Raw genomic sequence first — 121,896 nt, 5'->3', positions numbered from 1 at the left:
GTGTCCCCCAAGGATCCGTTTTGGGACCAGTGCTCTTTAACCTATTCATAAATGACCTGGAAGTAGGGGTGGGTAGCGTGGTGGCCAAGTTTGCAGATGATACCAAATTATGTAGGGTGGTGAGAACCACAAAGGATTGCGAAGAGCTCCAAGCAGACCTTGATAAATTAGGTGAGTGGGCTCAGAAATGGCAAATGCAGTTCAATGTAGCAAAATGTAAAGTGATGCACATAGGGGCAAAAAATCCAAACTTCACATACACGCTACAGGGGTCAGTGCTATCAGTCACAGACCAGGAAAGGGATTTAGGCGTCTTAGTTGATAGTTCCATGGGAATGTCAACTCAATGCATGGCAGCTGTGAAAAAGGCAAACTCTATGCTGGGGATCATTAGAAAAGGAATTGAGAATAAAACTGCAAAGATTGTCATGCCCTTATATAAAGCAGTGGTGCGACCGCACTTGGAGTACTATGTCCAGTTCTGGTCACCGCATCTCAAAAAAGATATTGAAGAGATAGAAAAAGTGCAGAGAAGGGCAACGAGGATGATTGAGGGACTGGAGCACCTTCCTTATGAGGAGAGGCTGCAGAGTTTGGGACTCTTTAGTTTGGAGAGGAGACGGCTGAGGGGGGATATGATTGAAGTCTATAAAATTATGCATGGGGTAGAGAATGTTGACAGAGAGACATTTTTCTCTCTTTCTCACAATACTAGAACCAGGGGGCATTCATTGAAAATGCTGGGGGGAAGAATTAGAACTAATAAAAGGAAACATTTCTTCACGCAACGTGTGATTGGTGTTTGGAATATGCTGCCACAGGAGGTGGTGATGGCCACTAACCTGGATAGCTTTAAAAGGGGCTTGGACAGATTTATGGAGGAGAAGTCAATTTATGGCTACCAATCTTGATCCTCTTTGATCTGAGATTGCAAATGCCTTAACAGTCCAGGTGCTCGGGAGCAACAGCCACAGAAGGCCATTGCTTTCACATCCTACATGTGAACTCCCAAAGGCACCTGGTGGGCCACTGCGAGTAGCAGAGAGCTGGACTAGATGGACTCTGGTCTGATCCAGCTGGCTTGTTCTTATGTTCTTATGTTCTTACACACGTTGGAGCCAGAGGGTGTGCAATGTCAGCAGTTTTCTCCGAAACCACACTTTGGAAGGAGAGGTCAGTCAGGGGAATGTGAGAGACCCTTTTCTGGTGGTGTGCCCCCGTACTCGAGCGTTTCCCAGGCACTCAGGCCCTCCAACACCTTAAGTCTTTCTGCAGTTGACAGTCCAGCAAGATATGAGGCAGGGAATCAGGGGTCCTGCGTTTGCCCATGCAGAGTCTCTCTGAATACAGAATTCGCTGATACGTACCAGCTTGGACTGCTGGGGGTAGAGTGCTTGTTCTGGCTTGCATGAACGCTCTTCTGAGTCTACTGTCAACAAGAGGCAAGTAAAAAGTGGATTTTGTTTGCAAGTTTTTCTTTGGACCAGTGAGGCCATCTGAAATCCTTCCCTAGACCTCTGCAGCTCCTATACATTTTTCTTTTCTTTCTTGGGCCAGAGAATTAGGAATGCTGAGAATTGTGCTGTGAACACGCTTGGCAGGCAGTCATGCCCTTTCTGACAGCCGCGATCAGTTGCGAGCCAAGCCCGAGATCTCTTTGCCACCACCGAACTGAACCAGCATGCTGAGCAGCCGTGCAGCAGCAAGGGTGGCAGAATTTCATTTCTTTCTGCCCCAGGATCACTTTTTGACTGACACAGTGAAATTCATTGCTTCACCAGGATCATGGCTGGCTGGGTCAAGTAATTAAATGACACAAGGAGCATGCATGGGAAAAACTACAAATCCCACAAGGCTGTGCAAAAATGGGTATGTGTATGAACTACTGCTGATCCAGACAAATGGGAAGTGCTTAACATTAATCAGAAAGACACAGGTGTACGAGTGATAACACTCTTAGTGCATCAGGTCAGCAGCACAAAACACAACATACATTGTGCATGTGCTGAAAATAATATGGCAAACAGGCTGGAGTTACTCACAAGCAACCTGAACTGCCTGGCCAGCTATTGGCTACCTCCGTGGTGGCGAACCTTTGGCACTCCAGATGTTATGGACTACAATTCCCATCAGCCCCATCCAGCATGGCCAATTGGGGCTGATGGGAATTGTGGTCCATAACATCTGGAGTGCCAAAGGTTTACCACCACTGGGCTACCTGCTAGTGACAGACAAACAGGACATGAACCATGCTCAAGTGTTGCTCCGGAGCACGGTCACAGTAATCACGCGACAGCAAATGTGTGTAACCCTGTTTCGCTTCTGTGGTGGCATCGTGTTCTTTTCCTCCTTGTTCTTGCTGTTCCGTGTCTACTGGGCTGTGGAATATTTTCTCTGCGTGTTGCTTCCAAAACTTAGTCACGCTATAATGAGAAGTACTGTTTGTGTATGTATGTATGTGTGTGTGTGTGTGTGTGTGTGTGTATATGTGTATATGTATATATATATATATGTGTGTGTGTGTGTGTGTGTGTATATATATATATATATATATATATATATTTACGAAATGTGTTTAACATGAAGCATTTAAGACAAAAACAGTCTGTGTGCTGACTGCTTTTTAAAACCAGAAAGTTCCATTGTTGTTCCAACCAAGAAGACAATGTGATGTTCAAGGCAAGAGGCTAGGGCCCAGGGGTCTGCAACCTGCGGCTCTCCAGATGTTCACAGACTACAATTGGCCATACTGGCAGGGGCTGATGGGAATTGTAGTCCATGAACATCTGGAGAGCTGCAGGTTACAGATCCCTGGGCTTGGCAGAGGTGTTTTGCTGCTGTCTTCTTCTACATAAGAACCCCTAGCTTCCTTGGCAGTCTCCCATCTGACTACTAACCATGGCTTACCCCTGCTTAGCTCCCAAGCCCCAGCAGACTTGGGCCAAACTGGACTGTTTCAGCTGCTGTCGTTCCTACAATGTGGAGTAAATCTGAAACGCTGGCTACTAGCTTTCAATCTTGGGTAATAACCAAAATCTAAAGTGGCCTCCAGGAGATATAGAATGAGAACCAGTGTGGTGTAGTGGTTAAGAGTGGCTGATTTGGTGAACCAGGTTTGTTTCCCCATTTCTTCACCATCAATCCTGCTAGGTGACCTTGGGCCAGTCTCAGTTCTCTCTGAACTCTTTCAGCCCCGCCTACCGCCTAAGGTGTCTGTTGTGAGGAGAGGAAGGAAATGAGTTTGTAAGTGTCTTTGAGACTCCTCATAGCCGTGGTGGCGAACCGTTGGCACTCGAGATGTTATGGACTACAATTGGCCATGCTGGCAGGGGCTGATGGGAATTGTATTCCATAACATCTGGAGTGCCAAAGGTTCGCCACCACTGCCTTATAGGAAGGAAAAGCAGGGTATAAATCCAAACTCCTCTTCTTCTCTTCTACTATAGCCTGATGGAAGTAGACTACTTAGGATTGCTTCCATAATCTTGGTCCTTCTATGCATCATTTCCCATTGAATCCTGTCTTCAAGTGTTTCTTTCCTCCCTCAACTGGTCAAGTAGCTGCAGCCTCCTTAAGCCCTCAGCTTAGCCAGTGGTGATTTAATAGCGGCAGAGAGGCATATGTGCTCCGATAAGAAGGCCCAGCAAAGACTGTACTATCTGAGACTTTTAAGGAAACAACAACTGAATGGAAAACTCCTGATGTCCTTTTACCGCTGTGCTATAGAGAGTGTCTTAACCTACTGCATCTGTGTATGGTTCTCCAGTTGCACAGTGGCAGATAGGAAGGTGCTCCAAAGGGTGATCACTACTGCACAGAGGATTATCGGCTGCCCTCTCCCCTCCTTGGAAGAACTCTATAATTCCCGAAGCCTAAAAAAAGCCCAAAATATTCCGAGAGACCCGTCTCATCCAGCACACTCTCTTTTTGAACTGTTACCATCCGGCAGACGATACAGGTCTATCAAAACTAGGACAAAGAGGCTTAGAGACAGCTTCTACTCTAGAGCTGTGGCTAGGCTGAACTCCGAAGCTTCGTGTTGATGTGTTTGGGGCTGTGTAGGGATGGGTGGAGGAAGGGGAAAGTGAGGATGGGGTGTGAGTCTGAAATTGTGTGCATCGAGGAATGCTGCTGTAAATTTCGTTGTGCGTGCACAATGACAATAAAATGCTTATGCTTATAAACCTCAAAGCTAACATGTTTAGAGGAAAGGCATCCAGTGCAGTGTCCGATGCTAGACAGCATCAAAGGATTAAGAGCCAGCTATGACTGCATTCTTGTGCGCATGTTCCATACTCGGTGGGATTTACTTCTGAATCAGCAGACATGGGAGCAGTCTGTAAAAAGCAATGTCTTGGTCTCTCACAGCTACTAGTAGGCAAGCATAGAGTTGACAACCCTACTGCACTAAATCAAAGACTATTTACACTATCTTAGAATTGCATCCACAAAACAGTTTTGACTATCCTACCTATCTTTTTATGTATACCTATGTTAGCAAACTGCAGAATTCTGACTCTCACTACGGGCAAACTAAGCCCATTTTTCTCTGAATCCGAAAAATGTCTCCGCTTGGTCACCTGAATGTGATTCTCACTGGCCACGGGCAACCCGAGTGTCTTGAAATCAGATGTTTCGTTTGAGATCCGAAAAGTCTCCGTGCACAAAAGCCACATGAACGTGTGTGAGCCAGGGGCCATTGCGGTCCAAATGGAGAAGAAAAACATGAATTTAATTTGCATAGATTACTTGACAATGTGCTGTCATATATGAAGGACAGACCTCAATCAAAGAAAAGAAAACATGTCAGCACTGTGTGTGTTAAGCCCTCTGCTCTTTTCCTTTTTGCAGCAAGTCTGCAAAATCTCTTCTATGTAATGCCCACGCCCCGGCTCTGGCAATTCAGCTCCCATCTAGCCAGTGATCTCAGCCCCTGTCTTGAAAGATTCACCCTGTCTGGAGGGAGAATCATAATTCAGACTCCCTATTAGCTTAGATGGAAGCCAGCAAAGAAATGGAGGCTGCCAGCAGTGACAGACTGTGCCAGTTATGCTCGGTAGCTTTATGATATTGAATGAACTGTCAGCTTCAAACATTTCACCGGAGGCAAGGGGCTGGCTGGGAGTCATGATCCTAGCGCAGGATGTTAAATGCTTTGCGCTTTGATCTGGGTGTCCCCTTATTGTGGCATGCAGTGCTGTGAGCAGAAGGGAAAGATCTTCAGGCACTCCCGGGTGCCATTTAACGGCTCCAGTGTCAAAACATGGCTAGTGCTTTTTTTAAAAAAATGTCTTGACAAGCCTTATCCTGTGTTTTCGGGCTTCGGTTCCCTCCATATTGTTCAGAAACACATCCATCAGAAGAAGCATGGCTACACAACTGGTAGCCACGTCCCCTCCACGTTGTCTTGGTCTCCATAAGAACATAAGAACAAGCCAGCTGGATCAGACCAGAGTCCATCTAGTCCAGCACTCTGCTACTCGCAGTGGCCCACCAGGTGCCTTTGGGAGCTCACAGGCAGGAAGTGAAAGCAATGGCCTTCTGCGGCTGTTGCTCCCGAGCACCTGGACTGTTAAGGCATTTGCAGTCTCAGATCAAAGAGGATCAAGATTGGTAGCCATAGATCGACTTCTCCTCCATAAATCTGTCCAAGCCCTTTTTAAAGCTATCCAGGTTAGTGGCCATCACCACCTCCTGTGGCAGCATATTCCAAACACCAATCACACGTTGTGTGAAGAAGTGTTTCCTTTTATTAGTCCTACTTCTTCCCCCCAGCATTTTCAATGAATGCCCCCTGGTTCTAGTATTGTGAGAAAGAGAGAAAAATTTCTCTCTGTCAACATTTTCTACCCCATGCATAATTTTGTAGACTTCAATCATATCCCCCCTCAGACGTCTCCTCTCCAAACTAAAGAGTCCCAAACACTGCAGCGTCTCCTCATAAGGAAGGTGCTCCAATCCTTCAATCATCCTCGTTGCCCTTCTCTGCACTTTTTCTATCTCTTCGATATCCTTTTTGAGATGTGGCGACCAGAACTGAACACAGTACTCCAAGTGCGGTCGCACCACAGCTTTATATAAGGGCATGACAATCTTTGCAGTTTTATTCTCAATTCCTTTCCTTGTACTCCTTGTACAGGCTGGGATTAGTGCGCCGCATCCTGCCAGATTCGATTTTGGGAATTGGGTATACTTTTTCTGCATTTCTTCTTCTCAGTTGAGATCTTGGGGATGCTTTGGGACGGGGTCCCCGTTTTTTTTGAGCACACAAACACCTTTGGAGTTCTGACCCAGCGTGGCGGGCACAGACACAAAATGGCTGCCTCAGGAGGCGGAGCCAGGCACAAGATGGCTGTTGCAGCAGCATACCTCCTGTCACCCAGAGAAATTCTTTGTGTTGTTCTGGCAGCTGCTGCTGGAGATTATATATATACATATATAATCTTGAAAATATTGCAGTCGCATGTGTGATCAGGGGCTCAGATCAATTGCACAAAATAATCTATAATTGCAGCCCAACCATTTCTGAAGTGATTTTGATCCATTGTGATCCTCCCAGGGTTTACTATCGGAAGATCCACAATGCTGCAGCTTGTCCAATACTCTAGTAGTCTGGGTCTGGTCAATTATTGGATGGGGAATAGGGTTACCAGCAGAGGTGGGATCCAGCAGATTCTCACAGGTTCCCGAGAGTAGGTTACTAATTATTTGTGTGGGCCGAGAGGGGGTTATTAAGTGGTGATTTTGCCACGTGATTTTTACCTTCGTTACGCCCCTCCTCTCAGCAGTAGCGTGCAGAACTTGAAGCAGTCTAGCAGGAGGTGCACCGGCGTGCGTGGCAGCCTGCGCCTGTGTGCATTTGTTTCCCGCCCAAGGACCGGCACAGAGGCTGCATCCTTGCCACAGCCCCGCCCCCAGAATGCCCGGCCACGCCCCCGTCGTGCCATGCCCAGCCCCAATGATGCTACGCTACAGTTTGAATCCCACCACCATGGGAACCTGTTACTAAAAATTTTGGATCCCACCACTAGACTAGTGACAGCCTGGGAAATCCCAGGAGATTGTGGGATGCCTGTGGAAGAGGCTATCTGGATGGGGATTTAATCTAGAATCTATGATGAACCGCAGAGGTCTGCCCCCTGAAGATGCCATTTTCTCCAGGGGAACTGATAGCCATTGTCTGGAGATCAGCTGTAAGTCCAGGAGAACTCCAGACCCCACCTGGAGGTTGGCAGCCCTCTTGGGAAGCTTGCTAGGAATCCAATGTCTACTACCTTCAGTTCGATGATAGAAGAAAGGATATATACATAACAAACACAGAACAGCTAATAGGAATGTTGACTGCTCAAAGAATTTTCTACTTGAATGGCAAACTTTTCTACCTATAATTAATTCAGTTTACCTAAAACTTCAATGAAAGATGACTTTTGGAGGTACTGGAAATACTGAACGAAGTGCAAAACAACTTAAAAGTTAGTAAATATAAACCAGTGTTAGAGGTTAAAAGGAAAGACCATTTTTAATCTCCTCTACCCCCAATTTCCTATGACAGTAACACATCAGAACCAAAACAGCCTCGACAAATAGTGCCCTTCATTCTGAGCTTTGCTGATTTACCTAAATCTTTAGTTGATTAAACAGCTGATTAAAGGATGTAGCCCTACTTTTTTTTTAATCAAACATGGGGTGAGGGGTGTGGGATTGCATCAAAATATATGGAAATGAACATTTGAGGAAAACGACCATCTGAGAATTTAAGCAAAATTGTGTGCCGGTGTTATCAAACATAGCACAGTAAAAGCAAGATTTTTTTAAAAATGGACACCCCAAGCAAATAAAAATGGAACAGTGTGTTACTAAGTGATCCCCTGCCACCCAGTCAATCTGTCTTTTGAATGGATCCAATATCTAAGCAACACGTGACTTTCTGAGTTGTCTGAAGACCTTAGATGCTCTACATTAGAACTGAAGAGTAACGTGGGAAGAAGGAGTTAAAAAAAGAAATTACAAGCCCTCTACCAGTACAACAGGTTTGGAAAGTGGCTTCAAAGCGTTCCATTAAAAATAGATATGTGCAAAGAACAAAAGTAAACAGAAGAAGCTGTTTTGTTCTCGCAGAATAGCCCAGTAGGGGCATTACCTCTGAAGAGAACTTTAGCTTTGAGGCACAACATGGTGTTGATTAGTGCAAATAAACCTCTGAGTGCAGCACCTTTTCAGCAATTGCAATCAGACGTTGCCACCGGGGCTTCAACTCCTTCATTAGCAAGAAACCCACTATTCTTTTCAAATGCCAAAGGACTTGTGTTGATCGAGAGCTCTCTTTTTCCTCCTGTCTCTAAAGGTGTAGGTAGCTTTCCTGAAATGGATAAAGCCCAGGAAGATCACTTTGTGCAATAATACATAAGTGTGCACGTGTATGTGTGTGTATAAGCACACACAAGCACACACACAAACATATATATGTATATATTTACAGGGCCAGTTTGGTAATATTCGTCTATCGCACAGGTGTCAAACTCGCGGCCCTCCAGGTGTTATGCTTACATAAGAATCAATGCTTACTGGCATAAGAGGAGACTGGGTCTGACTCTAGCCTCTGTGGAAGTTCTGGAGACCTTCAAATGCAACTGGTGAATTAGAAAGGACCTGCAAGTTCTGAAAACATCTAGGATCAATAAGTGTGAGCTGCCTTCGGCTTTAGAATCTGCCTCTCCATTTTTTTTCTACTCCCCTTTTTCTCAGTTTCATATTCAAGTTTCTTTTTTCCTTTTCGTTGTCTGTCAGATCTACAGTATAATAAGACTTTTAAGATGCTAGAGGACTATAGAAACCCTCTGTTTAATTAATTTCAAGTTTAATAATTATGTAATTGCAAAAAAATTAGGTAAATTCCAGTTTTTTTAAAAAAATAGATTGTACCTTATGTTCCTTTAGTACAGTGGTGGCGAACCTTTGGCACTCCAGATGTTATGGACTACAATTCCCATCAGCCCCTACCAGCATGGCCAATTGGCCATGCTGGAAGGGGCTGATGGGAATTGTAGTCCATAACATCTGGAGTGCCAAAGGTTCGCCACCACGGCTTTAGTATAACTGATCAGTGCAGATCCATCTACTGTGTGTTTGTACACTTATTATATTTTTCCTGTATCCTTTTTAAATTGCTGTCTTGTTTTGTGAAAAATGAATACATTTTATTGAAAATGTGTTTGAAGGCCCCTGCTCTAATCAATACTTCTCTAAACTTCAGTTGGTGAGAACATCCAGAACAGGGCCTTTGATGATGGCCAGAGAGTGGACAAGTCCTTGTGGCCCTTCAGATACTGGGTCTGAACCCAGGCTTAAAGTTTAGCATTTTGAGTTATGACCAGAAACAAACTGGGAACCCCTGTATCTCTTTCAAGACATGAATAATATTGTTAACATGGGTTCCTGGTGATCATATTTTGATGCAACTGAAGTCTTCAAATAGCAGATATGAGAATTTTCTTTGTGTATGGCTTTTGGGCTGTTAAACCTATATAAAGTGAAAGTAAAGTTTCCAGATGTTCCTCAAAACCTCTCCTATATACTTTCAAGCAGACTCAGTCGGTGGTAACCAAAATGTTGGTAGTAATCATGATAACTGCTCCCCAGCTTAACAGGGTGATGAGCAGACTGCATAAGAGAAATATAGAAGTAGTAATTATAGAGACAGTACATTTAACTCATTGAAAATTCCGGAAACATCTGTATACCTATCAATATTCAGTCGTCTTGATGATAACCTATGCAAAAGATTACTATCCCAGTCCAAAGTGTAGAAGAATGATTAGAAAATATCTGTCACATAATATCTGTAAGAATAAAATGAAATCCTGCATAGAAAATAAAGGATATTGAAAAGAAATTGCCATAGAAATCAATTGTTCTCACCAAACAACTGTCAGCTGCTGCCCTGTATAATTTGGTTCCTTGTGAGATGAGAACTTTAGCCCAGGGGGATATATAATGTGAAAATTTTAACCCTCATGGGTTAAAGGTTCATGGGTCCAAGGCTCTTAGCAACAAGAAGCAGAGAGGGGCATTTGAATGGCTTTGGGTGACTGTTGGTGGTAAGGTTTCTGGAAAATTAGAAGAAGAAATATGAGGGTATATGATGATGAGGGGCTGCATCATATTAATCTGAAAAAAACCCTACAAATATGTGGTCAATGACAGCTTTTGACTGAAAATTTAATGGACTTTCTGAAAAATACACAGACAAGGAAGCTTGCTTCTTACACCAAATGCCCACCTTGAGTGATTGGCAAAATTGATCATCCTTGTAGACTGAATGAGGTTCATGAAAAGGTCATCAAATTCTTGTTTGTTTGTTTGTTTTAGTAGAGTTGGCTACCAGCTTCCAATCACAAGCATAAAATAATTCAACATGGGGGTGGAGGTGGCGAATCTGCTCACAGGGATGTTAAAAGGACGCTCGGACTGTTCTCAAATGATGGGGCAAAGATTCCACAATGGCTTTAACCACAGTCAGGCTTTTTTCTCAAAATGAGGGAGGTGGTAAAATGAAGAGGAGCCACACAGACTTTCCCCAACCCTCCTGAGACCTTTAATACCATTATTAGAGTAGGACATTGGGGGGGGGGGGGTTGGCCTTTTTGCCACAATCTTTATACTTTCATTTGAAGTTCTCCCAAGAGTTTTTTTTTTAAAAAAGGATGATATGGAGTAGTCAGTTCAAAGGAACAACACCGTATGTAGATTTGTCCTCAGGGATTTTTTCCACTTGGGATTTCTTTGTCCTATTCTTCTGCACCTGGATCATCAATTGAAGTCAATGGGAAGTGAAAGTCAGGCCATGGCTTGGAGCCAGTGGGTAAGTGAATGCCTGAATAAGCAGGTCAACAGCTGTAAAAGAATCTGGAATAAAACAGTGCATTAAGCATTACAAGAATGTATTGAAGAGCTGGGATTTAGTTGTTGTGCCGCACACTCACACAAGTCTTGGTGAGAACAGCCTCCACAGGTTACTCATTCCAAATTGTTGTTGATTTGGGGGTGTCTACATGCCACTTTTATAACCAGTGCTCAAAGTTATTGAATTATAGCACAAAGGGATGTTTGTTGTTGTTCTGCCTTTATTTTTTGAAATAATTTTTACTTATTACTATAGCCAGATTTTAGTCCATTTAAGCAATTTTTTTGTTGTGATCTCATTCTGTGGAATGAATGCCAGCACTTTTCATTCTCTTCATTCCCTTCTAGGTCAGCTGAATTTTGCCATTATTTCCACTGCATCCCATCCTCAACACAAAATGGTGATATATGTTGTTGATATTTATGCCACAGGAGGGGTGACAATCTTAATTAGCTCTACAGATGACAGACCTTGGTTGGATGTTGTTCTGCTGCTTTGTGAAGCACAGCAAAAATAACATCAACCATGATCAAAGGAAAAAGTGTAGCTTGGAAAAAAAGTCCAGCAGGAAAGAGGAGTCACTGAAGAAACAATTCAGTCCAAGTTGTAATGCTGGTCGGGGTCGTTTAGCTGTACTCGACACTGGGTATTATTAGGAAAGGGACTGAAAATAAAGTAGCCATTAGTATTATATATATTATGTATATATGTATGTATGTATGTATGTATGTATGTATGTATGTGTGTGTGTGTGTATGTGTGTGTATGTGTGTGTATGTGTGTGTATATATATATACACACACACATACATACATACATGCATGCATACATACATACATACATACACATACATACATACATACATACATACATACATACATATATAGTATAAAATATATATACACAGTATAATATATAGGGCTGTTGAGTTTTGGAAAGATACAACTAAAGGGGGCTGGATATTATCTGGTGGTAGTGGGAAGTGCTAACAAGTCACAGTTGTCTTATGGTGACCCCATATGGTTTTCAAGGCAAGAGACATTCATAGATAGTTCTGCCATCACCTGCCTTTACATAGCAGCCGTAGACTTCCTTGGTGGTCTCCCATCTAAGCACTAATCAGGGCTGACCCCACTTAGCTCCAAGAGCTGTTGAGATGAGGCTAGCCTGTGGCACCAGGTCAGGATGAGGATGCGATAAAAAGGTTTCTAAAATTATGCATGGGATAAAGAGTGAACACAGGAAACTTTTTTAAAAATATTAATGGTCAAGGGCATCCAATAGTGTTGATGTGCAATAGGTTCAGAATGGCCAAAAAAGAAATAATTCTTTACTGAATGCATTATTAAAATTTGGATTTTGCTGCTTGAGGATGGAATGGTAATAATGGCCAACGGTATAGATGATGTTAAAAGGGGATTAGGCACATTCATGAAGAAGAGGCCCATCAGTGGCTACCAGCCATGGTGCCTAAAGGGAATGTCCACGTTCAGAGGCAGCAAACCTCTGAATACCAATGACAGGAGGAGGCAACATGTCGGCCCCCCAGAATGACTGGCCGGCCATCCAGTAAGACAGCATGCTGAATTAGATGGTCTGGTCCAGCACAGCCCCTCTGATGTTCTTAAAAGGCTCCCCCCCCCCCCCCCACGCACCCCGCACCCCGCACCACCTCAGCGGTCTATCTTAAGAGAATGGCTGGGGTCCCCATCTCAAATGCCTCCTCAGAAACAACCCAAGGTGGGGAACAGGCCAAGAAGAAACGACAGGTGGGGATGGGTGGGGGATGGGAGGCAGCCGTCTTTAAATTCGTGTTAAGGATGCCGGCGGAGTGCTTTAAATCACGGGAGCGGCATAGCGTCTGAATCGCGAGGGCAGGTCACAGAAAGAAACAGGACGCCTTTCCTCACCCTTTCTCGCTGCTGTTCCGTTTCTTGCTTTGCATAACGGAGGCGAAGACGTGACCGTTGTGGAAACCCTGTTTTTTATTATTATCTGTATTATTTTTTAAAAGCCGGTGTCTGAGCGAGCGAGGAAAAGCGCTCCACGCTCCCCCCACTTTCAGCACCGGCCGGCGCGCGGACAGCGACTTCCCGAGCGTGGCCCCTCCCCTCGGCCCATTACCTCCGCGCCCGGCCAACCAACGGCCGCGGCGTCCGGCGTCGCCACGGGTTTTCCCCGCCTCTTTTCTGCCCCTCCCCTTTCCCCCCCTCACCCGAGCATCCCGCAGGGCTCCCTCGAGCGCCGGGCTCGCGCGGCTCACGTGACCCGACAGGTACCTCTCCTCCCCCCCCCACACCCCGCTTCGTGGCCACGCGCTCCCAAGTAGCCTCAGTTCGAACCCCTCCCCCACCTCCTCTGAGGGTGGGGGGAGACGTTAGAGTTCCCCAAGGAGGAAGAGCGCGGGGTTTCCATGGCAACAGGGGGGTTCCCCCCCCCTCCGCCAAGGGAAGGGATGTGGGTATGAAGAGGGTATGGAAGGGATGAGGGTATGGAAGGACAAGGGAATGAATGAAAGGGGGGATGTAGGGTTATGCTGGAGGAGGAGAGTGCTTGAGGGGCAGTGGATGAGGAAGAAGGAAGTGGGGGGGTTGCTGGGGAGCGAGCATAAATGGGGGGTTCTTGGAGCAATTGTTCTAGGGTCTGGGGTGATTCATGAAGAGGGTGTGCTCTGTAGAAGCCACAGGAAAGGAAGGGCCCTGGGAAGGGGGGAACACACCCTTTAAGCTTCCCCTTGCCAGAGTAAGGGGATGCACCGTGGCTAAGCAGTGGAGCATCTCCGTGGCACGCCTGTGGTCCTCAGGTCAATCCGGGCCAGGACTGGGCAGGAGGTTACATGGAAGGCCTCTGCCTCAGATACTAGAGAAAACACACACTGATGACCTTGACGGAGCAGCGAGGGGTGCGACCCAGTCTTGTATAGTCATTTGTGGAAGAATTTGTTGTTTGAAAATGCAAATGTAATGCTTTTTGGGTTGTGGGTTCTGTGGGAGCAGGTAGTGTTGCTGGGCTGAGAGCGTAGGCAGTACTGACCTTGACAGATTTATGGCTTGACTAAGCTTCAGTCATTGTGTGTATGTATATTAAGATTTTAAAAAAACATATACGTATACATCAATGGGATGCTTTATCAGCAGTTTGACTTTTAGGGGAGCCGCTGATGTTACTGATCTGTGCCCATACAATCCCTGTTACTCAGCACCGGCTGGATGCATTTGAAGGAAGCAGAGAATGTTTATGACGATAGACTTCAGTGGCTGTAGTCTAGCCAGGCATGTAACCTAAATTGATGGGGTCATCTTTCCTTTAAAAGATACATAAATTTTATACTAATGTAATCTGGCTGGAATTTGTACATCTGGCTGAGCTAGTCAGGGCCTTGAAGATCTTTTCTGCATCACCTGATCTCCCTGTGGACTCACAGATACAGGCTGGAAATATATATTTTTAAAAAATGATAAATAGACAGGAAAAAGGGTATATAGCAGTATAAAGAATTACTTTAAAGCAGAGCCAGTAAATTTATGAGATGGTTGCTTAAGGATCCTTGTATATCTAAAAGAAAACATTTAGTTTTGCTTTTGTTACAGAGTTGTGTCTGTGCATAAGACAAGCAGTACTTTATTTCCTCCTGTACATCCCATGAAAAATGGTAAAAAAAGTTTCCAGTGCATATTTATCTCGCATATAATAGAACCATGCTCAGGAATATTTTCTTATATGTTCAGGATACAGTGTTAGTTGTTCTTAGAAACTATTTATTCCTAGGGAAATGTGTTTTTCTGTGTTCTTATTCCAAATGTTAGTTCATGGCTGTAAGAAATTATGATGAGGAAAGTTATTCTCAAGATTACACTATCATGTTGTCCCTTTATTAATCTCAACAACAACAACAACAACAACAACAACCACCTTTATTTGGCATTTAGAATTTTATTAATCTATGATGCAGCCTTTCCTGATACCCATAACATGGAATTTGCCTTTGTTACATACTGGGCCGGTGTTTTCATTGAGTTATGCATCTTGATTCCAAGAGTTTTTTGTTTTACAGGCTTAGCCCTACTCCATGTCCAAATCAATGTGTGTGATTTGGTGTTATTTGAAAGTGAGCTATTCCCGACTCTGAACTTATGAGTACATTTCATAGTTCTAGCTCTATATAAATAAATTAAGTGCAACCCCATTGCTTGTTGTCTTTCATTGTGGAAGGTGCTAATTCTTTCCTACTCCATTTTCTTTATCCTGCTACTGATCTTTAAAGAAGGCCTGTCCTTTTGCACCATGATGTCAACGTTCATTCAAAAGCTTTTGGTGAATGACTTCTTCAAAAGTATTTTGGAAATAAAGATGATCGGTGTCTACTTAAGCACATCTGAGTATTTGGTGACAGTTTCAAAGAATTCTAAAAGACTTTACATAAACCATACTGATATTTTCCTCAGCAAGGCTGCTCTGCTATTCTATATTTTGGTTAGAAGATCAACAATTTCACATCTGGGCTCCTTAAGAACTCTTAGAAGCATGCATGCAGACTTGATTATGTTAATTTGTGATATGTCAGTTAGCCCTAGAACTTCATAGATGTATTTGACTTAGGTCTTCAAATGCTTCTCCCAGGAAAAATTGACCCAGACTGTCTGACATCTTCTGCATGAAAAATAAGGCAAAGAGTTATGTGTATTAAGTTCCTCCACAATCTTCTCCTTTACCAATCCTTTGACTTCTTTATCAAGCAACTGTCCAGCCAACCTCTCTGGCAAGTTTCCTGGCTTCTAATTTATTGTTTTGCCAAAAACAATCTTAGTAATATGCTCTTCCAGTTCCTTGTTATAATCCTTCTTTGTTGGTAGCTGAGCGTTGTTTCCCCACTGATAGTTGCTTTGGAACCTCTCATGCCGCTCTGCTAGAGCAACAGCTGTTCACCTGTCTAAACAGCATTCCCCATTTGTGAAGAAGGGGAAAGATGCTGTTGCTGGTGTCAGCTCCTTGCCAAGTGCGGAGTCCCTAGTTACCTTACCCTCTTTGCTCCACCCCCCTCATTTCTTCCCGGGGTTGATTCCTCAAGATGGGCCAAAAACAGCGGTGTGAAAATGGTGTGAAAACATTATAAACCCTTTTACACCTTTTAAAACCCCCTTTACACCGTTTTCATACCGTTTTCACACTGCTGTTTTTGGCCCATGCGGAATCAGCCTTCATTTTAGTTTGGTAAACCTAAAGGAGCATGATTTGGGGAGGTGAAGGAGTGGAGGTGCTTAGGATCCAAGTCAGAGTTCCTTTAAAAAAAAATATTTATTTATTTATTTTCATTTTGATGTGGCTCACTTTTGTAAAGAAGCTTTCTTGCTCACTATAGCTTCCTCCATTTTGCTTTTTAACCACACAGAGTCGGGAATAGTCCTCTTGGATTTATTTATTTTTATTTTACTTCATTTTTACCCCACCCTTCCCCAACTCAGGTCAGGCCCAGGGCAGCTTCCAACAACAATCGCACACGAGTATAATGTCATGTCAGGCATGCATTCACAACAAAAAAATTTAATAGAAGTAGACAATGCAGATCTTCGTATCTTTTCAAATAGGTGAATGCATTTCATCTGAACATCTAGATTCCAGTCCTGTAGCACCTTAATGATTAACAAGATTTTTGGGAGTCCTTTATTGGTCTCTGACGTGGTCTCTGAGGACATAAATGTAGGTGTTCTACTGAAGACCAGTGTGGCTACTCTTTGACACATTTTATTTGAGTCTCTGTTGTTGTTTTCAAAGCTTCCAAGCATCCTGAAGATACTTGATCTTTCTCGCTTTCTGGGTTAACCAGTCTCCACACTTTGAGACATTTCCTGTCTTGATATTAAAGGTTGTTATGTTAAACTCCCTGGGAAACTTCGCAGGTACTATCATATCGACTTGGATAGCCCTGAGTCACTTTGCCTGAGCAACCTGACAGGTCTTTCATCTTGCATCACATCTTTACAATAATTGTAAGCAGTGTCTTGTGTTGACTTCTCTCTCGTTGGCTTCATGATTAATCAACCTGAAGCACAATCATTTATCTTCAAATTTTGTTTCTTTGTTGTGACTCAAATGCATATAAAATTGAACAAATTCAATTGCATTCAAGAGGGGAAAAAAGAGCTTTGGAAGAAGGGCAGTTAATGGAAAAAGAGGGTTGACAAATGCAAATGACCGTAAGTTTACATAGCATAATTTCCAAACTAAGGAGCCCTGGATATTATAGCAGCTTTTCTGGCATTTGCCAGAATTTTTTTTAGCCTATACTCTGTTTGTATTCTACAATCTCATCACTAGCTGATGGTCTGTCAGTGCAGTGGGAAGTTAGTGTCACTGATTCTCTGTTCTGCCAGTTCAACCCTCTCGGCTTCATCTTCTGACCTCTTAACTCTTGACAATTTCTTCTGTGCATCTTTGCTTTTTGCCTACCCTGCTGTTTCTGGTGACACTGCTCTGAAGTTACAGGCAGCTCATGAATGAGTGGCCTGAAGGCTCGCATGCCCCTCTGTGATTTCAAAGGTCCTGATGGAAGCCAATGGTGGCACAGCCCTTCTGGCTGCTATTGTTTCAGCATTAACATCGCAGAGAGCCTTGCAAAGGCTAGGACCAGACCGCTGGCTGGTTGGCGGAACTGGGGAAACTTGAGAATGTGGATTCTGAAGCCTGTGGGCAACTATTTGGATTGACAGCATAAATACTGCGTTTGCTCTTTGGACTTCTGAGTACTGTAACACCTTCTTTAGAACAAGAGCAGTCAAATAATCTTGGAGACTTTTTCTCAGGAATGCAGAGACAACACTTGCTAATTGTTGCACAGATGTTTCAGGCAGAACCTGAACTGAGTTGGGTTTCTGTTCTATATGAAGTTAGGTGTGCTGAAGCTCCCACTTGTATAAATGCGGTTAAATAAAAAGAATACCGTATATACTTGCATATAAGTTCTCCTGGGATTCTTTGCAAATGCTACCTCCTTCCGAACTCTTTTTTCAACTAAAAAGAATTTCTTGACCAGGAGCTACAAGTTCTACAAGACCAATGGCCAAGTAACTGTTCCCCCCCTTCTTTTTCAACATCAAATTCAAACCATGTGATCTGACGGGCAGAACTATCTGAGTATACTCCAAGAGCCCAAGCTTAGATGGATATACACTAGGGCTCAAGCCGAATTCCCTTCCCTTTGTTCTGTACTCCCAAGGGAGGTTTCCAACTGACCTCTAAGAGCCGAAATGCCCCCACTGTACTCAGTAGTGGGTGCAATCCATGGAACATATAATGCATAACTGCCCCAAATATGAAGAAGCTAGGACCAGGCTTTTGACTCTTCTTCCTGCTAAGTTTGAGGAATACTCTGTTGCCGGGAAGGTTGCATTCCCTACTAAACAACTCTTCTTCTGTGATTTTAAATTCTGTAGCTAAGGTTCCTTTAGGGAACTTTGGAATAATACCTGTGATGGTTTTATGTATGGAACACGGCTTGGATAATGCTGGATTTGTTATATTGGTATTATGCCTAATAAAAGGTTTATATATATGCATAATTCATATAAGCTTCAGCTTTTAAGCCCTTTTTTTTAGGGCTGAAAAATGCCCCCCCCTCTACTTATGTAATGCTGGTCCCACTCTACTGAGTAATTCTTGGGTGGCATTGGCCTCTCCTGCCTTCGCTTCTCTCCCGCCTTCTTCTCTGTCACTTCCTTTTCAGCAGCTTTTTCTCCAGCCTCGTTCTCCTCTGCCTTCTCCTCCACCACCTCCCGTCCCATTCACCCTCCATGGCCCCCAGCTTCTTCCCTCTCCCTCGACCCTCGCATTACCCGCATTCAAGATCTTCCTCCTTAAAAAAAAGCCTCCCAAAGGCTTCTGTGGTGTTCCTTTCCCCCAGCTGTAACTCCTTTGCCAGCTCAGCGCCCCGCTTCCCGATGGACCTTTCCCACCCTCGACTTGTACTCGAGTCAGTAAGGTTTCCCAGTTCTTCAAGGTAAAATTAGGTACCTCTACTTATATGCTGGTCAACTTATACATGAGTATATACAGGTATTCTGTTTTTCAGCTGCACCTTGATTTCTAACTTGACCCTTCTCTAAGGATTGGAATGGGTTACTATGTGTTTGTGGTGTGTTTGTAGAATACCAACACACGTTCATACAATGCATACTTGTGCACATCAATCCAATGCAAGCAGGCAAATATGCACTAATAATTTGCTAATTAATCTTACAAATGCAGTTTGAATAAAAATAGTGTATTTGTCTTAGAAACCTCAAGAAGCTGGGCAGGTTGTAGAAGTTTTTTAAACTTTCCAGGTGGAAGGAGAAGTCGTACTGACATTTTTTCATTAAAGTCATTGGCCATGCAAATCTTATTTGGTGGAATCCGATTTCCACCAAGCTTTATTTTAGACAGGCGTGCTTTTAGAAAGCAGCATTAAGGAGACTCAATATGGTACTACCGTGTTTCCCCGAAAATAAGACAGTGTCTTATATTAATTTTTGCTCCCAAAGATGTGCTATGTCTTATTTTCAGGGGAGGTCTTATTTTTCCGTGTTCTGTTCGTCAGGCATGCTTCCAAACAAAAACTTTGCTACGTCTTACTTTCGGGGGATTCCTTATATTTTGCACTTCAGCAAAACCCCTACTACGTCTTATTTTCAGAGGATGTCTTATATTCGGGGAAACAGGGTAGTTTGAAAAAAAATCTTTGTGCCCTTTTGTATGAAAGAGTTTTATGACTGTTTCCTGCATGGGGTGTTCTCACCAGCTGCTTATTTAGTTTTGGTTTGGACGTCGGTAGATTTGTACCGAGGATTTGCAATGCATGAATGAATAACTAACTGTAGAGCTTTTGTAAACTGCCAACATATGGCACAGTTCCTCTGAATAGGAAGGAGGCGAGAATAGTTTATCAGATGTGGTGTTTTGAGAAGAGTCTTATTTCTGTGGCATTGCATAGTCAGAGGTCCAAGGCTGGGCTGCTTCATGGGTAGTGTATGTAGCCTAGGCTGTTTAGCTTTACCCATTTTTTTTCCACCACCAGAGATATCTTGTTAATGTAGCAAGCAGTAAAATGTTCAGAAATTTCCCATTTAACAGCTTGGAAATATTCATGGTCTGATCACTGGCAATCTCATTTAGCTTGGATCAGCATTTAACCTTATCTGGAAGGGTAGGAACTCTTATAGATAAGGTTAAATGCTGATCCAAACTAAATGAGATTGCCAGTGAACAGACCATTAATCTATTGTCGAAGGCTTTCACGGCCGGAATCACTTGGGTGCTGTGTGGTTTCCGGGCTGTATGGCCGTGTTCTAGCAGCATTCTCTCCTGACGTTTCGCCCGCATCTGTGGCTGGCATCTTCAGAGGATCCAGCCACAGAGGCGGGCGAAACGTCAGGAGAGAATGCTGCTAGAAAACGGCCATACAGCCCGGAAACCACACAGCACCCAAGACCATTGATCTCTTGTCATCTTGTTTTGCTTGACTTTTACTATTCCCAGTGAATGAAACAGGTATCTGTTGGAGTGGCATGAAATTTTGCTAAGGTAAGTGCAAGGTCTTCACTGATTCCTTCCTGTCCAGATTTTGGAGATATAGAGTTGGTGACAGTGTAGGCCAGGGGTCTGCAACCTGCAGCTCTCCAGATGTTCATGGAGTACAATTCCCATCAGCCCCTGCCATGTAGTCCATGAACATCTGGAGATTTGGCCATGCTGGCAGGGGCTGATGGGAATTGTACTCCATGAACATCTGGAGAGCTGCAGGTTGCAGACCCGTGGTGAAGGCAAATCTATGATGGCATTTTAGAGAACCATAGCACTTTCCCCTCCTTCCTGAGATTTAAATTTAAGAGATTGCATTTAGATTTTCATTCCTGCTTTTAGGCTGTTTGGTCCCACTCCATTCATTTTCCATGATTTCTCGGTTCCTATAGCCTAGACTACCAGTAGGTTTAGACTCTGAATAAAAGTTTCATAAATGAAATCTGAATTGAATAATGTCTTGTGAGTGGATTAATCACACATTTGACCTGGGCTTGCTGCATGGAAATAGGAAAGACGAATCTGTGATGAGCTTTAAAAGTCATGTGGAACCTGATCTTTTCAGCAATTTCCATGTAGTGAAAGAGCAGTAAACTTATTTTAGTAATATGTGATAGTCTCAGATATTTTTAGAGGTCTCCAATAAAGGCATATGTCCCGGTGCACTGAGAATTTGGTTTCAGGGGGCATTTTTTGACCCCATGATATATGTAGTCACCTTGGTCTACCTGAGTTGGGTCATTCCAGAGATTGCAGCTGGTACCAGGCTAAGATTGTTATAATTTTCTTAGGGGGAAATTGGTCAAGGATAAGAGTTACAAATTGACATGAACAGTTTTGTCATCAGAGAATTTCTTGGTCAAGGGTTGACAATGTTTTTTTGTTGTGTTCAGAAGTCTTAAAGTGTATTATAATGATCCAGAAGCACGCTATCTACCATCTGAACACCCTGCAGTTGTTGGCCGATTTTCTTTAGTAGACATTGTAGCATTTTCTGAATGTGTACGAACACCAGCAGCAGTGGCGTAGTGGCTAACAGCAGGTGCACTCTGATCTGGAGGAACCGGGTTTGATTCCCAGCCCTGTCACTTGAGTTGTGGAGGCTTATCTGGGGAATTCAGATTAGCCTGTGCACTCCTACGCATGCCAGCTGGGTGACCTTGGGCTAGTCACAGCTTTTCGGAGCTCTCTCAGCCCCACCCACCTCACAGGGTGTTTGTTGTGAGGGGGGAAGGGCAAGGAGATTGTAAGCCCCTTTGAGTCTCCTACAGGAGAGAAAGGGGGATATAAATTGAAACTCTCCTCCTCCTCCTCCTCCTCCTCCTCCTCCTCCTCCTCCTCTTCTTCTTCTTCTTCTTCTTCTTCTTCTTCTTCTTCTTCTTCTTCTTCTTCTTCTTCTTCTTCTTCTTCTTCTTAATACTCAATTTTTGGGCAAGTTCTTTGACCAAGTGACAGGCATACCACTTCGTTCTTTCTTGTATGAAATAGATTATTTGGACCTGTCATTAAACATAATTCTGAGCATGATTTGTATATTTATTTAATGATGAAAAACTGTGACTCAAAAACTCTGTCCCTTAAGGCTATTTTTTTCATATTTTGCTACAGAGCTGGAAAAATCTCCAGATGTGCATAAAAATTAAAAACAAGTTGTGGGAGGGGTTTAAATTTCCCTAAAGTTGTCTAAAATCTCAAGAGATCACGGCTGGCACTGGGGTAGCCTAGCGACCAAGGTAATAAGAGTCTGGGGTAAAAAGGGAAGTTCAACCCACTTGATTGTGCCATCATTTATGATGGTATCTTTATGGGTTGGTTGGCTGAAGTTAGTTGCTGGGAGAACCAGTGCTGTGGTGGCTCTGATTTTATCTGCATGACCAGTTTCAGAAGATGGTGTTCAGGGACAATGACTCATCACCAGGCATTTGAAAAATGGAATCCTACAGGGTGTTCCTCCTTGTGTGGCTTTGATTAGAAACTACAGAGAACGGATGTCTGAGGACTTGGACTGAGGTGTCATCTGTACCCTTTTCAGAATAAAGATGATAAGAGATTTGTGAATCCATCCACCATTTCCTGGTGGATGGATTCTTTGTTCTAGAATGCCCTGCTTGGGTCCTAGTGCCTTTGGGACAGAACTAGGTAGGTACGAGGACCCAAACAGAATATTCTAGAACAAAGATGGTCCAGGAAATGACAGATAAATTCACAAATCTCCTGCCATCCTTATCTTGAAAAGGGTATATATGCAGATTAAAGTGCTCATTCCCATTAAATTTGGGGTAGCAATGCTTTATGGCATATTAATGGTTGCCAAAATTATTTACAATTAAATAAACAGACAAAACCTTGAAAATCTGCTATATGTCTTCAATATAGTAATGAGCTCCCAGTGTTCCACAACATTTCCCAGTTTTTTTTTTTTTAAATCAGTCCTGCCTCAAATTTCTCATTCCCCCCAGGCCTTCACATGTCTTGTCAGGGGAGTCAGTGAACATCCTGAAATGTTGTCTAGAAGAAGTAATGGTCTGCATGAATGGCCATTTGTTGAAGCTTCGTTCAGATAAGAGTGGAATACTGTTGATTGGCACTAAAGCCACACGGGGCTTGTGGAGGCGTCCTTCTCTGAATGGACTTGTTATCTTCTTTTAGAAGTGGGTTCACAGCTAGAGCGTGGATCTGGGCCAGTGGGTAAAGCACATAGCACATTTCAGTGGCTTTGGCTGATATGGCAACTGTTTTCTTTCTTTAAGAAGTATGATCTAGATCCAGTAATCCACGGGCCACACTAGACATGATGGTGTCCTTGTGGCTATGCCGACTGATGTATTTTTAAGATTATCTACTTCTATTACTGCTGTTTTAGATATTACGGTTGTTGTTTTTAATCATTTTTATCTAATTTCTTATTTGCCCCATTATTATTCTATTGTCTTTTCATGCTTTTAAATTGTAGCGTTCTGTATTTTTAAGATGGAACTTAACCAGAGGTGGGATCCAGCAGGTTCTCACAGGTTCCCGAGAGCAGGTTACTAATTATTTGTGTGTGCCGAGAGGGGGTTACTAATTGGTGATTTTGCCACGTGATTTTTGCCTTAGTTACGCCCCTCCTCTCAGCAGTAGCGCGCAGAACTTGAAGCAGTCTAGCAGGAGGTGCATCGGCATGCGTGGCAGCCTGCGCCTGCGTGCATTTGTTTCCCGCCCAAGGACCGGCACAGCGGCTGCGTCCTTGCCACAGCCCCACCCAGGAATGCCCCGCCCCCGGAATGCCCAGCCACGCCCCCGTCGTGCTCCGCCCAGCCCCATTGGTGCTACGCCACAGTTTGAATCCCACCACCATGGGAACCTGTTACTAAAATTTTTGGATCCCACCACTGAACATAACCACATCTAAAGTACCTTGAAAATGATGTTGTGAGAGTGGGGCATAACTCTTTGAATTCTCAGTTGTAATTATGGTAATTTTTTTTCCCTTTCAGTTGCTTGTAACTCTGTGCGATCAGATGAAAATCACTGTTCAGTTTGGGTGCTGATTTAATAGATTTTGTACTAATGCAGTTGTCTCAGCTTCTGTTCGTCGGCTTCTGTTTTTTTGTGCCGATCTTAAGTAGACCAGCCTAGGGGCTAAGACGACGGAAGTGCTCAGTGATCATATATTTCAGATCGCTAAGTGGTATTGCTGACCACCTGAGTTTCTGTTGCAGAACAACAGGGTGTGGGGAAAGGAATGGGAAATTAGATTTACAAGCCAAGATTGCTGTTCAGTTTACATAGTTGATGATATCACGAAGAAATGGCACAATTATCTTCATTAATTGAAACCTTGTGCTTTCGTAGACAAGTGGCTAATCCGTTAAATTGTCACAGTAATAACTTTTGTCGGAGAGAACAAATCTGTCTTTGACCTCGTGGATTATCCATCTAGTAAATGGATTATTGCTTAAATGGGGGCATTGCCTGCACTTAGCAATTCTGAAGGGCTATTAAAAAGTTGGCAGTTAACTGATGGAAAGGTGCTTCCTTTGCAGAAGAACAAAAGAGCCATGGGTAACTTCTAATCAAATTAAATTATAAATAAGATTTTAAATACTTCTCAATATTAAGCTGAAACATGACGTTCATTACGCCTTATTACATTTATTAATCTATTTATATAGGTATTTCCCACTTATCTGACAATAGTCTGCCAAAGTGGCTTAGGTTGATAAAGAAACAGATCCTGCCTTCAGGGTTACAATTTGAACAGACAAGATGCACGGAAGAAAAGATAGTGGTGAAAGCTCAGTTTGATTAAACGTATGTGCAACTGTCAAGACTGTCCTCTGCCCTCCCTTCTCCAGTCACAGGGCAACAGGAAATTGAAGGTTTGTTGTTTTGAGGCTGTTTGTTTGTTTGTTTGTTTGTTTATGGCAGAATGGGTGGAAGCAAACTCCCTGCCTTTTCGGATGACTGGCTCCAGGCTGGCCTTTCTCTTGTTCGTTTGTTTTGTATTTACTTTGTTTATAGTCTGCCTTCCTTGTTGAGTCTGAAGATGTCAAAATTAGAACTCGATGCAGTGAAAACTGTGTGATGTGTCCACCGTAATAAAATAGGACTAAACAATTAGAAAGCAACGCAATAACGCTAATAGAATCAGTAGGCCGAATTGGAAAACATGAATGAAGTAGGTAAGCAGTCAGTCAGTTTTCAGTCAGTTTTATTACGGCCATTAGGCCAGCAAAAAAGAATAGAGAAGAACAAGAAAAGGGAAGAACAATAAACAAAAGAAAAATCGAATTTGTACAGAAATCCACGATACAGAATCCACACAAAGAATATCATCAGCTTGTAGCATTACCACGGTCACCCTCATGGTCTTGGTCCCAACATGACTCTTCTCTTACTATATGCCAGCATACAAAATTTAGCTACCTGCTGAGATATAGGAGAAACTCGGTCTTCCAGCAAAATTCTCACAAGAACTGAATCAGAATTAACTCTAGTTAAATTTCTGTACTGGATAAACAATGGATGAATTAAAGCCTCCCTTTCCCCTTTATGGAGTTCACAATGCAATAAAATATGTAATACAGAGTCCACTTCCCCTGAGTTGCAAACACATAGTCTCCTATGTCAGTGTAAGGATTTTTTTGAGAATCTGCCCACATTAGAATTGGCTGATGGAAGAAGCATCAAAAGCGGAGCCCTAGGAGGAAAAGGAAGAAGCCCAGCCCGGGACATTTTCAGTAGATGTTATATTGGACAGGTAAGGGGCAGCCGAGATACCTGTCCAAGATTTTAATGGTTTATATAACACCGGTAACAAGGAGAAATCTGTTTGCATTTCAATGTCATTGAGCCGTTGATAGACCAAGGCTGTTGCTCTGCAATGATCCAGTTCCAATAGTTGTACAGGATCCAAGCCACACTGTGTAAGTTTAAGTGTTATTTTTTCTAGCCAGCTTGGATATTGTAAGGAATTCCAACGAGGCAGAAATAAAAGGCTTTTGGTTGAAAGACCATTTATTCAGACATCTTAGAAAGCTCACACACATGACATGACAGGAATGGGCCTTCCCGCCCAGACCACAGGTTATAACCCCCTCGTTCCATCCCCCTCCCGGAGTCTCCAGTCCCATTCTCATGGGAACGGAATTCTCATCTCGCTCTAAGAGATAAGCCCTCTAACAGTGTGGTTGCTGTGGATTCTTTAGCCCGTTACCCGTGCCAGGAAGCTCAGTCAAGGACCAAGCGGCTGTGGAGAGATTCCGCACCACTGAGATCTTTACATTCTGCCTCTCCTAAGAAAAAACCTTGCCCCCCCCTGGTTTCAGTGGTAGGAAAGCATGATGAAAAGCAGAAATAGCCAGGGAGGGCATCGATATTTTCGAATACACCCATTGATTATATGGCGGAGGAAGAATATCCCACCCAAGAAAACTAAATACATGGCGTTTGCGATTAAAGCGAGAGTCCAGAATAGCATCAATTTCATAGTGCTTGTGGCCATCAATTATGGTCGGTTGAGGGTCTCTCCGGAGGAACCCGTGCCAGGCATCAGCAGGAGACTCCTTGAGCAAACTAGAATGAAAGAGGCCGGGATGGATATTACTTAAGGAATTAGAAGCGAGAGATTCTAAAAGCGAGAGCAGTAACATCATTGAGTCACTTTTGTAATCCCTAAAGCGGACCCACGGAATTTCTTGCCTAGCTTTGAATATTTGTGAAGCGTCTCTAAAAAAAGGTTCTTGGTAGACAAAATAGACCCAAGCCCCATACGTAAAGGAGAAAGTCAAGAGCGATGTTTATCCACCTAGAAACTTTTGAGGAGTCCTTGGCTTGCTGTAGGAGCAGTCTGGACCGTTTTTCCACCCCTCAGCCAGGGATAGAAATCCATTGAGATTGAACTCAGGAGGATGCAAGCGCCTCCGTGGAGCAGTTAGCAGGGCAGTTGAAAGAATTTGGGAAAGAGCGACCAGACACAATTTCAAAGGGAGTCTTCTGTGTGCTGCTATGAATGGCATTGTTGTAAGCGTACTCTACAAATGGAATTAAATGCAGCACCAATTGTCTTGATCCAGTGGTAGTTAGTGTAACAAGCGTAAATACTGCTCTAGAGTTCTGTTCGATCCCTCTCCCTGACTCACTGTCACTTTGAGGCGTGGTAGGGGGCGGCAACCGCCGGGGTGGTTCCCAACAAGTCCAGGAAAGCCTTCCAAAATTTGGAAATAAATTGGGGCCCGCGGTCGGACACCACCTTGGAGGGGGTGGAGTGTAGGCGATAGATATGTTGGATAAACAACCACGCCAGTTTCGGGGCAGAGGGAATGGTGGTGCAGGGGATGAAATGTGCTTGTTTGGAGAACAGGTCTACCACCACCCATAAAACAGTGTTTCCCTGGCTTTCCGGCAAATCCGTAATAAAATCCATTGAAATAACCTCCCAGGGCCGGGAGGCGACGGGGAGAGGTTTTAAAAGGCCATGGGGTTTTCCCGGGATGGGCTTGGCCTCCGTGCAGACCGAGCATCCCTTGATATAAGCCTCAATGTCTTTGCGCATGGCGCGCCACCAGAACTGGCGACGGGCCAGGTGTAGCGACGACGAACTGGCGACGGGCCACGAAAGGAAGGTCAGGATCGGGGTGTTTCAAAATGGGCTCGGTAGTGAAAGCTGACTTCAAATGCTGGAATGCCGCTTGACATTCCTGAGACCAAGGGAGGGGAGCCCCGGGCTTGGCAGCCTGAGAATCCTTGCCTTTGGTGCGTAAAAGATCTGTGAGTGGAAGGGCTAGTTTGGCAAATTGGGGTATAAAATCACGATAGAAATTGGCAAAGCCAAGGAAGGACTGCAATTCCTTTCTGTTGGTGGGGGCCGGCCATTGGAGTACTGCGTCTACTTTCGCAGGATCCATTTTTAAGCCTTCGGGTGAGATCCGATAGCCCAAATAGTCTATGGAGGACTGATGAAAACAGCACTTTGACAATTTCGCGAAGAGAGAGTTGTCAAGCAAGCGCGTTGTTAATACTCCTCCACGAACCACAGAGGTTTCATGCTCTTCCATAGTTTGCGAATAAATCAAAACATCATCTAAGTACACGACTACACCTTTATACAATAAATCTTGCAAAACTTCATTGATAAGGGCCATAAAAGCTCCGGGTGCTCCAGCCAAACCGAATGGCATTATTAAGTATTCATATTGACCAAATTTGGTATTAAACGCTGTTAAATGTTCATAGCCTTCCGCAATTCTAACCCTGTAATAAGCCTCTCTTAAATCCAACTTAGTAAAAATCCTGCCCTTGCCCAGTGCATCTAAGAGGTCTTTGATTAAGGGCAAGGGATAGGAGACGTGTATGCTTGGCAGGGTTGGCTAAAGAGGCTTGAATAGTAATGGGCGCGCTGCCTTCACTCACCGAATCCGGAGTAGGACCCATGTCCAAGGGCGCTGAAGATAGGCACACCGCCACTTCCCCCTCCTCGAAGTCCTCCTCGATGGCGGCCTTGGACGAACCAGTTGGGGGAGGACCAGACTTCCGTGGAGGCTTGGCAGCGGGGGTGCGGGAGACCGGGACGGCGGGCTTCTGTTTCTTGGGGGCAGTTGGCAGCCAGATGGCCAGGACCACCACAATAGAGGCATAATCCCCAAGCGGCGGTGGCGCTCAGATGTGGTCTACCGGTGGGGGAGACGGGTGAAGCTTGGCTTCTGCTTGAGTGGGATGGGAGGCAAATCAGTGAAGTGAGGTCTTGGTTGACGTAGGCGTCCCCCGCACCTGAGCGTAATCCAGACGAGGGCACGCAACTCTGTGAACCCAGATCAATCCACTCAGCTTGACCCCGGGTGCAGCGGAATGCGAGATGAGGAGTACTTGTTTCCAGTTTGGTATTCACTATAGCCTGAAAGAAGTATTCACATTTCAATGCGTTCAGGCCAGTCAGGAAGGAGAAGTTTAGTAGCCGCCGCGGCGAAATTCCACGGGCAAAATTCGGCAAAAAAGAGCCGATTGTTCCCTGTTGAATGGACTTTATGGTACGAATGAAAAGCTTCGTTCTCAGCATCAATGAGGATCTTGGAAGCGGAGCACGTGAAAGGCTTGAAGAAAATGCAGCCACTGTCGCGAAAGAGTATCATCCGCTTGCAATTAAGTAAAGAGTCTAGCAAACCAGTCCATCAGCAGCCACCCATCCAAGAGTGGGACTCGATATCCACGTGATTTTTTTTCCACGTTTCAGAACGGGGTACAGATCATCAAACTCCTCCATATGTGCGTCAAAGTTGCAGAATGAAGTAAAGGGGAGTTTGGAGGCGGTTTACTACGTCCAAAAGCTGGCAGGGATGGGAGGCCTATAATATCCTCTTTCCAACAGCTCTTGGAGCTTCAGCTGGGGTTATTGGTTGCAATGGCTGGGAGGCGGTGCGGGGCTGGGAGAGCAGGAGCTGGGTGAAGCATCACAGCCGGTTGAGGGAAGGCAGAGGCCGGGGCCCAGCAGCGTCGTCCCCTCCAGCTGGTGAAAGGAGGCAGCAGGAGCGTGAGGAGGGATCGGCGAGTAGAACCTTGCAGCGTCGATCCCATGGGCAGGGGGCGCCAGTGGTGGGAGCTCCTGAGTAGAAGTTGTAAGTACCGACTTCGGGTTCGTGTCGCCATCGTGATCTCGCTGCCTCTTCAGCTCCTGTTCCAAAGGCAATGAATTCTCTCTCTCTTTGCGAAGTTAAAGGAGGCATCTTGGTGCGCATGGTAGGGCCGTTTTCCACTCCATCCAGTTTTGCTTGTTCATCCCGCTGAATGGCTACAGTCCAGCTTCGCTCTCATGCGTTTGGATGGCGCTAATGCTTTGCTGGCGGCTCCAGATCCAATCTTAAGAGTGATCCAAGGACTTTGTCATTGAATCGATAGAAAGTTCCTGCTTTGGTACTGCCGTTGTAACGCCGCTTCCTTGCAGCCCGGTTTAACTTCGAAGTTGGAGCGATCCTGAGCGTTGTTGTTCTCTCAGTCCCTTTGCAGGCATTCACGATCTTTTTGCAGCTGTTCGCGTTCTTCCTCCCAGAGCCCTGGGCGCTTCCTCTGTCCCATGCTTCCCTTTGGCATCCAGCGCAGTCCCTGGCCACTTCATCGTCCCCCCCAGCTTTCTTTGGACCGGGAGGGGAAATAGAATCTGGATGGGCATCTTCTTCGGTTCCCTCTCTCCGGATGGTAACTCCTCCCACTCCTCTGGCGGCTCCATCGGAGCGAAACCTCTTGCATATCCGGTAGCCCGCCGGCCGGGAGGCTGGAAATCCCGGATTGGGAACCCGGCACGGAAACCCCTCCCAATAATCGATCCTGAGTCTCGACAGCATCCCGGTTTCGACTAGCTGGATTTGGGGCCGGAGCTCCAGTGCTGCTGTACCCACGGCGGAGTCCTTGCAGGAGCATTCTCGAAGTCACGAGTCAATAGGGAACACGCTCAATCTCTGACTCCCTGGGCTGGCTGCATGAAGTGTAGTCAGACCCACATCTCTTCTGAGACGGAAGGTTGCATCTGGGAGTTTGTAATCCCACACCGCGGACACGGGTAGAGATCCCGATCCACAGGCGCTTTCGATCCATAGACAAGCGCCCCAAAGCGGCTCGTGCAAATCCACGCTAATGGTCGCAGATCCAGCATTCCCACATCCCAACGAAGTAGGGGAGAGACCCATGCTGGAACGAGGACAGGAGAGGAGTCACCAGCGAGACCCGTTCCCCCTGCTGGTTCCCTCAGAATCCAGGAAGGGAAAGCCTCGGAACCCTCTATGAGGGGCTACTGCTTGCTGCCTTCCACAGTTTCCAGGAATATTCAATCTCTGCATGTTACAACACCAGAGATCCCACTGAGTTTTTTTAAAAAGAAAAAATAGCGGTTGATTCCTGTCATAATGTAGAGGAATTCTAACTTGAGGCAGAAATAAAAAGGCTTTTGGGTTGAAGAAGACCACCATTTATTCCAGACATCTTAGAAAGCTCACTACTGCGACACTTGCTTATTGAGCAGGAATGGGCCTTCCCGCCCAGACCACAGGTTATAACCCCCTCATTCCATCCCCCTCCCGGAGTCTCCAGTCCCATTCTCATGGGAACGGAATTCTCATCTCGCTCTAAGAGATAAGCCCTCTAACAGTGTGGTTGCTGTGGATTCTGGCCCGTCGCCCGTGCCAGGAAGCTCAGTCAAGGCCAAACGGCTGTGAAGAGATTCAGCACCACTGAGATCTTTACAGATATGGTGTTGCTGCCAGTAGCAAAGGCAATAAGCCCATGGGGTGGGAAAGGACTTTAAGCCAGTATTTGATAATAAGCCTCCAAAAGGTTGTCTCGACTTTAACCAACCCTGCTTCTTGTCTTAGAACTACATTAGCTGTACATTTAGGAGTGTTAAAAAGAGCTCTAAGGAATGTGGATAGGACTCTCTCTAATAGAGTGAAATCCGAAATTATTGCCAATGGGGCTCCATAGGTGAGTTGTGCCAGGGATTTAGCTTCAAATAATCTAATTGCCGCTGGAATAAATCCACCCCCTTGTGATCGAAAGTGAAGTGCCCTGACTTGGATCGCACTCAGGCTAGCCCCGTGGTGGTGAACCTTTGGCACTCCAGATGTTATGGACTACAATTCCCAATTGGCCATGCTGGCAGGGGCTGATGGGAATTGTAGTCCATAACATCTGGAGTGCCAAAGGTTCGCCACCATGGGGCTAGCCTGATCTTGTCACATCTCAGAAGCTAAACAGGGTTGGTCCTGGTTAGTATTTGGATGGGCAACCTCCGAGGAATACCAGGGTCATGACATGGAGGCAGGCAATTACAAGCTACCTCTGAACGTCTCTTGCCTTGAAAACCCATAGGGTTTTTCATAAGTCTTCTGTAGCTTGATGGCACAATAAGAAAGCATGACATAAATTAAATGTGACAGCTAGCATAAGATCTTTCTGTATTAACTGTGTATAATGAATAGGGATTGAACAAGAACCATACTAAAAGATTAATATTATTGAGTTTATCAAGTGTAATTTATCCTTAAAATTGCTTAACCCTGCACCAATAATTTACATTAGAAAAAAATGAGTTTTACTGTTAAGGATCCAGAGCCTGATGACTACATTTCAGGGAATTAAAAGAACTGGCAGAGATAATCTCAGAACCACTTGCAATAATCTTTGAGAATTTCTAGAGAACAGGAGAAGTCCCAGCAGACTGAAGGAGGCCTAATGTTGTCCCCATCTTCAAAAAGGGAAGAAAGAGGACACAAGTTACCACCCAATCAGCCTGACATCAATACCAGGAAAGATTCTAGAGCAGATCATTAAACAGACAGTCTGTGAGCACTTAGAAAGGAATGCCGTGATCACTAAAAATCAACATGGGTTTCTCAAACGGTTGCCAGACTAATATTATCTCTTTTTTGGATAGAGTGACAAGCTTGGTAGATGAAGGGACTACTGTGGATGTAGCATACCATGATTTCAGCAAGGCCTTTGACAACGACCCCCGTGATATTTTTGCAAGCAAGCTAGTAAAATGTGGGCTAACAATTCTACTGTTAGATAGATTTGTAATTGGTTGACTGACTGAACCCTTCATCCTGGAGAGAAATGACTACTGGGTGCCACAGGGTTCTGTCATGCCCCAGTGCTATTCAATATTTTTATCAATGACTTGGATGATGGAATAGATGGCGTGCTAATCAAATTTTCAGATGACACCAAATTAGGAGGGGTAGCTAACATTCCCAAGGGCAGGGACAGAATTCAAGTTGACCTGAACAGATAAGAGAGCGGGGCCAAAACTAACAAAATGAATTTCAACAGAGATAAATATAAGATTAAACTTAGGCAGAAAAAATGATATTGATATAGGATGAGTGACACCTGACTTGACAACAGTACATGTGAAAGGGAACTAGGAGTAGACCACAAACAACATGAGTCAGCAGTTTGATTTGGCAGCTAAGAAAACCAATGCAATCTTGGGCTGCATCAATAGGAGTATAGTATCTAGATCAAGGGACATAATAGTACCACTCTATCTGCATTGGTAAGACCTCACCTGGAATCCTGTGTCCAGTTCTGGGCACCACAGTTCAAGAAGTATATTGAACTGGAACAAGCTGGAACAGGTCCAGAGGAGGGCAACCAAAATGCTAAAAGAACTGGATTACATGCCATATGAGGAGCAGCTTAGCGAGGTTTAGTCTGGAGAAGAGAAGGTTAAGGGGTGACATGATAGCCATATTTAAATATTTGAAGGGGAGTCATATGGAAGATGAGGCAAACTTGTTTTCTGCTGCTCCAGAGTCTAGGACAAGGAGTAATGGATTCAAAGTACAGGTACAGAGTTTCCACCTAAACATTAGAAAGAACTTCCTGATTGTCAGGGCTGTTCGACAGAGGAATACTCTGCCTCAGTGGGTGGTGGAGTCTCCTTCTTTGGAGGCTTTTAAACAGAGGCTGGATGGCCATCTGTCGGGACTGCTTTGATGGTGTATTCCATTATGGCAGGGGGTTGGACTTGATGAACAACAAATGCGCTGCATCAACCGCTATTTTATCAATTGTGTTAAGCCCACATAAAGTGCAGTACATAAAGTGCAACTAGTGAAAAGTGCAAAAACATCAGAGCCTGGACTATTACAATACTACACATATCACATCACCATACAACATAGTCAAGGTGACTAGACGATGTCGTCTTCATTCGGTCCTATATCTTCGTCCGTATACATACTTGGACGGGACCTCTTCTTTGGAGATAATCAATCACTTATCAATAGCTGCATATTCTGCATTCCAGCCAGTAGAAGTAAGTCTATATGGCAATGTGGACCGGTCTGAGCCAAGTCCATCTATTCCAATATCCAACAATAAACGGGTTGCACTACTGTAACCGTTTTCGATAGATTCTTCTTCAGATTACAATTAATTCTTCAGTCTTAATCGGGATAATTACTCAAGGTGACTTCCTCACATCCATTCAGTTTCCCTTCTCTGGACTTGATGGCCTTGTGGTCTCTTCCAACTCTACGATTCTATGATTTCTCAGAAATTGGCTTTCTGTTACTAGGACTTGGTTCAAAGTATAACATCTGTTAAAAATGAAAGCTTTTAATTGCAATATATCTTTCAAGTGTTGGTGGTTTTTCTAATTCTTTTTTTTAATGTTTTCAGTAGGCTCTGATCTGTGAACAAATATGAGTCACTTGCGGCTGATTGCTACTACCTTGAAACTGAATGGCATTTATTCATTGGTGAAGAAAAATGTAAACACAAAAGCGTTTCCGGCATGTCGGAATTACGTTACACCTGGAGCCACAGAACCATTCTTGAGCGGAAGTAATTCAAGCTATGTGGAGGAAATGTATTATGCTTGGCTTGAAAATCCAAAAAGTGTTCACAAGGTAAATGCTAAATGTATAATGCAGTGACACTTAAAGTCATAAGAACATAAGAACAAGCCAGCTGGATCAGACCAGAGTCCATCTAGTCCAGCTCTCTGCTACTTGCAGTGGCCCACCAGGTGCCATTGGGAGCTCACATGCAGGATGTGAAAGCAATGGCCTTCTGCGGCTGTTGCTCCCGAGCACCTGGACTGTTAAGGAATTTGCAATCTGAGATCAAGGCAGATCAAGATTGGTAGCCATAAATCTTGATCCTCTTTGATCTGAGATTGCAAATGCCTTAACAGTCCAGGTGCTCGGGAGCAACAGCCGCAGAAGGCCATTGCTTTCACATCCTGCATGTGAGCTCCCAATGGCACCTGGTGGGCCACTGCGAGTAGCAGTCATTAGAATATTGTTGTCCTAGAAACCTGAAATGTGTTACACGTGCAGCTTGGTCGAAACAAGAACGTTGCCCTCCAACACAGATCACATCAAACCACATATGGAAGGGATTGCCCATTGTCAATTTACGTTTGGACTGAGTTAAGGATGGTTTCTAGCATTCATTGGCTATAAAGATGGACCATAAGTCAGTGGTATGGCATATACTTTTAAAGAAGGGTATTCAGCAGCAACTTCTTGTCCCTTCCTTCAGAGATATCTGAGCAGCAGTGGCGTAGGAGGTTAAGAGCTCATGTATCTAATCTGGAGGAACCGGGTTTGATTCCCAGCTCTGCCGCCTGAGCTGTGGAAGCTTATCTGGGGAATTCAGATTAGCCTGTGCACTCCCACACACGCCAGCTGGGTGACCTTGGGCTAGTCACAGTTTCTCGAAGCTCTCTCAGCCCCGCCCACCTCACAGGGTGTTTGTTGTGAGGGGGGAGGGGCAAGGAGATTATCAGCCCCTTTGAGTCTCCTGCAGGAGAGAAAGGGGGGGATATAAATCCAAACTCCTCCTCCTCCTCCTCTTCCTCTTCTTCTTCCTTTTCTTCTTCCTTTTCTTCTTCTTCTTCTTCTTCTTCTTCTTCTTCTTCTTCTTCTTCTTCTTCTTCTTCTTCTTCTTCTTCTTCAAGTACAAAGGCTGGGGAAGACATCTGTTGGAGTGCCTGGAAATCCACTACCTTGCCAAAATAGATTTTAAATGAAAACTGCTGCATTCCAAGTCATCAAAAGCAAGGCTTGAACTCACTATGAGCACTTTTGCACATGCAGAATAAGGCACTTTCAATTGTTTGCAAGTGGATTTTGGTATTTCGCACTGTAACATCCAGCTGCAAAGTGGATTGAAAGTGCATTATTCTGCATGTGCTAAAGTGCCCTTCCCATTTTATTGATGAGCAAATGTTTATCACTGAGCCCAGGTGACTAGATGTATTGAAAATATAAGTACATAAGTTTCCACCTTTTCGGTTATAAGGAACCTGCATACAAAGTCAAGAAACAGTCAGACTTTGAAAAGGATTAAGGAGTATGGCGAAGCGAAGGAAATTGGCTAGATGATAAACAAAATTAGTCAGGTCTTCGTATAACAGATGTAGCTAAATCTGTTGTCATATGCTTTCTGGACCAGAATTTAATTGGATTTTACAAGCATTTGTGTGCAGGCGGCTATTGCATCTGTGCTGTTGTGTGTTTTTTAGAATGATTGCCCTCCTCCTAAATATTAGTCCTGATCCAAAGTTGTGCGGTAGATATGGGTGCTCTGATGCACTGCTTTAGGTTTCTTGCAGCTCAGTACATTGATCATGATTATGTCTGAATGGAATAGGGAGTCTGGTTTGCTGTGTACACTGATAGGTAAAATCTGCTCCGTATGTGCTGTGTAATTCTTGCATGATAGCAGACTTGAGCGGTACTACTCAGAGTAGACAAGTGGGCTTGTACAGCAAACCCCCACCTTCATGAAGAAAAACTCCACACAGCCGTTTCATTCAAAAGAAGGCTTTTACCGTTGAGTTGCTCTATGTACAAGATACTATATACAGAGTAGTATATTAAGCAGTCCAATAAAGTGCTTCGCCAGGCACCTGTTTACCTAAGGAACAAAGTCACAATACATTGCTGTTGCTTATATACATGGTTCCACCAATCACTGTAAAGGTCACTTACATCTGGTTAGAACCGGTTCTCTCGCTGTCAGATCATTCCTTTCTTGCTGACTCATACCTCTGCTGGATAGGATATGATCACCATGATCTAACTGTCATGACATTGCAAACTGTGGGAAACGTTTTCAAGGAATTCATACTCTGATCTGGATGGGCCAGGCTGCCCCCATCTCATCAGATCTCAGAAACCAAACAGGGTCAGCCCTGGTTAGTATTTGGATGGGTAGCCTCCAAAGGAATACCAGGGCCTCTCTGCAGAGCCAGGCAATGGCAAACCGTCTCTGCTCATCTCTTACCTTGAAAAACCTGCGGGGTGCCGTAAGTGAGTGCAATTTGTTGTCACTTTCCACCACTGTTTCTTTTGGGGCAACGCAGAGGTGGGATCCAGCAGGTTCTCACCAGTTCCCGAGAGTGGGTTACTAATTATTTGTGTGTGCCAAGAGGGGGTTATTAATTGGGTCCGCTTTTCCGTTAGAAATTCCATTAGGCCCCAAAATCATAAAGTCCTGTTGTTTCCTATGTGGCCGGTTAGCGAAGATAGAAAACGGGATAATTCTCCCTGTTGGGCTGTTTTAAAAACATGTTTTAGAAATACAGTAAAGTTCCTTGTTTAATGAAATTGTCCTTCTTTTGATTTCTAGAAACAAAATTAAGTATTTGAAAGTATTAAGTATTTGACAGGCAGTCAATTAGAGGAGAAGTAGTTGTTTCTGTTGGCAGTAGACGATAGGACTTGCTATAATGAGTTTAAATGATGGACAGAAAGATACCAGCTGGAAATTAGGAACTTTATTTTTTACAGTAAGAGTTTTTTACAGTAACAGAGAAATTATTAATGCCCCGCCCCTGGAATGCCCGGCCACGCCCCCATCGTGCCCCACCCAGTCCCATTGGTGCTACACCACTTTTTGAATCCCACCACCATGGGAACCTGTTAATAAATTTTTTGGATCCCATCACTGGGGCAACGTGCAGTATTTTCCCTCATTCTGAACCACAGTTTGGGGAAACTGAGAATGATGGCAAACATATTGACAACCTATGCTTGCTAATTTGAAAATAATTCTTGCTGAATTCAGTAGTGCTTATTTCTAAATATGACCTGCTTTAAACATTGGATTAAACACTATATAGTCTTTCTCACTGAGCTTCAAGGTATGTTACAGAACTGAAAGATGATACAGTAAAAAATGCACTAAAACAAGACTGCAGCATTAAAAAAACAAGACAATTAAAACAGAATAATACATGAAATAAACAATGCAAGAAAAAGACATGTGACTAAAAATTCCATGAAACATTAAAACTTGAACACTGTTAATAATAATAAAAAACACCCACCTGAAGAATTATGTTTGACCACAACCCTATTCCCATTATGCAAATACCTTCCTAAAAATAAAATCTTTACCTGTGCAGGGTTCTGTTTACCAGATCAGATTGCTGGTAGCGTTAGTGTAATGCAGCTATGTAACTTTAGCATTGTGATGTTGTTCTTGTAAATGCCAGCATCCTAGCTAAGCATGCTACTGCTTGGCTAGTTAAAAACTTTATATTAATTTAAAAAGATGTTTACAACTTTGAACTAGAATGTAATGATGTTGTAAAACTGGATGAATAGCAGAAACATACAAGTTTCACACAATTACTATGTTTGATTTTATTATAATGCAATAACATTAATTTGAAAAAGGCAAAACAGATGTTCTATGTCTCATTTAAGGTCACCCTTCATGGGTATAAGATTGTAGATTTGGTTTCAGCAGATCTGGTTTTCCAGCAAGTATGACAAAACTTTGGAATTGGCTGTCATAGTGCATGCTATGGTATGTTATCAGAGGTGGGATCCAACCAGTTCTCACCACTTCTCTAGAAGTGGTTACTAATTTTTTCTGAGTGCCGAGAAGGGGTTACTACCCTGTTTCCCTGAATATAAGACATCCCCGGAAAATAAGACATAGTAGAGGTTTTGCAAAATATAAGGCATCCCCCAAAAGTAAGACCTAGCAAAGTTTTTGTTTGGAAGCATGCCTGACGAACAGAATACAGAAATATAAGACATCCCCTGAAAATAAGACATAGCGCATCTTTGGGAGCAAAAATTAATATAAGACACTGTCTTATATTCGGGGAAACACGGTAAAGCAACCTCCCTGCCCAATAGGGACTGGAGGTGCGTGTGTGCGGCGGCACCACTGTTTGAATCTCATCACCATCGGAACCTGTTATTAAAATTTTTGGATCCCACCACTGTTATCCTTCCAAAGTTAAATTTCCTAAGAAAAGCTATGTTTTCTGGCCATATTTTAATTCAAACCACTCAGCAGGACTTCTGAGTAAACACGTTCAAGATTCAACAGTAAGTCTCCCCAAAGCCATCAGCAAAGCATTTCCTAGTAACAGCCTTTCTCCCAATTCATCCTTTTGGGGTCAGCTTTTTCTAGGGGCCACCTTGCCCTTTCCTTTTGCCTCCTGAGTAATCCTTTGCTCCACTAGTGCAAAGTAGCATCTAAAACCGCTGTGGGAATGAAATGACACCAGCCCCGAGAAAGGTGTCGTTATTTCTGCTCATAGGATGGTGTCAGGTCCATAGATCACTGGCAAGGGGCTTGACAAGGCTTAGTTATTGCTATCGCAAGATTAATTGCAAAACTGCTTCGCTGACTATTGGCTACATAACGGTTGCCATGTTTTCCAGCGTGCAACCAGCCTACCGTGAGTTTGTAATGACTTCCTTGACATTGTTTGCTTGGAAATGAGAGGTTTTTTATTTTTATGTTTTAAAAAGCAAAAAGCTGCATGATCTAATAGTGACAACGGACAGATCTTTAAACTCCCAGGAGTGGAGTCTATTAGGGATCGCCACTGAAACATTATCTGCAATGAAAACAAAATTTTGCCTGAACATCCTTAGCGCTAGGTTTTGTAACATACATTACTGTATATTAGGTTTTTTGATGTTAAAACAGTGAACGAAGCTGTCTTCATATAATGTTTTTCCTACTCTCAGGCCTTACGCCCATATTTTAAAGAAATATTTGCCATGTAGGGTAATATGATTGAGTAGATTTCATAAATCATAAACATATAATCATAACAATATTCTGTATCTTTGTGATAATATAGTTTTGTCTCAGTGTTATTACTATAGTCGCTTGTTTCAATCTTTAACTTTTAAAAGGTTGTTAATTTCATCCCCCTCCCACCTGGGAGATAGACAAAATAGATGCTTACTAGATCAGTGGTGGCGAACCTATGGCACTCCAGATGTTCATGGACTACAATTCCCATCAGCCCCTGCCAGCATGGCCAATTGTAGTCCATGAACATCTGGAGTGCCATAGGTTTGCCACCACGGTACTAGACTGTGCCGTGGAGGGAAACACGTTTTACGGTGACATGCCTCTGAAGATGCCAGGCATAGATGTGTGAGAAACGTTGGAAGCTAAAACTACCAACCCACAGCCACACAGCCCCGAAAACCCACATCAGCCACTGCCCATTCAGTTAATTTATGTTCCCTGTCTTCCTGGAATGGATGCTTTTCTGCTTTCCATTTTGTTGTGAATATTATTCTGGCTGCTGTTATCATATATCTAAACCATAGGTATCAAATTCGCGGCCCTCCAGATGTTATGGATTACAGTTCCCATCATCTGCCTGCATGATGCTGGCAGGGGATGATGGGAACTGTAGTCCATAACATCTGGAGGGCCACGAGTTTGACACCTGTGATCTAAACAATTCTTCTCGGATTTTTGGAATGTTTTTGGCAAAATGCCCTGCAACATACCCTTAGCTTCCATAGTAAATTTTATTTTAAAAATTTTCTGAATTTTGGCATGCATTTATTTCCATTTTGGGGGTTCTTTTTGCATGTCAACCGGATATGATAAAAGGTACCATCCACGTCTTTACCTTCCTTACATTTTCCTTTATAGTTCTTATCCATCTCAGTATCTTTTGGGGTGACATACCAGATACTCTTGAGATTGCTATCCATGGTTACCATCCATCACTAACGCCACATTGTGCAGAAAGTTGGGGGGCAGAGTGGGGTAGGAGAGGGAAGAAACCGGGGAGAGGATGCATGGAACCATATAGCCCAGTGGTGGCAAACCTATGGCACGGGTGCCAGAGGTGGCACTCAGAGCCCTCTCTGTGGGCACACACAAACAGTCACCCTCCCCATACACACATCTAGGCTGGCCTGGGCCGCTGGGCTCAAATATTAGCATTAAACCTAAGACCAAGTTTTGGGGAAGCACTGTAGGTAACCCTGCTAAGAGCTGTTTAACCTCACTGATTTTCATGCGAAGAATTAAAATGTGTTCCTTTACCTGGAAGTAAGCTCGGTTGCTGGCAATGGGACTTGCTTCTGAGTAACCCTCCTAGGGTCATGATTCACCCTTTGGAAGAGTTGCACGGTTGCTTCAAAGCAAAGCCACCGACTACCACCAAGCTTACTCCCGGAGCCAACCACTTTTTCTAAACTAAAACCTCAGTATTCAGGTTAAATTGCCATGTTGGCACTTTGCAATAAATAAGTGGGTTTTGGGTTGCAATTTGGGCACTTGGTCTCAAAAAGGTTCGCCACCACTGATATAGCCTGACCCTGACCCTCTTGCCCTCTCTCAGCTCATAATATTGTTAAAGCTTGAAGAGAATGATATTTCTACTGTCCTGTAGTAGGTTCAGTGATAAAATCCAGCATTTGTGAGTAGATGGAATATTAGATTGCTAGGTACATAACAGGAGTATCCAGTGATGGTGAGAAGATGAGGTGATTGAATTTGTGACTTGTATATTTGGTTTTTTTTAAGAAGAAAAAAAATTAAACTTCTTTCACTTCTTTCTCCTTTCTGCCATCTTGTCCAGTCGTGGGACTTATATTTCCGTAATGCTACGTCTGGCACTGTTCCTGGCCATGCCTTCCAGACTCAGCTACCTGAACTAGCGAGCGGTCAGACATCCCTTATCCAAAGCCATGGGCTGACTAAGACTCTCGGTAAAGCTGAAAAACTGGTTGAAGACCACTTGGCCGTGCAATCATTAATCAGAGCATATCAAGTAAGTACACTGCAGTAAATTGCCATCAATTTCCTTATCAGTATAAGAATGTTTTGTAAATAGAAAATAATTGCCCAAGACGTTTTTTGAAGATTGCTGGATATCATCATATAAGAGGTGCAGTTAAAAAAAAACAAGAGGGTGACGAACACCCCAAAATGTCTTAAAGGGAATTGTGTGCTTTTTGATGGCATTGATGTTCAGGAGAACACGTGATATATGGGAGGCTATTCAGAGGTGGGATCCAGCAGGTTCTCACAGATTCCCGAGAGTAGGTTACTAATTATTTGTGTGTGCCGAGAGGGGGTTACTCATTGGTGATTTTGCCCTGTGATTTTTGCCTTAGTTATGCCCCTCCTCTCAGCAGTAGCGCACAGAACTTGAAGCAGTCTGGCCGGAGGTGCACCGACGTGTGTGGCAGCCTGCGCCTGCGTGCATTCGTTTTCCGTCCAAGGACTGGCGCAGCGGCTGCATCCTTGCCACAACCCCGCCCAGGAATGCCCCACCCCCGGAATGCCCAGCCAAGCCCCCATCATGCCCCACCCAGCCCCATTGGTGCTAAGCCACAGTTTGAATCCCACCACCATGGGAACCTGTTACTAAAATTTTTGGATCCCACTACCGAGGCTATTTCTCGGCTTGTTGGTTTTGCCATATCCTAATTTTTGCTCACGTGCTTAAAGTTCATGGTATTATTTCAGGATAAGAAAGGCACTTTCTTTTCACGTGTATTCTACTGATGTAAAAGTAAATGACAAAAAGTAAATAATAAAAGTTTTAAAACTCTACATTTTAGGCCCTTTCCGCACAGCAAATGTATAGCGGGTTGCAGTTGGGATAAAGTGACCCATTGTCTTGTTTTCACATTTGCATGCATGTGTGCAGGCAGCGATTGGAGCCTACAGAAACAATGCTGTTTGCTATTGCACCTTTGTATGGAGGTGCATCTGGTTTTTTTGTTTACCTCCCACCGATACGTAGCTACGCAGACATGCACAATTAAAATTTATTACTGGCGTCTCCGCGATACCCGCGATGTCTGACCCGCTGTAGCCTGCGTGGCTGTACAGCGGATGCAGAAGCTGGGAAATTCCGAAAAAAGAAAGTGCAGCCGAATAAAGCACCTCCTGCCTGGCCGTTTGCTCACGAGCGGCTGCAACCCCGAATTTTAAAAAAGACTCGTGGATAGTGCGATTCTCGAAAAATGCAGTTTGGGGGAAATAACATGGGGCAGACTCGATTTAGGGCAAGATCCCAAGATCCCCATGGGTTTCTTACCGTCCTTAACTCGTGTTTATTGGCCCGTGCAGAAGGGGTCTTAAACTGGTTGTGATTTTATTCTGTGTAACAGGATAATGGAACTCAACAGTTTAATGATTCATCAGTAGAATGAGTGATTGGATTTTCCCCATTTGACTGTGAGGTTGGTGTTGGATTTCTTGTCAAATGGGGTAGGGTAGGAGAAAGATAGTAGGATGGGCTCTTAATGATATACACGTCTGCCTGCTGAAGAGAGCTTTGACTCTCAAAAGCTCATGCTCTGAACATCTTATTCTTCTCTAAGGTGTTACTCGACTCGGATCTAGCTTGTCTATTGTAAACATGGCTACCCTCTGACTAGAAAAAGTAATATATCATACAAATTTGATAAAGAAGGGAGCACTTTCTCTATGATAGTGATCTTGCAACTATGGGAAGATTTTGGTGATCCCACAAAATTTAGGATTAGGATCTGGAAGTCCCAGATTTGAATCACCACTGAATGACCTTAAACCAGTTGTTTGCTCTCAGCCTAGCCTACCTCACAGTTTGTTTGTTGTGAGGATAAACAGAGGAGGAAAGAATGATGAGAAAAACCACTTTGGATCTTCAGTAGGGAGAAAAGTAGGACATAAGATCGAGTTGTTCCACCGGGCTTTTGGAGAAACCAGCCGCTGAGTGTGCCCCCCCCCCCCAGGTTAGGGGTCCTTAACATCAGTGGGACCCATTATTGGAATTTATGGGTCCCTAATACCATCAGGACCCACTACCCCCTCCCTCCTCCTCCTAGCAGGATTAGGTTTAGGTGGGACGCCTTCTTGGATATAATAACTGTTGTTTTTACTGTAATTATGGATGTTTATGATGATTTTATGTGATTTTATGCTGTACACCGCCTAGAGCCCTTCGGGGATGGGGCGGTATATTAAATTAAATAATAATAACAATAACAACAATAACAACAACAATAACAGCAACAACAACAACAACAACATCATCATCATCATCATCATCATCATCATCATCATCATCATCATCATCATCATCATCATCATCATCATAATAAAAGTATGTTCACACATAAATATTCTTAAAGCCAGGTGTGAGGAAGTTAACAGAAATATGTGTACTTGGCAATTTTTTTATTCTAAAAGCTCTAAAAAGTATAGGAAATGAATTCTTTATTTAGTATATCTTATACCCATGATATTGTCAGTAAAATGATTTGCCCCTCTATGCCCTGGCTAATATTTTCAAAAGAAAAATACTAGAACTGATCTGCCAACTGTTTCATTGTGCTCTCTGAAAAGTAAATCATTGGATGGAACAGAATTTCTGTACCTCTTTCTTCTTAAAGCATATTCAGACTGTCACTTCTGTAGTGATTGAGGAGAACTTTTAAAATGACACGGTACAGCCAAAGCAAATTATTTTCATTGTATCGTGTGGGAATAGCTATATGTTAAAAAGATGAATTGTCCAAAGAGCAACAGGCTGTATGTGGAAAAATGGTTTTCTCTGGGTTTGGACAGCTGGTCTGTGAAAGCTGCTATGGAATTATGATGAGACCTCTGGAAGATCAATCCTGCAACCTGCTTTTCTGGGTCCAAAATGGGGGGAAAGGCAGGGCAGGGAAGAGTCCTCTATCCTTGCAGAGAATGCTGGGTATTAAAGTGACCTCTGTCCCCCCGGTCCCCCAAAAACTCACGGTGTGGGTGGGGGGCGCTATGCATGCACATTATCTTCATTTATAGGCCATTTGCTTTCCTTCATCCTGAGGGGAAACACAGGAGGCACATATTTCCTAATGCCGGTTTTCCCCTTCAGTCCTGAGGAGGGACTCTCTTCTCTTCACTTTTTCTGGAGCAATATTGAGGGAGCTGTCTGGTCCCAGAGGTTTAGGGATGTTTGAATATAATATACATTTGTAGCTTTTTGTTGTCGTCCTTCCCTTTTTCGTTTTATCCCTTTCTGCAATTAGTATTCTCAGTTAGTTTGTTGTGAGGCATTAACACTCCCCTACCGCTGCTTTTGACACCGAAATCCTGAACCGCGCCTGTCCGTTTCAACAGCGGGTCCATTTTGACAATGCAGTCAGGAAATCAGATTATCGCAGTCTCGTTCTGAGTGGGAAGAAACTGGTTGTTTGAATTAAAACAAAAGAGTCATCAAAAATTTAGTAGCATCCTGGGAAAGGATGTGTTTCCTCTGAGTCTACTTTCACTCCTTCCCCTGTGAAAAAGGCAAACTCTATGCTGGGGATAATTAGGAAAGGAGTTGATAATTGCAAGGATTGTCATGCCCTTATATAAAGTGATGCACATAGGGGCAAAAAATCCAAACTTCATATATACGCTACAGGGATCAGTGCTATCAGTCACAGACCAAGAAAGGGATTTGGACGTCTAAGTTGATAGTTCCATGGGAATGTCAACTCAATGCATGGCAGCTGTGAAAAAGGCAAACTAATACTAGGGAATAATTAGGGAAGGAATTACTGCAAAGGTTGTCATGCCTTTATATAAAACAGTGTGACAACACTTGGAGTGCAATGTTCCTTCTGGTCATCACACATCTCAAAAAGGATATCGAAGAGATGGAAAAAGTGCAGAGAAGGGCAACAAGGATGATTGAAGGATTGGAGCACCTTCCTTATGAGGAGAGGCTGCAGCATTTGGGACTCTTTAGTTTGGAGAGGAGACGTCTGAGGGGGGATATGATTGAAGTCTATAAAATTATGCATGGGGTAGAAAATGTTGACAGAGAGAAATTTTTCTCTCTTTCTCACAATACTAGAACCAGGGGGCACACATTGAAAATGCTGGGGGGAAGAATTAGGACTAATAAAAGGAAATACTTTTTCACACAACGTGTGATTGGTGTTTGGAATATTCTGCCACAGGAGGTGGTGATGGCCACTAACCTGGATAGCTTTAAAAAGGGCTTGGACAGATTTATGGAGAAGAAGTCGATTTATGGCTACCAATCTTGATCCTCGATCTGAGATTGCAAATGCCTTAGCAGACCAGGTGCTCAGGAGCAGCCGCAGCAGAAGGCCATTGCTTTCACATCCTGCACGTGAGCTCCCAAAGGCACCTGGTGGGCCACTGCGAGTAGCAGAGTGCTGGACTAGGTGGACTCTGGTCTGATCCAGCAGGCTGGTTCTTATGTTCTTATGTTCTTACGATTCTTTGAAGGTTTAAGAGAGGCTGGAAGTGTCTTGTGCCAATTAGGGTGGTACATTACTTAAAATGTAATGCAGATGACACCCAGATGGTCCTTACAATGGCGGGCTGGCCGCACTCGGCCCCTGAGGCTCTCCAGCTGTGTTTGGAAGCTGTGGCTGGTTGGTTAAGAACTAGCAGGTTGAAACTGAATCCAGCAAAGACGGAGGTTCTGTAGGTGTGTCAGGGGGAGATGTTGGCCGGCTTTAGCTTGCCTTTGCTAGATGGCGAGGCTTTATATCTGGCCTTGTCGGTCACCAGTCTGGGGGTGATCCTGGATTCCAAGGTTTCCTTGGAGGATCAGGTCACCAAAACGGCCCAGACAGCTTTCTATCACCTTCGTCAGGCACATCAGTAGGCCCGTTACCTCTCCCATTCTGACCTGGCCACGGTGATTCATGCAACGGTCATTGCCAGATTGGATTATTGTAACTTGCTCTACATGGACCTGCTGTTGCATATAATCTGGAAATTAAAGCCTGTTTAGCATGTGGCTGCTAGACTCCTAGTTGGAGCCTCTAGCAAGGACCATCTAACGCCTATCCTGTACCATCTTCATTGGCTGCCTATCAAGTACTGGGTTATCTTCAAGGTATTGGTTTTAACCTTTAAGGCTGTGAGCGTTCTTAGACCCATATACCTTAGGGACCGCCTTTCCTCATATTGCCCAAATAGGTCTCTCCACCCCTCGGAGGAGAAACGTCTGGTTATCCCTGGCCCCAAAACTATCCGGCTGGCCTCTATAAGGGTCAGGGGCTGTTTGGTCCTGGCCCCTACCTGGTGGAATATGCTCCCAAATGAAATCAGGGCCCTACGGGACTTGAGGTGTTTCCGCAGGGTCTGTAAGATGGAGCTTTCTCTGGTGCCAGCCGGGCTGACATCTATCTTTCTGGCCTCTCGGGGGATAAATTGGGTTTTTTAAAAGTTGCCATCTTGGCTGTTTTTAGCTGTTATATTGTATAATTGTTTTAGCGTTACAGGATATTTATTGCTGTTTTAAATCTAGTAATGTTTTTAGGATGTTGTATTGCTGCCCTGAGCCCTTCAGGGATGGGCGGGGTAAAAATCTATAAACAAACAAACATCCATGCCCTGACAGTTAGCTCTCCAGGGTCACCATGGGATGTGGGATGCTGGACTAGATGGGCTACTGGTCTGATTCAGTCGGAATCTTGTTGTATTCTTAAGTTAACTATCTCACACCTAGTACATTGTTGTTTTATTTTAAAAGGAATGTAGCGTACTGTTAAAGGAACTCCGGTCCTGGGTGGGTTCTTCCCCCAATAGTGTAGCAATATTCATGAGAAAGGGCTTCCCTCTCTTATGGCAGCATTTTTATGCTTTCTGTGGTCAGAGATTGCTTTCCGTATCAGCTTTCCTGATGAGGACCTGTTTGTTGCAGAGCCTTTGGTGGCATTTTTAGGGGGTTGTAGCTCACAAAGGGCACTTGCTCAGAATTTGCTCAGAACACGTCAGAATTTCCTGCTGATCCATATTGACAGAGAACTGCTCCCCTGAGCAATATTGTACAAGGGAAGAGTAGTATGAGTAAGGGAGGTGTCTGACATGGATGTTTGCCTATCATATCTTCCCATTGAGGGACTCCTGACAAGAAACCTCAGAGGACTCCAGAAACGTTTGATCCCTCTTCCAGGATTTTCTTCCTGCATGCTGCAAAGACATTTTATGACATAAGAAACCAGGGAGGATTTTTATGCCTTTCTTTAGTTGTGGGTGTTGCTGTTGTAGAAAACAGAACATGTTGAACCTGTGTTCTGCAGATTCCAGGTGCTGCTCTGGAATATAAGTAGATGTGGTGCCTAAAATGAAATGCATAGTCCTGTATTTTCCAACAGCCCCCTATTTTCTAACAACCCTGGACCACAGAAACTAGAAAGATGGAATCTCTTCTTAAAACTGCATCGATAGAGAAGACAATAACTTTAATTTATAAGCCTGTGTCAAATAAGTCTTATCATGGTTCACATATCCAGTGACGGCACTCTGTGTTTTTATTTTGTGGAGCCCTACAAATGTCAGCTTTATCCACTTGGGATTAATGACGTTTCTTTTGATGAGTCTTTGAGTGACGTGTCTCTTGGGCGCACAAACATTGGTGAGCTCTCCCCCTCGACTAACTTCGTTGGCGTGATGTTTTCTTCTCTGCCTTTTCTACCACCCTTCTTCACCCCTTCAACCTGTTCAGATCCGTGGACATCACGTGGCTCAGCTGGATCCCTTAGGAATCTTGGATGCAGATCTGGATTCGTTTGTTCCATCAGATTTAATCACTACTATTGATAAACTGGGTGAGATTTTTTTTTCCCAAATCCTTGGTAATAAATTAACAACCACAGTGAGGATAATGCCTCAGGACTGAGTGCATCAGGCAGCTACATGAGCATTAGAAGCAAGAGAGAATGTTCAGCTTTGCAGAGTGTCAGACAACTCTTCTTTCACGAGATCATCCTCTAACACTGTGTATTAATTTATGATAAATTGGTTAAAGTTTGTCAGTATTAATTAATTAAATTTGGTATACTGCCCACCCCTGAAGGGCTCTGGGCGGTTGCACAATATACATAAGAAGAAGAAGAGTTTGGATTTATATCCCCCTTTCTCTCCCATAGGAGACTCAAAGGGGCTGACAATCTCCTTGCCCTTCCCCCCTCACAACAAACACCCTGTGAGGTGGGTGGGTGGGGCTGAGAGAGCTCAGAAGAACTGTGACTAGCCCAAGGTCACCCAGCTGGCATGTGTGGGAGTGCACAGGCTAATCTGAATTCCCCAGATAAGCCTCCACAGCTCAGGCGGCAGAGCTGGGAATCAAACCCAGTTCCTCCAGATTAGATACACGAGCTCTTAACCTCCTACGCCACCGCTGCTCCTGCTCAGGTGGTGCATTAGCTTACATCCTCCTGATGCATCTAGATAAACTTGTCCTCGGGTTTGCAGATACCTCCTGGTCAGTGTTGAGTGTGTGTTTTTACTTTTATTTATATTCATATATTTATTTCGGCTTGCAGTCAGAGACCAGCATATACAAATAAGCACACTGTTTGATGTTAAAATACAAATATTGTTAAAAACAGTCCTAGAAAAAATAGTTTTCTGTTAATCTAGAATCCACAAATTGCAAGTTAACAAGTTAAATCAATGGCAATAAAATACAAATTAAATAAAATCTATAAAAATGTAGGCCTTTTTATAACTTTCATTTTTCCCCCTTTTACAGTACCTCCAAGCAAACTTGGCTACATTTGTCGTTATTTTGTTCTTCCATTAACCAAAATTGAGATGAGAGTTTTCCTTTCTCTTCCAGGATATTTCATCAATATTGGGTTAATAAAATTATGCCTCTCAGCATCTAACAACTTACAGTCAAAAATAAGGTGTTCAATAGTTTCTAATGAGCCCTTGTTGCACAAGCATTTACAATCCTCAGGGGCTTTTAAAAGATATTTACTAGTTAAAGCTAGCGTTGGGTTTTTACTTTTAGGCTCAAACGATATAATAAACCCTCTTCCTTTTATTTGTCTTGAAATTAATAGGTATTTTCTTTTAACTTGCATGCAAAGAATTGTCTGTGTGGTAAACAATGTTTCCTTCTCGCCACGTTGCTCTCAATGGATATCCCACAGGATTTTATGGCTTATACGAATCTGACCTGGACAAAGTGTTCCAGTTGCCCACGACCACCTTCATAGGAGGGAATGAGTCTATGCTTTCTTTACGAGAGATCATCAGGCGACTGGAGGTAAGTTGGTTTTCTGGAACCCCTTTTCTCCTCAGCCGGATACAATTATTCTGTTTTTCAGGCTTGATGTCCCTGAAGTCTTTTTTATTTATTTATTTTATTTATACTTTTGATTTATTGGCCGCCCTCTCTGGAAGGATTCGGGCGGCTTACAAGTGTTCGGCAATATTCGGCAATATTCGGCAATATTCAAGTTGGCAATATTCAAGTGTTCCTTAATTTTTTTGTCTTCTACATGCCTCCAAAAAAAATGGCAAGGAAGCCATGACACATTCATTATAATGCTCTTATCTAATTGACTTTTTAAGGAGACAGGACATTCATTGCTCAAAGCACACTGGAGGCCCCCTGCCCCCTGATCAGCCGTACGTAGCATTGCTCCAAAGTACTCTTTGGATTATAGAAATATCCCTGGCGTACATAAAAATATAAAGAAAGGTGTTCCAGCAGGTGTACCACCTGCAGCCCTGACCAGCAGCAAATGCTCAATCCAGATCTTCTAACAAGAACATTTTCTAGCCACGGTAAATGTGAGTTCTTTACTGAAATGCACTGCCTGTATCTGAAGCTGTGGTTGCATGACAGCATGTTCTTAAATTCTAGGTTTTTCCGAAAGAACTGGCGGATTTATTTTTAGGGCCTGTGTGAATGTAATGCAGTCTATGCACCTTTCAAGAAGGGTCATGGGATCATGTACTCCTTTCTCTTTCGTACTGTGATTCCTTCAGCTTTTTAACCATAGATTGGCACTCATATTTGACAATTAGTGAACATGATTGTAAAGCTCTGTATGTTCCTAGATAGTTTTCACAAGCTTATGGCATGGTGGAATTTGTTGAGTGTAGGTAGAGAAGGGCTGGTGGAAAAGAATGCAGTTCCATAGCTGTTTCTCATTAGTATGGGGGTATTATATCTGTGCAGACTCTTAGGAGATGTTAGTTTATTGCAGGGGTCTTCAAACTATGGCCCTCCAGATGTTCATGAACTACCATTCCCATCAGCCCCTGCCAGCATGGCCAAGTGGTAGGGCTCATGGGAATTGTAGTCTATGCACATCTGGAGGGCCATAGTTTGAAGACCCCTGGTTTATTGGAATGTTACCTTATAAGCACGAAGCAATAAACTTCCTCTGATTTATGATCTGTTTTAACTGCCTTTCCTTTCTCATACTTTAAATTAGTCTTTTATGCTATCTAGAATACATACTGTCAACACATTGGCCTGGAGTTTATGTTTATCAACGATGTGGAGCAGTGCGATTGGATTCGGCAGAAATTTGAGACCCCAGGCGTCATGAAATTCACCAGTGAAGAAAAACGGACATTGTTGGCTAGACTGGTGCGGTCAACAAGGTACTTTGGATCGAAGTGGTCGGTGTTCCTTATGAGATATGCGTGGCACAGCAGTTCTCAAATATTGTTGTATCAAACTTCCCCAAACAAAGGAACGAAATTGTGCTTTGGTGGTTTTGACCAAGACTTTTGAGCAAACTGATCAAAAAGAAAGTGAAGGAGCAGTGCCAGTGGGAATGGGCAGTTGGATATTAAGTAATCGTAGCCTAGATGAAAAATCTGTCGTAATTAACATAGCTGCTTATTAGTCAGCGGAAATGAGAAATCAGTAGCACAGAGAGAAATTACAGCAACACGTGCAGTGCCATTAAGTAAAAATGGAAGTTGGGCAAACTTCATGTGGTATCCTAATTCACCCTTAGGAAAAGGAGCAAATGACAAGTCTGCTTCTTCCACTACAACTGAATCCAATCCCTCCAAATCATGACCCTTCCTGACAAACATCACCTCTTGTCTTGTCTGCTCCTGCCGTCAAAATGGAGTCATCTACAGTTTGGCAGGGAAGTCCCTTGGGGAAAGGATACAATCCTTGAGAATCTCTCTTGGGCTGTGAACATAACAATAATGGTTGGTCTAGAACAGGGGTAGGGAACCTTTAACGCTCAAAGAGCCATTTGGACCCGTTTTCCATGGGAAAAGAAAACACTTGGAGCCGCAAATAATTTTTGACATTTAAAATAAAGATAACACTATATATATTGGGGTTTTTTTACCTTTTACTCCGCTCATTCTGAGAAGCGCATGGATGCGCCCGCCCTGCTGCCTGCAGGGTGGGCAAGGATGAAGCCGGTGGCTCGGCATTTCAGTGGAGCATAGTCTGGAACTGGACAGAAGAGCCGCATGTCTTGGCTCTCTCAAACCCACTGGAGTTCCCTACCCCTGGTCTAGAACATTTGTGTAATCATTTACATAGTTACTAGAACATAATATTTGCCTTCCACAATGATGTTTGTTTAGTAAGACAGCAGTACATCATTCCTTCCTGAGTTTAATTAAAAGAGAAATGAATTTGAGCCAGATACTTTTAATAACCAGGCTAACATGGCATTTGAATGACAGACTGCTAACAATGTGTCACAAAGAATTTTTTTCTCGTTTATCTTCCTGATGCCAAACAAACAAATAAATAAATTACAGTGTAAACTTTGCAGAGCCGCTTGTGTGAGTTAATTCTGTAAGGATCTGTTTTAAAACAGCAGGGAGAAACCAGACAATGACCAGTTCATATTTGTTGACAATATGCTGAAAATGCCAAGCGGAGCAAATAAATCAAACTTGCTGTGTGGCCAGTTCTTTCAGCCAGGAGTTACCTTGTGATCTCTGGTTCTGTAAATAAACTGACATTATCAAGACTATGGCCAAACTATGACCTCTACCTCTGTGTCCTTTTGTTGGCCCTCTAGGTTGCTGAGTGGAACAGCACATTGGAGGGACCACTGGTTTCATTCACTAGGGGCCTTACCTATGTTTTTATGTTACTCCAGTCTAAGCATATTAAAATAAATGGGCTTAGACCAGTGGTGGCGAACCTATGGCACTGGTGCCAGAGGTGGCACTCAGAGCCCTCTCTGTGGGCACGTGCAAACAGAGTCACCCCCTACCCCACCCCCATCTAGACTGGCTTGGGCTGCTGGGATCAATTATTGGCATTAAACCTAAGACCTAGTTTCGGGGAAGCAGTGTAGGTAACCCTGTTAAGCACTGTTAAACCCCACTGATTTTCATGGGAAGAACTAAAGCTCAATCCTTTACCTGGCAGTAAGCTCGGTTGCTGGCAATGGGACTTGCTTCTGAGTAAACCCTCCTAGGGTCGTGATTCACCCGTTGGAAGAGTTGCACAGTTGCTTCAAAACAAAGCCACCGACTATTACCAATCTTACTCCCGAGTAACGCACGTCTCGGAGCCAACCGTTTTTTCTAAACTAAAACCTCAGTATTCAGGTTAAATTGCCGTGTTGGCACTTTGCGATAAATAAGTGTGTTTGCTGTTGCAATTTGGGCACGCGGTCTCAAAAAGGTTCGCCATCACTGGCTTAGACTGTAGGAACTACATAGGATGTCACTATTAGTTAATTAACGGAAAAGAGCCATCTTAGGCAGGAATGTTTAGAATCCTGCTCAGGTCTGTTTGGCAGGGCTTACATTTAGGAAAGTTTCCTTGGGATGGCCTTGGGAGGTTGATATCGCTGGATTGTTTTCAAACCGGGATGAACTGACCTGATAGCCCCTTAGGGGACAGAAGAGCAGAATATAAATAACTGCTAAATAAATGACATTAATAGGGTTTTCCATGCACACGGTCCATGGCAATATAGTTCCAGACGATATTACGAGTAGCTTTCCTCTTGGGCCTTCAGTATTCTCGAGCTTTATTAATGTTTCTTTCATTGTTAGTTTAAAAATGTTTCAATTGTGTATACTGCCTTGGGCCACATGCATTAAAAAGAAATTCTGTAGACCTGTCATTAAAAGATAGCTTTCTGTTTCTCTGATGATTGGTTCTCAAGGCATAGATGCCAGCAGAGTTGTTGACAAGATAACAAAGCATTATATCATATCAGCAACTGCACTTTCTAAGTTTTCTGTTCTGCCCAGCAATGCATGTTGCAGTGAGAAACCATTTCCCCACGTAACGTGAAGGCTGGCCTCGCCATCATACTTTTCCATTGTTCAAAACTCCTCTTCATTAGATGACAGCCTTCCAAACATTCTTCAGCAGATATAGAAGAAGAAGAAGAAGAAGAGTTTGAATTTATATCCCTCCTTTCTCTCCAGCAGGAGACTCAAAGGGGCTGACAATCTCCTTGCCCTTCCCACCTCACAACATACACCCTGTGAGGTAGGTGGGGCTGAGAGAGCTCCGAGAAGCTGTGACTAGCCCTAGGTCACCCAGCTGGCGTGTGTGGGAGTGTACAGGCTAATCTGAATTCCCCAGATAAGCCTCCACAGCTCAGGCGGCAGAGCTGGGAATCAAAACCGGTTCCTCCAGATTAGATACATGAGCTCTTAACCTCCTACGCCACTGCTGTCTTTCTGGCTGTCTTATTTCATTCACGTACTGCCGTCTGTGTCCCTGGACAGATTTGAAGATTTCCTTGCCCGGAAATGGTCGTCGGAGAAGCGCTTTGGTTTGGAAGGATGTGAAGTAATGATCCCTGCTCTTAAAACGATCATCGATAAATCTAGTGAAATGGGGATAGAGTATGTCATAATGGGCATGCCTCACAGGTAATTGCTTGCCTGATTTAATGTAATAACCACGACCACTCAGCAATCGACTCATTTGCATAGTGTGACAGACGGTGTTAATTGATAACCTGATTTTGAGGGAGAATATAGAATGGGACTAGTGTTGTTGATGAAATACGGGTGTAGCCCTGCTGAAACATAAGCTGTAATTACAGGGAATTCTGGGGGAGTTTTTAGTCAGCCAGTATGGCAAGGCAGGCAGGCTTTATTCTTGTTTTGTATCTGAATTCATGGGTTATCATCTGAATGGAAGAATCAAAAACTGGAACGATTGCGTCGGGCAACTGCACCCAGTCAGGGGTACCGAGTTTAATTGACACCTGGTATTAAAAATTATAACTTATTTGGACATTTGAATGCTCTCAATAAATTCAAATAAGAAAGGCAACCTTCTGTTACATAAATGCCTTACCTTTTAATATGATCTCTTGAAGTTAACTGATGGGGCTGTGGGTTAGACTTCTTGAGAGAAATGTTCTCAATAGTTTGCCTTCCCCAGCTAGGCTCTCTTTGATTTCCATCTCTCTCTCTCTCTCTCTCTCTCTCTCTCTCTCTCTCTCTCTCTATCTATCTATCTATCTATCTATCTATCTATCTATCTATCTATCTATCTATCTATCTATCTATCTATCTATCTATCTATCTAATCTAATCTATCATCTATTTATTATTTATTATTTATTTATTTATTAGATTTTAAACCGCTCATCCCCGAAGGGCTCTGGGTGGCGTACAGCAGGCCTGCAACAACAATACATAATAACATTAAACACAGCAGGCTAAAAACAACATTCTACACATAAAAACTAGGGTAATTTAAAACAATGTACAAATCTATAACCATAAAACACAGCAGCAGCAATAATATATGGTGCCCGATCCCAAGGCCGGGAGGGGACAGTGCTGATTAGATAGTATATCAGGCGTGCCACTTTTTCTTCTCAACTCTCAATCTTCTCAACTTTCTTCTCAACTTTCTTCTCAACTCTCAATCTCTTCTAACTAACTTTACTGTCTTTTTTTTTGACTGGGATATAAGATTTCAAATTTCCATTCCAACTCATATCTGATGAAGCTTTGGTTCTCAAGCGCTTCTATGCTGAAAATCTTGTTGGTCTCTAAGGTGCTACTGGAATTGAATGTAGCTGTCGTTTTCCCCATTACTTCACCTGTAGGTGAAATGTTCTTTTTTTAAAAAAAAAACCCCAACTATAATAACCTTTTTTTGCCTTCAATCCTTATTTTAACATTCAATCAAAAATAATTTACAGCTTAAAGAATAGTCTTAAGTAGAGTTGTTCAGAATGCTACTCAGGTCGATTCAGTGGGGAAAATGTTCCTTGGATTGCACTGATAAACAGTTGTGTTTAATCTGACCTGGAAGTAGAAGTGGGCAGCATGGTGGCCAAGTTTGCAGATGATACCAAATTATGTAAAGTGGTGAGAACCGCAAAGGATTATGAAGAGCTCCAAGAGGACCTTTATAAATTAGGTGAGTGGGCTAAGAAATGGCAAATGCAGTGCAGTGTAGCAAAATGTAAAGTGATGCACATAGGGGCAAAAAATCCAAACTTCACATATACGCTACAGGGATCAGTGCTATCAGTCACAGACCAGGAAAGGGATTTGGACGTCTAAGTTGATATTTCCATGGGAATGTCAACTCAATGCATGGCAGCTGTGAAAAAGGCAAACTGTATGCTAGAGATAATTAGGAAAGGAATTACTGCAAAGATTGTCATGCCTTTATATAAAGCAATGGTGCAACCGCACTTGGAGTACTGTGTTCAGTTCTGGTCGCCACATCTCAAAAAGGATATCGAAGAGATGGAAAAAGTGCAGAGAAGGGCAACGAGGATGATTAAGGGATTGGAGCACCTTCCTTATGAGGCGAGGCTGCAGCGTTTGGGACTCTTTAGTTTGGAGAGGAGACGTCTGAGGGGGGATATGATTGAAGTCTATAAAATTATGCATGGGGTAGAAAATGCTGACAGAGAGAAAATTTTCTCTTTCTCACAATACTAGAACCAGGGGGCATACATTGAAAATACTGAGGGGAAGAATTAGAATTAATAAAAGGAAACATTTTTTCACGCAATGTGTGATTGGTATTTGGAATATGGTGCCACAGGAGGTGGTGATAGTCACTAACCTGGATAGCTTTAAAAACGGCTTGGACAGATTGATGGAGGAGAAGTTGATCTATGGCTACCAATCTTGATCCTCCTTGATCTGAGATTGCAAATGCCTGAGCAGACCAGGTGCTCGGGAGCAGCAGCAGCAGAAAGCCATTGCTTTCACCTCCTGCATTTGAGCTCCCAAAGGCATCTGATGGGCCACTGCGAGTAGCAGCGTACTGGACTACTAGTCTGATCCAACAGGCTCTTTCTTGTGTTCTTAATCCTACTAGTGTTTCCCCAGAATTTTTGATCCCTATTCCTTTGCCCTTCATATTTTTAGTTTTTAAGATTGTAAGCCGCTTTGAACATCTTTATGAGACTAATTCCCACTGAGTAGTCCTGAGCAGAAATCTCAGCACACCTCCTTAGGGTTGGTTTTCTACTTACCTCTTTTTAGAACAGGGTTTCCTGCACCTTCAAGTGTTATATAAATAAAATGATAATAAAAAGATTCATAGAAATTTATTGGAAGCTAGGCAAGGTTTTAAGTTGACGATGTCTGTGGAAATCAATCAAACAAAATTGAACTGTTGTCCACAGAGTGCACAGTTTTGTTTCCTGATGTTTGCTGATTAACCCTTTGTATTATTTTTGTTTGTTTTAAAAACCACATTTTCCATAAGAGGACGGTTGAATGTCTTGGCCAATGTTATCCGCAAAGAACTGGAGCAGATCTTTTGCCAGTTCGACCCAAAGCTTGAAGCAGCAGATGAGGTGAGAGGCAGTGGGATATTGTCAGTTAGCAGTGAGTGCTAAATATGCTGATGGGTATTCCCAGACAAGGATATTTTTTCTACAACTAAACTGCTTTCACTAAAAAACCCTCTAAAATTCAGAAAGTGTGTGATTCTTTTTTAGTCTAATGTGGATATATGAGTCACACTGCCTTTGTGATTATTCATATCCTATTCATATGTGTCCCTTTAACAATTCTTTGTGTCTTAGGGATCAGGAGATGTAAAATACCACCTGGGGATGTACCATGAGCGGATCAACCGAGCAACAAATAAAAACATCACCCTCTCCTTGGTAGCTAACCCATCCCATTTAGAAGCAGTGGATCCTGTGGTACAGGGGAAGACCAAAGCTGAGCAGTTTTATCGAGGGGATACCGAAGGGAGAAAGGTGAATCTGCCTGGATGGCTCTTGACTTTTGTTTCTGGTAGACTATTTTATAGTAGTTTTTTAGCAGCAGAAATACAAAAGATACTACTTCAGTCCTTAGAATGCATTATTATTTCAGTGGCATGCATGCAGCATTGGTTGTATCAGGCATGCAGTTTGTCCCAGTCTGAAGTGGTCTTTATAAATTTAGCATGAATAAGCGGCAGTTCCTTGAAGAGATGGTCTCTGAGGCCCCTTCCACACACACAAAATAATGCGTTTTCAAACCACTTTCACAACTGTTTGCAAGTGGATTTTGCTATTCCACACAGCTTCAAAGAGCACTGAAAGTTTGAAAGTGCATTATTCTGCAAGTGCGGGATGAGCCTGAGGGATGGTCCAGAAGCCAACTGTGATGCGAGGGCTGCTTTGAGACAAGAGCGGGCCGACAAGGGGCCAAGCTTCCGACTCCCGTGTCGCAAAGTGGCCAGCTGCCAAGTCCTGCTAGAATAGGTTGTGCTCATCTGTACACTCCTGTTTCCCTCTGAAGATTGCAGGGGAGTGTGTGTGTGTGTGACTCGCAGAGGAGTAGCTTTTGCCCAGATTGCCGTTCTTGTCATTAAAGTGATTTCAGTGAAACATCTGATTCTTTGCAAGTTGCGTTACGATCTGTCAGGCCTGCGCCATGCTTGGCCTGGCAGCTCGCACGAACACAGCCTTGGAGCAGATGGCCCAACTATTATCATCGCCCAAGGCCTCTTTCATTCGCTTGCAAGTAACTAGCTTAATAGTGCTCAACTGTTTCTCCTTATCTGCCTTCCTGAATGAGTAGCCTGCCTGTCCCCAAAACAATGCCTCTTTCTCACTGTCCTTTCACATGCTGGTATTATGGGAATGCGAGAGTGGGGGGATTCTGGGTTGAGTCAAACTGTAACTTATAGGTATATACTTGGGGCCAGAAAGCCAAACCTCAGTTTCGGCTATCTGGCCATTGGGCTAACACAGTTCTGAATAAAGCTCTTGAATCTACCTTGAGTCTTATTACTGACTGGAGTACTAGACTCTTACATGATCAGAGGGAAAAACTGGGGATCTGTATATATTTGGAACTTGCAAATGGATAATGTTTTTTTTTAATTCTTTACTTCTTAGGTTATGTCTGTACTTTTACATGGAGATGCTGCCTTTGCTGGACAAGGAGTGGTTTATGAAACCTTTCATCTCAGTGATCTCCCATCGTACACCACCAATGGCACCATTCATGTTGTGGTTAACAATCAGGTAACACCCCCACCCCCATATATATATATTTGGAACTTGCAATGTTGTGGTTAACAATCAGGTAACACCCCCACCCCCCATATATATATTCTTTCATATATATATTTCATATATAAAATTCTTTCATATATATATATAAATATATATATATTTTCCAGGTTCTCTTAACTCCACCCATCAACTCCTCTTAAAGGCACAGATCTAATCACACCGGTAATTGCAACATTAGAGCCCCTTAAATTGCAAAATTATCAATATACCTGTGATAGCAAGCATATCGATTTTGTAATCCCTTTCTTGACACCCCCCCCCCCCCCCCCAAGCAGAGGAAAAGCCATTCTCTGGACCACATATTGCTGAAAAAGGGAACTATGTGCTAGATCCCCCTCTCTTACCCTCCACATACACACTCTTTCTCTCTCTCTCTCGTTCTATCTCTCTTCCTGCCACTGCTGCAGCCGGGACCATTGTTTTAAAATACAGTCTTGTTTGAAATAAAGTTGTAGAAAGCCCTTCTGATCATTAGGAAGGGCAGAAGTAGAGCAGGGGAGGCGGGGTAGAGAGAAAAAGAGACCCTCTTGTGTTGTTCCTTTTGCAAAAAAACAAAGAGAGGATTGTTTTTAAAACAGAAGTTTGTCTGAAAGAAAGTTTTTAAAATGTCCTCCTGATTATTGGAGAGGGCAGAAACAGTGCGGGGGGTGGGTGGGGTGGAGTGGATCCAGAAAGAGACCTTGCCTGTGTTGTTCCTATTGATGTATCGATGCAAGCATTTAGAGAGGGGAAAGCGTGCAGAGTGGTGCAAGGGAGTGGGGGTGAGACTAGGCAGGCTGGCTGTGGGCAGAAAGAAGAAGTCCGGGGCAAAGCTGTGCTCACTGGCGACTCTGGCTGTGAAGCAAACTTAAATTTGTGCTAGAAGTGGCCTCGCTTGCCACGGGGAGAATAGAAAGTGAAAGCGGGCGTGAGGGAATACGTCTGTACAAGAAATCTTGGTGCGATGCACATTTGCCCCATCATGCAGCAGATGCCTTGTGCATCATTGGCCACTGATCTCCTCACTGATTTGCATCTTCCCAAATCTTCTGGGGGCACCAAAATACTCTGAGCTGACCTTGGTCTAAAGAATTTGGAAGCGAGTCCAGAAAAGCTGGGAAAAGTTACAGGAAGGAAACAGGCAATGTCTGAAGACTGTTCATGTAGGATTGTTCTACTCTTAGAATGCAAAATGTTTTATTACGTTTGCCCAAGTCAGGTTTGAATAGCCATGAAATGACTGCAGTGCTTTCTCTTCACTGTTTCTATTAACAATAAAATGTTATGTGAAATAAGAGGGGGGAGCTATGAAACATGGGGCCATTCCAAACTTGCTGGTCCTGAAAAGTCCGGGGCAAAGCTGCACTCACTGGCGACTCTGGCTGTGAAGCAAACTTAAATTTGTGCTAGAAGTGGCCTCGCTTGCCATGGGGAGAATAGAAAGTGAAAGCGGGCTTGAGGGAATATGTCTGTACAAGAAATCTTGGTGTGATGCACATTTGCCCCATCATGCAGCACATTTGCCCACATCATGCCTTGTGCATCATTGGCCACTGATCTCCTCACTGATTTGCATCTTCCCAAATCTTCTGGGGGCACCAAAATACTCTGAGCTGACCTTGGTCTAAAGAATTTGGAAGCGAATCCAAAAAAGCTCTTAAGAGGGGGGAGCCATGAAACATGGGGCCATTCCAAACTTGCTGGTTCTGAAAAAGTGCATCATCCTGCCATGTAATTAACCATCAATTAAGGAAAACTTACATTTCAGTTCTTAAAAGGGAGAGGGAAAGCTCTAAGTATACAAATAATTTGTAATGGCCGTTATCTTGGATTCTAGGTTTAGTTATATGTTTATTTGCCCAGATTGGCTTCACTACTGATCCCCGAATGGCTCGCTCATCTCCGTATCCAACAGACGTTGCTCGGGTGGTCAATGCCCCCATATTCCATGTAAACGCTGATGATCCGGAAGCAGTGATGTATGTGTGCAATGTTGCTGCAGAGTGGAGAAACACGTTCAATAAAGATGTAGTTATTGATCTGGTAAGTCTTGTCTTGTCCCTCTTCCTTCTGGCTGAGGTCTAGCGTGACCTTCAGTTCTCGCCTTTCCCACTGCACTCCTTCTAAACCCCACCCCCCTTGAAAATGTTCTGTCAGACTCTGTGGATTAGTAGCACAAGGAGCAACAGTAAGAAAGGGAAATGATCATGAACCTTCACAGACCCAGACAAACTTGAGGAATATGAGTACATAGTTCATTGGATCTTGGCCCTTGAAACCTTTCTGGAGTAGATGATAAACGTATAGGCCAGAGATCTACAACCTGCTGCTCTCCAGATGTTCATGGACTACAAATCCCATCAGTCCCTGCCAGCATGACTAATTGGCCGTGCTGGCAGGGGCTGATGGGAATTGTAGTATATGAACATCTGGAGAGCCGCAGGTTGCGGACCCCTGGTATAGGCACTTACTGAACATGGTTCAGTGTTGTTCATTTTAAGTTGCAGGATTTAGAAGACCCAGCCCAGGGATAGATCCTAATTTTACTCCAGCTGGACCTTTTTTTAAAAAAAAACACACAACATGATAAACTTCAACTTGACAGCAACAGTGGTATTAAATGTGAGTTATTTCAGCTTGTTTTCATTGCTGTCTTCCAGTTGTAAAAGGTGATGAAACAGTGATAAAGGGACACACCTCTGGGTGTCTGCAGAGTGCACGTTTCTCTTAGGCCCCCTCTGCACACGCAAAATAATGCGTTTTCAAACCACTTCCACAACTGTTTTCAAGTGGATTTTGCCATTCCGCACAGCTTCAAAGAGCACTGAGAGCAGTTTGAAAGTGCATTATTCTGCATGTGCGGAATGAGCCTTAGTGAAAGCCTTACCAGATATGTAGGGTTAATGATAGGGCTTCAAATCAGATTCCAAATACTGAAGCCTCTCTTTAAGAATTAACGTGCCCGCTGAAACCAGAACCGACTATGAATTTTCCATCGTTTAATGTGTCGTGTTCAAATTCATGCTTTGCTTTCGTTCTGTTTTAGGCTTCTGTTGGCTCTGCAACTGTAATCTTTTTGCATTGTTTCTGAATCCCCCATCCATCGACGTGTCACCTGCCTTGTGTCCAAGCGGGAAAGGCAGACTAGGAATAACATAATGTAACATAAATAAATTTGCGTAAATAACCCCACTGCTCAGTTCAGTTTTTATAGGAAACCCGAGAGAGGTTCGATCTTCCGAAAGTCAAGAAGGTAGGCAGCTGGATACCGTGCAGCTCCTCATCAACTAACAGTAAGACTTTGGTGTGTAGGTTTGTTACCGAAAGCGAGGCCACAACGAGATGGACGAGCCCATGTTCACCCAGCCTTTGATGTACAAGCAGATTCAGAAGCAGGTGCCCGTGCTGAAGAAATATGCGGACAAGCTGATTGCCGATGGGACCGTAACACTGCAGGAGTTTGAGGTACAGCATGCCAGCAAAGCGGACGGCCGTCACTCGATCTGGGCTCGTAAACAGCAGCGCCATTTAGCTAGCTAGCTTGTTTGTTCTTTTGATCCCCCCCCCCCCCCGTTTATACATAATGAAAGTATGTCAGATGTTATTTCTCCCATGTTTATACATTTACTAGCGGGCCCAGCCACGCGTTGCTGTGGCAATTGTCCTTCTCATCACAGTCCGCAACCCACACAGATGTCCATGCAGGTCCAATGATCCCCAGCATAGCCTTTTGGGGTGGTCAAATGGAATCCCTCTTTCCCTTCTCAATGCACATCGTTATATGGTGCTGTCTTGTTTTTTTAGTATAAGGTAACCCTTTCCATTCCACAACGGAACTGTGCAGAGTGTGAATCCCGCTGTCCATGAGGCTGGTTGACATGCACAGTCCTGGCTTGGGTAAGGCAGAACTGGGGCAAGGAGGGTATCCCAGCCAGGCAGCAGAGGCAGGGTGGTGAGGTGCTCCGATCGAGGCCAGCTCCCTGGGTTCTTACAGGGCCATGTGCAAAAGAAGCGGAGGCGATGAGTGTTGGATTTAGCCCCCCACCCATGACTTTTTCTTAGAAGAAAAAGTCAAACTCTAGCTCGCTTTTAGTAAAAGAGAACTGTGGCGAATATGGGTGAGGAAGTGGGTAAGTGGTGGTTGGATGTGAGGGAGGGCAGAGTGAGGTGTGTGAGGAAGAGCTGGATGTATGTTGTGTGGTAGCAGTGGGTGAGGCACAGAGAGTGAAAGTTACCTGCGTGTGAGGGGGGGGGGACCCCACCTGACTTCTCTCACGGCAAAGTGTGTATGTGTTTCACTTCCACTCATATTACCTACCAATTGTACTGGCCCACTGTTTTCAATGCTCATCTCCAGCCCATCTGAGTGGTATTCTCAGCCCTCAGGCCACAGACAGACAGGCTGCATGAACATTCTAAGGGCGACAGTTAAACAGAGGCAGCTTCATGGCCTGGTGCGCTAGGAAAAAGATGTTTTACCTGGCTCAGGTATGGACTTTCGGTGGTTTGAAGGTCCAAGTACCTGCCCGCAACAGGGAGGGATGTCCTATGAAAATTTGGGGGCGATCCATCCAGCAGCTTCTGAGGGAGAGCATCAGGGACAAACACACTGTTAGATTTTTATATATATAGATTTTTATTTGTTTTATGTATTTATTACATTTCTACCCTGACCCTCCCCTTTTGGGCTTGGGACGGCTTCCAACAGAACATGTATCAATACAATTCATCAGTAAAATCTATAGGTTTGAAACCACAAATAACTCCTGTAATTCGACGATGGCGATAAAACTTCTGAGTTCCACATGAACTCAGCTTCAGAAAGAAAGAGGAGAAAAGAAATAGGAGGGGAGGGGGAGGCCACGATGACAATTGTTGCTGCCTCAACCACAGGCCTGGTGGAATTGCATCAGACCCCGCGGGGCCCTGGCCTTACTGGACAGAGTGTTCCGCCAGGCCGGGGCCACGGCTGAAAAGCCCTGGTCCTGGCTGAGGCCAAACAGACTTCCCTTGGGCCAGGGACCCAATTATTTTCTGGGAGATCCTTAAGAGGACTGCCACTAAGTTTTCCCTGGATTTTCCGACATCAACTGAGACTAAAAACTGAACCTCGTGAAAATCACTCACTCACTCACTCACTCACTCACTCACTCACTCACTCACTCACTCACTCACTCACTCACTCACTCACTCACTCACTCACTCAATCAATCAATCAATCAATCAATCAATCAATCAATCAATCAATCAATCAATCAATCAATCAATCAATCAATCAATCAATCAGTTTTATTACAGTCAAGGACAAGAAATTGTTGAATACCGAATATAAATACCGTGTTTCCCCGAATATAAGACATCCCCTGAAAATAAGACGTAGTAGAGGTTTTGCTGAAGTGCGAAATGTAAGGCTTCCCCCGAAAGTAAGACGTAGCAAAGTTTTTGTTTGGAAGCGTGCCCGACAAACAGAACACAGAAAAATAAGACATCCCCTGAAAATAAGCCATAGCGCATCTTTGAGAGCAAAAATTAATATAAGACACTGTCTTATTTTTGGGGAAACATGGTACCACAGTATATACGGTAATTTCCAAATAAAAATTTGGACACATTAAAAAACTGCAAAAATTATACAGATACAGAACACTAAAATCCATAAGTTAAAATCAGCTCTCAAAACTAATAGCACAGGTGATGTTTAAAACCAGAAAATAAAATGGATAATCCAAATGGCCTACCGTTAATTAGTGTTTAAATTGCCTTCTTGTGTCTACGACTTTTGACAATAGAAATAGAAAGAAGACTGAATTAATTAGTCCACAATTTTTGTTGCTACAGCTACAGTAGCTGTACTGCTACAGTTGTTTCCTTCTGTTCCTTCCCTCTGGCAGTTGCCCCTTCCCTCATCACTGGCTTCACACTGACATTGTAAAGTCAAATGCAAGATCCTGGCCTTTTCTCAAGATTATGGCCCCTTCCGCACATGCAGAATAAGGCACTTTCAATCCACTTTCGCAATTGTTTGCACGTGGATTTTGCTATTCTGCACAGCTTCAAAGTGCACTGAAAGTGGATTGAAAGTGCATTATTCTGCATGTGCGGAAGGTCTCGGTTGAATGGGAAGGTCAGTCTTTGACTCCATGCCACATTTTTCAAAGCACTTAGGTTGGTCTTGTAGTTATCTCATTTTTGGGTCTATAAATACCCAAAGAAGGGATCAGTGGTGGGATCCAAAAATTTTAGTAACAGGTTCCCATGGTGGTGGGATTCAAACTGTGGCGTAGCGCCAATGGGGCTGGGCAGGGCACGACGGGGGCGTGACCAGGCATTCTGGGGCGGGGCTGTGGCAAGGACGCCCAGTCCTTGGGCGGGAAACGAATGCACGCAGGCGCAGGCTGCCACGCACGCCGGTGCACCTCCTGCTAGACTACTTCAAGTTCTGCACGCTACTGCTGAGAGGAGGGGCGTAACTAAGGCAAAAATCACGTGGCAAAATCACCAATTAGTAACCCCCTCTCGGCACACACAAATAATTAGTAACCTACTCTCGGGAACCTGTGAGAACCTGCTGGATCCCACCTCTGGAAGGGATCATTACAACGAGACCAAAGCCTGTTTAAAAAGACTTGGTATTCACTTTTGCCACCAGTGGAAAAACATGGGGGATGGAACCAAGTGGTTACAGACACAGGAATCAAACCCTCTTATGAATACTCTTGTTGCAATCAGGAGAGTTGCTGCTGATTATATGTATGATTGCCTGCTTCATAGATGAGTGTATCTGGCTGTTTGGGTAGTTCACATGAACAAAAAAACCCCCCACCCCTGAACCCTTTATCAACCATCAAACTGAAATGAGCTGTTTTCAGACTGCGATGTAGGAGAGCTTTAGGGGAGAAAAAAGTGATTGGAGTAGGAGGTTATTGACTCTTTTGTAAAAAGCTATTTGCTACAATAAACAGCTTCAAATCTTCATCAATTTCAAGAATTGTTCCTAAGTGGAAAACTAGGTACTGCTATATTTCTGTAACACCAGATTCACATAACAGCCCTCATAACTTGCATGTTTTTGTTGTGCTGCTCCACTTTGAGAGAGAGAGTTCATCTCTGACGCTCATGTCGTCCCTGTTCCTGATGCAATTTTTGCTATCTTCATTCTTCACAGTTTATCTGTATTGTTTAAAAAATTAAGGTTTGGTCTTCCAACTGGAGAGGCACCCTTTAATCTAAATCAGGTTGCACCAAGGTTACCACTGTTTTATTTTAGTTGTGGGGATTTATTTTTCAAGAGAAAGGGGGATTGGTGGAAAGAAGACATAGAAGGAACAGAAGCAGCACATACAATTAAAAAAATCAAATTATATAGAAGAGAAGAAGAAGAAGAGTTTGGATTTATATCCCCCCCTTTCTCTCCTGCAGGAGACTCAAAGGGGCTTCATATCTCCTTGCCCTTCCCCCCTCACAACAAACACCCTGGGAGGTGGGTGGGGCTGGGAGAGCTCCAAGAAGCTGTGACTAGCCCAAGGTCACCCAGCTGGTGTGTGTGGTAGTGCACAGGCTAATCTGGCCTATACGTTTATCATCTACTCCAGAAAGGTTTCAAGGGCCAAGATCCAATGAAATTATCTCTGAAGTGAAAGTTTTTATCCCTGCTGCCTTAACAGATAGAACAGTTTAACTTCCTGCATTGTTGCCTATTTCATGTTTGTTTCCTGCGTGTTGTCCAGGAGGAGATTGCGGAGTATGATAAGATCTGTGAAGAAGCTTATGCTAGGTCCAAAGATAATAAAATTCTACATATTAAACACTGGCTTGATTCACCTTGGCCAGGTAAGAGGTGATATTGCAAATTTCACTGTGTGATGATACTTTTTACTTGCACTCCACCAAACTCCCCCGTTTTTGTGTTCAGCATGGTAGAAAGTATGGCTTGGAAAAACTTTGTAGTAAGTAGTTGTGGAAAAGGGGAGAAGGGGAGAAGGGGAGAAGGGAATATTTAAAACGTTTTCAAGGCTTATTCTTGCAATGACAAACATAAGAACATAAGAACATAAGAACATAAGAACAAGCCAGCTGGATCAGACCAAAGTCCATCTAGTCCAGCTCTCTGCTACTCGCAGTGGCCCACCAGGTGCCTTTGGGAGCTCACATGTAGGATGTGAACGCAATGGCCTTCTGCGGCTGTTGCTCCCGATCACCTGGTCTGTTAAGGCATTTGCAATCTCAGATCAAAGAGGATCAAGATTGGTAGCCATAAATCGACTTCTCCTCCATAAATCTGTTAAAGCCCCTTTTAGAAGCTATCCAGGTTAGTGGCCCATCACCACCTCCTGTGGCAGCATATTCCAAACACCAATCACACGTTGCATTGAGAGAAGTGAAATTTCCTTTAGTGAGTCCTAATTCTTCCCCCCAGCATTTTCAATGAATGCCCCCTGGTTCTAGTATTGTGAGAAAGAGAGAAAAATTTCTCTCTGTCAACATTTTCTACCCCATGCATAATTTTATAGACTTCAATCATATCCCCCCTTAGCCGCCTCCTCTCCAAACTAAAGAGTCCCAAACGCTGCAGCCTCTCTTCATAGGGAAGGTGCTCCAGTCCCTCAATCATCCTTGTCCCTCAATCATCCTTGTTTATATCCTTGATATAAACAAAGTGTCATGTGCTGTTGCAGCTGAACGAATCCTGTAAGTGTCAAGATATTAGACAGTTGTATTCATTATTAATATTGCTTTATTTTAATAGCACTATACTAGGTTCTACCATCTTTGTCCTTTTTTAGGTTTTTTCAATTTGGATGGAGAACCAAAGAGTATGACTTGCCCTTCTACTGGCATTTCTGAAGACATGCTGACACACATTGGAAATGTAGCCAGCTCTGTCCCCCTGGAGGGTTTTAAAATACATGGAGGTGAGAGGAATCCTTAACCTTTATTGTGGTGGGAACTTTAATCTCTGCTACCATCTGAAAACACAAGGATGAAATGTTCAGGCCATGAAAAGACTAAGAGTCCGATGTCTTCCAGTGAAATATTATTTCTCCCTATCCCTGGTTCAGTATGTCTTCCATTTTCTGATACAAAAAATTCCTTCCTTCATGCCTTCACTTTTAAAAGGAGTGCTAATATAGTTAGTGGAGGAAAGGCAACATGGTATAGCCCAGGGGTCTGCAACCTGTGGCTCTCCAGATGTTCATGGACTACAAATCCCATCAGTCTGACAAGATTAGGCTAGACCAGGGGTCTGCAACCTGTGGCTCTCCAGAAATTCATGGACTACAAATCCCATCAGTCTGACAAGATTAGGCTAGACCAGGGGTCTGCAACCCGTGGCTCTCCAGATGTTCATGGACTACAAATCCCATCAGTCCCTGCCATAGTCCATGGACATCTGGAGAGCCGCAGGTTGCAGACCCCTGGTCTAGCCTAATCTTGTCAGACTGATGGAATTTGTAGTCCATGAACATCTGGAGAGCCGCAGGTTGCAGACCCCTGGTCTAGCCTAATGCTATCAGATCTCAGAAGCTAAGCAGGGTCGGTACTTGGAAGGGAGACCACCAAAGAAGACTCTGTGGAGGAAGACAATGGCAAGTCACCTCTTCTTTTCTCTTGCCCCGAGAGCCCCTTGTGGGCATTGCCGTAAGTCGGCTGCAGCTTGGCAGCACTTTACACACACAAGATAGATAGTGTGAGCACATAACAGTAGCCACTAATACACAAACTTATGTCTGACTTTTTCTTCATGCATATTAAGTGTTGGAAGAAGCACTGTGAGCATGATTGCCAATGATCATTGTCAGGTGAACTGAGCATCACTGTTTATTGCTGGAACTGAGCTGATGGAATTGGCCTTTCTTTTATTTGTTTTCCTTCTTTTTGTTTTATGTAATAAACATTCCCAAAAAAACTATGATAGCGGTCCTTTTAATTATGCACTGGGAGTGTGTTAGGCTGCGCCATTATCGGCCTGCCAGAGTGCACGTTTCCAGACCAGCAACAGCTGGGCATGCCATCTCCGCTGCCCCAAGGCCACGGAGCCTCTTTCCTTTGTTCGGATGTAACTAGTCCAATAGAGCTTACCGAGTACTTCTTATCTATCTTTCACAGGGAGTAACTCACCTTTCCCAAAACAATGAATCTGTAGTACTGTCTCTCTCTGTCTTTCCTCCATATAGCCACTGATATGTGCAGGGGAATGCACAAGGGGTGGGAGCTTTATGGGTTGGACCCAGCTTCTTAACCTTAAGGTACATACTTGGGGGGGCCAGGGAGTTTTCGAATCCGGGAGGCCCGTTCTGCTACAGACCCAAATCCACGGCGCCCCTGGGGACGTCCAACTTGCATAGTCCCCAGGGAGCAGTTCACACAAACAGCAGCTGCTGAAATGCAGCGGCGCCGACCTGGCTCCCTCCTCACTCCCAAGAAGCGGTGTCCCAGAGCGCCGCCTCCATAAACTCCTCCACTCTTGGAGGGAGGTTTTGGGCAAACAGCGATGTTGTTCCCACGCTGGTGCGGATGTGGAATGGCACTTTTGCCCAGAGAACACGCTGTTTCGTCCCCCCCACTCACCCTGCGATGGGTCCTGTGTGTCGCTCTGCTGGACTGCTGAGACCCTCTCTTGCTGTCCTCCGACCCCTGGAGGTCAGAGGGCAGCGTGGGCGGGTCTTAGGAGTCCAGCAGAGCGACGCAGGACAACGAGGTGAGTGGGAGGGGAACGGGGAAGAGGCGGCTCCTTGTGGAGCCACCTCTCCCATACCGGCCTCTGCGGGGGCCGCTCGCATGCTCCTGGGCGAACGACTCCCACCCCTCCACCAGCAGAATTCCTGCCGGCGCAGGGGCGCCCTTTCCTCAGTGTGGAAAGGGCCCCAGATTCAGCTACCTGGCCGTTGGGCTGACACAGTTCTGATTAAAGCTCTTGAACCTTTCCTGAGTCTTGTCATTGACTGGAGTACCAGACCCTTATAACGTGGCTTGTAATTAATATAAAAGATCTTATTAAAGTTAAATACCGTCACTCTTTAGAAAGTATCCCGAGGAGCCTCAAATACAAACTGTATTTTGCAGTGCTGTCATCTTTTGCTATGCGTTTTCATGTACAAGGACGTTGCTAAATGCGTGCACGTGACTTGAAATGCTTAGCAATACCACGGTACGTACTGTGAGCCATCTGCTTGGTGTTTGGGGGACCTCTGTAAAGTTCTTGAAATGTAAGAGGCATTTAAATGGATATGAATGCATCCTCCAGGCTGAAGTTTTGAATGGCTTCATTCATAAAATAAACTCCGTGTTGCTTATTTTATGCAAACGGCCAGTGCCTTGCCAAGATCATTCAGCCTTTGCAAAATGGTTTGACTGGAGTGAAGCCTCAGCCTTATTCATGAAGCAAACGGCATTATGCAGGCTTTTCATGAATAAGCAAGAAAGCTTTCTTCAGTCATGAAACTGCATGAAGTAGACAAGCATTTGCATGTTTCCATGAATGAAACCAAGGAGGTAGTTAATTCACGACTGGAGCAGAAATCTTAGCTACATTCTGACTGCCTCATTCTTTTATTTTCAAATGAAGCAGCTTTGCTTAATTCAACATTTACCGTATATACTCGTGTATAAGCTGAGGCACCTAATTTTACTGCCCAAACCTGGGAAAACTTATTGACTCACATATAAGCTCCTGCTCGCGAGGGTGGGAAGCCGGGAAGCAGAGGGAGCTCCTTATTTGGACCGTGACATCAGGGGGAGTCACTGCCCAAATAAGGAGCTCCCTCTGCCTGCCCGCTGGGTTTGATGAAGCCCAGCCAGCCAGGCTTTGCTGGAGCAGGGAGGTTGTGGGGGTTCCCCCGTTCGCCCTCAGGAAGGGCAGCAACAAGCGGCTTCGCAGCCTCATGGAGGTTGTCCCTGCCCGGCCCCCAGCCTCATTAGAGCCTGCCGGCTGCAGCTTGTGATTGCTAGAAAATGGTGACTCGCATATAAGCCGAGGGGGCTTTTCTTAGCCTTTAAACAAGGCTGAAAAACTCAGCTTATACGCGAGTATATACGGTATATGTAAGTGAAGTGTTTTAGATCAGAGAATGATACAAACATCTATGCCTGAAAAGCATGATGTTTCAGTTCTTCTGTGGAAGGGATTTTGGATTGTCCTTTAAGGCTGCCACCTTATTCCAGTTATGTGGACACCAGTTATGTGGAGCAGCAGTGGCGTAGGAGGTTAAGAGCTCGTGTATCTAATCTGGAGGAACCGGGTTTGATTCCCTGCTCTGCCGCCTGAGCTGTGGAGGCTTATTTGGGGAATTCAGATTAGCCTGCACACTCCCACACACGCCAGCTGGGTGACCTTGGGCTAGTCACAGCTTCTCGGAGCTCTCTCAGCCCCACCTACCTCACAGGGTGTTTGTTGTGAGGGGGGAAGAGCAAGGAGATTGTCAGCCCCTTTGAGTCTCCTGCAGGAGAGAAAGGGGGGGATATAAATCCAAACTCTTCTTCCTCTTCTTCCATTGCAAGGGTTAATGTCTGAACAGGTAAGACCACCCACAATTGATGTATCGTCAAACATAATGATGGAGAACAGTTTTGGAAATAGGCATGTGAGAGAAAGTGGCTGGAAGATGCTGAGCTAATTGTGATCTGAGACCTTTGAATTTTGGCTAAGCTCATCAATAGGCCAAGTGTTAACCTGCCTAGCCTCCCCCACCCCCCCATTCCCTTTCAACAGCAGTGATTTGGGAAAAGAAAAGGCTATCCTTGGACCATTGTTATAGCCAAAATTTTTACAAACAGGAATCTCCCAGAATAATTATCTCTGGGAATTGCAGTTTACCTCTTTGAGGTCTGTGTGCCTGTGAGGGTCTCATAGTGCTACTACAATGACAGGAAAAATAACTGTGAGTACAGTTGATTTGTTTCAACCAATGAACCATGAATGTGGAAGAAAACCTGACAAAAACAACTGAGAGAAAATCTCTGGTTCTTATGAGACACGGGACAGTTCCTGGGGGAGCCTCCAAATTATCTTCCCGGTTTAGTGGATGAAAGGAAATGGAGCAACTCTTCTCCCTTGGAGGATACACATTGCAAGGCTGAGTTTCTGAGGGAAAGGTCTTTGAGCCCAAAAACTTGCTCTAGAACTTTCTGAGTTCTGTATAGCAGTTACAGGGCCTATCAGAGAGATTCACAGGTGACTCCTTGAAAAACCAGCAGATAACTCACTCCAGTCAGCATTCCGGGTGCAGAAATCTGTTCCTGTTGTAGCATCTGAACACTCTTCAAGGGCAGCCCCATGTATATAACATTGCAGCAGTCTAGTATAGTTATTACCAGGCACGCACCACTGTGCCAGGATTTATATATTCATTTATTTTGCCCAGGAAAGGTCACATTTGGTTCATCAACTAAGATGCTCTTGGCTACCTGTGCCCTCTGTTTACCCAGTAGGAGGCCTAGGACCAGCAGCACCCCCAAACTGGGAATATGTTCCTTTAGGAGAAACACAGTCCCATCCAGAAAAGGAGATGTCCCAGTTCCTGGATCAGACCTTCTGCCCACGTTTAGCTTCTCTTGTTTATCAGGATTATATTTCATCTTATCCATGCCAAAATTGACTCCAAGCATTGGTTCATAGTTTCCATAGCCTCACTAGTATCTGCTTGAAGTGTGAGATGCAGCTGAGTATGATCTGAGTACTGGTGACAACCCAGCCCAGATCTCTAGATAAGTGTTCCCGATGATTTGATGTAAATATTGAAAAGCATGGGGTCGCTATTAAGTCAGCTGTGATTTGATGGCACACACACACATGGAACCTGGTGGGATCCCATCGGCCAGGGCCCAAGGGGCTGAACAGCAGTCCTCCAGCACTACCATCTATCATCTGTCTTCCAGATAGGACTGCAAGCCCTATAGAATGGTACCTCCCAGTCCTAACCCTGAAAAACAGTCCAGGAGGATGCCAGGACCAATGATGTCAAAAGCTGCTGATTGTAAAACTGAACACCACTCAGACAAAGTCAAAGATTCTTGTCCTCAGTTCCAGTATTGATTCTATTTACAAAAACAAACAGCAACCAATCAGCTTTTCCCCTCCCCCCAGTTCCTGGTCTTTCATTGGTTCTGACGGAGCTACATAGGTTTGTTTTGCCGTAGCTCCCCAGCTCGGTTTCTCTCTCTTAACGCAAAAAGGCGGGAGCTGGTGATTGCTGGGAATTGTAGTCCTGGCACTGATGGGTCCATAGAGATCACTAGGGTTGCACTCCCCATATCCATTTCCCTGCACAGGTCATCTACTGGAGTGACCAAGGCTATTTCAGTTTCACAGCTGGCCCTGAAACCAAATTGGCAGGAGATGTATTGGATGAACATTTAATTATGTAAGAAGCACAGGTGGACCGAGTAAATTATAAGGAAATACAGCAGGAACTGAATTGTGTAGCTACTGAGATGGGGACCGACAATGAGTGTCTGTGTGGCCACTGAACTGAAATGACGGGATTGATGAAATCGTGTGCTGTTAGCAGAAGCAACCAAAGTCAGAGACGGGAGTCAGAGAGATGTGCCCAAAGGTGTGACATTTTAGTGATCAATTATCCTTTCTTTTTGTTTCTTTGGTGGTCCTGCCTTTGCATAGAAACAAACACAGATAAATCGATGGTGAGATAAGTACTCATAAGATACAGTTGCCCATTCTCCGTCTCCCTCATTCTCCGCTTAGGGCTTTCTCGGATTTTAAGAGGTCGACTGGAAATGACAAAGAATCGAGTCGTTGACTGGGCCTTGGGAGAGTATATGGCTTTTGGATCTTTACTGAAAGAAGGTATCCATGTCCGGCTAAGCGGTCAGGATGTGGAAAGGGGCACGTTCAGGTGAGTGGAATCACACAGCTGTTCATAAGGGGAGACAGTGTCATTATAGATCCAGCTATGAATTGAGTCTGTGTCAACATGATGGGCTTAAAAGCAGGGAGCAGGGAGTACTTAATCCTGGGATCTGTTCCCCCACCAGTCCCCCCTTCCCATACTATCTCCACAGTTCCTCTTTCCCATAGCCCTGGTGTGATGGAATAGTTCTGTAAAGCTAGCTGCATCACACCTACATGTTAAAATGCTCTTTGATCTCTGGATGGGGAAACCAAAAGCCCATGGAAATATACCCAGGACAGGAAGATGCCCAAATAAGGCACTTCAAAGGCTTTGGGTAACCGCATGGCAAGGAGGGTAGTTTTCTTGGAGACTAGAGAACAAAGACCAGGTGACACTATCATGGGCTAAGCTAAGATAAGCACCTCTTAGGCAAGAGGTCCCAACAGAACCATAAGAATGTATTCAGTTGAGCAATCTCTGTAACTGCATTTATGTTTTATTTCTTTGATTTCTGTTTTTCAATAAATCTTTGAGAACTCAGCTGGCCTGGAGTCATTGCAGGGAAAAGGACCCGGAATTGTGGTGAGATAGCGTGGCTTTCCCAAGCTTGATCTCATCATCATACCTGGTTACTGGATTAAGCATTCTGTCTCCCAACCAGGCCACATGGATTAGAATGCAAGAACTGATCTGCGCAGACTGCACAGAGTGGACCGAAGTGGTGAAACTGCAGACAGGGCCAATACAGAAAAGTCTTATATGGGATATCTTATTTTGAGTGTTTCAGAGGGTTGCTGCGATGCTCTGCAGTAGAAGAGCTAGATTTGAGACCAGCAGAATTTTGGGGTATAAGCTTTAGAGGCAAAGGTCATCTTTGTGGCTTCTGTGCAGTTTCACACATATGCCAGGACAGAAGACCACTTGATGAACAACAGGTACAGGTTAGCTCAAACCTGTTTTCCCTTTCTATGTTGTAACCTTTGTATCTTACACCTTGAAAAATGTATTGGCCTCTAAAGTGCTGCTGGACTCAAATTTAACCGTTGTATTTTGAGAGGTCATCCATTCAAAAAGCTTCCTCCATGTGCTAAATAAGTATGTTGGGGAGAGGGCTACATTAAACCTTTCTCCTTAGTGTCCCAATTTCCGGTACATAGACATATGTGCTTGTGTGTGCAGGTATTGAGTCAGTTTCAACTTAAACTGTCTTAATTAGCCTTCTTTTATTGTCCTTTAATGGTTGACACTCTGGCCCCTGATTTTGTGACCGTATAAGAACATAAGAAGAACATAAGAACTAGCCTGCTGGATCAGACCAGAGTCCATCAAGTCCAGCACTCTGCTACTCGCAGTGGCCCACCAGGTGCCTTTGGGAGCTCACATGCAGGAGGTGAAAGCAATGGCCTTCTGCTGCTGCTGCTCCTGAGCACCTGGTCTGCTAAGGCATTTGCAATCTGAGATCAAGGCAGATCAAGATTGGTAGCCATAGATCGACTTCTCCTCCATAAATCTGTCCAAGCCCCTTTTTAAAGCTATCCAGGTTAGTGGCCATCACCACCTCCTGTGGCAGCATATTCCAAACACCAATCACATGTTGCGTGAAGAAGTGTTTCCTTTTACTAGTCCTAATTCTTCCCCCAGCATTTTCAATGGGATGCCCCCTGGTTCTAGTATTGTGAGGAAGAGAGAAAAATTTCTCTCTGTCGACATTTTCTACCCCATGCATAATTTTATAGACTTCAATCATATCCCCCCGCAGACGTCTCCTCTCCAAACTAAAGAGTCCCAAACGCTGCAGCCTTTCCTCATAAGGAAGGTGCTCCAATCCTTCAATCATCCTCGTTGCCCTTCTCTGCACTTTTTCTATCTCTTCAATATCCTTTTTGAGATGTGGCGACCAGAACTGAACACAGTACTCCAATGACCCTATGAATTAATACTCTCCAAAACATCGTCTCATTAATAGCCTTCCTCTGGTCTCGTGGGTTGCGGCTTCCTTGATCGAGTAATTTCATTTCAGGTTGGGTCTTCCTTTTTTCTTGCTGCCTTCAACTTTCCCTGGCATTGTTTTCTTTTTCAATCGCTGCTGTCTTCTCATAATGGGACCAAAGTATGATAGCCTCAGTTTAGTAATTATAGCTCCTTGGGAGAGTTCAGCCTTGATTTGATCTAGAACCAACTTATTTGTCTTTTTGACTGTCCGTGGTATCTGCAAAACTCTCCTCCAACAACACATTTCCAGTGAGTTCTTCCTGTCTGCTGTCTTCACTGTCCAACTTTCACACCCAAATGTTGTAATGGAAAATACCGTGGTATGGAGTATCTTGATCGTGGTTGCAAGTGACACATCCTCACACTTGAGGATCTTTTCCAGCTCCGTCATGGCTGCCCTTCCCAGTCCCAATCTTCTGATTTCTTGTTTGAAGGGCACATGAGGAGACATTAAAAAAAAGATCTCCCTGCACACTTGAAATCTGCAGAAATGCAGAGTCGAATTTTGCCACCTCAATCTACTGCTTCATTTTGTATAATGTGTAAAATTACTCATGGGGAGTCTTTATAAGCAGAATTGAGATGAAAAATTCCGTCTTAATTAGCCTTCCTTTGTTGTTTTTTTAATGGTTGACACTCTGGCCCCTGGCTTTGTAGTATTAACTAATTTCTGCTTAGGATTGTGAGTGGTTTTTCCTAAGATGGGTTAGAACAGAACTGCAATTTGTTCAGCATCGGCAGGTATGTGCCACAGAATAGCTATTATCAGGGTAATAGCCCTTCTTTCTTCGGTGGTGGCAGAGCTCGAACATATTGGTGTGTTTCACTCAGTTAGTTTTGCTTAGGGAGTTAATGGATTACAGTAATTACTCCAGTCATCTCGGTTTTGATAATGTTCCTTGGTGCACCATTCTAATGCTGATTAATGGCGCTCCAGAGAGCTCTAAGCGGCAAACAAACGTGCCAGGGATAGGTGACGGCAACGGGGGTGATGCAGCTCTTACAATAAAGGGTCCTGAGAAGTGCTCCAGAAGGTGGAAGCCAGCGCACAATACGAAACTGTACGCAGCTCCAGGTGATGAGTAATACAATTTCTCAGCTAATTATAATTTGAAAGAAAGCAGCCCCCATTGTGTAATAGTTTCCACACTTCATATTTTTACGGTGTGTAGCCAGGTCCCGCTAAAAGCTTCATATATTAAGTAGCAACAACTCCATAGTTACCTGTCTAGGCCAGGGGCGTAATGAGGCAAACTGTAGCCCTGGGCAAAACCTGAGTTGGATGCCCCCTCAAGGGCGGCCACTCCACCATGACCAAAAAATTTTTGCACCAGGACGTTGGTGCCTGCAGGGGGTGCATTTTTAGACATATAAGCACCAAAATTTCAGCGTAGTCTCCTGATGATACGCTGAAAATTTGGTGCCGCTAGCCTAAAAACTGCGCCCCCTGCAGGCCAAAACTGGAAAACCACTAAAAATACCCAAAAATGAACCCTGCATTTTGATGCCCCCCCACAAGGTGATGCCCTGGGCAGCTGCCCACCTTTCCCAATGGGCATTACGCCCCTGGTCTAGGCTGAAAGAAGGTGTAAGAACTAAATACTTGGTGGTTAAAATTTTTTACAGCTCTTAATCAGTGTTGCCATTGTCCTGGCAGAACTTGTCAATCGATCTGGTCTTTTAGGGGCACTGAACAATATTCTAGCTTTGTATTCCTTTTCAGATTTAATTTTTTACAGATATACGAAAGAAAGTACAAACTAGTGTGGAATAGAATGCCAAAATCAGTGCTTTCAGTGAAAAAACCAAACAGTCAAATAAAAAAGGAAAAGGGAAAATCCAGTTAGAGTGATAGAACAATCTGAAGAAAAGTTTTGGGTCAGTTGAGATCGGTGTCTTTAGCCAGCCCCTAGTGAGTTTAGGGGCTGGACGCTGGAGTTGAATATTAGTCATGTTTTGGCTTGCCTGTGATTTGTCAGTTTGGGAAGCTGCGTGCCTGACTGGTAGAAGTTTGAAAATTCTGAGATAGCAGAAAGACAGTGAGAGGTAATTGGGCGCAGGGAGAGTAAAAAAAATCTGTTAATGTCAAGCTCCGGATCTGCAGACTCTGGATTTCACTCAGAAGCCTTTATTGACAGACATCGGCATGGCTAAAGAAGCTGGTTCTAAAGAACTGACTTGAGGTGCAACCTTTTATCTGTGAGGTTTCCCCTCTCCCAACTTTTGCACCCCCATATCAAAGGCAGAGTAAAACAAGACAGGAATGTTGCAGCCGTTGGTTCTGAAGGCCGGTGGAAGGAGATAGCTAGTGGTGGGATTCAAATAATTTAACAACCGGTTCTGGTGGTGGGATTCAAATAATTGAACGACTGGTTGTTTACAAGCACCATTTTATCAACCAGTTCTGCCGAAGTGGTGAGAACCGGCTGAATCCCACCACTGGAGATAGCTCCAGGCGCCGGCACTTGAGCACTCTTAGACCCCTTCCGCACACGCAAAATAATGCGTTTTCAAACCACTTTCACAACTGTTTGCAAGTGGATTTTGCTATTCCGCACAGCTTCAAAGAGCACTGAAAGCAGTTTGAAAGTGCATTATTCTGCATATGCGGAATGAATCTCCGTTTGTTACATGTTGCAGATCAAGGGAATGGGGCAAACTGAAAGTAAAGTAGAGTGAAGGTTCATTAACATAAGAGACTACAGAGCCCCTTTGATGTCTGCAAGACTCATCCTGACAGTTAATGGAGTTGCCATGGGACATATATGTGGCGGATACACATGTAACGGAAATAAAAAGGTTACTTAATCAACACAGGGTATGTACAGCAATATACTTTGGTATACTTTAAATTGAAATTTGTTCTGTTCTTTCACTCTTTTGTCTGAATCAGTCCTTGTGTCGATACCTTGGCTGTATTAATTGCCGTGCCATATTGGTATCTGCCAAGGTATACTTGAGAGGACCCCTGTGGAATTTAAAAAGAAATCTAGAGGGGTGGCGGTGCAGTGCCCCCAACGGATCATGCAATGCAGGAAGGGTCTAGGAGCGCAAGCAGTGGACTCAAAAAACTCTTGTCCAGATCTTTAACCTACTTGTCCAGATCTTTAACCAGTGTCTTAACCTACTGCATCTGTGTATGGTTCTCCAGTTGCACAGTGGCAGATAGGAAGGCGCTCCAAAGGGTGATCACTACTGCTCAGAGGATTATCGGCTGCCCTCTCCCCTCCTTGGAAGAACTCTATAATGCCCGAAGCCTAAATAAAGCCCAAAATATTCTGAGAGACCTGTCTCATCCAGCACACTCTCTTTTTGAACTGTTACCATCCGGCAGACGATACAGGCCTATCAAAACTAGGACAAAGAGGCTTAGAGACAGCTTCTACTCTAGAGCTGTGGCTATGCTAAACACTGCGGCTTCATGTTGATGTGTTTGGGGCTGTGTAGGGATGGGTGGAGGAAGGGGAAAGTGAGGATGGGGTATGAGTCTGAAATTGTGTGCATCGAGGAATGCTGCTGTAAATTTCGTTGTGCGTGCACAATGACAATAAAATGCTTATGCTTATGTTTGAACACATTTGGTGGCCTTCACTGTCTGTTAGCCTCAGCCTCCATTTACAGTGCGGGGATAATACTGTTGATCTACTTTGCAGGACAGCTGTAAATATGATTAAGAAAAGCAAAGCGTTTATTTGGGAAGCGTTATACAAATGCTCCTTCTTTTCTTAGAGTATCTTCAAAATATGCTTCCAGCAATTGACTTGTCCCTAAAAATCTTTGTAGCCATCGTCACCATGTGCTCCATGATCAAGATGTGGATAAAAGGACCTGTGTACCCATGAATCACCTCTGGGAGCAGCAGGCGCCCTACACTGTTTGCAATAGCTCCCTTTCGGAATATGGAGTCTTGGGTGAGTTTCAACAGTTTTTCTTTGATTAAACAAATGGGTTGCTAAATTTGAGATTGCCTGGCTTTTTGGGTCGGAGGACAGTTGTGCTTAGAACTGACCTGCATTGGCACACTGGATTTATGTCTTTATTTCTGGAAATTTTGACCCTGCCTTTGGATCAGGGGTGGAGCAAGGGAGAACTGTGCCCGTGGCATGCACGTGCCCTGCGCCCCGGCTGTGTCGCTGCCCACCCCGGAATGCCCCCTCCACACCCCCTCCATGGCTTGGCCATGCTTCCGCCGCAGCGCCACCTGGGGCGTTGCGCCCTCCCTGTCCCAATGGTGCTACGCCACTGCTTTGGATAATTTAGTGTACACAGACGCTTGTGCACAGACTCTTTCCCATGCAAATTGAATTCCCTATTACTTGGAAAGCGTGCAGCCCATGGCCCAGGGATAGAATTGCTTTGAGTGCTAAAATGTTCTGGGTTTGGGAAGCAATGGTTTTAAAAGATCTTTCTCTGCTTGAGATCCTGAAGAACTACTGAGCTTGATGGATAAATGATCCGACGGTGTAAGGCAGCTTCTTATGTGCATATATTGAACCGTTGTTACTGGGATTTGAGTTTACGTATTTACAGAACATGTACTTTGCCTTTCTGCTTCTTCATGGCCACCAGGCTGGCTAACAGTAGATGTAAATGCAGCATGTAGTCACCTTATTAAACATAATTACTGCAATGGCTATGAGTTCTTGAATATTGCATCCATTTTGGGGGGTGGGGTTCATGGTACCAGTAGATACAAGCAGAGAGAAATCTGAATGATCCAAAATTGGCACAACCCCAGACTTGTCCAATAAACAAATTGGTTCGGTGAGAGTAGAATTCTTACTCATTGATTACAAGCATTGAAAAGCTGTTGACTCATATTGTCAGAACTGAATACATTAAATCAGGTAAAGCATTATATCCCCCACCATAGACACGTCATTCTCGGATCCCCGCTCCTACTTCCCCTTAGGGAAGTTTGTTTGTTTATTATATTTGTAGACCGCCTCACCCCCGAAGGGCTCGAGGCGGTTCACAGGTTCGGCAATAACCAGTGCCGCAGCATATAAACATAGAATAATCCCATTAAAACAAGGATGCATCAGCAAATACATTAAAATGAATAAAACAGAAATAAAACAACAGAACATCAAACAAAAGAACAGCACCTGATCAAAAAAGGCCAGGAGGGGAAAGGCAGGACCCAAAACAGAATCACGGCCCTGCCAGAATGGAGATGGCAGCCTCATTGGGGGGGCAGTGAGAACCTGAAAGGGACAGATACCCCAAACCTCCCCACCCCCCAGTTGCAGAACTGTTACAAGAGAAGAGACAGACTGGTACAGGCTGGATGAAATGCAAGCAATTCTCAAGGCTGCTCTGTAGAACTGACCCTTAGTGAAATATGGCAGGACCCTGGCTAAGACATTAGAGGGTCATGACAGAAATGTTCTAAATGTACCATGTTAATCAGAGATAGCTGCTTTTGCTATGTCAGTAAAAATTAATATTCTTGAGAGGGATTCATAGTTTCCCCCAGTTCCTGCTCAATTTTTATTCAGTAGTTCGACTATGTTTCATTTTTGCTACTGATACTTCCCAGTAGGATTGGAGCACATGTGTCCCTCCGTGCTTTGATTGCCTCTCATTTTTGAATTGTTTTGACTTTCCTGCAGGAGGGCACCCTAGAGTGTCTGTGCCGAGAAACCAATCACTAATTGTTGTCTAGGTGTGCAGCCATGTTCCTGCACAGATGCTGTTTAAAAAGTTTCACACGTGTGCTCTTAATGCTCTTCCTTTCCCGTTTCTGAATGAATTTTTGAGCCATTCTTCAGGGAGGCACCAGTTTCTGTGTAGATAAATCAAATAAATCACGCTCATTTTTGCTGTAACGGCACAGCAGGTAAAAAGAGAGAAGACCTCTGTGCCATTTGTGCTGTTGCAGGGAGAACAAAAGGACTAGTTCAGGGGTCTGCAACCTGCAGCTCTCCAGATGTTCCTGGACTATAAATCCCACCAGCCCCTTGCCAGCATGACCAATTGGCCATGCTGGCAGGGGATGATGGGAACTGTAGTCCATAACATCTGGAGGGCCGCGAGTTTGACACCTGTGCTTTACACTGTCCAGCCATCCTGACGTTCTATTTGCAAGCGAACCTTTCTGTGATAAGAGAGAGGAATTAAACGCCTGACTTGGAACTTCTGCTGGCGCGAACGAGCAGAAACCCTCTCAGTCGTTGGGGCATTTCCGTTCGTTTCCTTCTGGATTGGAGCTAATTAAGTGAAAATGAATGGAATGGACCTGCACGATGAAGCTTCAAATGGTTTCTCTGGCAGGTGCAGCCGCAGAGCATTGGCACCTGTTCAGAGCCGTGAGCTCAGCGCAGAGTTATTATTGAGCCATTAAGCAGCGTCGCGGGTATAATAGTTCCACTAAAATAGTATTCTGGCAGGACTCGTTTGCTGCAGGGTTGAAGCTATTCTCTTTTTAAAAACTAAACATAAAAGAGCATTGCTGGGGCAGAGGGGAATTGGGGGGTCCTGGGGAATTGGGGGGTCTCTTTCAGTAATTTGTAATAAACTGAGAGCACCGCTTCGTTTGTGATGAGGCTTCCCTAGTCCATATCAGCCTTGACTTTTGCCCTTTGTATATTTCTCTGGAGCAAGTAGGGCTGCTGCCGCGCAAACCTTTTGCTCGTGAATTGTCACTCCCAGCTCCAATGACAGAAGCTCTGTATCTCTAGCCTAGAATTGTGGACACAAAGCTCTATTTTTTATTTATTTATTTATTTATTTATTCATTCATTCATTCATTCATTCATTCATTCATTCATACCGCCCTATCCCCGAGGGGCTCCGGGCGGTGTACAACAAAACTAATACAAAACAAGTTCGGGAACAAAACTATACAATTAAAACAACAGCAACCCATAGAAGCTCCATTGTTAAAATATACTAGATTTCATTAAAAACAGTGGTAATACCATAATAGAAGGCGCCCAGTAAACCCTTTTCCTTAAACCCCTCCCCTAGGGAGCGGCCGGACTCCTCCATAGGAGGGTAATCTAGATGTAATCGAGCAGGGCTATGTGTTTGTGAGCCTGTGCACATGTGCCATGCTCTCCCAACCAGTATTAAATGGATACGTTCTCCTATTTCCCTCTCCCTCTAAAATGTATCTGTCGCTGACACATTGTGGTTTTGTATCTTGCTTATATATAAGATCCATGACTGATGCCGGCTCTCTTACCCTTCCGTTGTTGTTGTGATTTCGTGTAAATTAAGAGAGTATCATTTGCCTGTTTGTTAAAATATAGAAGGGAGTCCTAGAAGGTCTGGGCTGATCGGGATGTCTCCTCATCAGGTTTAAAAAAAACTGCTTTTCAACATTGTGGGATGAAATTCCTTCCTGGTTGCGCTCTTGCCAAGTGCTGGAAAAGGGGTCTGATGATTGGGGTGGGTGTGGGGTGGGCAGGTGAGCAGAATGGGAGGACATCCAACCGTCCAGCAGTGCAAGCTCTACTTTTATACATCTGTCAGCCTATCACTGTGAAGGTCAGTTACCTGGTTTGTATTGGTTCTGTACTGTTACATCTGGTTTTTGACAGGTTCTTCCTCTGGAAGGAGCTGTTAACTTCAGGGGTCTGCAACCTGCGGCTCTCCAGATGTTCGTGGACTACAAATCCCATCAGCCCCTTGCCAGCATGGCCAATTGGCCATCTTCTGAGCTTGCTCCCTTATCTTGCCTGTTTATTTTTATCAGTTCTTTTTCTGATGTTGAGGGGGGTGTGTGTGTGTGTTTTCGTAGATGCGAAGAGATGACCCCTGAAGAATCGCAGCATGAGGCTTTGAAGCTTTAAAGCATTGGAGCCACAGAGCTTAAAAAAAACATACCAAGCAGAAAATGGCTGCTAGGCATTGTTTTGAGGGAGTGATTGTGAACAAACGGGGGGATTGAAAATGTTTTGAAAATATTTTCAGGGACTTGTGTGGAATCGACACCTATGAAATACAGCCGAGGTGGAACTTACCATGTTGCTCCAAAAATAAGACAGTGTCTTATATTAATTTTTCCTCCCAAAGATGGGCTATGTCTTATTTGGAGGGGATATTTTATATTTAGCACTTCAGCAAAACCTCTACTACGTCTTATTCTCAGGGGATGTTTTATTTTCGGAGAAACAGGGCAGTAGTGGTTAACAGGATACTCTTTAGTGGAGCAGCATCTAAGGGAAAATAAGTAAATGTTTTGTTAGCTGGTCAACATAATTGTCTTGCCCAGATCTTAGCCAGAATATAAACAGGAAAACAATTTCTGCGGGATCTCTTGATTAGAGATTAGTTTGGATTTTTGTTTTATATTGACAAAGAAGAAGAAGAAGAAGAAGAAGAAGAAGAAGAAGAAGAAGAAGAAGAAGAAGAAGAAGAGTAGTAGTAGTAGTAGTAGTAGTAGTAGGAGGAGTTTGGATTTATATCCCCCCTTTCTCTCCTGCAGGAGACTCAAAGGGGCTCACAATCTCCTTGCCCTTCCTCCCTCACAACAAACACCCTGTGAGGTGGGCGGGGCTGAGAGAGCTCCAAGAAGCTGTGATTAGCCCAAGGTCACCCAGCTGGCGGGTGTGGGAGTGTACAGGCTAATCTGAATTCCCCAGATAAGCCTCCACAGCTCAAGCGGCAGAGCTGGGAATCAAACCCCGTTCCTCCAGATTAGATACACGAGCTCTTAACCTCCTCCGCCACTGTTGGCTTGTCGACATAATTGTCTTGCCCAGAGCTTAGCCAGAGTATAAACAGTAAAACAATTTCTGTGGGATCTCTTGATTAGAGATGAGTTTGGATTTTTGTTTTATATTGACAAAGCCAGATTTCCCCTTCCTAACTGAGCAGCATATGTGTGAAAAAGACTCGAACAAATGAGCCATCTTGAGTGTGTTCTCAGCCATGTCACCCAATCAGTAGAAATAGTCTCTTAATGCTTGTTTAAAAATAGGATGGGACTGAAACCTCTCTAGGAAAACATCTTAGGTTTTCTGCCTTTCTTTCAAGAAGTCCTCGGGGAGCTTGGAAGTAACAGAGTCTCACTTGATTTCTGCCGTTCAGCGGATGATGAAAACATGACCATGGGATTTTAAAATTCTCTTGTTGCAAATGAGGATGAATAGCATGATGGGATATGGGTCCCTGGCAGGGAAAGGAACTGGGGTAATTTTGAATGAAAGGTCAACAGTTGGCACTCTAGGTCGCCCCATTTATTTTGGCAGAGAAAAAAAGTGTAGCATCTGCTGGTGCTACAGATGAGTTCTTCATGGATTGCAGCACTACAGAGACCCATGTGGCTCACGGAAATACTTTCCTCAAGGTCTGGTGAAATCTTGAATAAAATTAACATAAGAATGGCACATAAAAATTCATGCCCTCTGCAATCACCATCTTGGTTTGTGCACTGATGTATGGACATCATAAGTACTGCATAGCTGCTGTCTCTGCTCACATTCCAACCATTCAGTGTTTTTCCTGACATCTGGGATGTCTCTGTTGCTCAATCCCAAAGTTTTTGTTTTGCTGTCGGGGCCCAATATGCACAGAACACTTATCTCAGGGCTCTTCATGGACTCTGCAGTGTGTAGTGGGCTTGCAGAAGGGTCTCTTTGTATTTTTTTGTTTACATGCAAGGAGTCACTCCCTCCAGGGCATGCAGTTTTTCTGTAGAGAACTCTCCAGGTTTGGTTCTCTTAACCCCACCTATCAAGTGATTGTTAAAAGCACAGATCTTAAAGGTTCTTATTCTTAAAGGCACAGATCTCGCTATGCCTGGTAGTCAGAATTGCTGGCTTAGCCTTTAAACTGCACTTTTATCCATATTACTGTTCCAAAAATACACACACACACTCCCCAAATAAAAGAGCAAAACAATTCCCTGGACCACACGCTGCCAAAGAAGGCTAAAGCCCTGTTACAGGTGATAATGTCTCCCCCACCCCTTCCTGCTACAGCTTCCAGAGAACAGAGAGACTTTTTATTTCTACACACTTGCTGTTCTTATTATGTCAAGATATCGAACTATCAACATGAAATTCAGAGGTTAGTATGTTATGACAAAGCCCCTGTGAGTGTTTTTTTTTTACTTGAAGCAGTTGGCTTGTATTTAACCTTCAAACAATATTTGATGTATGTCACATTTATAGATCTTAAAAGAACTTTTGCCACTATATCTAGGACCAGACTGTGGGGGAAACGAGCATACATCAATTCAGTGGTGGCATTCAAATAATTTAACAACTGATTGTTAACAAGCACCGTTTTAACAACTGGTGCTGCCGAAGTGGTGCAAACCTGCTAAATCCCACGACTGCATCAATTGATAAAAGACTACTTTGGCTAATAAAAAACCTTTATTCCTCTTGTGAGGCCCAGGTGTGGTGTAGGGATAAGGGAGAACTCCCTGAGTGTTCTTGGCTTGACAGAGGAGCGAAGCAAGGCTGTCTCTTGGCACCCTTTTCAATTTGTATTTGAATGATCTCACAACTCACCTGATCTCACAGCACACCTGGGCCTCACAAGAGGAATAAAGTTTTTTTATTAGCCAAAGTAGTCTTTTATCAATTGACGCAGTCGTGGGATTTAGCAGGTTTGCACCACTTCGGCAGCACCAGTTGTTAAAACGGTGCTTGTTAACAACCAGTTGTTAAATTATTTGAATGCCACCACTGATCTCACAACTGCTCTATCCTCAGTAGAATTTCACCCTCCATATTCTCAAATGCATTAATCCTTTATGCTGATAATACCATGGATGTACTTGATGGCATTCAATTAGACAAGCTCCCAAATTTCCATTGATTCTAACCTTAATTGGCAAGCTTTTTTAAATTCTTGTAACACAAGCGAGTTCACACCCTAAGAATCTGAATGGTGCTATGTGTTTTGAAGTATCTAATATTTTTTAACATTTAAACAGGACCCACAGGATAATAGTATAATAACATGAAAACATGTGTTTGACTTGGTGATTATTTTCATACGTATGTATTTTCCTCTTGCTTCATAGGAATAACAACATAAACAAAAATTTCTTTGTACCAAAGTTGTACAAACCTATTGCTTCATAGAAGAATTATATACAGAAAAATCATTTCATAATTAACAACAAATATTAGGTAACCAACAATATTTTAGTCACAATATAACACAGCAATTTTAAGATCTCATTCCAAGTATTTTACTGTGGTGTAACCCACAGCTAAATTCCCATTCATAAGTATAAGTGGACAAAAGTATTATGAACACATTCTACATGGGGCTGTCCATGAACACTCTCAGAAAAAATATCCAGCAACCCATTTGTTATTTGTGGCCAGCTGCTTAGGGCATACCGTATTACTCCCATTTGGCAATCTTACCATTGGTTACCAATGTTTTTGTGGTATTTACCTGAAGCTTTTCATGAATTGAGGAGCCTCATACTTGGACGACCTCTCTTGGTTAAGAACATAAAAACATAAGAAAGAGCCTGCTGGATCAGACCAGAGTCCATCTAGTTATAAGTTATCTGGTTATAAGTTCATGCGGTGATTTTGCTTAACACAACAATGCTGCTTGTCTGTTTCTCCCCCTTTGCACGCATACACTGAAGTGTGATCAACCACTACTCATTCACACACTTTCCCAGTAATGTCTCCTGTCCTGTGGAAAATCCTCTCTGAGGGGGCATGAAAGGCATCCACTTCATTTATGTTTCAGAGGTCCTGTAAAACAGAACTGTTCCAGAGGGCATTTGGAGTGATCTATTGAAGTGCAGGAATGAAGGGCTAAGATGGCTCTGCATGGTTGCTGAACAACTATTTTTAGGCGGATGGCATTATTGGCATTTCTCTGCTCCGGTTGCTTTTTCAAATGCTGTTTTAGGGAGGGATATTATTATTTCAGTTCTTCTGCTTTGTTGATTCCATTTTATTTATTTTTTATTTGGATCCCTGATTTTTTTTTTGCTGGAAGAAAGGCAGGTTTATAAATCTCTGAATTTAATAAAACTTTAAATGGAACTGCTACGCATTTGGAGTGCGTGAGCTTCTTGACATTCCCTTTTGGTCCAAGGTCTGAATGTTTATGCTCGTGAATGGATTTTGCAGAAATCCACAGTGCTTATAAATACTGTCGTTCACGTGATAATGATTAAGATGTAAACATTCTTAATGGCAGCTGGCCTCTTTTCCTAGCTGCTCCCATATTAAGTGAACTCTACCTATTATTTATAGAAATCCCATGAAATAACCCAGGCCTCTGATATTCCCATGGGCACATTACCCCTGAATGGGTTGCAGTCTCCAGCCCACACAGTATAAATCACAAATGACAAGTACATGAGATCTGTCAGGGAGCGCCTGCTGGTGGGTTTGAAGCGGTTGTCTCCCTGTGTGCAGAGCATACCAACAGCCGAGGTGGCTTCCTTCGGCCAGCAGGAGTGGCAGAGATAGTTCATCGTTCTTTGCTAATTAAAAGGGTCCGCAGTCTACATTCTGTGCTTATTAATAAGCTCTCCATAGGGTTCTTGTGACGTTTGTGAATATTACTGTTTGCATAATAATTATACTCCTCCTAACCAGGCATCGTACATTTTAATAGGTTCCCCCCCCCCCAATAATTAAAAGGCATAAATAATTAAAGGCTCCCATTAATGTTTAGAAGGCACCCATTGAATCATTAATTTCCAAAACTATTGAATCATCAGTTTGTATAATGTTAGTAATAATTAATTTTATTTTAATAAAACGTATATGCAGCATTTCTCCTGAGACTCCTTAGCCTAAAATATCACTCACATCCCCTAGTTTTTTTTATGGGGGTTGGGGTCGGTGGGTGGGGCGGGTTGCAGTGCAGGTATTACAAATTACAGTTTAGGCTTAGAGCAACACTACACAGTATAACACTGTGGGAAATATACATATCAGTTCCTACAGCAAACATTTAATGTGTGCATGAACTCAGACCCAGTAATTATAGTGTGTGAAGTAGCTTTAAGTCTAAGGCCCTTTCCGCACGGGCCTTTTACAGTGCCCTGGGGACGGCAAAAACGCTGTCCCGAGGGAGCTGTTCACAAGGGGGGCGCAACTGCTTCGCAGCCGCACCGCCCTCACTCCTCCACAGCGGCGTGAAGCTGCCATTTTCCCACCTCGCTCCCCGAGCGAGGTTTTTGGAAAACGGCGGCTTCCAGCTGCTGCCATGCGAAAAAGGCGCCATCCCTCCCCCCTTGCCCAATCGACTTACCATCCCTGCGACCGTCCGGCGCGTCGCTGAGGCCTGTGGACACATCCCCCTGCCCTGCGACTCCAGAGCGGTCGCGCAGTGCAGGGGGCGTGTCCCCTGGCCTCAGCGATGCGTCGTACGATCGCAGGGACGGTAAGTCGATTGGGCAAGGGGGGAGGGATGGCGCTGTCTCTCCGGTCATTACCGGGACCGTTCGTGCGAACGGTCCTGGGGGGCTTGGGTCGGCGTCATGTACGCCGACCCGACCCCCAGCGTAGGTGTGCGGTAGCAGCCTAAGTGTCATTTGTAATATCCAAATTGTATTGTAATCGCTTCTCTGAAGGTTTTACTGCATTACCATGTTTGAAACTTACCGAACTTGTTAAAAAGTTAATCTTTTGGCACCTGGGGCCCCAATTCAGATCAGGACCATGGAAAGGAGCTTTTAAGCTTCCTTCCACACCTGGGGAGCCACTGTTTGCCCTATCAGCATCTTCTCGGGGCCATCCCTGGTCAGGAAAATAGTGCTGGGAGGAAGCTTAACCTCCATCCCTGCATACTGTAGTCCTGATCCAAATCAGGCTTTAGCATGCCTGAACACGAAGCAAAGGCCCTTTCCGCACGGGCCGTTTACAGCGCCCTAGGGACAGAAAAAACGCCGTCCCTAGGGAGCTGTTCGCATGGGGGGCGCAGCTGCTTTCCTATGGCCTCGGCGACGTGCCGGAAGGTCGCATGGAAGGTAAGTCGATCGGGCGACAGTGCAGTGCGGCGCCGTCTTCCCTGTCGTTACTGGGACCGTTCGTGCGAACAGTCCTGGGGGGGTTGGGTCGGCGTCATGTACACCGACCCAACCCCCAGTGTGGCCGTGCGGAAGCGGCCTTAGAAAAATGCTGAGAGCGTCAAACTTATAGTACATTTTGGAAGGCCCCAATACACATGAATATGGATGTCTAAAGTGCCCCCATATTTGACGCTTACTGCTGGGAATACCAGTGTAGCCTCAGTGTTTTCTAACTCAGGCTGATTCCGCATGGGCCAAAAATAGCAGTGTGAAAACGGTGTGAAAATGGTGTAAAAGGGTTTATACTGTTTTCACACCATTTTCACACAGCTGTTTTTGGCCCATGCAGAATCAGCCTCAGTGTCTGACATATTCTGGGCACCGTGGCACATAACAACATCATCTTACTAACCATGTCCATGCAACTACTTTCACATTCATGCATTCAAGTTGGGTTGTTCCATATACTTCAGCTTTTGTGATGTCAAATGTTGCATTCAGCTCCCCATTTCAGAGTCCGGTCGTTCTGGCTTGATCAGCAAAAAAACTGTAAAAGGTCTGTTTCACAGATGATTTTGTCATTGTATTCCTTAGCTACGGTCTCTGCCCAAAGGCCCTCAAATTGATGCTGAACAAGTCAATTTATAGTAAAACCAGTAAAACCATAAAAGTTAATGTGACAGGAATTTAAAGCCCAATTTAAAACCCATAATTTAATTCACTAGCAGTGCGCAGTAGCCATGTTGAACTAAGTAGTGATGCCCTATGAAAGTAAGAAATTAAAAATGATCCGCTGGAATCACTGAAGGTTTAGCTGTAGCTGCAAGAGGCCTTTGTTTGGAATTGTGCTGTGAGTTCTCCTATGTGGCTGCAAGCACTCTCACCAGGAAGCGCTCCCTTAGGAGCCACCCTTACCAGCTGCTGATGGAAGCTTTGAAACACTCCAATAAATAGATGTTTGGCTGGCCTGGGCTTTGTACCTCCTTCCCATCCTCTCCAAATTTCCCCCTGCTTCTGTGGCCCTGCTTCACAAGCCCATCTGGTTGCCGAGTGTTTGGGCTCATCATTGCTCCATCCTTCACGCTTATCTCAAAACCTTCTTACTGTTGGTTTCCATATATTCTCCCTGTGTTCGTTTGTTCGTTCATTCGTTCGTTCGTTCGTTCGTTCATTCATTCTTTCGTTCGTTTGTTCTTTTGTTCGTTCTTCGTTGGTTCGTTGGTTCGTTGGTTCTTTCTTTCTTTCTTTCTTTCTTTCTTTCTTTCTTTCTTTCTTTCTTTCTTTCTTTCTTTCTTTCTTTCTTTCTTTCTTTCTTTCTTTCTTTCTTTCTTTCTTTCTCTTTCTTTCTTTCTTTCTTTCTTTCTTTCTTTCTTTCTTTCTTTCTTTCTTTCTTTGAATTCCCCTGGTCAGCGGCTCCTTTCCAGATATCTGAGCATCTGCTGCCTTCTAATGGCGTGACTGACTCTAGGCCTGAGCCCTTTTAATTACAGCGGGGGTGGAAAGAAAATACTTCTGTGATCACTTCTTGAGAAATACATCTGTGCTTCATCAAACCTCTCTGACCGCCCCCCCCCCCGCCCCCATCAACCCATCATATTGTTTGCATTTGTGGCAATGTGGTGGATTCTTGGTTCCTGTTCACATCATATTGTGCGTTTCCTTTTGTTTTACCATGTGAAACTGCTTTATACTGAGTTGAACCATTGGTCAGGCAAGACCTGTATTGTCTACTGACTGGCCTTGGCTCTCCAAAATCCTATGCAGAGGAGTTTTCACATCACCTCTTCCTTGATCCTCTTGACTGGAGATGCCCAGGACTGAACCTGCTACGCTCCCTCTCCAGTTCTGTGGCACTATAAAGGCTAAACTTGGATACCAGTTGAATTCCGAATCATCTTCAAGGTGTGGGTATTGACCTTTAAGGCCTTATGCGGCCTGGGACCCTCGTACCTTCGGGACCGCGTTACCCCATATGTCCCGGCTCGACCTCTGTGTTCAGCAGAGGCCAACTTACTGGAGGTCCCTGACCCCTCAATGACGCGGCTGGCCTCCACTCGGGCCAGAGCCTTTACGGCTCTGGTGCTGGCCTGGTGGAACACTCTCCCACCAGCTGTCCAGGCCCTGCGGGACCTTGGAGAATTCCTCAGGGCCTGTAAGACCGAGTTGTTCCACTGGGCCTTTGGAGAGGCCAGCCGCTGAGGGTGCTCCAGCCCCCCCCTACTCTATATGGGTCCCTAACAGCATCGGGACCCATTATTCTTTTACTGTGGGAGGGTTACGTAAGGGTTTCGTGGGACACTGTTTTGGGACATAATCTGCTTTAGGACATAATAGTTTTAAATTGTATGTATATTTTTATATGTGATATTTTATACTGTACACCGCCCTGAGCCCTTCGGGGTTAGGGCAGTATATTAACCAAACAAACAAACAAACAAACAAACAACAACAATAAATACGTACTTAGTGTGAGCTTGTAAGGTTTATGAAGTTGATTCTCAAGTCCGCAAGATTTTTTTAATACACGGAGATCAAAAAGATAAAAACGGCAAACAGTAAAAGACCTACTTTGAAACAATTCTGTGCCAAAATCGAAAGTATGAAAATATGCCCCGTGATTATTCATACCAGCAGTAATTGGTGAGCACACAGATGGTTTGGTTACGGGATTTTAAGCAATTTTACAGCCATAGAGATAGAGAATATTCACACTCGTTGAACCCTTGGCGAATTTTCGCCAGCTCCTTTCAGCTGTTTCTTCCTGTGGTTTCCTTTTGTTCCTTTGCCAAAGAGTTCTTCCTTTCAAACCTGCAAGAGTGTCCTGGGAGAGAGGAAAGCCCTGGCACGGGTTTTGAATGTTGCTGTTGCGGGTGTCCATTTATTCTTTTGCATAGTTTCTGACCTGTTTGTCCTAAGTTAAATTCAGAAGGGCCCTGTTCTTTGGTTAGAATATTTATAAGCTGTGCTTTCAGGAAAGGAAGCTTCCTTTGGGTACCGTAGGTTAGAAAGCTGGAGGGAGAGAGCGGTGTTGCTTTGCTTTGACTCGGCTGCATTTCACTGCTTAAACAGTAAAGGCGCCTTTGGCTTATGCTGGCGTGCTTCTGTGGATGACTATAGATCTGTGGGAGTTGATGTGTAGGAAGAAGATCAACCAGTAGGTCTGGGGATTGGAATACGTGTTCACTGGATCCTTCCCAGGCTTATGGTCTTGCTGTCCCCCCACCCTTTTTATTTATTTTTAAATTTATTATTAATTGTATATACCGCCCTCCCCCTGAGGGCTCAGGGCGGTTCACAACAAGGTTAAAACATACATTAAAACATAATTCAAATACCAATTACATAAAAACAGAACCCATTTAAAAATGTGGATGGCGTCTGGCTACCCCCCTCCCCCCCCCTGTGCCCACGAGAGGCCAGATGACACAGTAGATGTATTTTTAACCAGACTGGCCAAACGCCTGGCGGAACAGGTCCGTCTTGCAGGCCCTGTGGAAACTCTGTAAGTCCCGCAGGGCCCTGATCTCCCTAGGGAGCCTGTTCCACCAGGTAGGGGCCAGGGCTGAAAAGGCCCTGGCCCTCGTCGAGGCCAGCCTGATCGTTTTTGGTCTTCATTGGTCTTGGATTCTTTTCGGTCTTTTAAAAAATGATTGTGATCCATTCTGTCAAGGCAAGGTTCAGTTTGGACCTCTACATGATCCAGTAATGTTCTCTGTATCTGCATGGCTGCCTGTTTACCTTTTCCTCCTGAACCACTTTGCTGGCCTATGTGGAAGAGATCAGAAAGTTAAAAAAAGATTATTCAGGAAACGTGCAACCAGCCCTCGCTGATGTTTAAAGCCATTGGTTCCTTCGTGACTGCAGCAGCAATCCCCTTTGAAATATATATTTGCATGTACAGCAACTAGCACACCTCATGCTAAGGAAGGGAATAAAGAAAGTGGTGCCTACTTGGGGCTGAAATCAAAGTATCAAGAACAAATGTGGTTCCCTCTCGCAATTGATGCTGTTACTTGAAAATAGCAGAAACGAATATGATTTGCTGGCTACCCAGTCAGTAAAGCTTCTTTTTCACGACTTAAATTGTAAGTTACACCTCAACAGGAGAAACAGGAAAATCCTCCGTTTCTATAAACAGGCATGTGGACAGGGGTGAACCGGTGGACATTGTCTACTTGGATTTCCAAAAGGCTTTTGACAAAGTTCCTCACCAGAGACTGTTGAGAAAACTCAGCAATGAAGGAATAAGAGGGGAAGTCCTCCTATGGATTAAAAACTGGTTGAGAAACAGGAAACTGGTTGAGAAACAGGAAACAAAGAGTGGGTGTAAATGGGAAGTTCTCACAATGGAGAGATGTCGGGAGTGGTGTCCCCCAAGGATCCGTTTTGGGACCAGTGCTCTTTAACCTATTCATAAATGACCTGGAAGTAGGGGTGGGTAGCGTGGTGGCCAAGTTTGCAGATGATACCAAATTATATAGGGTGGTGAGAACCACAAAGGATTGCGAAGAGCTCCAAGCGGACCTTGATAAATTAGATGAGTGGGCTCAGAAATGGCAAATGCAGTTCAATGTAGCAAAATGTAAAGTGATGCACATAGGGGCAAAAAATCCAAACTTCACATACACGCTACAGGGGTCAGTGCTATCAGTCACAGACCAGGAAAGGGATTTAGGCGTCTTAGTTGATAGTTCCATGGGAATATCAACTCAATGCATGGCAGCTGTGAAAAAGGCAAACTCTATGCTGGGGATCATTAGAAAAGGAATTGATAATAAAACTGCAAAGATTGTCATGCCCTTATATAAAGCAGTGGTGCGACCGCACTTGGAGTACTGTGTCCAGTTCTGGTCGCCGCATCTCAAAAAGGATATTGAAGAGATAGAAAAAGTGCAGAGAAGGCAACAAGGATGATTGAGGGACTGGAGCACCTTCCCTATGAGGAGAGGCTGCAGCGTTTGGGACTCTTTAGTTTGGAGAGGAGGCGGCTGAGGGGGGATATGATTGAAGTCTACAAAATTATGCATGGGGTAGAAAATGTTGACAGAGAGACATTTTTCTCTCTTTCTCACAATACTAGAACCAGGGAACATTCATTGAAAATGCTGGGGGGAAGAATTAGGACTAATAAAAGGAAACACTTCTTCACGCAACGTGTGATTGGTGTTTGGAATATGCTGCCACAGGAGGTGGTGATGGCCACTAACCTGGATAGCTTTATTTATTATTTATTTATTTTATTTATTATTTGATTTCGTATACCGCCCTATCCCCAAAGGGCTCAGGGCGGTGAACAATATAAAAGCATATATAAACATAAATATATAAAAGTTTAAAATTTTCATTCTAAAACAGTATCCCACGAACCCATATGCAACCCTCCCAAGAAGGTGATGGGTCCAGATGATGTTAGGGACCCTACAACCCCAGAGGGATGAAAGCAGGGCACCCTCAGGCTGGTCTCTCCAGAGGCCAGTTGGAACAATTACGGTCTTACGGAGCCCTACAGAGACTCTCCAAAGGTCCCTTGGGTGGGACCCAGCTAATTGTAGGAGTGTTCCAGGCAGAGGGCAGAGCCGTGAGAGCCCTGGCCGAGTGGAAACCAACCCCGCATCATTGAGAACCCAGGGATCTCAGTAAAATTAGCTCTACTGGCCTTGAGGTGAGCTTCTAGAGACATATGGGAGTATCTGGTCCAGTGGGAGTCCCAAGGCATGTGGAGCCTTAAAGGTCACTTGCAACACCTTGAAGATGATTGAACTCCACTGGGAGCCAATGCAGCTGGGTGCAGCACAGAGCTGGATGATCAGATAGGCACTACAATGACAGACTACAGCTACATTTTGGATGAATTTTCAGCTTCGAATCAGGCCTTGAGAAGGCCAGCATTAGAAGCGAGTTGCAATAGTCCTAGCCTGGGTGACCGTTGCATGGATCCCACAGTGGCTAGGTCAGCGTTGGAAGGAGAGAATTGGCCGACCAGACCTGTCGAAGATGGAAGCACTAACCCAGGTTGTATGGAGCCACCTGGGTCTCCATTGAAAAGTCAGGTGGACCCCAGACTCTCTGAAGCAGGAGGTGGCTCCAATGTGACCCCCCTCCCACACCCGGCTGGGAATTCCCAATCTCCCCGGCCAAGCCAGAGGATCCCGTCTTAGATGGATTAAGTTTTAACCTGCTATTTGTAACCAATAGCGACCGCCTCAAACAATGCTGTAGAGCTGCAGAGCTGGTGACAGCTCCCTTCTCCATCGACAGAATAGGCTGAGTGTCATCCAGCAGCACTGATAGCAGACCAGCCCAAAACTCCACATTTCCAACTGAGCAAGTGCATATAGATGTTAAATAACAGTGAGGGACAACAAAATTACCCCCCTGAGGCACACCACAGGCCCGAACTCTGAAGAGCTGTCCCCACACCACACTTTTGACTCCGCCCGAACAGAGACAATCCATTGAAGGGACAGTGCCCGGACTGAGGCTGGCCAGGCGGTGGGCCCCAAGGTCGTGGTGGAAGCCACATCCAAGCAACGGTGAGATCCTAACAACACCAGCAGCGCCGATCCACTCAAGAAGTTGCATACAGGGCGTATCTGTGACAGCGGCGAGAACCCGTCTCCGTCCATACCTTGAGCCCAGGACTGGAAGGGTGAAAGCTGATGTTTCATCAGAAACCCCTGAGGCTGCTTAACACCTCTCTCAATTACCTTCCCAAGCAGAAAGATTGAGGCAGGCGGTAGTGTGAATCTCAGGGTCTACTTGATGGTCTTGCCTTTCAAGGTAGGCGGACCACTGCCTCCTTCAACCCATCTGGAAAGACTCCTTACTCAAGAAAGAGTCATTGATGATTTTCCAACAGGTGGTCCTGCTCCTCCCGGCAGAAGTTTTAATTAGCCAGGAGGACACGGATCAGGACAGTGGTAGGTCTAACAGCAGCCAAGATCTGTCAACAGCAACTTGGAGAGCAGGAAAACCAGACCAAACAAAGGGCCAGAAGGCGGCAGAGCCTCCAGTTCACTAATTGTAGTTAAGGTGGCAGGAAGGTCCTGGCAGTGTGACTTTGTCTGCAAAAAAAGCTCGCCGTACCTCTGACACACAATAGCTAATTCCGCGATTTGTAGAACCCTCTGATAAAGAGGTCAAAGGAAATTCAATTATCGAAACAATTGAGCGAGGCTGAGGCTAGCAGATGTAGAGAGGAGAAAGCCCTACCCAGCCTCCTTACATTCATGCATCTCACTTAGAGCTTTCCTTAAACCTCTATAGGATGTTAGCTTGGCTGCATCACGAGCTTTCCTCCCACACTTTCGCTCTAGGCGTCTGAGCACCCGTTTCATCTGGGCAGCTCCTCTGTATACCATGGGCCTGCATTGTGAGGCGCCAGAGGAACGCCAGGGAGCAGCAGTCACCGATGGCATCAGGAAGTGAGGGAATTCCCAATCCTCCACTTGCTCATCAGGTGTGCCCGGCGGAGTTCAGGGTCCCGCAGGGCATTCAGAACCAGTGGATCCATAGAGGTCTGTGGGCGGGCATGCAAATCAGCCGAGCCTAGACAGGGAAATGGCATGTCAAGCCGCAGCTTCAGGACATAGTGGGTGGGACCATGGCACTCTATCAATAGGATCTGACCAGTTAACCCGACAAGGGAATAAATCCAAGCGTGTACCCGGCCCAGCCTCATGGGTGGGGGCCAAGAATTTATTAAGGAGGAGACCTAGAGTGCATGCATGGATGACACTAGGTCCCGCAACCTCCTTCAAGGAGACTGGACAGATTTATGGGGAGAGGAGTGTCAAGGGGCTTGGACAGATTTATGGAGGAGAAGTTGATTTATGGCTACCAATCTTGATCCTCTTTGATCTGAGATTGCAAATGCCTTAACAGACCAGGTGATCGGGAGCAACAGCCGCAGAAGGCCATTGCGTTCACATCCTACATGTGAGCTCCCAAAGGCACCTGGTGGGCCACTGCGAGTAGCAGAGAGCTGGACTAGATGGACTTTGGTCTGATCCAGCTGGCTTGTTTCTTATGTTCTTATGTTCTTATGTTCTTATATGCCTCTAGATTTTGTAATTGTCCCATTAACCTAACTTGAGGGTCTTTTGTGGAATATCACACCCCATTCTGCTTTCTCATAATCTCTCCTTTTCCTGTAAGTTGTTCAATACCTCTGTATGATATTTTCTGCTCTGAGAAGAATATTCTCTTGCAAGTCGAATGACCCATTTAAATATAAGCGGGCTATGGGAAAGGGGGCAGCATGAGGGCAAGCATAGAGAAAATGCAAGGCTTTGCCTAGCAGACACCGTTAGTTACAGTTATGTGACAGAAATAAAGAGAAATACCCCAGAGTCAAGGTAGGTCATTAAAAAAAGGACTTGGTTAATATTATATTTAATTATGTTTTAAGGAGCACTGTGGCTCTGCTTGAAGTCTTGCATTATGAAACACAACAAAACAGCATAGTGATTACAGCTGTTGTAGCGATTTGCTGTTAAACTACCTCAGTAGAGTTGCTGGACAAAAATACATTTATTTCTCCTTTCCCCCTGCTCTGATCAATTTTGTAACGCCCCAGTTTCTGCCACAGAGTTAGATATTTACTGAAGTTCTTATTCTAAACCTTTAAACTAGACATGCTGCTGGAAGGGGAGTCAAACTGGCTGTTAAGGGTGCATGTGAGATTGGGGGAGAGTGTTGGTTGAGGCAGTGCATTATTACTGTTGTTTAACTTAGATGGGTGTAGCTCAGCACTGCCATTTATCTACCAGCTTGTTAGCTCAGTTGGGCCGCTTTTAGAACAGAAGCGCAAAGGAGTCTTGTAACATCTTAAAAGACATGTAGTGGCATCGGTTTTCATAGACCAGGGTAGCCTTGCTCAGATGTGTGAAGTGTATCTTGTGTTGGCAGATTTGTACATAGGGGAAAAATGTAAACAGTGAAATTAGAAAGCAGTGGAGTAGTATATTTACTATGCTGTGGTCAGTGGTGGGATCCAAAAATTTTAGTAACAGGTTCCCTCGCCAGCCCCCCTTCAGCAAAGGGAGCAGGGGCATACTTTGGCAAACCTGAGCCCTGGGCAAAACCTGAGTTGGATGCCCCCCCATGGGCAGCCACCCCACCAAGACCCCCCCCCCCCAATTTTTTGCACCAGGTCATTTCTAAATCATCATCACATTATAGAAAATGCCCCAACTCACAAATCTGAACACAGCAATGGTGAAACACACAGGTTCTTTGATAGAGACTAGTGAGATAAAAGGTACGAAAGGCTGAGAATCCATGAATTGCAGTACCTGAAAGGGCTTAACCCAGTTCAGGGAGTTACATTATTAGTCGCAATTGCTATATGGAACCTTCACGTTCAAAGGCAGTATGCTCTTGGGGAGGCGAGCGCGTGGAGACGGAAAACGGACCCAATTAGTAACCCCCTCTCAGCACACACAAATAATTAGTAACCCACTCTCGGGAACTGGTGAGAACCTGCTGGATCCCACCTCTGGCTGTGGTGTAGTGTAGCATGGTGCAGTGGTTAAAGTGTTGAACTAGATCAGGGAAACCCAGATTCGAATTCCCACTCTGCCATGGAAGCTTGCTGGATGATCTTGGCCCAGTCACATATGCCCAGCCTTGACCCTGGCTAGCATTTGAATGAGTGACTCCCAAGGAATACCAGAGATGTGACTTGGAGGTAGGCAACAGCAAATCACCTCTGAGCGACTCTTGCCTATGGGGAAAAATTTCTCCCAACTGCATTAGTGGGAATGTCCTGATAACTTCTATTTTTGTCAGCTTTCCTGAGGTTTTTCTTCTGTCCAAGAGAAGTATTATGGAAGAGCAGATGCTACTTACTTTGGGAAACAGGCTGTTTGACTAGATGGGCGTTTGGTCTAATCCAGCACGGCTCTGTTTGTAGTCTCTTTTTAATTGGCAGTAGTGATGGCCTCACCATATCTCTTAAATAGAGAAGCCCATCAGCCAGAGAAGGGAAGGGAAAGAGGAGGAAACACTGAATTTGAGGTAGGATCGTTTTAAAAGAATGGAACATTGGTCATTTCCGCACTTGCATTATTGACCTAAGTTCAAGCTGCGTTCGACCTAAGTGCTCCGCACAACCACTGGGATCGACGTGGTTTTGTACCAGCTTTGCCCTGTGTAACGGTCAAATTTCCGACTCCAATTGGGAACTACTACTTTTTCAGGGAACCATGCTCGAACTCAGCTCGATTCCAGTAAAGTGCGTAATCTCTGGTGCCAGGAGTCCCCCATTCAGCCAATCACAGTTGAGTGTTTCGGGCATGCGTACAGCTGGCCAATCAGAAAACGCCACCTTCGTCCCTCCATTCCTGTGGCAGTTTTTTTTATAATGTGTGTGGGGATAGACGGAACATGGCCGTAGAACAGTAGCCAATCGGAACGGAGCGGCGAAGAGGCACAGGATGATTCCGCCCTCCGAGCTGGGATCAAGCTGGTTGCAGTGGGGAACAACAATGGCTTCGACCTAGGTTAGTACCCTTCTCAGGGAACTGGGTCGAACCTATTTTACTTGTGTGCGGAATCACCCATTGTGTGACAGATTCACACTTTCTTGGCCACGTTGCTGTCTTGTCAATAGACTTTGCAAGCCTTTGAAGCACTACAAAAGTAATCTATGTACTGTTGGTGCTCCCTCATTAAAAAAATAGCGTCACAGAGCAGGGCCTCCTTAGATCTTACGTTTCTGTTTTTAGAGGACCGGTGGTTTAGAAGTTAGTTGTGATGATTCCAGGGACTCTTAAGTCTTATCAGTTCAGTTTCTGACCCATAGGAGAGTTTCAAAATAGAACTGCTTCCTTGTAAGAGACATACTCTTCACTTCTGCATCTGATGATTATTGTAACTCGTCTTCAACATTTGTTCTCTGTGTGTCCCGCTTACTTGTAGTTGAATATCCTGGAGCTTACTTATGTCCTTTCCTTTCATTATTGAGGCTTTGAACTTGGTTTTGCCATGGCAAGTCCCAACGCTCTCGTCTGCTGGGAAGCTCAGTTCGGCGACTTCTACAATACAGCTCAGTGCATAATAGACCAATTTATCAGCTCGGGTCAGGCCAAGTGGGTTCGTCACAATGGAATTGTCCTGCTGCTACCTCATGGAATGGAAGGCATGGTAAGGCTTTTGCAGATCACAATAATAATTTTTCTGTGCACACAAGAAAACCGTTACTGAGCCCTGATCAATACGTTCATAAAAGTAGACATGTCTTTTTGAAAATAAGGAGGATGTTATTGGAGTTGGATTGATGCCTGTACAAAGATACATCCGTATGAAGAACAAGCCGCAAAAGAGAACGGCTAATAAAATGATTTTCGTAGCTTAGGTTGCAATCTTGTGATGCTCGTATTGCAGAAAGTCCTGCTGAAATCAGTGGGCCTTGTTTCTGAGTACATAACAATCAGGCTGCATGTACCATAAGCACACAGCATGATGTTACCCAGCTTTCACAGGTTGTGAACTTATTTTTAAGGAATCTCCACCAGCTGCTAAGAGTGTAACAGCATACAACTATTTTAAGTAGCAATGAGGAAAATAACTTGGCTTAGCAATGCTAGAGGCAGGCTGGGTAGGGATCTTTTAAAGACTATGTATACCAGAAATGGCTTGAAACGTATCTGCAGAGAATTCACAAAAGACCAAGTTGCAGTTTCAATATTTTTATATAAATTGTGGTTGCAAACAATCACACAGTGAGAAGTCAAGGCACATACACACAGTTCCTAGTATATAGATAGGGAAGAAAGATAGGGGGGGAAATAGAATGGGATTTGGGGAAGCAGGGGCTATACGTTACCTAAATTCAGCTGAAGAAGATCTTGTAGAAGGCAAGAAGGTTCAAATGACCAGCATCTGGTCAGAATCCAGGCGAAGGGCCTAATTCGGTGGTTTCACACCAACAAGACCAAGGGAGGTTCAAGTTAGCAATGAGTACTGGAGTTGGGGTGCACAGTACTTTTATACTCTTTTGCCCAGGTAGGGGCGGGAACAAGTGTTTAAAGTTTCATTTTCCTAAAATCTCTGGAACGTCCCATGCTGGGTTTGCTGGGCTGAGCTAATTAGCAGCTCTTCTATTGTTCTAAGTACCCGGGACAATGGGGGTCAATTGCTCTTAGATTAAATCAGGAAGCACAGAATGGCTTTATGCAGAGTAACTCTGAAGAGACACTGCCCAGGTTGTTCAGATTTAGGTGAGACATTTGATTAGGACAGGGTGAGTGGTTTAGGAGGGTCATAACAATAGGTGGAGGAAATGCAAAGAAGCAACCATTTGTTGCAGAGCCATTTAGCATCAGATACCAATGAGGTTTTCCATATTCTTTTGTCTTACAGCATTTTAGCAAGGTGTGGTAATCAAGCATGCCCTCAAACAAAATGAGACCTCCAGGTTATGCAGGAGTAACTCATCCTTTTGATTAGATTTTGTGTGAATCAAACCTTTGACCTTTGGCTTGCTGGCAAGTGGACATGCTGCTACCTACACAGAGAAGTGTATGACAACTGGCTTCTGCCAATATGATTTTTGAAGAAAATATTATGGCAATAATAATATGGGGGGTGATCAGGGCCGTAACAATGAATATAAACATTACTGCAGTATGTATGATTCATGCTTAACAAGGGTCAAGATACAGCTGCTTCCGCATTAACCATACCCTCCTAAGTCAACAAGCTTAGTAAGGGGTAACTCAGGATAGGACTGTAAAGACACTTTTGAACTGCCTACTCATTCTGCATCTGTGTTCCTTAGCAAACAGAATTCTCTCCTGGGACCACGTCCCCCTCTTTTGTGAGAGGGTGGGATAATATCATACAACCTTGGCTGGTTCTTGCTGCGTGCTGTAAGAGGCTGGCCAACGGGTCTCGCAGCACGCATGACAAGCAGCAGAGATTTTTCACAGGCACCTAAACTTCTTTTTCTTCTAAACGATGTGATTATCAGGGCCCGGAGCACTCTTCAGCCAGGCCGGAGAGGTTCCTTCAGATGAATAACGATGATTCTGATGCTTTCCCCGTAAGTAGCTGTGTCTTCTTTTGGGGCTTTCCTGTCTCCCTGTGAACTCCACGGGCCGTTCCATTCTTCTCTGTGATGCCCCCTTTGTGACATGTATTTTAATTTCATTGGAGTGGAGGAAAACTATGGGCTATTATACCCCACCTCTTTTGCCAGTCAAGCTTATAGGATGAGGACATGTAGAGTGACATGTAGAGTGGCGTAGGAGGTTAAGAGCTCGTGTATCTAATCTAGAGGAACCGGGTTTGATTCCCAGCTCTGCCACCTGAGCTGTGGAGGCTTATCTGGGGAATTCAGATTAGCCTGTACACTCCCACACACGCCAGATGGGTGACCTAGGGCTAGTCACAGCTTCTCGGAGCTCTCTCAGCCCCACCTACCACACAGGGTGTTTGTTGTGAGGGGGGAAGGGCAAGGAGATTGTAAGCCCCTTTGAGTCTCCTGCAGGAGAGAAAGGGGGGATATTTCTTCTTCTTCTTCTTCTTCTTCTTCTTCTTCTTCTTCTTCTTCTTCTTCTTCTTCTTCTTCTTCTTCTTCTTCTTCTTCTTCTTCTTCTTCTTCTTCTTCTTCTTCTTCTTCTTCTCCTTCTTCTCCTTCTTCTCCTTCTTCTCCTTCTTCTTCTTCCACCTGGCCTGGCTAGATTTGTCATGGCTCCACTTCCATGCTGATGGATTACGACAACTCTGCACCAACTAGTGTTTACAAAATAGGAACGTGCGGAGAATGTAGGTGGCTGTAACAGATGTGATGATGAAAACAACGGCTGATTTCCTAACGTCTCTCATCTACCCCTCTTCAGCAATTTGATGGCGATTTTGAGGTTTCCCAGCTCTATGACTGCAACTGGATTGTGGTAAACTGTTCGACGCCAGCCAATTACTTCCACGTTCTCCGCCGGCAGATTTTGCTGCCATTTAGAAAACCTGTAAGTGGATAAACCGGGTGTGATTTGGTCGTAATTGTGATGCCGCGGCATTTTCTCAAATGAAGTTTGGCTCGATTTGAAACTTACATTGAGTGGGATGGTAAAGGCACTTTGCCTCTGAAAAATGCATGTGTATCTTTCGGATTGCCTTGTATGAGGAAAAACACCAAATGCACAGGGGAAGTGGGACTTTTTTACTTCTTTTATGACATTTGATGTTTTGTCTTGCACCTTCCTGTTGTTTGAATGTTATGAGTCCCAATACATGCATTCTTAAGTGCCGTCTAGTCGCAACTGGTTTATAACAACTCCATCAAGGGGCTTTCAAGGCAAGCGACAAACTGAGATATTTTGCCATTGCCTACCTCTGCAGAGCCCTCCCTGGTGGTCTAAGAATCCCAGTATGGCTTTCTGAAACATTTTGAATATTCCAGTAGCTGAATAAACTTTTGGGTTTTATCCTTTTGGCCAGTGGTTTATACTTTTGCCCGTATCGTATTCATGTAATACAAATTTTAGTCACCAAAGTTAATAGCTGGGTCAGCTGGGGTTTTCTGAGCCATTTTGACAGCCAGTGTGCTGTAGTGGTTATGATCAGTGGACTCTGATCTGGAGAGCTGGGTTTGATTCCCCACTCCTCCACAAGAGTGGTAGACTCTGATCTGGAGAGCTGGGTTTGATTCCCTGCTCCTCCGCATAAAGCTGCTGAGTGACCTTGGGCTAGTCCCAATTCTCCCAGGACTTTCTCAGCCGCACCTGTCTTACAAGGTATCTGTGGTGGGGTGAGGAAGGGAAGGAGTTTGTAAGCTGCACGGTATAAAAACCAGCTTTTCTTCTTCTAAATTGCCCTCATCTCAGTGAGTTTTGTGAGAAAAGAGACCTCTAGGGTAGGGGTGCTTTCCCTTTGTTTCATCTTTATTCAATTTGTGCACTGTTTATAGAAGAAGGCATCCCTTTCTGCATACCAGATAATCTGTCTGAACGTCAGGAATGATGGCAACACGTATGAGCTCTAATACCCCCTCTCCCTTTTGCAGTTAATCGTCTTCACACCCAAGTCCTTGTTGAGGCTTCCAGAAGCAAAATCCAGCTTTGATGAAATGGTGTCAGGTAAGTTCAGTTCAGTTATTTTATTTTAGAGGGATGGATGCTGTTGGGTTCTTCTCAGAGAGGATCAAGTCTTGTTCTCGTGGCATGCTTGCTCCATGAAGCATGATGCTTTCTTGTGCCAGCACTGTCCCAGTTTTGTGGTTCTCATATCAAGAATGAAAAGCGAGAATGGGCTGCCGTTCAACTTCCATTTTTCATTTTCATTTCATTTCACATTTAATTTATATCCCGCCCTCCCCCAAAGGGCTCAGGGCGGCAAACAACAGTAGTGAGCAAACAACAGCAACGACAATAAATCATAATCAACAGCATAATAATAGCAACAGCATAATAAATAGCAACAACAATAAATCAATATCAACAGCATAATAATGTATCACAATGATATACTATAAACAATGACCAATTATATCAGCTAACCCCCAAATCACAGTTCCCACAACTACAAAAACTAAAATACAGTAAACTAGCATAGAGTCTGCTCCATCAACCCTCCCCAGACAGTCCCTGATTAGTGGACTTCCGTTTGGCTGGCAGGCAGGCAAACCAACAGGGAGGATCTGTCCCAGGCAGGGGTGAACAGGCTGGCTGCCTTGGGCTGCTGGTGGAACTCCTGTTGTAGCTGCCAGACCCCCACCACAGGTGGTACCAATGGGGTGGGTGGGAACTCTCACCCCCTTCCATGGGCAGCAGGTGGCAGCTCATAAGGTGGTTCACAGCAGCAGGCAGGCGGAGCAGGCAAATAACAGGAGGGATCTGTCCCAGGCAGAGGTGAACAGGCTGGCTGCCTTGGGCTGCTGGTGGAACTCCTGTTAGCTGCCAGACCCCACCCCCCCTGCAGGTGTTTCCAATTGGGGTGGGTGGGGAAGGTCTCACTCCTCCCCATGGGCAGCTTGGGTGGCAGCTCACCAGGTGGACTTCTGCTTGGCAGGCAGGCAGGCAGGCAAACCAACAGGGAGGATCTGTCCCAGGCAGGGGTGAACAGGCTGGCTGGGTTGCTGGTGGAACTCCTGTTGTAGCTGGACCCCACCACCCTGCGGGTGTTTCCAATGGGGTGGGTGGGAAGGAACTCTCACTCCCTTCCATGGGCAGCAGAAGCTCACCAGGTGGACTTCTGCTTGGCAGGCAGGCAGGCAGGCAAACCAACAGGGAGGATCTGTCCCAGGCAGGGGTGAACAGGCTGGCTGCCTTGGGCTGCTGGTGGAACTCCTGTTGTAGCTGCCAGACCCCACCCCCTGCAGGTGTTTCCAATGGGGTGGGTGGGGAAGGACTCTCACTCCTTCCCATGGGCAGCAGGCGGCAGCTCACCAGGTGGACTTCTGCTTGGCAGGCAGGCAGGCAGGCAAACCAACAGGGAGGATCTGTCCCAGGCAGGGGTGAACAGGCTGGCTGCCTTGGGCTGCTGGTGGAACTCCTGTTGTAGCTGCCAGACCCCACCCCCTGCAGGTGTTTCCAATGGGGTGGGTGGGGAAGGACTCTCACTCCTTCCCATGGGCAGCAGGCGGCAGCTCACCAGGTGGACTTCTGCTTGGCAGGCAGGCAGGCAGGCAAACCAACAGGGAGGATCTGTCCCAGGCAGGGAGGCAGGCTGGCTGCCTTGGGCTGCTGGTGAAACTCCTATTGTAGCTGCCAGACCCCACCCCCCGCAGGTGTTTCCAGTGGGGTGGCTGGGGAAGGACTCTCACTCCTTCCCATGGGCAGCAGGCGGCAGCTCACCAGGTGGACTTCTGCTTGGCAGGCAGGCAGGCAGGCAAACCAACAGGGAGGATCTGTCCCAGGCAGGGGTGAACAGGCTGGCTCCAGTGAAGTCCCATTCTGTTAGTTGTTATAGGAATTATTTTGTCCCATCACAAAAGGCTGTTTTTCATCGATGTAGTCTTCACGTGCAATCCCACATTGGGACTGCCCATGCGCAGAACTGCTGCGGATACCTTTAACACTTTCTGAAAGTTCTAGTATACCAGTCAGTGGTAGAATTAGTTTTTTAAAAAATATATATTTATTGCATTTCAAACAAGACAAAAGTAGACATGTCGCTTTTTACAGATTTGCAAATAATAGTCATGATAATAATACTCAATAAATGAAAGCAGTTTGGTCCACTACTCCATATAACACATAAAAACTTTAATATCTAATACATAAATTTGTCGACTCCTGTAATCATTAAACCCCCACCCTCTGATCCCCCTTCTCCCCTTCACTTCCCTCTCTCTGACTTCCCCTTTATAATTAAGTCTATTAGTTAGTTACATATCGAAATAATATGTCTTATTTAATCATTACTAAAAAAAAGAACACATAGTAATTTTACTTTGTCCCTTATTTCTTCCTTCGACCCTTTCAGCACACTCTTGGCTTTTCATTAGAGTCGTTAGTCCCTCTTTCCCTATCAGAAGCATATAGCTGCTTGAAAACTAAGCTATTAGAACAAAGAGTATCGGGATATATTAACAGCTTTCACGAGGAAAACGTGTTCCCCTATTTTCTTATTCCAATTGAACAAGGGACACATGGCCAATTATTTTACAGTGGATCACCAACCCCTAAATTAAGAAGAGCTTTAACACTGGCCAGATTCAATCTAATGCCTTCTATGCTGCTCTATGGCAGATATCAACAAATTGATAAACAGAGGAGGCTATGTCCATGCAATATGAGTCAGGTGGAGACACTTTCGATCCTTCCCTCTTTCATTGTGCTAAGGTTTGCAAAAAATCAAGAATGTCACAATCTGCACTTATCCCATTTCTGTATAACAATCTAACATGATGCTCTTAAGATACCTATGCTTTTTTTGAACAACATGGATCCACAGTGTGTGAGAATGTAGCAAAATTTCTGCTAACAATAATGAACAGTAAAGTCTAGATGAATACCAACCAATGTCTATAATATTATGACCACATTATAGCCAGCCAGTAATTTTTTCTAGCTTCTGTCAGTATCCGATGGCGTTTAAGTTGAGTTAACTTAGCTGAAAGGAATGTCCTATAGTTACAAGAAAGGACCATGTATATATTTGGTTATTTAGTATTTTAGTACCAGTGTCTATAATTGTGAGCAATAATGGGCAAATTTTGTATGCTGATTTTGTATGTTTATTTTATGCCAATAAAGGCTTGTGACTGACTGACCCTTTCAGCAAATAGTCTTCGTTGATATTTTCTATCTCTTTCTCTAACAGATAGAAGTATATGTAAAAACCATGCAATCAACCACTAAACAGAAAAAAAATGATTGTAAATATGGAAAATATAATTAATTACTTATTGGCTGGATGGGTGTTTTATACACTTTAGAAACATAGTTTCTTCTGACCCTAAACATTAAAAAAAATCTTCATCTGTATTCTTGTTGTGTGGCTTTCCCCTGTCCCCTGACTTTTCGATGATAAAATATGAGACGATAAAATATCTCCATTCTGAACTGTCACTCTCTCATTACTCAGATGCATTTGTTGGTACAATTTTGTAATTAATATTAGCACCTTTGATGTGTGCTGTCTTTGTTTGTAATGTACTGCTTTGATTAAAAAAATAAGATGCCGCGGCAAGCAGGGAGAAGATTGCCATTGGCATTTCTATTGTGAGGATAAAAGATCCGGCGCAGCAGCTGAGACCACAATTCATCTCTGCCTTGTTTTGGGGATGAGTTACAGGCAGCCAAGAACTGTGTTCTGAGAAACTCGCCTTCTACAAACAAAATCCTCAAACTCTTACACAGTTCGAACCAGATGAAACTTTGAACACAGTCCAGAGTAACCCTACCTGAAGCGTGCTGTGGCAGTCTTGCTTGGGCACTCCAGGGGCTCTCTGTGGCCCCCAGAACAGCATTATCCGGTACTCAGCACAATTCTTTGTTACATGCCTCAACTCCTCGCCCGCAGGTATGAGCCAGAACTCAGGCAGATGAGAGGGCGTGGCTAAGAAGACTGCATTGGAGATGAGAAAGATTTTTTTGGTAGCACTATTCTGCTTGCACAGATAGGCATTGTATCCCCCTCACCATAAAAACATGTGTTGGGGATAGAGCAAATTAATTCTGTAGGACATCTCTTGATTCAAATAATTAAGGCAGGGGTGTCCAACTCTGGCACTTCAGGTGTATGTGGACTACAATTCCCATCAGCCCCTGCTGGCATGGCCAATTGGCCATGCCAGCGAGCAGTATTGATCCACATAACCTGAAAGCCTCAGGATTGGACACCTCTGCCTTAATTATTTGTGGACTACAATTCCCAAGAGATGTCCTGCAAGTGTGAATTGGCCAATTAGCCATGCCAGCAGGGCTGATGGGAAATGTAGTCCATGAACATCTGAAGTTACCAGGAGTTGGACACCCTGCCTTAATTATTTGAATCAAGATGTCCTATAGAATTAATTGGCCAATTGGCCATGCCAGCAGGGGCTGATGGGAATTGTAGTCCATGAACATCTGAAGTGCCAGAGTTGGACACCCCTGCCTTAATTATTTGAATCAAGAGATGTCCTACAGAATTAATTGGCCAATTGGCCAATTCTCATGATGGGAATTGTAGTCCACAAACACCTGAAGCCTCAGAGTTGGACACCCCTGAATTAAGGAAGGTGCAAGACACTGTTGCAGGAGGGATCCCTGTAACTAAAAACGACCATCATCATTAATCCTTGGTCCTCAGGACACCTTGGAGTCCAGGCACCTTAAAACATTTTTATTACGCCTCTAGGTACCAGCTTCAGACGTGTGATTGCTGAAGAAGGGCCTGCAGCTGACAGTCCCGGAGAGGTGAAGCGGGTGATTTTCTGTACAGGGAAGGTGTACTATGATCTCATTAAAGAGAGAAAGAACCAGGACTTGGAGAAGCAGGTGGCCATAACCAGACTGGAACAGGTAAACCAAAAACAATTGAAACTCGCTTTTGTGAATAACTTCAAACCTTTATACCAGTTAGGTAATGCCTGTGACTTTTACATGGCCGCATTTTATTCTTTTTATGTAATGGAAGAGGCATGGGGTAATCAGAGTCCTGGGGGAATTTAATAAAAAGTTGGACTTTTTAAAAAAGGAAGAACAGGATTGTGAACAGGATGCCTGGATTGAAATCTTGTCTAATTGAATTTATTTATTTATTTTATTAAACTTCTATACCGCCCTTCCCCGAAGGGCTCAGGGCGGTGTCCATCAATTATATAAAAACAGTTAAAATCCATTCCACATTCATTTCAGTTAAAACCATATATAAATTATAAAAATTCAGATGGCGATTAAAATGGTTTCCCCTGCCCCATTCTTGCACCCACGGAGGCCAGATATTTATCACAGGGTGTGGTGTTATCGGCTGGCCAAATGCCTGAGGAACAGGGTCCATTTTACAGGCCCTGTGGAAACTCTGTGTATGTCCCATGATCCCTGATCTCACCTGGGAGCCTGTTCCGCCAGGTAGGGCCAGGGTCAGTAAACTCCCTGGCCTCTGTAGAAACCAACCCGGACCACTTGGGGCCAGGGATCACCAGAAGGTCCCGGGCCTCCGAGGGAGGAGGGGGCCTAACAGGGGCAATATAGGGAGAGAAGGTTCCCATGGGTATGCTGGTCCAAGGCCCACGCGAGGTAACTTTAAAGGTCAAAATCAAAACTTTAAACGCTGACCCGATTTTCGATCTGCAGCCAGTATGGATTTAATTTTGGGACCAGAGTGATAGGTCCCTAATAGGCTGTTCCCTTCCCAGCAACCAATTTACTGGGCTGACGTTGAAGATTTATGAACCAAGCCCATTTTTTAAAAAAAAATCTTCATTAGGATATTTTGTTACTGTTTTAATGAACACTGCGTCAGCGTTTGTGCATTTCCCTTTCTTTGTAAATGAGGGATATCTGTGTTGACTACACAATGTGTATCTGGTTTTAAATGGCTCTTCTACTTTTATTACCACACCACTAAGAAGAAGTGATGCGTTGCAGACTAAAGAGAGCCTTTGAGTCATTTGATGTTGGCAGGAATCAATCCAGGTCCAAAGATGGCAGGACAATTTCTCAAGCAGAGGCAGTTCTTGGACAGGTGAAGAATATATCCCCGTTTTATGCATCACTGCCTGGATTCGCTCCACAGTAACGTCAAGATTAGACTACTAGAAAGCATCGTGCATTGTTGTCCCCTCAAAATCAACTCTGAAACACCAACTGGTCCAGAATGCCGTGACTTGGTTGGGCCTTTCCCCACTTACGATTTGCCACGCGCCACTCCCAGTGGCTGAAGCGATTTCAATGAGGAGCTATGCGTTCCCACTGCCAGTCAGAAGGTGCCCGTTTCTTCAAGCTGTCAGAAATGGCGCTCTCGCTGAAGGGACGTTGGGCGCAAGTCAGGCCGACTCGCGTTGTCGCCAGCCCGGACTTCGTGTGGGAGCACTAACTGGACTACACAGGGCTTATTTGGGGGCAGTAGCGCGCAGCAAACAGTAAGTGGAGAAAGGGCCGTTATTAATGGGAGCTGTATGGAGCATAAATTTTTTTCCTATCTGAAGATATTCCATTGGCTTTCCACCTGTTGGTGAGGTCAGTGTCAGTGGTGTATATAGGGGGGCAGGGGGGTCGCATCATCCACCTAGGTCACATGGTCACATTTTGGCCCCCCTCCCCCTGTGGCTCCCCTCTCAGCCGAACTCCTGCTCCCCATCGTGCTGCCTTGCAGGGTAAGCTAGCAAGCAAGAGATGTGGTCTCCCTCCCAGCTTCCTCTTTGGCTCACTCTGGCCTCTGGCGCACTGCAGGGCATGCCGGGGGGCGGGGGGGGGGGAGTAAACTTCCAGTACACCGGGGAGGAAGCAGAGAGGGTTGGAGGCTGCTTGTTTGCTTGCTCACCCATCTGCCCATCCTGTGCGGTGGCAAGGGATGTAATTGTACCTCTCTATTCTGCATTGGTTAGACCTCACCTGGAATATTGTGTACAGTTCTGGGCATATTGACCAGCTGGAGCAGGTCCAGAGGAGGGCAACCGAAATGGTAAATGGAGTCCATGCCCCTCTGAAGAAGGCTTAGGGGGTTGCTGGGGATGTTTAGTCTGGAGAAGCATGGGTGAAGGGGTGACATGAGAGTAACCCCTGTTTAAATATGTTGAGAGGGATGTCATGTCTATGAGGGGGCTGAAACTTGTTTTCTGCTGCCTCAGGAGAGTAGGTGGGGCCAATGAGTAATGGATTCAAAGGTGAAGGGAAAAGAGATTCCCACCTAAAACATTAGGAAGAACTTCCCTGACCGGTCAGGGCTGTCTCGACAGTGCTGGAATTCACTGCCTCGGAGTGTGGTGGGGGTCTCCTTCTTTGGAGGTTTTTAAACAAAGGCTGGGTCAGCGTATGTCGGGAGTGCTGTGATTGTGTGTTCCTGCATGGCAGGGGGTTGGACTTGATGGCCCTCGGGGTCTCTTCCAACTCTATGATTCTATGTTTCTAAGGCAGTGAAGTTCGGAGAGGGGCAGGGTGGGGAGTTCTGCTGGGATTGGATTAGGGTTTGGTGGTGGGACGCCACTGTTCAGTTTAAGATCTTGACTATCACACGCAAAGCTCTTTGGCCCTGCTGATTTATGGGACGGCCTCTCCCCCTGTGCTCCCCTACGAGCATTTTGCTCAAGTCAGCAGGGGCTCTTGCAGGTGCCAACCTGCAAATAGAAAAATCAACAACTGCCCACATACATGCTTTCTCCATTGTGGCCTCCCCTTGCCTCTCCCCTCCCTTGCAATCATTGTGCAATGACACATGTTCGAACCGTTCACTTCCCCTTTTCTTTCCTTTCCATTTCACCAGATTCAGCCACAGCAACGTGTGGCCGGGCCTGCTAGTTGCATATAGGATCCTAGTTATGTAATTTCTGTACTGAACTGTTTAAAGTGTTGTGTGACTACGTTGTGGCTTCAGTTCTTTCTGGGGGTCCCAGACTTCTTAAAATCCTAATGCACTGATTATTGAATGTCCCACTTTATATGATTGTACTGGCTTACTGTATGAGTCCCTGTGAGAACAGCACTCATTCCTTGGATCAAGATATTTCTAAAGCACTCCTTGCCTGCTCATTCGGTATGCTTTTCACTCCTGAGGTGAGTCATTCAGTCTTTAGTTCAGTCTCTGGAACCAGCGGCGCGCGCCTAGCGGCGCGCGCAATTTCTTCTTCTTTTTTAAAAAATTAATTAATTAATTAATTAATAAGGACATTTTTTGAGGGATAGTAGGTACAGATAGCTCAAAGGGGCACTGACTAAAAGTTTAATATCTAAATATATAAACAAAAGCAGATATGAAGGCAGGAAGCCAGCAGGGGGATGGGGGCTTCCCAGTGTTTTGCACTGAGTGTCACATGTATGACTATCTGCCACTAGGCCAGAAGTCGTGGGTGTGCCCTCGCTGCAATGAGCTCCTGGCATACAAGGAACGTGTCCGTTCTCTTGAAGCCAAGGTGGCAGACCTGGAGAAGCTGAGAGAGGCAGAGAGGGCAACAAACAAGGCTTTCAGGGACCCAGCAGCCGGGTCCCACTCCCAAGGTGACATCTCTTCAGATGTCATGGAGAATGAGAGTCTGGGTGACAGAGGGTGCCAGTCTGCGGTGGGGGAAGATGTTCCCTTAGATGGGACCCCTTCCTTAGTTGGTGGTCAGATATCCTCTCGCACTGAGGATACCCCTCGGGGAGGTGGGGGGCTCCTTGTAGTGGGTGATTCGATCATCAGGAATATAGAGAGTTGGGTTTGTGACAGGCGTGATGACCGCATGGTGACTTGCCTGCCTGGTGCGAAGGTTGCGGATGTCACGCTACGTCTAGATAGGCTGTTAGACAGTGCTGGGGTGGAGTCAGCAGTTGTGGTCCACATTGGTACCAATGACATTGGGAAATGTAGCCGGGAGGTTCTGGAAGCTAAATTTAGGCTGCTAGGAAAAAGGTTAAAATCCAGGACCCCCAAGGTGGCATTCTCTGAAATGCTACCTGTTCCACGCGCAGGGCGAGCTAGGCAAGCGGAGATACAGGGTCTCAATGCGTGGATGAGAAGGTGGTGCAAGGCAGAGGGTTTCAGATTTGTCAGGAACTGGGGAACCTTTTGGGATAAGGCAGGCCTGTACAAAAGGGACGGGCTTCATCTTAACCAAAGAGGAACCAGGCTGCTGGCGCTCAACATTAAAAAGGTGGCAGAACAGCTTTTAAACTGATCCCTGGGGGAAAGCCGACAGGAGCTGAGGTGACTTCGGTTCGGAATACAGAGTCCATGGGGATGCAGACAGAGAAGGAGGTTTTTTTAAATCAACCACATACAAGTGAAGAGCACAGCAATGTGATAAGTGATAGTGTCTACAAAAGGCTAGAGGGCAAAACACATAAATCCCAGGTTAGGGACAGAGACAGAGTATACAAGTGTCTCTATGCTAATAGTAGAAGCATTCGACCTAAAATGGGGGAGCTGGAGTACAGAGTTTTGAAGGAGGACATTGATATAGTGGGCATCACAGAGACATGGTGGAATGAGGAGAACCAGTGGGATGCTGTTATCCCAGGTTACAGGCTCTACAGGAAGGATAGGACAGGGCGTATTGGGGGTGGAGTGGCCCTCTACATCAAAGAGAGCATAGTGTCACATAAAATAGACAATGCAGGGGGAGCTGATTCCCCTACAGAAGCACTGTGGATATCAATACCAGGGGTGAAGCATAGTTTAACATTAGGAATATATTATCGTCCCCCTGACCAAAGCGCACAAGAGGATTCTGAGATGGAAAAAGAAATTAGAGAGGCCAACAAAAGCAAAAATGTCGTGGTAATGGGCGATTTTAACTATCCCCATATAAACTGGAAAAATGCATGTTCAGGTCATAGTAAGGAGAGAACATTCCTGGATATGCTAAATGACTGTGGCTTAGAGCAGATGGTTGTAGAACCAACCAGGGGAGATGTGATCCTAGATCTAATTCTATGTGGGACCCAGGACCTGGTGCGGGAAGTCAGTGTTGTTGAGCCGATAGGGAACAGCGACCACAATGCTGTCAGATTCAGTATCTCTGCATGCGAACAAGTGACAACTACTAATGTAGTTACATTTGCCTTCAGAAAGGGAAATTTCTCAAAGATGAGGGGGATAGTGCGCAGGAAGCTGAAAGGGAAAATCAAGAGAGTCAAAAATGTCCAAGATGCTTGGAGGTTATTTAAAAACACAGTCACAAAAGCTCAGCTGGAATGTGTTCCGCAGGTTAGGAAAGGCAGCGCCCAGTCCAAAAGAAAGCCACCATGGTTAACAAGGGACGTTGAGGAAATTATTAGGAAAAAAAAGATGTCTTTTAGAAAATGGAAGTCCAACTTAACTGATAAAGAATACCAGAGAGAACACAAATGGTGGCAAAAGAGAAGCAAGTTAGCTGTAAGGGAGGCAAAAAAGGATTATGAGGAACACATGGCTGTGAACATCAAAACCAGCAACAAACAGTTCTTCAAGTACATCAAAAGCAGGAAGCCAGCAAGGGAAGCGGTAGGCCCGTTAGATGACAAAGGAACAAAGGGTGTGCTAAAAGATGACAGGGAGATTGCAGAAAAGCTGAATGACTTCTTTGCATCTATGTCTTCACCCAAGAGGAGGTAAGGAAAATTCCTGCACCTGAACCAAGCTTCTTTAGGAGGCGAATCCGATGAACTAATAAAGATAGTGGTAGACAAGGAAGAAGTTCTGGCAGCCATTGATAAACTAAATGTTACCAAATCCCCTGGCCCAGATTGCATTCACCCAAGAGTTCTTAAAGAGCCCAAGCATGAAATTGCTGATCTTCTCACTTTAATATGCAACTTATCCTTTAAATCATGATCCATCCCTGAAGACTGGAAGATGCACAATGTCACACCACCTTTAAGAAAGGATCTAGGGGGGACCCGGGAAATTACAGGCCAGCTGGCTTGACATCTGTTCCTGGTAAATTAGTAGAATCTGTCATTAAAGATAAAATTATAAACATATGTAGAAAAGCAAGACCTGCTGAGAAAGAGTCAGTAATGGCTTCTTTGCAGAGGCAACCCATGTCTTACAAACTTACTAGAGTTCTTTGGAGGATGTAAACAGGCATGTGGGATAAGGGGGGGAACCAGTGGACATTGTCTACTTGGATTTCCAAAAGGCTTTTGACAAAGTTCCCTCACCAGAGACTATTGAGAAAACTCCAGCAATGAAGGGAATAAGAGGGGAAGTCCTCCTATGGGATTAAAAAACTGGTTGGAGAAACAGGAAGCAAAGAGTGGGTGTAAATGGGAAATTCTCTACAAATGGAGAGATGGTGGGAGCAGTGTCCCCCAAGGATCCGTATTGGGACCAGTGCTCTTTAACCCATTCATAAACACCCAAGGTGCGGTGGGTAGCGTGGTGGCTCAAGTTTGGTAGATGATACCCAAATTATGTAGGTGGGTGGAGAACCACGTTGGATTAAGTAGGGAGCTCCAAGCCGGACCTTGATAAATTAGGTGAGTGGGCTAAGAAATGGCAAATGCAGTTCAATGTAGCAAAATGCAAAGTGATGCACATAGGGGCAAAAAAAAATCCAAACTTCACACACATGCTACAGGGCTCAGTGCTTACTCAGTCACAGACCAGGAAAGGGATTTGGGCGCCTTAGCTGATAGTTCCATGGGAACAAGCCAACTCCAATGTATGGCAGCTGTGAAAAAGGCAAACTCTATGCTGGGGATAATTAGGAAAGGGAATTGAGAATAAAACTGCAAAGATTGTCATGCTCTTATATAAAGCCGTGGTGCCACCAGACTTGGAGTAATTATTGTGTCTGGTTCTGGTCGCCACATCCCAAAAAAAGGATATTGAAGAGATAGAAAAAAAGTGCAGAGAAGGGCTAATGAGGATGATTACTGAGGGACTGCAGCACCTTCCCTTATGAGGAAAGGCTGCAGCGCTTGGGACTCTCTTTTAGCTTGGAGAGGAGACGCCTTGAGAGGGGGGATAGGATTGAAGTCTATAAAATTATGCATGGGGTAGAAAATGTTGACAGAGAGAAATTTTTCTCTCTTTCTCACAATACTAGAACCAGGGGGCATTCATTGAAAATGCTGGGGGGAAGAATTAGAACTAATAAAAGGAAACACTTCTTCACGCAACGTGTGATTGGTGTTTGGAATATGCTGCCACAGGAGGTGGTGATGGCCACTAACCTGGATAGCTTTAAAAGGGGCTTGGACAGATTTATGGAGGAGAAGTCGATTTATGGCTACCAATCTTGATCCTCTTTGATCTGAGATTGCAAATGCCTTAACAGTCCAGGTGCTCGGGAGCAACAGCCACAGAAGGCCATTGCTTTCACATCCTACATGTGAACTCCCAAAGGCACCTGGTGGGCCACTGCGAGTAGCAGAGAGCTGGACTAGATGGACTCTGGTCTGATCCAGCTGGCTTGTTCTTATGTTCTTATGTTCTTAGTTTTTATTCTTAAAACATTGCATGGTACGGTGGGCTGCTTCCTCTTTCTCAGCCTAACCTACTTCACGGGGTGGTTCTTGCAAGGACAAAATAGAGGAGGGGAAATTGGTCATGTAAGCTGTCCTGGGTAAGAAAAGCAGGGCGGAAATATCGAAATAAACAAACGTGATTTGTAGTGACTTCCTTACAAATGAGAAACAATCAAATGACAATAGACTGGCCGTGTAATAAAGCAAAGGGGTATGAAATGGTTGTAGGGTACAACAGTAAGAAGCCAGATGTAGTAAAACACAAGAGGGAAGGAAGGACTGAATAGAGAAATAGAGGAGGAAGAGCAATGGGGCTCAGAAGAAAGGCAGAAGGGAAGTGCAGCAGCAGAGGAGTCCTGCGAACAAGCAAATCATTGCTTTAAAAAAAGAGTGAAATGTAAACATCATAGAACAGGGGTCTGCAACCTGCGGCTCTCCAGATGTTCATGGACTACAATTCCCAATTGGCCATGCTGGCAGGGGCTGATGGGAATTGTAGTCCACGAACATCCGGAGAGCCGCAGGTCGCAGACCCCTGCCATAGAATGACCTCTCTGGTTAGGTACATGTGGGTTTTGTGAGCGAGTGAGCAGCAGTGGCGTAGGAGGTTAAGAGCAGGTGCACTCTAATCTGGAAGAACCGGGTTTGATTCCCAGCTCTGCCGCCTGAGCTGTGGAGGCTTATCTGGGGAATTCAGATTAGCCTGTACACTCCCACACGCGCCAGCTGGGTGACCTTGGGCTAGTGGTCACAGCTCTTCTGAGCTCTCTCAGCCCCACCCACCTCCCAGGGTGTTTGTTGCGAGGGGGGAAGGGCAAGGAGATTGTAAGCCCCTTTGAGTCTCCTACAGGAGAGAAGGGGGGATATAAATCCAAACTCTTCTTCTTTTTTTCTTTTCTTGGCACAGAGATTCAGCATTTCACAAATGCAGTTCAGAAAGATGCCCGTTCCCCTTTCCCATTAAGGGCTGCAGGAGGTGGAATTAAAAAAATGTCAGGGATCTGGCAACAACGGCTGCCCTGCCAATATTTTAGTCCCTCATTTACTGTCACAATAAGGATGGGGCGGGGCAGGCAAGTGTGACAGTTCGCTGTCAGCGCACATCCCTGACCATGGGCGAGCATTGCATTTCATTAGTGCCGCGAGAACCAAGGCCATCGCCGCTCACACCAGGGTCGTTCTGCTGCGTTCCTCGCACCTGATTTACTCAGCTTCCCTACTTAAAAACCACGAGGCGTGTTTCGGACAGTTAGGCAAGGTAGATCAGGCGTTGCCCACCTCAGCACAATCTCGGCAGTCCTATCTGCTTCCGATCCGTTCGGAGCATCGTCCTTGCAGTCTTAAATGAGACGAAAGAGCTGAAATCGCCTGTTCCGGAGGGTAGGTTTATACATTTAGATTCTCTGAGCGAGGCTGCTTACTCCAGTTTATTCTTCAGGGATTTCCTGTGTTCTTTCTATATAACGGGATAATACTGTACCTCTGTCAGATTCTTGTAGATCCAGCCTCTCCTCCTGTGAGGCTGCAGCGTTTGGGACTCTTTAGTTTGGAGAGGAGACGTCTGAGGGGGGATCTGATCCGAGTCTATAAAATTATGCATGGGGTAGAAAATGTTGACAGAGAGAAATTTTTCTCTCTTTCTCACAATACTAGAACCAGGGGGCATTAATTGAAAATGCTGGGGGGAAGAATTAGGACTAATAAAAGGAAACACTTCTTCACGCAATGTGTGATTGGTGTTTGGAATATGCTGCCCCAGGAGGTGGTGATGGCCACTAACCTGGATAGCTTTAAAAGCTTAAAATCTTGATCCTCTTTGATCTGGGATTGCAAATGCCTTAACAGTCCAGGTGCTCTGGAGCAACAGGCGCAGAAGGCCCTTGCTTTCACATCCTGCACGTGAGCTCCCAAAGGCACCTGGTGGGCCACTGCGAGTAGCAGAGAGCTGGACTAGATGGACTCTGGTCTGATCCAGCTGGCTTGTTCTTATGTTCTTATGTTCTTATTTAGCTCTGGATAAAGATCAAAATCTACAAGCTCCAGGGACATCTCTGACTGAATCTTCCTGTGGTTTTAACATGCTAGCTGAAGTCCTGCAGGGCGTTCATGTCTGCCTAATGAGCAGTGGCGTACTGCTAATGGGGACATGGGGTACCCCGTGTCCCCGGGCGCATGCCACCGAGCCCCGCCCCGCCGGCCTCCCTGCAGGCTGAAAATACAAAACACTGTGTTCTATACAACTTTTTATAAGCCAGTTTTTGATTGTGTTATATATGCGTAAAAGTAGCATATACGTTATCTACACCAGTGGCTATACTCAGTGGCTGCTTGAGATGCCATCTGTGGCTTTTCTGAGCACTGTTCCCACTGCGGCACCAGTTCCGTGTTTCAGGAAAGTGGGCAAGGCTCCTGCCCAGCGGGGCTTACGACTGGCAGGTGATTCCCACTTTGAAAGAGTCAAAGGTGGAGGAACAGGGAAGCTGCAAGCTTTTCTAAGGCTCGGGCCTCCTGTCAGGGAGTCTTTGGGCCTTTCCCCACTCTCTTTCACCCCCCCCACGCAAGGCTTCCTGCTGCCAAGTAGGCATCCCAGGCGCACGCCATGTTCCCCACGCACTCAAGGCTCTATGTGGGGTCATCGTGGCATGCCTCTTAAGAAGAGCGGCTGGGATGCCGCGCGCTGAGGGGGCGCGACAGCGGCAGCGTCAGGGCGGCTGCGCTGTCGCTGCCCCTGTCGTGGGGAGTGCCGGGGGACCCCGCGCTACTCTCTTCAAGTAGCACGGGGCTTAAGGTAAGTGGGGAAAGGCCTAATGTGGCTCTTTTGATTGATGGGAAATGTGCCTCCCCATGAGCAGTGGATGGTGTACCACTGAGCTAAACAAATACATGTCCCTGTTGCTTTAACCCCCCCCCCCCCCAAAGACCTTTTGAAGGCTAATAACACTGCTGTGGCAAAGCCTCATACCTGGATAGAGTAAAATCTCCTCTTATCCCCACATGGCCCAGGTCTGAATTGGGCCCCTGCACAACGTCAGTCAACAAGTACCGGCCGGATCTGATTGCAGATTTCCCAGCATCCCTTCTTGTGGGCCCCTGAGATAAGCCCAACGGTGAAGCAGCTCCAAGCAGAACTTTTTGCTCTGTTTAAATAAGTTAAAAATTTCAAAGACAAGGGCTGGGAGCAGTTGAAATTATAATGGGCCTATATATTTTGTTCCGTTTGTATGATGAAGGACACCTCGGTAGGACTTGAAATATTTTCTGTCTTCTTTTCAATGATAAATGCTCTGGTGGCCGGGAACGCACAAATTTAGGAAGCCAAATTAATGGAGACATAAAAAGTGGGAAATGTCACCTTTTCATTCTTATTGTTGTTTGTGGACTGTGATATTCTGTTTTAGAAATAAATTTTGTCCAGGAATGTTAAAAAAAAATAAACAGTGGAATATAAAATCTGTTTTCTTTATGGGTTTTTTTTTTTGACAGCTTGTCCTTTTGGGTATTGGCGGCAGCATCCTAATCACAAAAACGGTGGCATCTCCGGGATCTTCTCTCCCCCCCCCCCCACTTGCCCTGTTATCTTTGTATTTTGATTTGAAGGCTGTGGAATGTAATATAGTGTAAGGAACTAGCCCGGACCTGGATGGCCCAGGCTACCCCAATCACATCAGATCTTGGCTGGTAAGTGGAGTTGGCCCTGGTTAGCACTGTATATACTCGAGTATAAGTCAACCCGAATATAAGTAGAGGCACCTAATTTTACCCCAAAAAACTGGGAAACTTATTGACTCGAGTATGAGTCTAAGAAGAAGAAGAAGAAGAGGAGGAGGAGGAGGAGGAGGAGGAGTTTGGATTTATATCCCCCCATTCTCTCCTGTAGGAGACTCAAAGGGGCTTACAATCTCCTTGCCCTTCCCCCCTCACAACAAACACCCTGTGAGGTAGGTGGGGCTGAGAGAGCTCCGAGAAGCTGTGACTAGCCCAAGGTCACCCAGCTGGCGTGTGTGGGAGTGTACAGGCTAATCTGAATTCCCCAGATATGCCTCCACAGCTCAGGCGGCAGAGCTGGGAATCAAACCCGGTTCCTCCAGATTAGATACACGAGCTCTTAACCACCTACGCCACTGCTTTTAGTCAGCTTTTCTTACAGTGAGATACCTTCATGAATTTTATTGGTATCTATTTTATTTTTGAAATTTACCAGTAGCTGCTGCATTTCCCCCTATATTGAGGCACAATCATATTATTCACCATTCCGATTTGGACAAAGGGAGCAGTTCGGCATTATTGTGTTATTCCCCCATTAGGCCCACTTTTGTTGATTGGCAAAGACCAAAGTATGTTTTGTTGGGGTTTTTTTCACATAGCAAACTCATGATTCTCAAGATTAGGGCGGAGGGGAAAGCACTTGATACATTTTCTCCAGTGATGAAGAATACTTCAGATCCATTTCAGGAATGAGAAATGTGCCTCCAACGAGGCAATTAGTCAATACATAAAAGCTCTAAAGCTATTTAATTAATGCTTCTCTTGGCACATTTTAGGACATCGAAGCATCTCTTGAAGATTAAGTTTCACATCCGAGTGAATGTGCCAGTATGGTCTCCATTTTATGAAGGAAGATTCCTTCGATGAG

General features: G+C 44.6%; 2 protein-coding genes and 1 long non-coding RNA gene across 3 annotated transcripts; all 3 read left to right on the top strand.

Annotated features, from left to right (window-relative positions):
- The first annotated feature begins 13,102 nt into the window (after positions 1–13,102).
- On the top strand, positions 13,103–66,937 carry LOC125438354 (2-oxoglutarate dehydrogenase-like, mitochondrial). Its single transcript, XM_048506766.1, has 13 exons — positions 13,103–13,178; positions 34,109–34,338; positions 41,307–41,498; positions 48,189–48,291; positions 49,624–49,739; positions 50,937–51,091; positions 54,173–54,319; positions 57,144–57,234; positions 57,466–57,645; positions 58,777–58,905; positions 60,799–60,978; positions 62,248–62,400; positions 66,663–66,937. Exons 2-13 carry the CDS (start codon positions 34,132–34,134, stop codon positions 66,774–66,776), a joined length of 1,767 nt encoding a protein of 588 aa, XP_048362723.1. The 5' UTR covers positions 13,103–13,178; positions 34,109–34,131; the 3' UTR covers positions 66,777–66,937.
- Positions 66,558–111,210, top strand: LOC125438413 (2-oxoglutarate dehydrogenase-like, mitochondrial). The gene is made up of 10 exons (XM_048506859.1): positions 66,558–66,765; positions 67,719–67,847; positions 73,637–73,787; positions 79,560–79,687; positions 100,709–100,887; positions 102,716–102,787; positions 103,587–103,712; positions 104,750–104,822; positions 109,531–109,694; positions 111,094–111,210. Exons 2-10 carry the CDS (start codon positions 67,751–67,753, stop codon positions 111,208–111,210), a joined length of 1,107 nt encoding a protein of 368 aa, XP_048362816.1. The 5' UTR covers positions 66,558–66,765; positions 67,719–67,750.
- An 8,063-nt stretch (positions 111,211–119,273) lies between these two features.
- Positions 119,274–120,713, top strand: LOC125438305. The gene is made up of 2 exons (XR_007245331.1): positions 119,274–119,781; positions 120,057–120,713. It is a non-coding gene; the product is annotated as an uncharacterized LOC125438305 (long non-coding RNA).
- Positions 120,714–121,896: the final 1,183 nt, after the last annotated feature.

Source organism: Sphaerodactylus townsendi, linkage group LG08, assembly GCF_021028975.2.
Source record: "Sphaerodactylus townsendi isolate TG3544 linkage group LG08, MPM_Stown_v2.3, whole genome shotgun sequence".
Lineage (NCBI taxonomy): Eukaryota > Metazoa > Chordata > Lepidosauria > Squamata > Sphaerodactylidae > Sphaerodactylus > Sphaerodactylus townsendi.
Note: the sequence above shows the minus strand (reverse complement) of the source record. Positions and strands in the feature narration are given on the sequence as shown.

Coding starts and splice junctions, on each gene's coding strand:
- LOC125438354 (XM_048506766.1), top strand. CDS start 34,132: ATGAGTCACTTGCGGCTGATTGCTACTACCTTGAAACTGAATGGCATT. Junction 41,499..48,188: donor CATTAATCAGAGCATATCAA/GTAAGTACACTG, acceptor CAACCTGTTCAG/ATCCGTGGACATCACGTGGC. Junction 62,401..66,662: donor TAACACTGCAGGAGTTTGAG/GTACAGCATGCC, acceptor CGTGTTGTCCAG/GAGGAGATTGCGGAGTATGA.
- LOC125438413 (XM_048506859.1), top strand. CDS start 67,751: ATGACTTGCCCTTCTACTGGCATTTCTGAAGACATGCTGACACACATT. Junction 100,888..102,715: donor CTCATGGAATGGAAGGCATG/GTAAGGCTTTTG, acceptor TGTGATTATCAG/GGCCCGGAGCACTCTTCAGC. Junction 109,695..111,093: donor CCATAACCAGACTGGAACAG/GTAAACCAAAAA, acceptor TCCCACTGCCAG/TCAGAAGGTGCCCGTTTCTT.